This window comes from Piliocolobus tephrosceles, chromosome 9 (assembly GCF_002776525.5).
Source record: "Piliocolobus tephrosceles isolate RC106 chromosome 9, ASM277652v3, whole genome shotgun sequence".
In the NCBI taxonomy this organism is placed as follows: domain Eukaryota; kingdom Metazoa; phylum Chordata; class Mammalia; order Primates; family Cercopithecidae; genus Piliocolobus; species Piliocolobus tephrosceles.
Genome location: NC_045442.1, coordinates 14,929,161 through 15,073,339, shown reverse-complemented (window position 1 = coordinate 15,073,339; position 144,179 = coordinate 14,929,161). Strand labels below are relative to the sequence as shown.

At 42.2% G+C, this 144,179-nt stretch overlaps 1 protein-coding gene across 1 annotated transcript; it reads right to left on the bottom strand.

Moving 5' to 3' along the window:
* Positions 1–49,289: 49,289 nt before the first annotated feature.
* CACUL1 (CDK2 associated cullin domain 1) lies at positions 49,290–118,020 on the bottom strand. Its single transcript, XM_023224257.2, has 9 exons — positions 117,172–118,020; positions 94,755–94,881; positions 93,763–93,865; positions 76,171–76,266; positions 71,139–71,241; positions 65,379–65,468; positions 61,393–61,531; positions 54,870–54,913; positions 49,290–54,444 (listed from the first exon to the last, which is right to left on the bottom strand). The coding sequence occupies exons 1-9, from the start codon at positions 117,536–117,538 to the stop codon at positions 54,404–54,406; spliced, it is 1,110 nt and encodes a 369-aa protein (XP_023080025.1). The 5' UTR covers positions 117,539–118,020; the 3' UTR covers positions 49,290–54,403.
* Between the last annotated feature and the right edge of the window lie 26,159 nt (positions 118,021–144,179).

Below are 144,179 nucleotides of genomic sequence, written 5' to 3'. Positions count from 1 at the left end.
TCCAAAGACCTGAGAAGGGTGAACAGGACAAACATCACCCACAGAGTCAAGGCCCCTCCTGAGTTTTCTCTGTGTGCACAGGTCATCTGAAAACTGCAGCTTTTCAAAATTTCAGTGCTTTCTCACCCCAGATGGAAATTAAGGCCATGACGAAGCTCAGGACTTGGTGCTGTGCTATGGGATGCTGCTCAAGTAATTGCCTTATTATAGCAAGCCCAGAGATGTAATTTCTCAAACCATCTGGCTGGAGTACGTGCCTGGGAAGGAAGAATTAAGATGCCCTTGGAGAGACTAATCAAATAATAAATGGCAGACACACTCCTGAGAGCCCTGGTTCATGGAGAAGTAGCCCTGGAAGCTGTTAAGGACCCTGCACGCGGGACAGACAGGCCTGTGTGCATCTGCCTTTCTGCTCACCCTTTGCAGAGAGAGAAGGCTCCCTCTGTCCATCCTGCTGGCGAGTCGGGAGGGGAAGGGGGACAGGAAACTGAGTTCCAAATGGGGAGCATTCAGCACAGATGACATGAGCTTGTTTCTCTCCTGAAGAGCCCAGTTGATCACACCTGGGCTAAAACATTTCGGCTACAATCCCCTGCTAATCTTTTCACCATGATAACAGCCAACATTTCAGCTGCACTTGTCCCTCAGGAAGACTAGGAACAAACAGCAGGGGGAACAGAAAGGCAGCAAGACTCGTAGCAAGACTCTTCCATCCAAGAGTAGCCTTCTGAAGCAAGAGCAGGCAGCTTGGAACTGGCCTGAATATGTTTCAGATGAAGAGGTGGCACCAGGCTAGATATTAAGAGACAATCTCCTATTGACTAGCTCTGAGTTAAGGGCATATGTGTGTTTGGGGGTGGGGGGTGGGGTGGGCATACACCCTGCAATACACAGAGCAATCAGAAGAAGTAAGAATCATCCAGCCCAACATATGCCAGGGTTTCCTACCCTCAGCACTACTGATATCTTGGGCTGGTTAGTTTTTTGTTGTGGGGTGTCCTGTGCATTGTAGTATGTTTAGCAGCATCTGGAGCCTCCAGCTGCTAGATGCCGGGAGCACCCGACCAGATCCACCCCACCCCATCTCTCTCCAGACCCTTCATCCTTCCCAAGCTCATTCCCCCCACCTATCCCACCAACAATGTCTAGGTCAGAAACTGCTGGGCTGTGGGCTAAATTGGGCTTGCTTTGGTTTGCTGGTGTTTTAAGTTCTTTAACTGACTGCTAGAAGAACAAGTTTAATTTTCAACTTGTCCTGATAATTTCAAAACTTAGAAAACACAGACTTCCCTGGCCAACTCTAGGGTCCCTTGTCCCCAGAGCAACCTCTAGTCCTAGAGCAACCTCTAGTCCTACTCACACCCACTCCCCTGACTGATGGGACCAGCCCAGCCTTCTAGGTGTTTGTGTTTGTGCCCGTGGTCTGTGCAGATGCTGTACCTGAAACCTTGAGCCCTAGGCCCCCCTGTAAATACTATCTCCTGACCCAAGGTGACCCTGAGGCCAAGGATTCCGTAGTGTTGTTTCCAATCCTTCTTTCCTATAACGAGGCCTCTCACTGTGGAGCACCTCACTGCGCACAAGGCTCTCTCACAATTTCATGGTCATCCTTTTCGTCTTTGCGACAGCCCTGGAAGATGGAGGCATAGGTACAATGTCCCCCAGACTATAGGAGGGAAAACTGATTCACTTTACCCAAATGACCCAACTTATTGATGGAGGAGCTGGTTGGAGCCCAAGGCTCTGATCTAGGGTTTGCTCCTATTATAGGAAATTACAGTGGAATCCTTCAGATTCATATATTGAAGCCCTAACCCCCAGCGTGGTCATATTTGGAGACAGCACCTCTAAGGGAGTAATTAAAATAAAAGCATAAGGGTAGGGCCCTGATCTGATAGGATTTGTTTTAAGAGAATCCACCAAGAGCTCCAAATTTCTGTCTCACTCACTCAGCGCACACACAGACACACACACACTGAGGAAATGTTCTATGAGCACCCAGTAAGAAGGCAGCTGTCTGCAAGCCAGAAAATGAGCCCTCACTGGAAACCTTGATCTTGGACCTCCAGACTCCAGAACTGTGAGAAAATAAACACCTGTTGTTCAAGCTCCCCAACCTGTGGTAGGCAGCACTAACACCTCTCAGCAGGGGCCACCTTTGCACAGGGATCCCCTGAGGACTGTGCCCCAGGGCTGAGAAGCTGGTTGGTGAGTGAGCAGTAACACCAGTACCAGGCACCCACTCTGCCTCTGCTTCAGCTGCACAAGGGCCCTGCTGCTCCCCAATCTGCCACCCCAGCCTCAGGACTTTGCCTGGCTTTTCCCTCCACCTGGAGCTCCCAGGTCTCTATTCTGTTTCTGCTTGCTTCCCCCCACTCAGCTCCTCTGCTTTCTTTGCCTTAGAGTACTAGTCTCTATGTTGCATTATATCATGAAGTCACTTGCCTGCTGTCTGCCTCTCCTACTAGAATCTAAGCTCATAAGCAAGGTCATCTGTCTGGTTTATCTCTGTGTCCACAACAGAGCCTAGCACCTAGCGGACACTTAATAGCAATCTTGTTTTTTTTCAGACTGCTATAATAAAATACCAGAAACTGGGCAGCTTATAAATAATAAGTTTATTTCTCACAGTTCTAGAGAATAGGAAGCTCAAGATCAAGCTGCCCGCAGATTCAGTGTCTGGGGAGGGCCTACTTTCTGGGTAAGAGATGGCACCTTCTCTCTGTGTCCTCACATGGTGGAAGGAGCAAGCAAGCTCTTTGATCAGGGCATTAATGCCATTCATGAGGGCTCCACCCTTATGAGCTAATCACATCCCAAAGGTCCCACCTGTACATGCCATCACCTTGGGAGTTAGGCTTTCAACATTTGACTTTTACGGCTACAGAAACATGCAGATAATAGCAATAGCTAAATGCTGAATGCAGCTTATGTACTTGATGTATTAAAAGAAAATGGAGCCATTATGGTTTTTTGTTTTTTGTTTCTGTTTTTGAGACAGCCTCACTCTGTCACCTAGGCTGGAGTACAGTGGCATGATCTCAGCTCACTACAACTGCTGCCTCCTGGGTTCCGCGACTGAACCTGGGAGTCGCTGGGACTACAGGCGCGCATCACCATGCCCAGCTAATTTTTGTATTTTTAGTAGAGATGGGGTTTTGTCATGTTGACTAGGCTGGTCTCAAACTCCTGGCCTCAAGTGATCCACACACCTCAGTCTCCCAAAGTCCTGGGATTATAGGAGTGAGCCACTGTACCTGGCCATTGTTTTTATGATTATATAAGAAATGCATGCTCACAAAAAATCAGATAACACATCAACTTACAAAGAAGGAAATAATTCCAACTCCAATCTCTTCTACCCTCTCTACCATCTCACACATATCAAAGCACTTGTTAAAATATTTATGGTCTTCCTTCTCTTAGATCTTTTTCTAATACTAAAATACTTAATATATACTGGGGTCCTTTGCCCCTCAGAGATCCAGATGTGACTGGTAAGACTGCCAATTTAGAGCCCACTACAGTCCCCAGTTCCTGCTGGTTCCTAGGGGCCTCCTCTGCTCCCTGGTCCCCTCAGTTGTGGACCCCGCACCCCATGTGCTGTGCCTGCTTTTCCCCCTAATTCCCCATGCATAGAACTCAGCTGTCTTGCCACTGTCCTTAGGAAATCCTCTCAGGCATTTTGACTTTCCTGAATACATGGGGGTCCTACTGCCAATGTTGTGATCACTCCTGCCTGACTCCTGGACTGCACTGGCATCTCCAAGCCAGCCCACTCCCCATCAGGCAAAGAGAGCTGATGCTTCCAGCTTCACCCTCAACCTGGTGCTCCCTGCAGGGATCAGCAGAACAGAGCAGGCCCCATCTGACCACAGCCACCTTTCTGAAAACACAGTTGTTACAAAAAGCAACAATGACAAATCTGTTACATATATATACACCTTTTTACCCAAACAAGATCATACTCTGTTATGGACCAAACTGTCCTTTCCCCCTTCCCTTTCAAATTCATACGCTGAAGTCAGTACCCCCAATGTGACTGTATTTGGAGATAGGACTTTTATGGAGATAAGTAGAAAGACAATTCAGGTTAAATGAGGTCATAAGGTCATTGAATAGAGCCCTAATCCTGTAAGACGGGTGCCTCTATAAGAAAAGAGACACCAGCAGTCTCACTTTGCACACATGGAAAAGGCCATGTGAACACACAGCAAGAAGGTGGCTGTTTGCAAGCCAGAAAGAGAGCCCTCACCAGAAACAACCCTCTGGCACCTTGATCTTAGACTTCCCAACCTCAGAACTATGAGAAAATAAGTATCTGTTTAAGCCATCCAGTCTTGGGTGTATAGCAGCTGGAACGGATCTACACATACTCTACACACTATTTTATAAACTGCTTTTTCACCTAGTAGTATATGGTAGATATCTTTTGGGGTTCTTTCCTATAAGTACCACCTTGTTCTTTTTAACAACTGCATTCAGCTTATACTACATGTTTCTGAAATTGAGGCTTTTAATGTGTGTCCAAATCAATGTGTTCTGCCTTAGAACAGAAACTTCCTGAGGGCCGGGCACAGTGGTTCTTGTCTGTAAGCCCAGCATTTTAGGAGGCGGAGGCACATGGATCGCTTGAGCCAAGGAGTTCCGGACCAGCCTGGGCAACATGGCAAAACCCTGTCTCTACGAAAATTACCAAAAAATTAGCCAGGCATGATGGCATGCACCTGTAGTCCCAGCTACTTGGGAGGCTGAGGTGACAGATTTCTTGAGCCTTAGAGGTTAAGGCTGCAGTGAGCCAAAATCACACCACTGCACTCCAGACTGGGTGACAGAGTGAGATCCTATCTTGAAAAAAGAGAAGAAAAGAAACTTCATGAGAGCAGCATCCTGAGAACCAGGAGTAGGAAGGCCCAGTCTCCAAAGATCCTACAAAGCAGAATCCACATCCCTAGTAGCTATGCAGGGATGAAGGCATTGTCATGTTCCCCCAACCCTGGGATAAGACCCCTCTCTCACAGCCCCTCCTTGCAGTGTGGTCGGGGGCTTCCTTCCCCTGAGCCTGTGCCCCCTCCCAGAAAACTGTAGCCTCTGAGACACAAGCAGGTCTGCAGCAAGACCGCTTCTCTCCCTTCCTCAACGTGAAGCTCATTCTCGAGTTGCTGCCATAGGAACTTCTAGGCAGACGTTAGTGCCTCATCAATGTAATTAGTGATAATGGCCCTGAGTCAGCCGGGAGGTCTGGTTTTCAGCTGGTTTTTCAAATTAGGACAGAGAAAACATTTTCACTGCCACCCAGGCTGGCTGAGTGCTGTCCACGTTGCCACTCTCCTGCCTGGCCCAGCCCTTTCAGAAATAGAAAAATCCCACTTCCAATTACAGGACGAGAAAGGCACAGCTCTAATCACTAGAGCTGTTGACAAAAATCAGCCAAATGCCGAGGCAGGTCTGCCGACCTGTTCAGACCACGTGCTTTCACAGTGCTGGTGCTTGTACCTGGCCCTGGCTGGGTACAAGAAACCTACAGGGATCTCTACAAAATGAGGGGGTTTTGGAGACAGGTGGGCAGGACTGTTTGAAAAACCTTGAGACAGATCATCTGCCACCCTGCTGGGCAACCCTCCCCTGACCCCGACAGAGTCCCTCATCCTTCTTGCAGCTGGCCCCAACCACTTTCCAACTGGAGATTGACGACCTGCCTCTGTTTCTTCCTCCCCGTAGGTCTTGGGGGTAGGAGCTGGACCTCTTCTCCTCAGCTCTTCTTCCCTCCCCCAGGGATGCTCCTCTAAGATCTCCTATTCTTCCCCATCCCAAAGACAATGACAATGACAAAGAATCATGGAACAGCGGGGCTTCATCAGACTGCATCCTTTCTGTGGACCATCTCACCGAATGCTCAATTTATTTCCGAGTGGTAGGTCCTAATGCTATGCCTGCTCCACAATGGGAAAAGCGAGATGTCCCGGGGTAGGGATGGGGGAACATGACAGTACCTCCATTTCTTTGCCTGCAGAACTGTCAGGGATGTGGGTTCTGCCTCACAGGGCTAGAGTGGGAACGTGTGGGACCTGCAGCTGGACATTGCTCTGGTACCACCTGCGTCTGATGTTTTGATTGGGTCAATGGTCATGGCAGGGAGGAGTCCCCACCCATACTGTAAACCCTCAGAGGCACAGCAGCATCAGCAAGCCTTGTCTGGTATGGGTCTTTGTGCATCCCTTGAGGCCTCATGCCAAGACAGTGCCCACCAGAAAGGTTCCCAGCTTCCCACAGCTGGGCTGGGATCATGCCTGCCCCTGCTCGCCCCTGAGGCTGCTGGGAGCCCTCAGCTAAATCTCCTCAGCAGGAGCTCTCCAACCCTGCAGGCCTGAGTTCAGCCCCATACCCCAGCAGTTGCTCCATCTTCAAAATCCCCCACAGAAGGTTCCTGGTCATTTCCACTCCAATTTCCCTGGCTTTGTTTAGCCCTTGACACCTGTCCTGTCTAGCCTGTTCCCCACTGGGAGACCAGAGCAAGGTAGGAAAGGTCATATGGGAAAGACACCTGGGGACAGAGTCCATCCCTGAATCAGAAGGCGGGGGGCCAGGTTCAGGGCTTTCTTCCTCCACTGACTCACCTCTTGGGGCTCAGTTGCCTCATCTGTGCAATGAACATGAAAGTCTCCAGCCCAGCTGAAGGCAGAAGCTTAGGCAGATGAACTTCTGAAGGCATGTCCTACCCTCAAACTCTGTAATAGATAGGTCTAATAGGTCACAAGTAGCGCTGGGGATCTACAGGTGCTCGGGAAGGCTGCAGAGCTAATCCTCCTGGTTTCTGGGGCAGGGTTTGAGTCTCACCAGTCAGCTACTGCAAATGAGCTCTGGGATAGGCATTTCTTCCCCATACTCCTTCCCTTCCCTTCTCTTTCCCTCCCCGCTGCAGGATACTTCCTGCCCCTGCTAAGGTGGCTTCCCCCAGGACAAGGTAGGGACAGTCCAGCCCTGCAGGAGTGCGTGCTTGTCCTCCAGGTGAGGGCTGAGTTGCTCATACCTGGTATTCTCAGCTGCTGTCTTCACTGCAGCTTTGATGATGTTGCTGCTACCTTGGTTCCAACACAGTGGTCATTCGTGGCCACAGGAGGATTGCCCCTTTCCAGAATAAGGTGGCAGATGACTGGCAGGCACAGGCATCTGTTCTCTGGCCTCTAAAGCCCTCTGTGAACTTAAGATTAATAAGTAGCCTTTGTTGCCACTGCCAAGAGGGAGGGAGATATGGGACCAGGCGAGCCTCAGAGGGAGATAGTCCATGGCACTAGGGTTGCAGGGGAATTGAGGGTGCTGACTCCAGACTCCTCAGGTGCTGCCTTCAGTCTGGGCACCTTCTGGACTGTCAGGTGTGCAATCCCACCACCAGGAAAGTGAGCCTGGGGCATCAGGGGCTGCTGAGCCATGGGCCTGGGTCTGCCTCAGTTGGCACCGCAGGGTCTACAGCATCTCTCTGGGCTGATGGCCTAGGCTGTGTAACCTCAGGCAACGTGCTTAACTTCTCTGAGCCTCACGTTTCCCAAATGTCAAATGCACCATTTGGATATAAAGATCTAGTTTTCAAACACTTTTAGCAGCAGATCCTCCAAATGTACAGGAGGTGACGGCAGAGCCTGATGAATTTGGGAGGTTCTGGGACGGTTGGGGCCTCACCCAAAGACCTACCTATGTGATCATGCTCCCCGCCAAGGGCTGGCTGGCTGAATTGAAATGTCTTACATGTAAACTTTCATGTAAATATCTTACATGAAAAGTTAGCATAAACTCAAATTCTCAAATGAATTGCTGGCAATTGACTTTCTGCTAGTAAAATTTCTTAAGCATGAATTTCCCTTTAATAACCTACTCTAAATATCGTGCTTCCCAAATCAAACAGGAAATCTGGTTACATAGACAAAATGGTCATTTGGCAAAGTAATTGGTGAGTTTTGTTAGAATGCAGAAATGTGGTCACCCCAGACCCACTGAATCAGGCCCTGCGTTTTTACAGGATCCCCAGAGATCCCTACTGTCCTTCAAGTTTGAGAAGTGCTAAGTTAAAACAATCGTATTTGCATCACTCCAGGAGCTCTTGAGGAATGGTCAGCATTCAGGCCCCCACTCCAGGGGGTTCTCTGTTGGCCTGGGGTGAGCTCCATTCAGGTGCCCAGGTGTTGTGAGATTCCCCAGGTAATGTCAGTGTGGATGCAGGGCCTGACTGCTGGGAAGGCCAGCAGCCACGCTTGTCTAAATGTCTTCATCTTCTCCCTCTTCTTTCGTTCCCTTGGGGACCTTGAATCTCTAAGCTCTGGCAGATGCTCTCACTGGAGCCTAATTTCTGTTACCTAAAGCTGACAGTCACAGCAAGCCGACAGCCAGGGAGATGCACCCCTTTCAAAGTAACTGAGTGGCGTGTCAGTTCACACTTTGCATGGGGCTAACTGCTGGGAGGGTAACAGTTGCAGAAGCGACCCGGGGGGGACAGAGGCAGGGCCACCCTTCGCTGACCACTTACTTCTTGGACCATCTCAGGGCAATTGGTCTGGGCAGAAGAGCCCTGTCCAAACAGAGATCACAGGGCAGCCGGGGCAAGAGGGAGGCTGCTGGGGCTAGAAGGGGCTGTGATGAGGACCAGGGGAAAGAGTAGGAGCTTAGAGCCTCCATCCCACCAGCTGGGACTCAAAGCCAAGACTCTGAATGCCCTTCAAGATCTGCTTCTCAAGCTCCAGCCTACATCAGAATTACCTGGGGGCTTTTTAAAATACAGACTACATGGTTGCTGCTGTCGGTGCAGGGGAAACCCCATCTCTGAACTTCCCCAGATGAATTGCTCCCGAAAGGCAAAGCGGTGAAGACTGAGGAGGAGCTGGAGGAGGATGACGACGAGGGGCTAGAGGAGTCCCAGTCGGAGAGACTATGGGGCCTGATGGAGATGTTTCCAGAGAGGGTCAGGTCCGTGGGGCCTGATGGAGATGTTTCCAGAGAGGGTCAGGTCCGTGGCTGGAGCCACTTTTGATCTCTTTTGTGGCTCAAAAAATGTACAGGTTTTCGAGGGTAGCCTTGTGGACTGGGACCACTTCCTTTATGATCCTGGTTCTTCCCGTTGTCTTTGAGACTGAGAAGTTGCAAACGGAGCAACAGCAGCAACTGCAGCAGTGGCGGATACTTCTAGGGCCTAACACAGGGCTCTCAGGAGGAATGCCAGGGGCTCTACCTTCACTTCCTAGAAAGATCTAGATTGTTACTACTGTTTGAGCTGTCTTGGTGGGAGAAGTTTGAAATTCAGTAGTGTTTGAACTGCTGATTATTTGGATTTTTTTCTTTAACTTTGACACATTGATCTATCTAAACCTGGTGGGGAGAATTTTCCCCACATTGTCTCATGGAAAGACTCAACTTGCAACGGTGCCCTCCACACTGTCCTGACTGACTTCTTTCTTCACTCTGATACCACAGTGCAGCCATGTAGATGGTTATTCCAGCTCTAGCCACTCCTTTCACCAAATTGTTCCTGACTGGAAGATCTCACTTTCCCCCTGTGGAGCAGGAACCGATGCCAGTGGGAGGGATGTGCCCCGACCATGAACGGCTGCTTTTCTATTTATTTATTTTCAGAATGGAGCTGTTGGGGAGAGACAGGCCCTCAATGTGAAACAGACAAAATGCATTACAACTGTAATGTAAAGTGGCCACTATGAATCCCTATGTGTAAGAGGAGGGAGGTTGGCTGCAGCTTCAGCCGCGGAATGGAGACTGTGGAAGACAGATCAGAGGCTCATTTCCTCTGCACGTTTTGGCTGTTTGACCTGTGTGTGTGTGTTTATAGACACAGAAGTCAGTGCTTACTTTTTGTATTTAAATATTAAAAATGATTCTAACTAAAAAATAGACAGCTGGCCCCACACCCAGAGCTTCTCGTTCGGTTGTTCTGGGGAGGGGCCCCAACATTTGCATTTTTAATTAGTTCTGAGATGACATTGATGTTGCTGGTCCGGAGACCACACTTTAAGAACCACTGCCTTTGAGACTACAGCCCCTCAACCAGAGACTCTCTAGTGTATTGGTTAATGGAGCCAGCTCAGAAATTGGCCAGAACTGGGTGTGAAGCCTAGTACTTCTACTCCTTAGCTGTGTGACCTAGGGCAAGTTACTTAACCTCTCTGTGTGCCTATGTCTGTCATCTGCTAAGTGATGCTAAAGACAGTAGCTACGCCTTAGAGTTGTGGTATGCAGTAAGTGAGGGAATGCCTACAAGGGTCCTGAAGCATAGGAAAAACCTTTTGTGTTCATTCACTGAGCTGTGGTCAGCACTAGCCTGGAGTGTGCCCATGGGCTGGCCCCTTCCAGGATTCAAGCCCACTTTACCAAATTATTCCTTTTAGTAAAACATACACGTACACACAAAACACTTTAAGAGCAGATACTAGTAATACCTCCATTTTACAGATGAGAAAACCTCCTCAGAGTGGCTGAATAGCTTGCCCAAGGTCACACAGCCTGGAAATGTGATAGGGCCTGAATTTGAATGGTAGCTACTGGCTCAATTACCATCTTACCATTTTGTTCATAGCCACTGAACTGATACGACCTCAGCCTTACTGGGCACAAACAGTTTATGTGCAACAGGACCTTAAAATAAGAATGTAAAAGTTCAAATCAAAATAAAGCCACTTTTTAAAATACATATATAAAAACAGAAAACCCTGACAGATAGAGCTGGGGACGACTATAAAGAGAAGAGTTCTGTGCATAAATGCCCAATAACAAAAACTGCAACCCTGCACAAAGGCCATCACAACCTTACACAGAAAATGCTCCTGCCGGGACATCTGTGCAGCAGTGTCTGTCCAACCTCAGACTGGTGTCACCCTTGTTATTGATCCTTATAGCCAAGAATAATCTCAAAACAATTATGTAAGCCTTCTCATTGTATTAGTAATAGCAAAACACAATTCCTTTTGCCCCAGTCTAATACCTTTAAAATCCTTTGTCTTGCCTCCCTGAATACGTACAGTTTACTATGGCACATGTATTCCCATTGCAATGCCCTACTCCTAAATGAATACCATTTACTTTTAGAAAGTCTGTTATTTCCATTTGACAAATAGAGTCTCCTGGAGTGTGGGAACCTCCAGTTGCATAATGTGGTTAATGCAACTGGGAATTCAGTTCCTCAGTTGCATGAAGCGCATATGAAGACCTCAATAGCCATGTGTGGCCAGTATTGGATGGTACAGATCTAGAACATTCCCATCTCCACATCAACTTCTATTAGACAGTACAGCTCCAGAGACTTGATCCAATTCTCTCTACTTTTCTGCATTTTTAATTTTTTCCATTATCAGGAAGAAGGCAGAGCTGATTAAATGCAGCAAGCATAGTATCTCCTAAACATGGAAAAGGTTCTCAGACTCGGTGTTAGAGAAATGTGAATTAATTGTACTGAGATATGATAGTTTGTCTACATAGATTAGGAATAGCTTGAAAGGTTTTTCTTTTCCTTGTTTAAAAAGTAAGAATGAATACAATTATTTATTCTTTAGCATAGCAAGGGTACCACCTTATTCTTTTATTTCAATAGGTTTTTGGGGAACAGGTGGTGTTTGGTTACATGGATAAGTTATTTAGTGGGGATTTCTGAGATTTTGGTGCACCCATCACCCAAGCAGTTTACACTATACCCAGCATGTAGTCTTTTATCCTTCACCCCCTCCCACTCTTTCCCCTGAGTTGCCAAAGTCCACGGTGTCATTCTTATGCCTTTGAGTCCTTATAGCTTAGCTCCCACTTATGAGTGAGAACATACAATATTTGGTTTTCCATTCCTGAGTTATTTCACTTAGAATAATGGTCTCCAGTTCCAATCAGGTTGCTGAAAATGTCACTTCGTTTTTTTTTGTTTGTTTGTTTGTTTTTTTAAGATGGAGCCTCACTCTGTCACCCAGACTGGAGCGCAGTGGCACGATCTTGGCTCACTGCAAGCTCCACCTCCCAGGTTCATGCCATTCTCCTGCCTCAGCCTCCCAGTAGCTGGAACTACAGGTGCACGCCACCATGCCTGGCTAATTTTTTGTATTTTTTTTCAGTAGAGATGGGGTTTCACAGTATTAGTCAGGATGGACTCGATCTCCTGACCTCATGAGCCGCCCACCTCGGCCTCCCAAACTGCTGGGATTGCAGGCATGAGCCATAGCGCCTGGTCATTTCATTCCTTTTTATGGCTGAGTAGTATTTCATGAGTAGTATTTATGGCTGAGTAGATCTATATACATCTCACATTTTATCCACTCATTGATGGGCGTTTGGACTGGTTCCATATTTTTGCAAGCGTGAATTATGCTGCTATAAACATGTGTATGCAAGTATCTTTTTTCATATAATGACTTTTCCTCTGTGTAGATACCCAGGAGTGGGATTACTGGATCAAATGATAGATCTACATTCAGTTCTTTTTTTTTTTTGAGACGGAGTCTCGCTCTGTCACCCAGGCTGGAGTGCAGTGGCCGGATCTCAGCTCACTGCAAGCTCCACCTCCCGGGTTTACGCCATTCTCCTGCCTCAGCCTCCTGAGTAGCTGGGACTACAGGCGCCCGCCACCTCGCCCGGCTAGTTTTTTGTATTTTTTAGTAGAGACGGGGTTTCACCGTGTTCACCAGGATGGTCTTGATCTCCTGACCTTGTGATCCGCCCGTCTCGGCCTCCCAAAGTGCTGGGATTACAGGCTTGAGCCACTGCGCCCGGCCCTACGTTCAGTTCTTTAAGGAAGCTCCACACTGTTTTCCATAGTGGTTACACTAGTTTACATTCCCACCAACAGTGTAAAAGTGTTCCTTTTCACCACATCTATGTCAATGTCTACTTTTTTTGTTTGTTTTTTAATTGCCATTCTTGCAGGAGTAAGGTAGTATCACATTGTGGTTTTGATTTGCATTTCCCTGATCATTAGTGATGTTGAGCATTTTTTCATGTTTGTTGGCCATTTGTATATCTTCTTTTGAGAACTGTCTATTCATGTCCTTAGCCCACTTTTTGATGGGATTTTTTTTTTTCTTGCTGATTTGAGTTCCTTGTAGATTCTGAATATTAGTCCTTTGTTGGAAGTATACATTGTGAAGATTTTCTCCCACTCTGTGGGTTGTCTGTTTACTCTGTTGATTGTTTCTTTTGCTGTTCAGAAGATTTTAGTTTAATTAAGTCCCATCTATTTATCTTTGGTTTTGTTGTATTTGCTTTTGGGTTGTTGGTCATTAAGTCTTTGCCTAAGTCAATGTCTAGAAGGTTTTTTCTGATGTTTTAGAATTTTTATGGTTTCAGCTCTTAGATTTAAGTCTTTGATCCATCTTCAGTTGCTTTTTGCATAAGGTGAGAGATGAGGATCCAGTTTCATTCTTCTACATGTGGCATGCCAATTATCTCAGCACCATTTGTGGAATAGGGTGTGCTTTCCCCCACTTTGTTTTTGTTTGTTTGGTTGAAGATTAGTTGACTGTAAGTATTTAGCTTTATAACCAGGTTCTCTATTCTGTTCCATTGACCTCTATGCCCATTTTTGTACCAGTACCATGCTGTTTTGGTGATTATGGCCTTATAGTATAGTTTGAAGTTGGGTAACGTGATACCTCCAGATGTGTTCTTTTTGCTTAGTCTTGCTTTGACTATGTGGACTCTTTTTTGGTTGTATATGCATTTTAGGATTGTTTTTTCTAGTTCTGTGAAGAATGATGGTGCTATTTTGAGGAGAATTTGCATTGAACTTGTAGAATGTTTTTTGGCAGTATGGTCATTTTCACAATATTAATTCTAACCATTCATGAGCATAGGATGTGTTTCCATTTGTTTGTGTCAATGGAACAACATCATGTGTCAATTTCTTTCAGCAATGTTTTGTAGTTTTCCCTATAGAGGTCTTTTACCTCCTTGATTAAGTATATTTCTAGATATTTTATTTTCTTGCAGCTATTGTAAAAAGGATTGAGTTCTTGATTTGATTCTCAGCTCGGTCATGTTGGTATAAAGCACAGCTACTGATTTGTGTATATTTTGTATTCTGAAACTTTGCAGAATTCATTTACCACTTTTAGGAGCTTTCTGGATGAGTCTTTAGATTTTCTAGGTATACAATCATGTCATCAGCAAACAGCAACAGTTTGACTTTGTCTTTACCCACTTGGATGCCCTTTCTTTCTCTTGTCTGTTTGTTCTGGCTAGGACTTTCAGTACTATGTTGAATAGAAGTGGTGAAAGTGGGCATCCTTGTCTTGTTCCAGTTCTCAGTGGGAATGCTTTCAACTTTTCTTTATTCAGTATAATGTTGGTTGTGGGTTTGTCATAGATGGCTTTTATTACCTTAAGCTATGTCTTTTTTTATGCTAATTTTGCTAAGGGTTTCAATCATAAAGGGATGCTAGATTTTGTCAAATGCTTTTTCTGCATCTATTGAGATCATGTGATTTTTCTTTTTAATTCTGTTTATATGGTGTATCACATTTATTGACGTACAGATGTTAAATCATCCCTGTACCCCTGGTATGAAACCCACTTGATCATGGTGGATTATCCTTTTGATATGCTGTTGAAGTTGGTTAGCTAGTATTTTGTTCATGATTTTTGCATCTGTGATACAGGTATTAGTCTGTGGGGTTTTTTTGTTGTTGTTGTTATATCCTTTCCTGGTTTTGGTATTAGGGTGATATTGGCTTCATGGGATGATTTAAGGAGGATTCCCTCTTTCTCTATCTCATAGAATAGTGTCAATAGGATTGGTAACGATTCTTCTTTGAATGTCTGATAGAATTCAGCTGTGAATCCATCTGGCCCTGGGCTTTTTTTGTTGGTAACATTTTAATTATTTCAGTCTCACTGCTTGTTATTGGTCTGTTCAGAGTTTCTATTTCTTTCTGTTTAATCTACAAAGGTTGTATATTTCCAGGAATTTATCCATCTCCTCTAGGTTTTCTAGTTAATGCCTGTAAAGGTGTTCATAGCAGCCTTGACTGATCTTTTGTATTTCTGTGGTATTGGTTGTAATATCTCCCCTTTTGTTTCTTTTTTTAAATTATACTTTAAGTTCTGAGATACATGTGCAGAATGTGCAGGTTTGTTACGTAGGTATGCATGTGCCATGGTGGTTTCCTGCACCCATCAACTCGTCATCTGCATTACTTATTTCTCCTAATGCTATCCCTTCCCTAGCCCCCACCCTGCAACAGGCCCTAGTGTGTGATGTTTCCCTCCCTGTGTCCATGTGTTCTCATTGTTCAACTCCCACTTATGAGTGAGAACAAGCAGTGTTTGGTTTTCTGTTCCTGTGTTACTTTGCTGAGAATGATGGTTTCCAGCTTCATATCCCTGCAAAGGACATGAATGTATCCCTTTTTATGGCTGCATGGTATTCCATGATGTATATGTGCCACATTTTCTTTATCCAGTCTATCATGGGCATTTGTATTGGTTTCAAGTCTTTGCTATTGTGAATAGTGCCGCAATAAACATATGTGTGCATGTCTTTATAGTAAAATGATTTATAATCCTTTGCGTTTATACCCAGTAATGTCAGTGCTGGGTCAAATGGCATTTCTGGTTCTAGATCCTTGAGGAATTGCCATACTGTCTCCCACAATGGTTGAAGTAATTTACACTCCCACCAACAGTGTAAAAGTGTTCCTATTTCTCCACATCCTCTCCAGCATCTGTTGTTTCCTGACTTTTTAATGATCGCCATTCTAAGTGGTGTGAGATCTCATTGTGGTTTTGATTTGCATTTCTCTATTGACCAGTCATGAGCCTTTTTTCAAATGTTTGTTGGCTGCATAAATGTCTTCTTTTGAGATGTGTCTGTTCATATCCTTTGCCCACTTTTTGATGGGTTTGTTTTTTCTTGTAAATTTGTTTAAATTCTTTGTAGATTCTGGATATTAGCCCTTTGTCAGATGGATTGCAAAAATTTTCTCCCATTCTATAGGTTGCCTGTTCACTCTGATGATAGTTTCTTTTGCTATATAGAAGCACTTTAGTTTAATTAGATCCCATTTGTCAATTTTGGCTTTTGTTGCGATTGTTTTTGGTGTTTTAGTCATGAAGTTTTTGCCCATGCCTTATGTCCTGAATGGTATTGCACAGGTTTTCTTTTAGGGTTTTTATGGTTTTAGGTCTTATGTTTAAGTCTTTAATCCATCTTGAGTTAATTTTTGTATAAGGTGTAAGGAATGGGTCCAGTTTCTGTTTTCTGCATATAGCTAGCCAGTTTTCCCAACACCATTTATTAAACAGGGAATCCTTTCCCCATTGCTAGTTTTTGTCAGGTTTGTCAAAGATCAGATGGTTGTAGATGTGTGGCATTATTTCTGAGGCCTCTGTTCTGTTGCATTGGTTATATATCTGTTTTGGTACCAGTACCATGCTGTTTTAGTTACTGTAACCTTTTAGTATAGTTTGAAGTCAGGTAGTGTGAGCTTTGTTCTTTCTGCTTAGGATTGTCTTGGCTTTCTGGGCTCTTTTTTGGTTCCATATGAAATTTAAAGTAGTTTTTTCTAATTCTGTGCAGAAAGTCAATGGTAGCTTGATGGGGATAGCATTGAATGTATAAATTACTTTGGGCAGTATGGCCATTTTCACAATATTGATTCTTCCTATCTATGAGCATGGAATGTTTTTCCATTTGTTTGTGTCCTCTTTTATTTCCTTGACCAGTGGTTTGTAGTTCTCCTTGAAGTGGTCCTTCACACCCCTTCTAAGTTGGATTCCTAGGTATTTTATTCTCTTTGTAGCAATTGTGAATGGGAGTTCTCTCATGATTTGGCTATTAGTGGTGTATAGGAATGCTTGTGATTTTTGCACATTGGTTTGTATCCTGAGACTTTGCTGAAGTTGCTTGTCAGCTTAAGGAGATTCTGGGCTGAGAGATGGGATTTTCTAAATATACAATCATGTCATCTGCAAATAGAGACAGTCTGACTTCCTCTCTTCCTATCCTTTATTTCTTTCTCTTGCCTGATTGCCCTGGCCAGAACTTCCAATACCATGTTGAATAGGAGTGGTGAGAGAGGGCATCCTTGTCTTGTGCCAATTTTCAAAGGGAATGCTTCCAGCTTTTGCTCATTCAGTGTCATATTGGCTGTGGGTTTGTCATAAATAGCCCTTATTATTTTGAGATACGTTCCATCAATACCTAGTTTATTGAGAGTTTTTAGCTTGAAGGAGTGTTGAATTTTATAAAAGAACTTTTCTGTATCTATTGAAATAATCAGGTGGTTTTTGTCATTGGTTCTATTTATGTGATGGATTACGTTTATTGATTTGTATATGTTGAACCACCTTGCATCCCAGGGATGAAGCCAGCTTGATCGTGGTGGATAAAGTTGTGTGTTTTATGTATTGCTGGATTCGGTTTGCCAGTATTTTATTGAGGATTTTTGCATTGATGTTCATCAGGGATATTGGCTTGAAATTTTCTTTTTTTTGTTGTTTCTCTGCCAGGTTTTGGTATCAGGATGATGCTGGCCTCATAAAATGAGTTAGGGAAGAGTCCCTGTTTTTTCATTGCTTGGAATAGTTTCAGAAGGAATGGTGCCAGCTCCTCTTTGTATCTCCAGTAGAATTCAGCTATGAATCCATCTGGTCCTGGGCTGTTTTTGTTTGGTAGGCTATTAATTAATGCCTCAATTTCAGAACTTCTTGTTGGTCTATTCAGGGATTCGACTTCTTCCTGGTTTAGTCTTGGGAGGGTGTATGTGTCCAGGAATTTATCAATTTCTTCTAGATTTTCTAGTTGATTTGCATAGAGGTGTTTATAGTATTCTCTGATGGTAGTTGGTATTTCTGTGGGATCAGTAGTGATATCCCCTTTATAATTTTTTATTGTGTCTATTTGATTCTTCTCTCTTTTCTTCTTTATTGGTCTTGCTAGCGGTCTATTTTACTGATCTTTTCAAAAAAGCTCCTGGATTCATTGATTATTTTTGCAGGGTTTTTTTTGTGTATCTATCTTCTTCAGTTCTGTTCTGATCTTAGTTATTTCTTGTCTTCTGCTAGCTTTTGAATTTATTTGCTCTTGTATCTGTAGTTGTTTTAATTGTGATGTTAGGGTGTCGATTTTAGATCTTTCCTGCTCTCTCTTGTGGGCATTTAGTGCTTTAAATTTCCCTCTACATACTGTTTAAATGTGTCCCAGAAATTCTGGTATGTTGTGTCTTTGTTCTCATTGGTTTCAAAGAACTTATTTATTTCTGTCTTAATTTCGTTATTAATCCAGTAGTCATTCAGGAGTAGATTGTTCAGTTTCCATGTAATTGTGTGGTTTTGAGTGGGTTTCTTAATCCTGAGTTCTAATTTGATCTCACTGTGGTCTGAGAGATTGTTATGATTGCGTTCTTTTGCATTTGCTGAGGAGTGTTTTACTTCCAATTATGTGGTCAATTTTAGAATAAGTGTGATATGGTGCTGAAAAGAATGTATATTCTGTTGATTTGGGGTGGAGAGTTCTGTAGATGTCTATTAGGTTTGCTTGGTCCAGAGCTGAGTTCAAGTCCTGAATATTCTTGTTAATTTTCTGTCTTATTGATCTGTCTAATATTGACAGTGGGGTGTTAAAGTCTCCCACTACTATTGCGTAAGAGTATAAGTCTCTTTGTAGGTCTCTAAGAACTTGCTTTATAAATCTGGGTGCTCCTGTACTGGGTGCATATGTATTTAGGATAGTTAGCTCTTCTTGTTGCATTGATCCCTTTACCATTATGTAATGCCCTTCTTTGTCTTTTTTTAATCTTTGTTGGTTTAAAGTCTGTTTTATTAGAGACTAGGATTGCAACTCCTTTTTTTTTCTTTCCATTTGCTTGGTAAATATTCCTCCATCCCTTTATTTTGAGCCTGTGTGTGTGTGTGCATGCGAGATGGGTCTCCTGAATACAGCACACTGATGAGTCTTGACTCTTCATGGGATTTGCCAGTCTATGTCTTTTAATTGGGGCATTTAGCCCATTTTCATTTAAAGTTAATATTGTTATGTGTGAATTTGATCCTGACATTATGATGCTAGCTGGTTGTTTTGCCCATTAGTTGATGCAATTTCTTCATAGTGCTGATGTTCTTTACAATTTGGTATGTTTTTGTAGTGGCTGGTACCAGTTTTTCCTTTCCATATTTAGTGCTTCCTTCAGGAGCTCTTGTAAGAAAGGCCTGGTGGTGACAAAATCTCTCAGCACTTGGTTGTCTGTAAAGGATTTTATTTCTCCTTTATGAGCTTAGTTTGGCTGGATATGAACTTCTGGGTTGAAAATTCTTTTCTTTAAGAATGTTGAATATTGCCCCCACTATCTTCTGTGGGGTTTCAGCAGAGAGATTCACTGTTAGTCTGATGGGCCTCCCTTTGTGGGTAACCCGACCTTTCTCTCTGGCTGCCCTTAACATTTTTTCCTTCATTTCAACCTTGGTGAATCTGACAATTATGTGTCTTACAGTTGCTCTTCTTGAGAAGTATCTTTGTGGTGTTCTCTTTATTTCCTGAATTTCAATGTTGGCCTGAATTGCTAGGTTGGGGAAGTTCTCCTGGATAATGTCCTGAAGAGTGTTTTCCATCTTGGTTCCATTCTCCCTGTCACTTTCAGGTACACCAATCAAATGTTGGTCTTTACACATAGTCCTATATTTCTTAAAGGCTTTGTTCATTCCTTGTCATTCTCTAATCTTGTCTTCACATTCTATTTCATTATGTTGATCTTCAATCTCTGATATCCTGTCTTCCACTTTATCGATTTGGCTATTGATACTTGTGTATGCTTCACAAAGTTCTTGTGCTGTGTTTTTCAGCTCTATCAGGTCATTTATGTTCTTCTCTAAACTGGCTATTCTAGTTAGCAATTCCTCTAACCTTTTTTCAAGGTTCTTAGCTTCCTTGCATTGGGTTAGAACATGCTCCTTTAGCTCAGAGGAGTTCATTATTACCAGCCTTCTGAAGCCTACTTCTGTCAATTCACCAAATTCATTCTCCATCCAGTTTTGTTCCCTTGCTGGTGAGGAGTTGTGATCCTTTGGAGAAGAGGTGTTCTGGTTTTTGGAATTTTTAGCCTTTTGGTGCTGGTTTTTCCTCATCTTCATGGATTTATCTAACTTTAGTCTTTGATGTTGGTGACCTTCAGATGGGGTTTTTGTGTGGATGTCCTTTTCGCTGATGTTGATACTATTCCTTTCTGTTTGTTAGTTTTCCTTCTAATAGGCCCCTCTGCTGCAGGTCTGCTGGAGTTTGCTGGATGTCCACTCCAGACCCTGTTTGCCTGGGTATCACTAGCGGAGGCTGCAGAACAGCAAAGATTGCTGTCTGCTCTTTCCTCTGGAAGCTTCATCCCAGAGGGGCACCCACCAGATACCAGCTGGAGCTCTCCTGTATGAGATGTCTGTCGACCCCAGCTGGGAGGTGTCTCCCAGTCAGAAGGCACAGGGGTAGGGACCCACATGAGGAGGCAGTCTGTCCCTTAGCAGAGCTTGAGCGCTGTGCTGGGAGATCCACTGCTCTCTTCAGAGCTGGCCGGCAGGAATGTTTAAGCCTGCTGAAGCTGTGCCCACAACTGCCAGTTCCCCCAGATGCTTTATCCCAGGGAGATGGGAGTTTTATCTATAGGTCCCTGACTGGGGCTGCTGCCTTTCTTTCACAGATGCCCTGCCCAGAGAGGAGGCATCTAGTGAGGCAGTCTGGCTGCAGCAGCTTTGCAGCACTGTGGTGGGCTCTGCCCAGTTTGAACTTCCCAGCAGTTCTGTTTACACTGTGAGGGGAAAACCACCTACTCAAGCCTCAGTAGTGGTGGGCACCCCTCCCCCTTCCAAGCTTGAGCATCCCAGGTCGACTTCAGACTGCTGTGCTGGCAGTGAGAATTTCAAGTCAGTGGATCTTAGCTTGCTAGGCTCCATGGGGGTGGAATCCACTGAACTAGACCATGTGGCTCTCCTGGCTTTAGCCCCATTTCCAGGGGAGTGAATGGCTCTATCTTACTGGCATTCCAGGTGCCACTGGGGTATGGGGAAAAAAAAGCTCCTGCAACTAGCTCATTGTCTGCCCAAACAGCCACCCAGTTTTGTGCTTGAAACCCGGGGCCCTGGTGGTATAGGCACCCAAGGGAATCTCCTAGTCTGCAGGTTATGAAGACAGTGGGAAAAGCATAGTATCTGGGCTGGAACGCACCATTTCTCAAGGTACAGTTCCTCATGGCTTCCCTTGGCTAGGGGATGGAGTTTCCTGACCGTGTACTTCCTGGGTGAGGCAACACCCCACCCTGCTTTGGCTCGCCTTCCATGGGCTGCACCCACTGTCTAACCAGTCTCAATGAGATGAGCTGGGTACCTCCGTTGGAAGTGCAGAAATCACCCACCTTCTGTGTTGATCTCACTGGGAGCTGCAGACCACAGCTGTTCTTATTTGGTCATCTTGCCAGCCACCAAATCATCTGGCATATCTTCACTTGGAAGGTGGAATGCACACCAAGAGCCCATTTTGTTTCTAATTGAGCTTATTTGGATCTTCTGTCTTTTCTTGGTTCATCTTGCTAATGATCTATCAATTGTATTGATCTTTTCAAACAACCAGCTTTTTGTTTCATTTATCTTTTGTATTTTTATTTTTTTTCTCTTTTTGCAAATAAATGATTTTTTGTTTGACAAAATGCAGATTCCTGTCCCATACTAGATCTACAAATCAGATTTTGCAGGATGAGTTCTAGGTATCTACATTCTTTTCTTTTTAAAAACATTTTATATTTTTATTTTGCCTTAAGTTATTGGGATACAGGTGGTATTTGTTTACATGAGTAAGTTCTTTAGTGGTGATTTGTAAGACGTTGGTGCACCCATCACCTGAGCTATATGCACTGCACCATATTTGTAGTCTTTTATCCCTCGTCCCCCTCCCACTCTTCCCCTCAAGTCCCCAAAGTCAATTGTATCATTCTTATTCCTTTGTGTCCTCATAGCTTAACTCCCACATATCAGTGAGAACATACATTGTTTGATTTTCCATTCCTCAGTTATTTCACTTAGAATAATAGTCTCCAATCTCATCCAGGTCAACTGCAAATGCTGTTAATTCATTCCTTTTTATGGCTGAGTAGTATTCCATCATGTATATAAACACCAAAGTCTTTATCCACTCGTTGATGGATGGGCATTTGGGTTGGTTCCACGATTTTACAGTTGTGAATTGTGCTGTTATAAACACGTGTGTGCAAGTATCTTTTTTGAATAATAACTTCTTTTCTTCTGGGTAGATACCCAGTAGTGGGATTGCTGGATCAAATGGTAGTTCTACTTTTAGTTTTTTAAGGAATCTCCACACTGTTTTTCATAGCAGTTGTACTAGTTTACATTTCCACCAGCAGTGTAGAAGTGTTCTCTGATCACCACATCCATGCCAACATCTACTGTTTTTTGATAGCTTATGGCCATTCTTTTTTTTTTTTTTTTTCCTGAGACAGAGTCTCGCTCTGTCGCCCAGAGCTGGAGTGCAGTGGCCGGATCTCAGCTCACTGCAAGCTCCGCCTCCCAGGTTTTATCCCATTCTCCTGCCTCAGCCTCCCGAGTAGCTGGGACTACAGGTGCCCACCACCACACCCAGCTAGCTTTTTGTATTTTTAGTAGAGACGGGGTTTCACCGTGTTAGCCAGGATGGTCTCCAACTCCTGACCTCGTGATCCGCCCGTCTCGGCCTCCCAGAGTGCTGGGATTACAGGCTTGAGCCACTGTGCCCAGCCTATTCTTGCAGGAATAACTTGGTATCGCATTGTGGTTTTGATTTGCATTTCCCTGATCATTAGTGATGTTGAGCATTTTTTCATGTTTGTCGGCCACTATATATCTTCTTTTGAGAATTGTCTATTCATGTCCTTAGCCCACTTTTTCATGGGATTGTTTTTTTCTTGCTGATTTGAGTTCGTTGTAGATTCTGGATATTAGTCCTTTATCAGATGTATAGATTGTAAAGATTTGCTCCCATTCTGTGGGTTGTGTTTACTCTGTGACTGTTCCTTTTGCTGTGCAAAAACTTGTTAGTTTAATTAGCTCCTATTTCTTTGTTTTTATTACATTTGCTTTTGGGTTCTTGGTCATGAAATCCTTGTTTAAGCCAATGTCTAGAAAGGTTTTTCCAATGTTATCGTCTAGAGTTTTTAAGTTTCAGGTCTTAGGTTTAAGTCCTTAATCTATCTCGAGTTGATTTTTGTATAAGGTGAGATATAAGGATCCAGTTTCATTCTTCTACATGTGGCCAGCCAATCATCCCAGCAGCATTTGTTGAAAAGGGTGTTTTCTCCACTTTATGTTTTTGTTTGCTTTGTGAAGATCAGTTGGCTGTAAGTATTTGGGTTTATTTCTGGGTTCTCTATTCTGTTCCATTGGTCTATGTGTGTATTTTTATACCAGTACCATGCTGTTTTGATGACTATGGCCTTATAGTTTTAAATCAGATAGTATTATGTCTCCAGATTTGTTTGTTTTGCTTAGTCTTGCTTTGGCTATGTGGGCTCTTTTTTAGTTCCATATGAATTTTGAATTGCTTTTTCTAACTCTGTTAGAATGATGGTGGTATTTTGATGGGGATTGCGTTGAATTTATATATTGCTTTTGGCAATATGGTCATTTTCACAATATTGATTCCACTCATCCATGAGCATGGGACATGTTTCCATTTGTTAGTTTCATCTATGATTTCTTTCAGTAGTGTTTTATAGTTTTCCTTGTAGAGGTCTTTCAACTCCTTTGTTAGGTATATTCCTAAGTTTTTTTTGTTTTTTTGTTTTGGTTTTGGTGGGGTTGTTGTTGTTGTTGTTGTTATTTTGCAGCTATTGTAAAAGGGGTTGAGTTCTTGATTTGATTCTTTGCGTGGTCGCTGTTGGTGTATAGAAGAACTACTGATTTGTGTACATTAATCTTGTATCCAGAACTTTGCTGAATTCTTTTATCAGTTCTAGGAGCTTTCTGGAGGAGTCCTTAGGGTTTTCAAGGTAAACAAGCATATTGTCAACAAACAGGAGCAGTTTGACTTCCCCTTTACCAATTTGGATGCCCTTTCTTTCTCTTGTCTGATTGCTGTGGCTAGGACTTCCAATACTGTGTTGAAGAGGAGTGATGAGAGTGGGCATCCTTGTCTTGTTCCCATTCTCAGAGGGAATTCTTTCAACTTTTCCCCATTTAGTGTTATGTTGGTTGTGGGTTTGTCATAGATGGCTTTTATTACCTTAAGGTATGTCCTTGTATGCCAATTTTGCTGAGGGTTTTAGTCACAAAGAGATGCTGGATTTTGTCAAATGCTCTTTCTACATCTACGGAGATGATAATGTGATTTTTGTTTTTAATTCTGTTTATGTGGTGCATCACATTTATTGACTTGCATATGTTAAACCATCCCTGCATTCCTGGTATGAAACCCACTTGATCATGGTGGATTATCTTTTTGATATGTTGTTGGATTCGGTTAGCTAGTATTTTATTGTCATTCAGTTTGAAGAATTAATTTCCATCTTGATTTCATTTTTGACCCCGTGCTCATTCAGGAACAGGTTATTTAATTTCCATATATTTGCATGGTTTTGAAGATTCCTTTTGGAGTTGATTTCTAGTTTTATTCCACTGTGGTCTGAAAGAGTGCTTGATATAATTTCAATTTTCTTAAAGTTATTAGAGCTCATTTTATGGCCTATCATATGATCTATCTTGGAGAAAGTTTCATGTGTTGTTGAATAGAATGTGCATTCTGCAGTTGTTGGGTGAAATGTTCTGGATATATCTGTTAAGTTCATTTGTTCCAAGGTATACTTTAAATCCATTTTTTCTCTATTGACTTTCTCTCTTGATGACCTGTCTAGTGCTGTCAGTGGAGTATTGAAATCCCCCACTACTATTGTGTTGATGTCTATCTCATTTCTTAGGTCTATTAGTAATTGTTTTATAAATTTGGGAGCTCCAGTGTTAGGTGCATGTATGTTTAGGATTGTGAAATTTTTCTGTTGAACAAGGCCTTTTACCATTACGTAATGTCCCTCTTTGTCTCTTTTAACTGCTGTTGCTTTAAAGTTTGTTTTGTCTGATATAAGAATAGCTACCCCTGCTCGCTTTTGCTGTCTATATGCATGAATTGCCTTTTTCCACCCCTTTACTTTAAGTTTATGTGAGTCCTTATGTGTTAGGTGAGTCTCCTGAAGGCAGCAGATAGTTTGTTGGTGAGTTCTTATCCATTCTGAGGTTCTGTATTTAGGCCATTTACAGTCAATGTTCGTATTGAAATGTGACGTACTGTTGCATTCATCATGCTCTTTATTGCCTGTGTACTTTGGTTTTTTTTGTTTTTGCTTTTTAATTTGTATTTTTGTTTTATAGGTCCTGTGCAATTTATGCTTTAAAGAGGCTCTGTTTTGATGTGTTTCCAGGATTTGCTTCAAGATTTAGAGTTCCTTTTAGCAGTTCTTGTAGTGGTGGCTTGGTAATGGCAAATTCTCTCAGCATTTGTTTGTCTGAAAACGACTGTATATTTCCTTCATATATGATGTTAGTTTCGCTGGATACAAAATTCTTGACTGATAATTGTTTTGTTTGAAGAGTCTAAAGATAGGGCCCCAATCCCTTTTAGCTTGTTGGGTTTCTGCTGAGAAATATGCTGTTAATCTGATAGATTTTCCTTTATAGGTTACCTGGTGCTTCTGCCTCACAGCTCTTAAGATTATTTCCTTCGTCTTAACTTTGGATAACCTGATGACAATGTACTTAGGCAAAGATCTTTTTGCAATGAATTTCCCAGGTGTTCTTTGTGCTTCTTGTATTGCACGTCTAGATGTCTAGCAAGGCCAGGGAAGTTTTCTTCGATTATTCTCCCAAATATGTTTTCCAAGCTTTTAGAATTGTCTTTTTCCTCAGGGATGTTGATTATTCTTAGGTTTGGTTATTTAACATAATTTCAGACTTCTTGGAGGCTTTGTTCATATTTTCTTATTCTTTTTTCTTTGTCTTTGTTGGACTGGGTTAATTTGAAGACCTTGTCTTTGAGCTCTGAATTTCTTTCTTCTACTTGTTCAATTCTATTGCTGAGACTTTCCAGAGCGTTTTGCATTTCTAAAAAATGTGTCCAAAGTTTCCTTAATTTTTATTGTTTTTTCTTTAAGCTATCTATTTCCTTGAATATTTCTCCCTTCACTTCCTATATCATTTTTTGGATTTCCTTGCATTGGGCTTCACCTTTCTCTGGTCCCTCCCTAATTAGCTTAATAACTAACCTCCAGAATTCTTTTTCAGGTAAATCAGGGATTTCTTCTTGGTTTGGATCCATCGCTGGTGAACTAATGTGATTTTTAGGGGGCATTGACGAGCCTTGTTTTGTCAAGTTATCAGGGTTGCTTTTCTGGTTCCTTCTTATTTGGGTAGGCTCTGTCAGAGGGAAGGTCTAGGGCTGAAGGCTGCTGTTCAGGATTTTTTGTACCACGGAGTGTTCCTTTGCTATAGACTCTCCCCCTTTCCCTGTGGATGTGGCTTCCTGTGAGCTGAACTGCAGTGATTGTTGTCTCTCTTCTGGGTCTAGCCACCCAGTGAGTCTACTGGGCTCTGGGCTGGTACTGGGGGTTGTCTGCACAGAGTCCTGTGATGTGAACTGTCTATGGGTCTCTCAGCCACCAGTGCCTGTTCTGGTGGAGGTGGCAGAGAGTGCAAAGGACTCCATGAGGGTCCTTAGCTTTGGTGGTTTAATGCTCTATTTTTGGGCTGGTTGGCCTCCTGCCAGGAGGTGAAGCTTTCCAGAAAGCATCAGCTGTTGTAGTGTGGAGAGGGATTGGCACTGGGTGAGGCCTTAGAACTCCCAAGATTATACGCCCTTGTCTTTCCCTAACAAGATGGATAGGGAAGGACCATCAGGTGGGGTGGGGATAGGCTTGTCTAAGTTCAGACTCTCCTTGGGCAGGTCTTGATGCAGCTGTTGGGGGAGACGGGAGTGAGATTCCCAGGTCACTGGAGCTGTGTAGCTCAGGATTATGGCTGCCTCTGCTGAGTGATGTAGGTTGTCAGGGAAGTGGGGGAAAGTCAGTAGTCACAGGCCTTACCCAGCTCCCAGGCAAACTGAAGGGCCGGTCATCTCACTCCCACCATGGCCTCCCCGCCCCACCCCACCCCGCCCCGCCCGCAATAGCCCTGAGTCAGAGGGCAAGACCCTTGAAAACTTGCCCAAGGCTTTCTGCCTCCCAGCTGAGAAAGAAAAGGACTTTAGTTCTGCCCCTGCCTGTGAAGTCTGCAAGCAGGATTCACACCCTCCCCCGACTTCTGACCAGGAGACTTCTTGCCCTGTTGAAATGGTTACAAAGTTCAGCCAAAGAATTCCTTCTCCCTGTGGAGTTTTAACCCCTGCTCCTCTGGCCACCCTCCTGATGGATCCCTGTGGTGCCAGCAGGAATGAGCTGCTTGGGGACCCAGCAAGCTCCCAGGGCCCTTCTGTGGCTTCCTCTACCCCTGTATTTCACTTGGCTCAGTTCTCTAACTCGATTCAGCTCCAGGTAAAGTCAGAAACTTCTCCTGCCAACAGATCTTTGGCTTCTCCAGTGGAGGGGTTCTGTTTGGTAGAGGAGGGTCTCCCTTTCCCGCTTACGCAGTTGGGGCACTCTCAGTATTTGGGGTGCCTCCATAGGTCCTGCAGGAGCAGTCTGCTTCCTTCAGAGGGTCTGTGGGTCCTCTCAGGATTGCTGGCTTGTTCTTGCAGTCAATCTAGAGTGAAAATTCGCAGTGCGAGCCTCCGCATGCTGCTCTGTCCAGAGCTGCAATCTAGTCCTGCCTCCCATCTGCCATGATCCCAAAATCTGTTTGTTTTAATTTCATTTAGTTCTGCTCTTAGTTATTTCTTTTCTTCTGCTGGGTTTGGGTTTGGTTTTTGTTTCTCTAGTTCCCTGAAGTGTGACCTTAGATTGTCTATTTGTGTTCTTTCAAACTTTTTGATGTGGGCATTTAATGCTATAAACTTTCCTTTTTGATGTGAGCATTTAATGCTATAAACTTTCCTCTTAGCACTGCTTTTGCTGTATCCCAGAGTTTTGATAGATTTTGTCACTATTACTGTTCAGTTCAAATAATTTTTAAATTTCCATCTTCATTTCATTGTTGCTACAATGATCATTCAGGTGCAGGTTATTTAATTTCCATGTATTTGCATGGTTTTGAGGGTTCCTTTTGGAATTGATTCCCAATTCCACTGTGGTGTGAGAGAGTACTTGATATAATTTCAATTTTCTTAAACATGTTGAGACTTGTTTTGTGGCCTATCATATGGTCTGTCTTGGAGAATGTTGCATGTGCTGCAGAAGAGAATGTATATACTGCAGTTGTTGGGTAGAATGTTCTGTAAGTATCTGTTAAGTCCATTTGTTCTAGGGTATAGTTTAAGTCCATTATTTCTTTGCTGACTTTCTGTCTTAATGACCTGTCTGGTGCTGTCAGTGTGGTACTGAAGTTCTCCACTATTACTGTGTTGCTTTCTATGTCATTTCTTAGGTCTATTAGTAACTGTTTTAAAATTTTGGGAGCTCCAGGGTTAGGTGCATAAATACTTAGGACTACGATATTTTCCTGTTGGACTAGTCCTTTTATTATTATATAATGTTGTTTTTTTTTAACTGCTGTTGCTTTAAAGTTTGTTTTGTCTGATACAAGAATAGCTATGCTCACTTTTGGTGTTCATTTGCATGGAGTATCTTTTTCCACCCCTTTATCTTAAGTTTACGTGAGTCCTTATGTGTCAGGCGAGTCTCTTGAAGACAGCAGATACTTGGTGAATTCTCATCCATTCAGCCATTCTGTAACTTTTAAGTGGAGCATTTACACCATTTACATTCAATGTTAGTATTGAGATGTGAGGTACTTTTCTATTCATCATGCTATTTGTTGCCTGAATACCTTGGATTTTTATTTTTTGTTATTTTTTTTTTTTTTTTTTGAGACGGAGTCTTGCTCTGTCACCCGGGCTGGAATGCAGTGGCCGGATCTCAGCTCACTGCAAGCTCCGCCTCCCAGGTTTATGCCATTCTCCCGAGTACCTGGGACTACAGGCACCCACCACCTCAACCGGCTAGTTTTTTGTATTTTTAGTAGAGATGGGGTTTCACCGTGTTAGCCAGGATGGTCTCGATCTCTTGACCTTGTGATCCGCCCGTCTCGGCCTCCCAAAGTGCTGGGATTACAGGCTTGAGCCACCACGCCCGGCCTGTTGTTATGTTTTATAGGGCCTGTAAGATTTATGCTTTAAGGAGATTCTATTTTGGTGTATTTTGAGGATTTCTTTCAAGATTTAGAGCTCCTTTTAGCAGTTCTTGTAGTGCTGGGTTGGTGGTGGCAAATTCCGTCAGCATTTGTATCTTTCCTTCCTTTATGAAGCTTAGTTTCACTGGATACAAAATTCTTGGCTGATAATTGTTTTGTTTCAGGAGGCTAAAGATAGGACCCCAATCCCTTCTAGCTTGTAGGGTTTTTGCTGTGACGTCTGCTGTAATCTGATAGGTTTTCCTTTATAAACTACCTGATGCTTTTGCCTTAAGATTCTTTTTGCCTTAAGATTCTTTCCATTGTCTCAACTTGATGACTGTGTGCCTAGGTAATGATCTTTTTGCAATGAATTTCCTAGGTGTACTTTAAGCTTCCTTTATTTGGATGTCTAGATCTCTAACAAGGCCAGGGAAGTTTTCCTCAATTATTCCCTCAAATATGATTTCCAAACTTTCAGATTTCTCTTCTTCCTCAGGAACACCACATATTCTTAGGTTTGGCTGTTTAACATAATCCCAAATTTCTTGGAGGCCTTGTTCGTTTTTTTAATTATTATTCTTTTTTCTTTTTGTCTGATTGGGTTAATTTGAAAGTCTTCTTTGAGCTCTGAAGTTCTTTCTTCTACTTGTTGGATTCTATTGCTGAGACTTTCCAGTGCATTTTGCATTTCTTTAAGTGGTGCCCTTCATTTCCGGAAGTTGTGATTGTTTGTTTACGTTATCTATTTCACTGGAGATTTTTCCATTCATAGTCTGTATAATTTTTTTAAAATGTAAGTTGGACTTCACCCTTCTCTGGTACCTCCTTGTTTAGCTTAATAATCGACCTTCTGAATTCTTTTTCTGGCAATTCAGAGATTTTTTCTTGGTTTGGATCCGTTGCTGGTGAGCCAGTGTGATCTTCTGGGGTGTAAAAGAACACTGTTTTCTCATATTACCAGAATTGTTTTTCTGGTTCCTTCTCATTTGGGTAAGACTATGTCAGAGGGAAAATCTGAAACTCAAGGGCTGCTTGTTCAGATTCTTTTGTCCCACAGGGTGCTCACTTGATGTGGTGTTCTCCCCCTTCCCCTAGGGACAGGGCTTCCTGAGAGCCAAACTGCAGTGATTGTTATTTCTCTTCTGGGTCTAGCCACCCAGCAGAGCTACTGGGTTCTAGGCCAGTACTGGGGAGTGTCTGCAAGGAGTCCTGTGATGTGATCCATTTTCAGGTCTCTCGGCCATGGATACACCAACAGTTGCTCCAGTGGAGGTAGCCAGGTAGTGAAGTAGACTCTGTTTAGATCCTTGCCTTTCTTTTTGTTTAGTGTGCTGGTTTTATGTTGGTTGGCCTCCAGCCAGGAGGTGGTGCATTCAAGAGCTCATCAGCTGTGGTTTATGGGGAGGATACAAGCTTGCCCTAGGGTCACCTTTGGATAAGTATTCATATTTCTCAGGCAGGAGGCCACAGAGCTCCCAAGAGTTTATGTCCTTTATCTTTGGCTACCAGGGCAGGTAGAGAAAGACCATCAGGTTGGGGCAGGGTTAGGTGTGTCTGAGCTCAGATCCTCCTTGGGCAGGGCTTGCTGTGGCTGCTGTGGCGGATGGAGTGTGGTTTCTAGGCCAATGGAATGATGTTCCCAAGGTGATTATGGCTGCCTCTGCTGCATCACACAGGTTGCCAGGGAAGCGGGGAAAAGCCAGCAGCCACATGCCTCATCCAGCTCCCACGCAGCCCGCAGCCTGAAAGGCTGGTCTCACTCCCACTCTGTCCCCCAACCAGCACTGTATTTCCAGGAAGCCAATGAGCAGGGCTGGGAACTTGCCCCAGGCCATAAACCTCTCAGCTGAGAAAGCAAGCAGACTGTGGATTCTGTCAGCTTTCCTGGTATGTTCCTGTGGCAGTTCTTGGAGCAAAGGTTCATAGTGTGAGTCTCCACACACTGCTCAGTCTGTCTGGGTGGGAGCTGCCAGTTAATCCTGCCTCCTATCTGCCATTTCCCCCTCCCACCTTACTCCAACCTGAAAGCTTAATAACACACACTCTTGGTGGGGTTTTGGCAGACTGTACATAGCAGTGGGAGTCTAAATTGACTGATATTGCTTCTAAGGAGGGCAATTTGGCAATCACAAGCCAAATCTTAGATCCATATGTTATTTTACTCTGATTCCACTTTGGGGAATTAATCCTAGAGATCAACTGGCTCATGTTCCACATGGCATATACACAGAATTTTTATTACAGGACACCTAGACTGGCCAAAGATTAGAAACCACCTAAATGGTCATTAATGGGGCACTAGTTGAATACATCAGTGCAATGGACTACTATGCAACTGAGAAAAAGAATGACATGCTGTCTGCACTGCAGGGAAGACATGTCTAAGCAAAGTGAAGGGTATAGAGAAAGTATAGAGGGGGATAAATTAGAATTTACATTTGTATTTGCACATTGTATTCACATAAGTATAATCTAGAAGGATACAAGAAACTTTAACATGATTGGTTACCTGTGGGCAAAAGAAAGGTAAGATTCTGGGCGGATGAGAGACAGGTAGGATGAGAATTTTCCCTGTATACTTTTTTATACTTCTAAAATTTGAAACTATGTGAATAATTTCTGTACAAAAGATTAAATTAAAAAATAATGTAGCAAACCACACTGGAGATGCGGTGTTCAACTACCTACAGATTTGCAGGTAGGGGCTTATCTTCTGACAGTTGATAAGATCTCTCTTATCCTTTGATTGCTGAGCAGTAGAAACTGATTGCTATTGATCAATTTCCTCCACTTTCTCTTATGTCAAGGTTCTGCAGACTTCTCAGCAGACCTCTAATTTTCCCTGGTCCAGATAGTAACTCAAACCCCAGATGATCTCTACCTTGAGTTCCAGAGAATCATTCTAGACAAGGAATCAGGAAGCCTGATTCTCTTACTGGGCTGCTATGTAATCCTGGGCTAGTCACTTTTCTGCTCTGAGCTTCAGTTTCTCCATTAGTATGTGAAAAGACCTCACTTTGAGATCCTGTTCTCTGGACTACAGGTCTCCCGGAAAAGAGATGGGGAAATGGAAATGACCAGACACTGCCTGTGCTCACTTGTCCTGAGCATGGGGTGGGGGTTGATGAAGTCAAATGTAATTTTAATTAAATATTTCCATGTGCCTGGTGGCTACGGACTTCATGATAAGTCTCTGTTCTGAATGGCAGCTAAGAACCCTTCAATGGAAAGGGAGGGACGGGAGGAGCCTGAGTTGGAAAAACCTGCTCTGGGGAACACCGGTCTCCCGGGTGTCCTGCATCTCTGTTTGAGTTGGGCAAGAGGGAGCAGATTCTGGGGTTTGCGGGGGAGGATGGAAGCGTCAGATTAGGCTTCTGTGTAGTCCTAGGTAGCCCCACTAGCAAGAGCCTGAATCATGCCAGGGAGAACTAGAATCCTCACCAGGCAGGACTGAGAAACCACGCCCTCTCTGCAGGAGCCAGACCACCGCCCCCCTTGCTGGTTTTCGTGACTCTGGCAGCCTTTCTCGCAGGACAGCTGCAGGTGGTGATGAGCTCTTCCCTTGCAATTTCACATGCCTGGGCCTGACAGGAGGGTTTGGAAGATCGTTCGTTCATCCCTCGTGTTCCACAAGCTGAAGTTGGGGACATTTACCTCTCTGCCAACACTGTCAGCCTCCCAGGGGACTGGCACGAGAAGGGTGGGTACAACTGATGCTGGAGCCGTCCTGGATCTCCACTCGGAAGCTTTAGAGACCCCCACTGGTTGCCAGGATGGTACCTGGCACAAAACAGACGCTGAAAAAATAATTGTTGCATGAACAACTAACCCAGTGGCTGTGAGCTCTAGAGTGGGAGCACATGGGTTGGCATCTAAACACATTGCTGCTGGCTGTGTGACACTAGACCAGGGCCTAACCTTGCTGAGCCTCACAGAGCCACTGGGAGGGTGAAATGAGATCATGTCTGCAAAGAGAGCTTCAGATCATGCTCAAGAGAGGGCGGCTGCTGTCATGAGGATGAGGAGGAGGATTCCACTTGACTCGGGAAGACTGGTTGTCCCACCCGACTGCTTTGGCATCGGTCTGCCCTCATTCTGTGTACTAGGTCAGTGGTGTGTCTCTGGAGAGACCTCAGAGCAGCTGGTGGTGTGGGCTACCCACAGCTCCTCCAACAGAGTGTGCAGCAAACTTTGTTTTTTCCCAATCATATAGGTGAACTATAGCATCTTGGGATGGTTAATTTGCATTTCTCTAATATTGATGGAGGCTGAGCACCTTTTGACATTTTTAGGAGATGTTATGTTCACTGCATTTGTCCTGCCTTCTGCCTGATAATGGATCAAAGCTCTTTTTCTTCTAATATGGAAAAACTTAATACAGAAAAGTAGAATCATTGGATCAAGGCTCTAGAGCTGTGCTAATAGAAATTGATGTGGAAATGGGAATGTTCTAGAGCTGTACTGTCCAGTATGGTAGCCACTGACCACACACGGCTATTATCTTGAAATGCAGTTAATGCAACTGAGGAACTGAATTTTAAATTTTATTTAATTTTCTTGAATTGTCAACAGCTACATGTGGCTACTGTATTTTGATAGCACAGCTCTAGAGGCAATAAAGCTGGCCAGGCGCAGTGGCTCATACTTGGGATGCCAAGGCGGGTGGATCACGAGGTCAGGAGTTCGAGACCAGCCTGGCCAACATAGTGAAACCTCATCTCTACTAAAAATTTAAAAAGTAGCCAGGCATGGTGGCGGGCACCTGTAATCCTACTCGGGAGGCTGAGGCAGGAGAATTGCTTGAACCTGGGAGGCGAAGGTTGCAGTGAGCCAAGATCGTGCCATTGCACTCCAGCCTGGGCGACAAAAGCAAGACTCCGTCTCAAAAAAATAAAAAAATAGGCTGGGCGCGGGGGCTCATGCCTGTAATCCCAGCACGTTGGGAGGCCGAGGCGGGCAGATCATGAGGTCAGGAGTTCAAGACCAGCCTGAACAACATGGTTGAAACCCCGTCTCTACTAAATATACAAAAATTCGCCAGGCGAGGTGGTGGGCGCCTGTAGTTCCAGCCACTCAGGAGGCTGAGGAAGGAGAATCGCTTGAACCCCGGAGGCAGAGGTTGCAGTGAGCTGAGATCGCGCCACTGCACTCCAGCCTGGGCAGCAGAGCGAGACTCCATCTCAAAAAAATAAATAAGTAAAAATAAAAATAAAGCTGACATCTGGAGTGTCCTACACTCCAGGAGACTGAACCATATGTCAAAGGTAGATGACAATGAGAGACAGGCTGTCAAGCCCAAGAGCATTCTTGCCCAGGAGTAGGCTGTGTATCGGGTAGCACGTGGGGTACTCACCCGGAAAGGTCCCGAGCCCCGCCCAAAGTCTCCTGACTTCCAGCCAGGGCCCTCCTCCACACCAGGCCCTCAAACCACCTTAGCAGGACACTTCTGGGCAGTGGTCTGCGGGCAATCTTCATGTTGTCCTCAAATGACTGAGAGTCACTGCTTCTGGCATTCAAGTCCGCTGGTGATGAGCCCTGCCCTCCTGTTCAGCCCACTGCCCTGGAACTTAGGGGCCTGCGTTGCCCACTCATAGCCTACGTATCTACCCCAGATCTACCTTACTTCTGCTTAGGGCCTAGGCTCTCATACAAGGGGTCAGTGGAGCCCTGTAAATGACACCCCTCCTCATGCCACACCCTGTTCTCACAGATTGTAAAATATCCAGGCAGGACCCTGACCCCACCAAGCTGAATCTTCCTCCCTTGACGATGAATGGGACCAGGCCTGTTTACCAGAGGAGCCATTCAAAATCCACTTATTTGAGGAAATCGGTGATCTTGTTTATGTCCATTAATCCGAGACCGTGATTGCAGAGGGTTCCAGGGGTTCCATTGCAAAGCCCCCCACCACATGGCCAGCTAGCCAGGTAATCTCTCCACCCTGACTGGGCCAGCAGATGGCAGGTTTCCCAGGACTAATCAGCCACTGAGATGTGACGTCCCTGTCTGAGCTGTGGCCAGAGAGGAGGGTGCCCTGGACAGGATCCGTCCAGGAGGCTGAGAGCACTCATGGGGAAAGGCAGCGTGAATTCCAGAAAAGACCCATGTCCCCGACCTCTGGACCTACACGGAAGGCTCCATTCCTCCGAGCTGCCACCAAGTACTCTATTGTGTGAACCTCCAGGAGGACGAGGACCACTGCCTGTGTGTCCCAGCAGCTCCCACTCCAGGTCCCGTGCCATCACAGGAGCTCAGAGAGTAGCGGCAGAATTAAATACAAGGCCTCACTAAATTGGAATTTTAATTTTAGCCCTAAGATGAGACAAGTTGAAAGATGACTTTAGAATTATCCCCAATTAGACAACTGTCAACCTAAATAAAAGAGCCTCTCCAAAAGAAAATGGTTATTTGGGCCGGGTGCAGTGGCTCACGCCTGTAATCCCAGCACTTTGGGAGGCTGAGGCGGGCAGATCACCTAAGGTCGGGAGTTCAAGACCAGCCTGACCAACATGGAGAAACCCTGTCTCTACTAAAAATACAAAATTAGATGGCGTGGTGGTGCATGCCTGTAATCCCAGCTACTCGTGAGGCTGAGGCAGGAGAATCGCTTGAACCCAGGAGACGGAGGTTGTGGTGAGCCAAGATTGTGCCATTGTAGCTGGGACTACAGGCATCTGCCACCATGCCCAACTAATTTTTTGTATTTTTAGTAGAAATGAGATTTCACCGTGTTAGCCAGGATGGTCTCGATCTCCTGACCTCGTGATCCACCCACCTTGGCCTCCCAAAGTGCTGGGGTTACAGGTGTGAGCCACCGCATCCGGCCAGAAGACAAAGGTTTTTAAAGGTAAAATGAGAAGGATTATATATTGTTTTGAAATAATTATCCTTGGCTACTAAGATCAGTAACAGGTGACGCCAGTCCAAGGTTGCTGGGCCGAAGTATTTGTTGTGTAAGGTTGCAATGGCCTTTGTGCAAGGTTAAGGGTTTGCAGGCTTTTCTGATACTTTTTGTATCCAAGGCATCCAAGTGTGAGAACCCTTTCTTCATGAACTTCCCCAGCTCTCGTGTTTTTAACACAAGAGATTCCATTTTGATTGACAACTTTCATACAATATAGAAATTAGAACCTAAGACCTAATCTAGCCAACAGGTCCCCACGTTTGGTGGACCCACCATGCACAGCCGAGTCCCCTGGAGCATGAGGCTGAAATGCAGGTTTCTGGGCCCTGCTCCAGACCTGCAGACTCAGAATCTCAGGAGGTAGGGAGGGATGGGGAGGGTAAAAGCTGCATTACTAACTAGCTCCCTTAGTAACAATTCAGCACGCTGGTGTTCAGGGATGCCCTCTTCTTGCCAATGAGAAAACAGAAGGGCAGTCTGTTGGCCAAGGGTCCCCAGCCAGGGAACGTCAGGACCTGGGGCACAGCTCTAGGAAACGCTGCTGTTGCTGAGAGTGGGGGCGAGGGGCACTGGCCAGACCTGGATTTGTGGGAGGCGGCTTACATGAGGCTCTAGACTTCTGCAGCAAGATGGAGATCAGCTACCCATCAGGGAACCTGGACTTCCAGCAGGCAGCCCTTTTAGCCAGCACAGCAGAGGCACACCAGGTGGTGGGGTCTCAGTCCAGTGGGGTCTTCAGGAGGAAGCAAGGCTCCTGGGCTGAAGTCTAGTTTCAGGTGGGGCTGTGATTAGGGTCTGGCCATCTTGGTTCTGCCACCTACTGGCTGTGTAACCCCGGGTACCTCTCTGAGCCTCAACTCCTCGTCTGAAAACAGAATAATCAGAGTACCTACTTTTTGGGGTAGCTGTGGGGTGGGGCGTGAGATGGCACAAGCTGTCGGTGTTTGCCTCTCAGGTCCTTCTTGACTCCTTGGGGCTGAATTTATGTTCTTATTACTCCGTTTCCGAGCAGATGAGGAAGAGGAGGGTAGAACTCTAGCTCCATCTCTGCTCCCTGACCTAAGCATCCCAACCCCTCCCAGGCTGGGGACAGAGCAGTTCCATCACGTAGCTCCCAGTCCCTACAAGACTCTGATTAGGAAGAGGCTGCCTGCCCCTATCGTGGTTAGGTGCTAACTCATTCTCTGCTTTATCTGTCACATCTTGAACTGCCCATCAGAGCCCATTAGACCAGAATGAGACTCCCAGGGTGGCCGCAGAACAACAGCATTTCAGCTCATCAGAGGAAGCTGCCAAATGAGCCAGTCTGAGCAGCATTTTGGGGGTAAATATTCACTTCCCATTAACGGGCTAAAATGCAGAGGTGGCTCAGTTTCACTCCCACTGTGCCACTCCCTGGGGTCTGCAGTGTGGCCCAGGAGAAAAAGGCACAGCCTCGGGGTCAGACCCGCGTTGGACCCAGCTCTGTCCCCTGGTACCTGAGGGACTCTAGATAAATTACTGGATTTCTCTGAACTCCACTTATCCCATTTGTAAAACAGGATTGCAAATGTTAGTAGCCTCGCCATGGGACTGTTTTGGTCATTAAATGCCAATTTGTATATAAAGCGCTTAGCGCAAGCCTGACGACAGAAACACTTGGTAATTGAAAGCTACTGTTTTTCCACAAGGACTTCCTTTCAGGGATCGCAGCCTTGGACGGAGGCCTGGGTACAGATTTAATCAGATGCAGGCGCTCCGGATTACCATGGAGATCATCTAATCTAATACGTGGAGGCTGCTCAGGGACTGTTTATTGAGTTAAAAGAAAACACAAATCTAATTTTGGCCCAAAGAAGAGAAAGTTAAAAGGGAACTTGAACAGGCTTTGGCTAGACAGTATGATAATAATTACTGCTGTTTTTTTCAGTACTTACTAAGTGATAACTGTTTTCCTTTAAAGAGAAAAGTCATCTAAATAATCGTAGCTACTATCATTCTCTGTAATGTTAGTGCTAACCCATTTCTAGTAGAAGGCATCCCCAGCTTATGGTGGGGGATGGAGACTTCTGTAGGCAGAGGCAGAGTTTTAGAGGCCTGTGCCCCTAACCAGCACCCATGCTAAACCCCGGGAAGATGACGTGACAACATTCAGCTCTTACTCCTCTCACTCAGAGGAAGGGGACAGAGAGGCGGCAGCCCTCCAAGAAGGCAGATGCCATGGTGCTGCTCCAACAGCTGCTGGCTGGGCCCAGGCTGGCAGCGCAGCAATGTCAGAGGGGATGGTCCTGAGGACAATAGGGAGACTGGCCTAGCAGTGCCACCAGTGTACCCGACGTCCCCCTGGAATCAGACAGCCCTGGTAGGACACAGCAACAAACCTGGCAGCAGCACTGCCCCCAGGGACATGAGAAATAAGATGCCAGGCACAAAGCAAGGACCCGCTCAGTGGGGGCCTCATTTAGAGAACTAAAACTTGGGCCTGAGATTCGGTGTCCTGCTCAGGACCCAGTGAAGCAGGGTAGGAGTGGAGGGTTCCTTCCAGCAGATCCTGTGACCAGTGATCAGAGGACCACCCTCGCCCCTGCCCATTCTAGCCATTAGAACCTATGGTGCGTGGGCAAGGGTCCCCAAACAGGGCCCGTCACCTGCCCACCCCCTCCTAGAATGACACCAGTCCTCTCACAGGCTGAGGTCAGGGCCAAAGCTGCCAGGCTGCCGCTGTGAGCTCCTGCTGCAGTGGTGGCAGAAATCCACCTGCTGCAGCCTGGATATGGGAAATGCATTTTTCACCCCATCAGGCATCAGGGCGAAAGCAATTTACAAATGGTCAGCTGGGGGAGAGACGCGGCCAGCAGTGTTTTGCAGTCCATTAAAAGGTTTGGACCAGGGCTTTGAGAGATGTGCCAGCAACCGTGCAGAGGCATTCATTCACCAGAGCCTGCTCATGCAGCTCACTTTGGAGCTGGGCAAGGACTCCCGGGAGTCCAGTCAGTGTGAGAGGACACTTGGGTTTCTCTGCTGGTGGCTCATCAGGGATCAAGGACTCTGTATTAGTTAGGGTTCTCTAGAGAGACAGGACTAAAAGGATAAATGTATATATGAAATGGAGTTTATTAAGGAGTATTAAGCACCATCACAAGGTGCAGTCCCACAATAGGCCATCTGCAACCTGAGGAGCAAGAAAGCCAGTCCGAGTTCCAAAACCTCACAAGTAGGGAAGCCAACAGTGCAGCCTTCAGTCAGTGGCTGAAGGCCTGAGAGCACCTGGCAAACCACTGGTGTAAGTTCGAGAGTCCAAAAACTGAAGAACTTGGAGTCTGATGTTCGAGGGAAGGCAGCATTCAGCATGGGAGAAAGATGAATGCCAGAAGACTCTGCCAGTCTAGTCCTCCAACATTTTCTGCTTGCTTTATTCTAGCCACGCTGTCAGCTGATTAGATGCTGCCCACCCAGACTGAGGGTGGGTCTGCCTCTCCCAGTCCACTAACTCAAATGTTAATCTCCTTTGGCAACACCCTCACAGACACCCCCAGGAACAATACTTTCAATCTTCACTCCAATCAAGTTGACAATATTAGCCATCACAGGCTCTTAGGGACTGTCCCTCAGCACTCCACCCCAGGAACTCTAGATTGGGGATCAGCCTAGATAGTCTTCCCCGTTTTTTCCAAAGAGAAAATGCAGAGGGAAGAAACCAGCAAGCCACCATCTCATAAATGTATTTGTTTACCACTTTGTTTTAGAAATGCTCAAAGCAGCTAACAAAGACTTCACTTACGAGGAAGCGATTACATGAAAAGCAAGAACACACACGGGATCCTCTGGGGGTCTTAGGGCATGTGGGCTGCAAGCGGCAAATACTGACCCTCACCCCTTACAGTGAAAAGGAAAGGCCACTGAGACGCTGTAGCCTTTGGGAGGGCAAGGATCAGATAGCCCCAGCACCGGCTCCAGGTGTCTCTGTTCTTGGGAAGGGCCGGCTCCTGCCTTTTGCATTTCAAATTGCCCCATACATAATTTCAGCTCCAGGAGAGGGGCCCGATTGGCTCAGGTACATTCCCATCTGCTGGCTGAGGAAGGCAGGACGCCTTCATCAGATGCCCCCCCCCACCCACCCCCGCCCAAAACTATGTTGAACAGAGAGAAGCAGTTCACCCAAGAAAATTATATAAAGAAGTGCAAATGGCAGCTGAGCAGGCCAAAAAAAGAGTGTTCACTACCATGGGCCAGTTTGTTTTATAGATGAGACTGGAGGTCAGAGCAGTTCAGTGACTTAATAATGGTGGAGCCAAAATTCTGTCTGATCGGGATTCCAGGATGAGCTCTCCCTGCAAGAGCATTCAGCCTCCTCTAGTATATTTGACCTTGGCCTGAGTCTCCTCTCTGAACAGCATATGATGATTAGCCACTTGATATGGTCTGGCTGTGTCCCCACCCAAATCTAATCTTGAATTTCCCCATGCTGTGGGAGGGACCCAGTGGAAGGTGATTTAATTAGGGAAGTGGGTCTTTCCTGTGCTGTTCTTCTGATAGTGAATATGTCTCCTGAGATCTGATGGTTTTAAAAATGGGAGTTTCCCTGCACAAACTCTTTGCCTGTAAGATGTTGACGTGCTCCTCCTTGCCTTCTACCATGATTGTGAGACTTCCTCATCCATGTGAACTGTAAGTCCAACGAAGCTTCTTTTGTAAATTGCCCAGTCTCAGGCAGCAGTGAAAACAGACTAATACACCACTCAACTGTGTTTTCTGGATCATTATTTTAGCTTAGGGAGTCAATGGTCCTGCTGAGAGATCATGCTCTTAATAGCCCTGTTGGGTCCCTCTCCCCACAATGTGTCCCAAAAATCTGACCTTGCACTTTCCAAATGCTGGGGCACTAGACTGGGCTGTCCGCAGGCCCAGAGGCTACTCAGAGCGTAGGGAGCCCTGCCCAACAGAGAATGCTGCTAACAGCCCACAGACACCCTCAGCAGAGATCCTCAGACAGTCCAGAGGCTGTGCTGAGGATGACACTGGGCATAAGGAGGCCGAGTTATTACAGCCCTTGGACTCTTCTGCCATCCAGACAGCTGAGCCACATTGCAGCACACTGCGATCTGCTGCCATAGGGAGGAATTGGGCACTCACTGGGTACATGCTCCGTGCCAAGCCGTGTGCTATGGTTACGTCTTGAAGCCTTTACATCGACCACTGACAGTGAGCCACTGTCCAGGACCAGCGATTGTTGATGTCTGTGAGTTCCAGCTTTCTCAGTGGAAAATGAGGTTGTTGTGAGTTGAGACAAAAGAGGCATCGAGTGCTCTGTACGGTGCCAGGCGCACAGTAAGCCCTTGGGAACTACTCAGTGGGAGTAGTTACAGTAGTGGTAGCTGCTGTTATTCTGAGATCTGAAGGCTGGGAGCGCCAGTGAAAGTGTGAGTACTATGGTTTCACAGGGGAGTGAACTGAAGCTCAGAGAGCTGAGTGACCTGCTCAGGGAGACACAACTCAACAGGGCCTGGAACCAGCTGGCCCCAGAGGTATCAGGTCTGAAGCATCTGTTCTTTCAACTCCACTGTGCTGCCTCTCCGAAGTCCTGATCAATATCCCAGCTCTGCCATTTGCTTGTTCCCTTCACCTCTGAGTCTCCAGGTACCTTCATGTCTCCTAGCCAGGAGGGCTCTCCTGGACCCTGGCCTGAGGTGGCCTGCCCAGTTAAATAGCCCTGGTGCCCTAAGGCATCCATTATATGTAATTTCACTCCTGTGCATCTAGAAGCTGTTTACCATCCTTGGGAAAAGCAACAAAAATTATTCAAACACCGTTTCCTGCAGAGCTTTATTCACGGAGCCCCGGCTGAAAAGGCTCTCTCCTCTGAGGCTATGATGATCATGAATGGCTTCACCACCATTGCCAGGGAAGGTATGATTAGTAGGGTCTTAAGAACAGCCCTGCTAGGTCTAACAGAGGCCCCACAGCCCAGTGTTCACCTGTGCTGGAGGATGCCAGGAGGGAGGACTGAGCAGTAAAACAAATCACCTTGTAGATGGGGGTTCAAATCTTCCATTGTGTGATTTGGGGCAGGTTAAATTTAAGTCTGACATCTGGGCTGTCTCATCTTGTAATAATTGTATTGCTGTGTAACAAATTACCCCCAAAATTTAGTAGCTTAAAACACCACACAATTATTTCTGAGTTTCCCTGGGTCAGGAATCTGGGCACAGCTTAGCTAAATTCTCTTGTTTCAGGGTTTGTGGCAAGGCTGTGATCAAGGCGTCAGCCAGGGTCACAATCATCTCGAGATTCAACCAGACCAACATCTATTCCAAGTTCACTCAGGCTGTCAGCAGGATTTAGATCTTCTCGGGCTGTTAGACTGAAGGCCTCAGTTCCTTGGTACCTGTTGGCTGGATGCCACCCTCAGTTCCTTGCCCAGTGGCCCTATCAAGTGAAGGCTGAGGAGAGAACATCAGCAAAGTGACGAGTCTTCTGTAACCTAATCACAGAAGTGACAGTCCATCACTTGGGCCACATTCTTTTCATTAGAAGCAAGTTGTTGGGTCCAGCCCACACTCAAGGTGAGGGGACTCCAAAGTGATCTCCAAAGTGAACACAAGGGTGTGAATGCGGGAGTGGCAGTCACTGGGGTCGTGTCAGAACTGCTAACCATACATGTGTAGAGTGGTGCTGGTCACTGCCTCACTGGATTGTTCCTAAGATGTAAGTGAAGCGCCTCCCATGCAGACAGGTATCCAGTGAAGAGCAGCTGTCACTGTGTCACATGTGCTCAGATGACATCTATTTCCTTTCCCCAATGCTGTCTGAGCTGTCTTAGGGACCAGATTGTTCACCAAACACTATCTCGACAGGCAAGGCCCTATTTTTGGTTCCCAACACCTTGTTACAGACCACCATCCTGCTTAGCTTTGTTACGGGTGAATCTGGACATACCCAAGAAAAAATTATCCTTTTCAGACAGGGACTTTTTCTTTCACCTATACCAGCGTAAGCTCTTTGTCTTCTTTAATCATAGCTCCCTGGCTATTCTAGTCAGGAGGGTGACTGGATTCTGTGCTGTTTATAGATTCTAGGATCAGTGATCTACCATGACTGTCAAACCAAAGCACACCGGTTCATCCTGAAGAGCAGATAGAAAGACTGGTGTTGTGTAAAAACAAAGTTGATGTGGAGTCAGAGTTTGGTTTTCCTATTTCCCAAAGGCTCCCAATGGGCAGCTGTCATAGACCCATGGAGTGGACTCATGCAACCAAGAGTCACTAGCAGCCATCCCTCCCCTTCACCGTCCTGAGACCCGGCTCTAACCAGACAGTCCCACCTCCTTAACCCAATGTGAGCTAGAGACAGGTCCCAGCCCCAGCCCCAGGAGGGTAGATCTGTTTAGTCTAAGTCTACCACGGTGGTTCCATTCTTCTCCTGAGTTATCCCAATTCCCCTCAATGAAAACTGAAGGGAACTGGGCTGGTGTGCTTCAGGGAAGTTTCACTGCTCTTAAAAGAGACATGCTGGGGAACAGAGGCTCTCTGCTTCAACTGTTTGTTGTCATTCTGACAACTGCAGCAGTCAAGTAAAGATCTTGAAGGAAGCGACACTGAAGACAAAGTGAACATAATGAGGCTGGCAGAGCAGAAAGTGGGAAGAAATCCAAGTCCTGGATATCAATTAATTGTATGTATCAGCCCTGGAACTGCCCAACCTTGGGACTTCTGTAGGTGATACAAGTCTCTCTCATTGTTTAAGTCGGTGATCTCCAAAGTGAACCAGGTGATCCACCGAGGTACAGGAAGAAAACGTAAGTTATGTTTTTAAGAGTAAAGAAGCCTTACCAATACATAACAGACACTGCATGGTAGTGGCCAGGCAGCACATGCCAGTCAGTGAGGAATCCTCAAAGAAGTGCTGAGAGCTCCATATCGCAGAGGGAGCAACAGGGGCACCACTCTCTTCCAGAATATTGTTGTCTGTGTGCACCATCAGCCAACTGGACTTAGATTTTTATTATCCTACACAACAGCATCTTGACAACAGTTTATAATGAGATGAGGAAATTAAACCCTCAAATTTGCTGGTTATCTCATAGCAAAATTCTTAAATACGGTATCTATTTTTTAATTGATAAAAAGGCTTGAATGTGCCAATCTTTCCTGTGGTGACAAGCATCTGTAAGCAATATGCAATCTAGAAGGTATTTTTTTAAATGGACAGATTTAACCTGACCCTTCTAGGTAAAGACAACATAATACTAACGATGACCAAGCAAGAATTCATGAAAATGTGTTGCCAAAAATTGTCACCTATAAAAACTCTCCAAAGTGTACACTTAAACTTGGGAAATGAAATTCAAAAATAAGTTGCAGGTTTTGAAACCATTTTTAGCAAAAATAAAAATGCAGCGCTCCTAATTCAGCATAAACAAGTTACTGACATTGGAAAAGATGAAAATTTATTATAAAAATTTCAACAAACGCTTTTGCAAAATTGGTGGATGGAACTCAAAAATATTTTCAGTAAGCACAGCCATATTTGGATCCACAGATCTTAATTAATGAAGTGACTTATTCAGCTACAACAGTCATTAAAACCAAGCATCAAAATAAACTTACCTTAAGAACATTGTCATTTTTATAAAGTGTTAAAACTAGGAGTTTCAAAAATGACAAGCATTTTTAATCATGACTCTCCCTAAAAGAAATTTTTTTTTTAGAAAGAGTAAAGGTTTATTAACCACAAATACCAGAAACAATATTTCAAAACATTTTTACCTCATCTTTTTAATTTTCTACTTTTGTTTTATATGTATTAGTAACATGTTCAAATTGAAACATTTTAAAATATGTATGTCTCTGTATACACACACACACACACACACACGCTGGGGTGTGCACACTACGGCATTAAAGGCAGGTGAGTGAGTTTACATAGGGTTTTCTGTTTCATTGCTTGTATCCTTAGAAAAAACTTCTCCAATCCAGGCCAGGCGTGGTGGCTCAAGCCTGTAATCCCAGCACTTTGGGAGGCCGAGATCACGAGACCATCCTGGCTAACACGGTGAAACCCTGTCTCTACTAAAAAATACAAAAAACTAGCCGGGCGAGGTGGCGGGTGCCTGTAGTCACAGCTACTCGGGAGGCTGAGGCAGGAGAATGGCGTAAACCCGGGAGGCGGAGCTTGCAGTGAGCTGAGATCCGGCCACTGCACTCCAGCCTGGGCGACACAGCGAGACTCCGTCTCAAAAAAAAAAGAAAAAAGAAAATACTTCTCCAATCCCAAGAAAAAAATGTTAGTTTTTACATTTTTTTTTAGTTCACAATCTGGAATTTCTCTTGGTGAATGGTATGACAGGAATCAGTTTAATGTCCTCTAATTATACCAGCACCTTTCATTAAATAATTGACCACAGACGGCATGATTTCAAAAAGCCGCCTTTAGTGTACTCTAAATTCTAAATTTGAGTTCTTTTCTGTTTTCTAAACTACTCTTCCATTGACTTGTTGACACTGGCACAACTGTTTTAACTTAATTGCACTTAGAATGGGATGTATTTTTTGGTACAGCAAGTTCCTTCCATTTTTTTCACGTTCAGTGGGGATTTTCCTATTTTTATCTGTTTATACTTCCATGAGTTTTTTAGATTACATAAATAAATACCGTTGGTTATCTGAATTGACTTTGCACTGAATATACATTAACTCAGAGAACTGGCATGTTTAGAATGGTCCAAACGTTCGTATTATCGAGTGCTTACAAGCCCCCGTTCTCCCCTCCGTTCTCATTCCCCTCCACCACCCTCCCAAGGAAACTATGTTCCTGAATGTTCATAACTGTCTTTCCTTTATAGCTTTACTACTTGTGTATGAGTCCCTAACAATATAGTTTTTCCTGATTTTGAACTTTACATGAAGGTACCCATGCTGGCTCTATTCTGACTTCACTCAACATGATTTCTGAGATGCATCCATGTTGAAGCCCACAGTGGTATGATGCCTTGACTACTCTAGAGAATTCCACTGCATACACTTCGTTTATTCACTGTATGCTAGATGGGCATTTGGCTCCCTCCTTCATTCCTTGTAATTATTACATATAATGCTGTTATTAAACATCCCTGTATATGTTTCCTGGTACACATGCACATGAGTTTTTCTAAGTATAAATAGTGGGCTATAAGAGATGCCTAGGTTCAGTTTCATTAGACAATACTGTTCTCCAAAGTACAGATTGACACGCCAACAACAGATGGTTTGTTGTCATAATCTCTCAGACTGTTATTTTCAGACTTCTCATGATTTCTGCCAAGTTGTCAGCAAGGAAATGGTATCTGTGGTTTGAATGTGCATTTACTGATGTCTAATGAGGCTGAACATCTTTTTACATTTATGGGCCATTTCTGTTTCTTCTGTGAAATGCCTGCTAGTGTTTGGGGTCTGTCTCTCTTGAGTTGTTTTCATTGCTGATTTGCATTCAGGTGCTCTTTAGCAGTTATGTATATATTATGAATATTTATATCTTATTCCAGATTTGGCTTCTCTTTTCACTCTACAGCATGTTTGGTATTAAGTATGTATGATCAATGTAGCCAAAGTACTTATCTTTTAATTGACAGTTTGCATTTTCTATCTTGATGAAATTCTTCCCTACTCCAAAGTCATTGTTTTAATCACCTTCTTTGGCAGTAAGTGTTAGAATCTTGTAGTGCTCGTTCCCCTCACAATCCATTCAGAAAGGTCTTGGATATCCTTGGCCCTTTGCTCTTCCATTTATATCGAAGAACCAACTTGTCAGGTTCCACAGTGAAAACCACTGGGAACTTTTTTGGAATTGCAATTTGGAGAGAAAGTTGAGATTTAGATAATATTGAGTGATATCCCTTACATTCTCTACATTTATTTAGGTCCATTAAGTTTTTTTCATCATTTTCTCATTTTAAAATTTCTTAGGTACTTTTTTTGTTCCTATTATAAACAGCATTTCTTAAGTACATTAAAAAGCCAACCTTGTATCGCTGAGACCAATCCATTTCAGTCATCATTTGTTACATTTTGAATACACTGTTAGATTTGGTTTGCAAAAAATGTTTATTTTCCTACTGAAAGGTACAACGTGTTTTACACATGTGTGTGTATTTATCTGTCAGATCAAACTCATTAGCTGTACTACTTAAATCTTGTATGTCCTTAATAGTCTTCCTGATTTGGTCTTTGCAAGATCTATTAATTACTGAGAGGGGTCTGTTGAAAATGTCCCTTATGCTGGTAGATTGATCTATTTCTCCTTGTAGTTGTATTCATTTTTCCTTTTTGTAGTCTTTTTTTCTTTTAACTTTTTACAGTTTTTTCTAGACAGGTTCTCACTCTTATCCTAGCTGAAATGCAGTGGTATCATCATAGCTCAATGCAGCCTCAAACTCCTGGGCTCAAGCAATCCTCCTGCCTCACGCCTTAGCCTCCTAAGTAGCTAGGACTAAAAACAGGTACCACCATGCCCAACATTTTTTTTTTTTTTTTTTTTTTGAGACCGTCTCACTCTGTTGCCCAGGCTGGAGTCCAGTGGTGCAATCTTAGCCCACTGCAACCTTCACCTCCTGGGTTCAAGTGATTCTCGTGCCTCAGTCACCCAAGCAGCTGGGATTACTGGTGTGTGCCACCATGCCCAGCTAGTTTATTTTATATTTCTTATTTTTAGTAGAGACAGAGTTTCTCCATGTTAGCCAGGCTGGTCTCGAGCTCCTGGCCTCAAGTGATCCACCTGCCTCAGCCTCCCAAAGAATTGAGATTACGGGCGAGGGCCACTGTGTCAGGCCCAACTTTATTTATTTATTTATTTTTGCTTCAGATAGTTTCACTCTTGTTGCTCAGGCTGGAGTGCAGTGGCGCGATCTCGGCTCACTGAAACCTCTGCCTCCCGGGTTCAGGCGATCTTCCTGCCTCAGCCTCCCAAGTAGCTGTGATTACAGGCGTGCACCACCACGCCCCACTAATTTTTGTGTTTTCAGTAGAGATGGAGTTTCACCATGTTGGCTGGGCTGGTCTTGAACTCCCGACCTCAAATGATATGCCCACCTCAGCCTCCTAAAGTGCTGGAATTACGGGAATGAGCCACCATGTCTGGCCCTAATTTAAAAAATTCTTTTTTAGAGATGGGGTCTTTGTTGCCCAGGCTGGTCTCAAATCCTGGCTTCAAGCAATCTTCCCACCTCAGCCTCTCACAGTGATGGGATTACAGGTGTGAGCCACTTTTTCTTTATATATATTGAGGTACACTATTAGACATGTAGGTACATTACTAGAAAGTTTTGAATTATTATGCCCTTCTGGCTTAACAATTTAGGGAGGGAGAAGGCTTAATAAAGGAAAATAGATTAAAAAAAAAAAAATTACAACCAGTTAAGCTAGTTGCTCTCAGGTTCTATTATGTGTGATATTCATTCTACTATCATGCTTTTTGATATTCAAGGTATTTTAGAATTTTGGATTACTGACAGACCAAAAGAAGAAATAAAATTCACACACACACACACACACACACACACACACACACACACACAGCTGGTTCTAACAGAAAAGGTTTGTACTTAGTAAAAAACAAACCTGCTAAAGGGGAGGGAGGTTAAATGGCACCCTACTTAACTGTGGGGCAGGGGAGTGAAAATGGAAATTGTCAGAGTCGCTGAATTCTGCCATATGTGATAACCAAACGGTAGATAAGGTTACAAACAACCTAGGGGATGACACTAATTTCACAGCAAGAAAACACAAAGGGTTATAAAAAAGCATAGTACCAATAAATGCAAACAAAAAAACAACCTAAGTCCAAAAGTTGATTAGAGGGCCACAGAAGAAACTAGGGTTTAAAAAACAAAAACTACAAATATACTGATATCCGTATCCATACTATATATGAATATAGAATAGATATGACCATATGTATTTTGTTACACACTGTTTTTTAGCACTGGTTACAGAGGTCAAGATCAACACTCACCCTGCAGGCTAAGTAACCGTGGTAACAAGACGCGTGCTCAGTGTGGCTGTCACTTAGGAGGCAATATTAATATGCTATAAGCAAAATCAAATGTTCTATATTATAACAAACTTCCAGTGAACCAGGTATTAAGGCCAAGGACATCTGTACAGGATTTATAACATAACATAACAAGGCCACGGACATCTGTACAAGATTTATTTCATTCACCACAATGTTTTAGAGTGATAGTATACGCCCTAATACAGAAGGAGTGATTCAGAACCCACCAAAAGATCAAGAGCCAAAGTCAGTGGCTTTGTATCCCAGGTCAGTAGGAGTTTCCTCCGCCATTTTGTTTTTCTTGGATTAATGAGATGATGTACAGAACGCCCTGTGCTGAGCTCACTATGGCTTCTGACAAACAAGCACCACTAGGCACAAGACTTCTTTGCTTTATCCTTGCTCTGGCTGTGCTAGTGAGTGGCAAAAGCCTCTTGCCTGTGCTTGCCATCCAAATTTGTCTTAAGCATTCCTGTTACTAGCCATAGCTTCCCATGACTTCACATTTGAATAAGTTATCCTGAAGTGTGTGGCTGAAATATTGACAAACAGGACTAATGAGGGTGAACTGCCATCTGTTTAACAAAACACACTCTTCTAAGAGAACACCCACAGTCTTACTGCATTTAGTACATAGTCACAACATTGAAATGACATGTAAGAATTAATACAAAATATTTATTTTTTTCAAACCACAGAATTCTTAACCCCAGAGCCACACTATAAAGTTCTCAGAATCGTAAGCCATTAACATTTTTCTAAACAACGCAGTCCAGAGATGAAGATAATTTCCAACCAGCAGGGATGCAATATATAGTAGGTTCCCCTAAGAATGAAGCTCGAATTAGCATTTCCTTTAATACTCCCATAGCCACTCCGTCAACAGAAGCAGAAACAGTACACGTATTCATGCCACTGGGCTCTGAAAAGAGGTTCAAGGTGGGTCTTGGCCAGTGGAGGAAGGAAGGTGTCTGGGACTTCAACAGTGGGGACAGAGAAGGATAATTTCCCTTGGAAAAGAACAGGGTTCCTTTCTCATATTCTTGTGGCCAGAAACTGGGGTGAATTTCAATGGGGGTAATGAAAGAAATAGGAGAGCTATTTCTCCACGAACTCCTATGACCTCCATTTTAACTTCTGACAAAAGTGAACTTCATTTACACAATTGTATTGAAAACAGTAATCACAACCAAAAAGGTGCTATAAACCTGTAATAGGTGTCAAAGGGATTGACATTCCAAACTTTAATTTTAAGGACCCTTTAAAAGGCCTAGACTTGGATTAAAGTAAACATAATATTCCAAGCTAAAAGAGGCACCACAAAAAAATCAACTCAAAACATCCAAACAATAGCTAGATGACTAATGTAGGTTGTTTTGCTTTTTAGTTGCAAAGCTTTTCAGTATCTCAGATTAGTGTATTTCATAAAACAATGCTCAGTTATTTTAATAGCTGCTTATGAAACAATAACATTGTAACTCAAGGGCAATCCTTCCTGCATAATAATCACAAAAAGAATTAACTGCTATAAAACAGGGGGAAAAAGAAGAAAATAAAGCCAGCCTCAATAATAAAAAGACAAAATCTGGAAGGGTTACTCTGCTTAAAAAGAGATTAACCAGGATTATTTAAATACTATAATACAAGTGCTCCTGCTCACTTCCAACTGCAGAAACCAATTTTGTTTGCTAGATCACCATTACCTTTGCTAGTATGTGTACAGACCACCACTCGGAAGTTATCCTTTTGTGCTGAAAAACGTTCAAATCCCTTGTTTGGTCAGTACAGAATATTGCGAGGTGATGCTCATGCAAACTCTTCCTGAGGAATTTATGTGTGCAAATCTGCAACCCGACAGTATGGCATGCAGCCAGGGAGTGGTAGCTGCACAGGTGTGAGCACTGGAGATGGATGTGCAGTGTTCACAGCCATGGACATCCATTCTTCTGCAATCTCATCTACCCACAAATTAGCTTTCACTCTAGACCCCAAAGAAAGGGAGGGTAGTTGCTACAAATTTGTTAAAGGGACAGAAGGAAAGTAACTTGTCTACAAAATAATGCACAATGCATGCATCTGGGTTTGTGTTGCTTCTTACTAACTTTGCCTAAGAACTATTAGGATAATAGTCACAACACCAGGTTTTGCTTTCTGCCCCACAAGAAAACACTAGTAATTCCTGTCAGGTTAGGGTACAGCTGTGACAACAAAAGGTCACAAAATGACAATGTTACTGAAGCTTAAGGCCAACGTTTAAAATATGTACCGTCTCTCAAAACAATTATCTATTTACTTTTACATGTCATTTTTTCAAGATGACTGACCTGGCTTCCCTTTCAAGGAGCTAGTTTCAGGCTGCACAAACATAATAGACAGTTTAAGCAAATCGGCCACTGACTAACCACACAATCAGCCTGCATGTACGGTTTTCTATCTTCAATGATTTGGGCCTTTGGTGATGTTGGTACAAAAGCCAGTATGTAACTGGGGTAGAAAAACCATATACTATACTGGCAAGAATACAAAACAAAAGGCCAGGCACGTGGCTCACACCTGTAACCCCAGCCCTTTGGGAGGCCAAGGCGGGTGGATCACTTGAGGTCAGGAGGTCGAGACCAGCCTGACTAACATGGTGAAACCCCGTCTCTACTGAAATCAAAATACAAAAAGTAGCTGGGCGTGGTGGCACGTGCCTGTAATCCCAGCTACTCAGGAGGCCGAGGTAGGAGAATCACTTGAACCCAGGAGGCAGAGGCTGCAGTGAGCCAAGATCACACCACTGCACTCCAGCCTAGGTGGCAGAGTGAGACTCCATCTCAAAAGCAAAATACAAGAAAACAGAAGAAAATACTTTCTGGCAAAGAGTCAATATAAAATGAGGGGAAGGGGTAGGAAATCTTACTTCCTCTCATATTGCAAACTCAGAATTTTTAAGAATCCCAATAAATAAGCAAAGTCTATTTCAACTTAAACAGGTCCTTCATACTGCGATGTGCCTCAAGGGGCCAAGATGATTAACAGCCAGGACATGCAGACTGGGAGACTATGTACAACCTTTCTAGAGTGCCTTCCAGGCAAGGTTTTGTTGTACTAAGCCAGCTGCAAGGTTTGTTGTACTAAGGCAAGGTTTTGTTGTACTAAGCCAGCTGCAGTCACTGAGCAAAAATTTAGAGAAACTAAATTTTGCAGACTTGACTTTGCCCACTTTTTATTAATACATACATAGTAAAATATAAAATATTTCTCCATGAACTTAATAATGCAAAAGCATCCAAAGATTTTAATGCCAATTCACATTATACTGTGATGCTTTTATAGGGAAAGTTCTTTTGTAAAAGAATGCTCTCTCCCAGAAAAAGCATTTGGGTATATTATTAGGATACTGAAGAAATTGTCCACATTTAAAGAAACATTCCAATTTTATTCCTTTCAGAAAAATTACCACCACTCAGACTTCAGTTCTAGGTGTGAATTGTAAGCCTGCAGCAAGCATTCCACTGAGAAAAGTAAAATGTGAATGTCATGATGAATGGAATTCTCCTTGATACTAGAATGTTACCGGTGTAGCAACTTACACTGTCCAGGTCATAGCGAGAGCCTGTCTACGTTCTTACAGTAATTCAGTGTTCATCGATGCAATCCAGGATGCTCACAGAGTGAACTGAGTCAAATTAAAGTCCACAAAATCCACCAACTCTGGTTAAGTACTTTAAAAAATAAATCTGACAACCTTTATCTTTACTTCTCTGCATAACAGTTTTGCAAATCAAGGACTTCTATTATTGGGTGACTTACTTGCTCCCAATATCCCACTTCTAACTCTCCCATCCACACCACTCCCCCCGAAAAACAACAAACTGAATTGACAGAGGCATGTCTGCTCTGCAGGTTTTTCATAAAGCTGCAACAGTATCCCTGGGATGTTTCTTTTCCTCTCAAGTTCTCTGAAGAGGTAAATACTCTTAGTCTGATGTTGCCTAGTAGAGAAGCCTATGCCCAATTAAGATTCAAGCAAAATTGAGAAGAAAAGTATTTTTCTCTTGCTGCATCTATTTTCTTGGGCTTACAACAACAGCCTTTTATGAAGGACTAAAAAGCACTGTGGATGCAGAGAAACAGAAATATAGCTTTGCCACAGCTAGAAGGGAGCCTTAAGACAGCAGTGGTACTTCTTCCCTATCACACTCAAATATAATGTTCAACTAACAGACTTGTTTTAAGTAATTATCTCACTCATTTAAAATGAAGTGATCGGGAACCCCACACCACTGGGTGTATTTGGACTTAATAACTATCTGCTTCCTAGAGCATTACAGGAAGTAGCTCTCAATAATACTAAGGGGAACTTCAGAGCTAAAGTACTGCCCATCCCTAAACTAGAGTACTGCCAATACTACAGCAGCTGGTGACATCGTGTTAAGTGGCACAGGGAATGGAAATGCTCTGTGAGAGTTGGTCCCCAACATTAACATGAATATGCTCTGGTGAACCAGGGGAAAATCTGACCAATGTGCAACAGGTGTCTATTTTCCCACTTAATTAGCATCCTGCTACAGGGCCACACCTGCCATCTTGGTGGGTGAGTTTAGATACCATACACTTCTCCAGGAGGAGTTTGACAACATGGTCACACAGTTGCAAAGTGCACAAAGCTCAAGGCACAGAGTAGAAAAAAGTTGTGAACTGATGGGGGAAAGTTCTAGCAAAAGCAGAGTTAGCATTTTCCTTTACTAAGACTTTCTAATGCTAAACAAAGACCAACTCTTTTAAAAGGGGTTGTTTTGGTTATGGGTGAAAAATACTGTATTGTAATGATCTGCTTAGTTTTAAAGCAAAAGAGATCCTGACATGTGAAACCAATACACCAAAATGCCAAGTCCACAAATGAACAAAACAAGTGCTTAAAAAAAAAAAATTCTTCTGCTCTTCTATTTTTGGAGGAAGCTGCTGATTTTGGCTGTCAAATTTCACTTAGAAATGGTCACTTTCTGAGATGCTTTTTCCTCACAGAATCTGTAGATAAACTCTTAATTAAAAGATTGTCCCATTTCAAAATCACCCCCAAGTCTAGCAGCAACTTTTTTTGTTTTTTAGTTTTTGTTTTAAAATTACAAACCAAGTAAGAAGTCCAACATCCTCTTCCACGAACAGCTTTGTGACAGAGCTCCTGAGTGTCTGCAGCCCCCCACTGTGCTCTGAATACAGTCTCTGCAGCTCCAGTGTGTCCTCTTTTCAGGAAGGAAAGCACATTCACTATCTGTACCCCCTGGAACCTGCACACGCTGACGAACTGTCTGAAAAAACATCAGAACAGGAAAAAGTATGAAGAGCAGACAGCATTTGATAGTGGCAGGAATCTGTTTATTCAACACATTTCTCACTCCTCTCCCAACTCCCCAAAAAAGGCTTTAAAAAAAAAAATCCTCAAAACCATGTGGTGTGGAGGGAAGTAAAAGGGGACTGAGATCCTAAGGCACTGAGACTGGGCTACAATGTCATCCCAGTAGAAACTAAAGAACTTGGTGGCCTCTTGCCAACTCCCTGAGAACCATCACTACCAGCTGGAGCTGCCACAGCATGCAAAGCACCCTGATTACAAGCAGTGCTTTATGAGAACAACATGGGTATCATCAAATTCAATGCACTGTTATCACAGTGCATTAATATGGCTGCTTTACATCACAAAACCATCAAGATGGGAAGGAATATCATTACTTACTATAAGCCAACTCATCCCCAGCTCTCTTCCGGGACTGGTCACCTCTGGGGATAAGAAAAGAAGAGGCAGTCAACAAAACTGACTTCACATCAAAACAAGAGGAATGGATCAACATATTTGAAAATAAAAGTACAGCAGACATTTCAGTTCTAACCAAACAACCTATTTAAAAATACATATTAAACATCTTAGAATCTTGATGTACCTCACTATGCTTTCTGGAGATGGAAGAACATGAGCCTTTACCTGTATCAACCAGCTCATTGTCGAACACCTATGGAAGTTCTAGTTTCACTTTGGAGTTAAGTAAATAGAGGTTCTCCACAAAACTGACTTCACATCAAAACAGGAAGAATGGATCAACATGTTTGATAATAAAAGTATAGCAGACATTTCAGTTCTAACCAAATAACCTATTTAAAAATATATATTAAACATCTTAGAATCCTGACGTACCTCACTATGCTTTCTGCAGATGGAAGAATATGAACCTTTACCTGTATTAACCAGCTCATCCTCAAACACCTATGGAAGTTCTAGTTCCACTTTCGAGTTAAGAAAATAGAGGTTCTGACTAGGCCCTAAGCTACCTACAAAACCTATTTTTTGTCTCTACAGCTTCTCAGACAATAACAGAAATGACTCAAATGCTTAGGTAATGAGTAATAATAATCACTACTAGCCTTTCTTTCTCAGCATTTTAAGTTGATTTCTTCCTGAAACACGAATTTTTTCTTTTTAGGCTTCAGTAACGCCACAGCACACGTTCCTGACCTTATTTCACCCTGTTCTGCCATCCTTTTCAGGTCTCCTTTGCTGGCTCTACCCAGCGCTCTGTCACTGGTCATCTTTTCTTCTCCACGCGCATTCTTCTTAGTCTAGGATAGTGATCATACACTCTCTCCACAGGCCAGAGGCTCCCATATCTACATCTCCAGCTCTGCCTTCCTCTCTACCCTTGAGATCTGCAGGTCCAACTGCCTCATCACCATGTCCATTTGGATGATTTACATACACTGGCAAGTTTACCATGACCAGAATACAATGCTGACTCCAATCCATCTCCATTCCTCCCTCAATCTTCCAGCTCAATCACTCAGCCCAAAATCCTTGGCATCCTCTCTTTCCCTCACTCTGGGGCATTCTGTCCCAAAAACCAATCATTCCTCATCAACTCCACTGCTATGATCCCAAGCCAAGCCACAGTCTTCTCCTCCCTACACAAGTACACGAGCCTTATTTATCAACCCAGACAAGAGCCAGTGATCTCATGTAGAAGACAGATTAGTTCACGCCTCTCATGAAAGCCCTTCAGTGGCTTCCCACTACAGTCAAAAATTAATTCCAACTCACTCTCCAGCCTACTCTCCAACCTCACTTTCCTCCGCTCTCGGCCTCAGTTCACTACACATCAGCCATCCTGGCTCACTGGCTGTCCCTTGCACATCAGCACTTTACTACTTACTGTCCACTCATAGGACTTATTACTCAATATTATTTATTTTTTTTACATGTTTGTTATTTGCCTCACAACATCGGAACGTAAGTTCCATGAAAACAGGAACTTAGCCTGTCTTGTTCACCCCACTGCTTAGAAGAGTATAGACAATAAATATTTGTTGAATTGATCTTTATCAATAAGTGAGTAACTTATAGTCTCAAATTATTAAAATGCTAACCAAGGTGATTTATTTCCTGCTTTTGAATAATCTTCCAGATAAAGTTTCCCATTTACTTTCTCTGGTTATGTTTAGGAACAGGGCAGAAACCTCTTGCTAAGCTGGGTAAGGAGCCTCAACTGACTGGCAGAAAGAGAACACACCATATGACCTCTGAAGGGTTTTTCTCTAGGCACCACATTCAGCACCAACTAGCTTCCACAGCCAAAAGAGCTCTAACAGGCCGGCCCTCAGGCCACTTTTTAAACACCTGTTGTTAACACTACACCTAGCCAAAGCCAAGTGAGTGTCTTCCATTGTTGTTTACACTAATATCATCACCGTTGCATTCACCAAATATTCTGAAACAAGTTTATGATCAAAAAGGAAGACAGAATTTTGTATCTGGAACCTTGACTTTCAGACACAACCTTCATTTCCATTCCTCAAAGGTTAAATAACTGAACATGTAAATATACCAGGAGAAAAATACAGATGTGAAAACAACTGGAGGCAGGAAAAGGAATATCAATGTGATTTATGCAAGAGGCTGCTGAAGAGATTAAGTACAGAATGCTCTCTCATAAACCAGACCCTTACTACAAAACGAAAAAGCCCTAATTTCAGCATCAACTGCTCAGCTAAAAGACCTATGTTCTTACCTTGGTTACTTAGATCTAGTAGTTACCTTCTGTAGTGTTACCTCTGACAACAGATACCAAACTTCCACCCCTCACCAATCAATTCAATTATGTAGGTAAGAGATAAAAAGCTGTTGCTTTTAGCTTATATGTTAATTCTAGCCTACTCTATATTTCCATGCACCTTAACGATTACAATTCACAAAAATTCCAGCTCAAATGAGAATCTGTTCACTAACTGCAAAAAAGGATGTATTTGACAACATTCACATTATTTTAAAACTTATTCAAAGACTTACTCTGTGCTATCCACATTAAAGCTGTTTGTTACCTACTCAGGATCACTACATCACTTAAGTTCATCTTACATGAAAAAGTACCCACAACACTGAACAGGAATCGTGGTTGGTTAGGCATAAACCATAAAATGACTTCTCAGATAAGAAGAGGCAGAAACAGAATTCTTAAGACAGGCTGTACTATATTCTCCTTTTTGGGGGGCATCAGCGTACACCACTTCTTCCAAAATATTATTCCTAATCAAAGAAGGCATGAAGGTCCATGCACAAGAGCAGAGGCAGGCTCTCCATCAGACCTGCCAAAGGTGGCATGTGCACGTCCTTCCTGGCCAGCATGAGTAAGCTCGGAATGAGATACAAGAATGTCCACTTTGGCAGGCTTACTCTGTGCAAAGCACCTGTCAGAATAATTTATGAGGCAGAGTTTAATCCTCATAGTACATGTATAATAAAGTGTTAATTATAAAAATGGTCCCATTAAGTTTGTAAAAACATTTTGTCACCCCTTGGTATATCACCTAATACTTAAGTCCAGCCAGAAGTTTTATAAAATAATTCTACTGAGAAACAAAAATTCCTATTTATACCAAAAATCCAAGACATTTCCCTGAATAAAACCAAACTGGCCATTGGCTGAATAGTGCCACGTTAGTCCTTCATGTGCAGAGGCAATGCAGCCTGAGGTTATTTACAGAGGAGTTACTCATCTCATCCCAAGCAAATCTGACATAAGAGCTACCATAAACCAAGCAGTCCTGCACCCTGTTCTCTTAATCCAGTACCAAAATTAGGATGAGAAAAATGGGCATGTTTAAGCAATTCCACACATTGCTCTGGAAGGCAAACTCAATAAGCTCAAAATTCACCAGAGTTATATTCCTATACTGCTTCACCAAAAAGTTTTCAGAAGGCTGTCTTTTTTTTAAAGGTAGAAACATCCTAAATTAAGAGCAAATGTTTAAATAAAACATGAACGTATGAAAGTATAAAGACTTCAAAATTATGGTAAGCCTAGAAAAAACCCTAAACATCATACTCAGATTATTTTGCATTTATTTAAGAATGTTGGGCTGGGTGCAGTGGCTCATACCTGTAATCCCAGCACTTTGGGAGGCCAAGTGTATCACTTGAGGTCAGGAGTTTGAGACTAGCCTGGCCAATATGGTGAAACCCCATCTCCTAAAAATACAAAAATTAGCTGGGTGTGGTGGTGCAAACCTGTAATCCCAGCTACTCGGGAGGCTGAGGCAGGAGAATCACTTGAACCCAGGAAGCAGATGTTGCAGTGAGCCGAGATCACGCCACTGCACTCCAGCCTGGACAACAGAGTGAGACTACACCTCAAAACAAACTAAAAAAAAAAATTGGCCGGGCACGGTGGCTCATGCCTGTAACCTCCGTGCTTTCGGAGGCTGAGGCGAGAGGAACCCTTGAGCCCAGGAATTCAAGATCAGCCTGGGCAACATAGGAAGACCCTGTCTCTACAAAAAATTAAAAGTTAGCCAAGGAGGGTGGAGTGCCTGTAGGGCTAGCTACTCAAAAAAATTTATGGAAAAACTATTAACTATAATTCAAAATACAGATATGGCCAAAAAAACCTGAAAATCAGATACTTCTGCATGACTTCTGCAAAGCAAAACAACAAAACCACCATAAGCAAAAACAAATTGAGAATAGTATGTCATATCTTGGACAGAGAATCAATGTCTTCACTATAGAGATTTCCTAGAAATCAAGACTAAGAAAGAGAAAAACAAGCAAAGAACTTTAAACAGGTAGTTTGCAGAAAAACAAATGCAAACATATGAAAATATGGTCAACCTTACTCATATAAGAAATGCAAATTAAACCACTTCTGAGTAATTATTTTTCACCTACTAGGTTGGCAAAAATACAAACGTGTAACAACATACTATACACACAAGGCCATAAAGAATAGGGACTTTCCACCTTTGCTGGTGGATATGCAAAATGGCATAAATCCCCTGTGGAGGGCAATCTGGCAATATTAATCAAAATTACAACTGCATTTATCATTAACCCAGCCATCCCACTTCTGAGAATTCACCCTCCAGATATACCTGTAACAAGTACAAAATAATACATATACAAGGTGATTCACTGCAGCACTGTCCATTATAACAAAAGACTAGAAATAACTCATGTGGCCATCTACTGGGGACTGGTTAAGTTTCAGTCTATACATATGATGGAATGTGTAAGAAACAGAAATATGAGCATATATTGTGTTTGCTTGTATTATATTGTGTTTGCTTGTATTTATATTTTAAAAAATGAAGGAATCACAAACATAAAAATGGTGACTTGATGGGGTGGGATGCACAGGGAGACAGGTGGGAGCAAAACTTCTCAATGTGTACTTTTTACCAAAGGCCTCATTCTGTGTACGAAAATAATACCGCTCTCTTTCTGCTGGAACTTATTAATGTGAGGAAATACCTAATACCCTTAGGTATTTAGGAAATACCTAAAGAGAAAAACTCTTTACATTCCAGCATTTCCCACTGGCCCTTCCTTCCCCTAGCCACAGAAAGCCCCAGGTCTCCCAGGCCCATCTCCACAACTTCACTGATCCCTTCCCGTGTTAAGCTGTCAGTGATGGGGTAAATGATCAGTGGATTACTCACTGCCCCCACTACCACACCAGTACAGATGTCACCAGGACAGAAAAAGGAAATACCAGTCCAGGGACCAACAAATTACCTGCTTTTGTCCCTAATCTGAGACTTCATAACAGTGACCCTAGTCAAGGCTTGTTTTTCTGAAATTCAGTTTGGCCTCAGACCCTCTGAAAAAATGCCCAGCCCCAGCTCTAGCCAGATAAGTGAGTCAACACTCAACCTACTATTTGTAGACATGACTATGCCTAAGATACCTCAAGCGTGTTCCTTTCCACAACTTTCTTCCTATCAGGAAGCCAGATGAGAGAAGACACATAGCAGTGCTAAGAGTAAGGATTATAAAAATGCAAGATATGACTGTGCCCTTCAATGACTTGCTGATATAGGCTATTTTCTCACAGGGAATCACAAAAATTTTATAATAATGTACTTTAGTTGAAAAATGCACTCTGCAAGATTTTCTGGGATATGACCACGATAATGAAGTGCAAAAACTTTAGGAAAATTATCAAAACCAAGACAGGCAAATAAAGAGATGCCCTACTTTTTAAGAAGAAACCACTAGAATTTAGGGCAAAAGGGGAAGTATGAAATACAGAATTTAAAGCCTCTTTGCTAGGTTAGCCATAAAAGTACATTATAACAGATCATAAAAGTTCTATAATGTTTTTCCATATGCACAGGACTAATACAAGAGAATCAAAGTTAAAAGAGCTCTTGGAGCTTGCCCACCTAACTGCTCACCCAGTGAGAAATCCCTTCTTCAAAAGGTATGGGCTGGGCCTGGCGGCTCATGCCTATGATCCCAGCACTTTGAGAGGCCAAGGTGGGCAGATCACTTGAGGTCAGGAGTTCGAAACCAGCCTGGCCAACATGGTGAAACCCCATCTCTACTAAAAATACAAAACAATTAGCCAGGCGTGGTGGCACACGCCTGTAATCCCAGCTACTTGAGAGGCTGAGGCAGGAGAACTGCTTGAACCCAGGAGTGGAGTTGCAGCAAGCCGAGACTGTGCCACTGCACTCCAGCCTGGACAACAGAGCAAGACTCCATCTCAAAAACAAAACAAAAAAAATGTACGTAATGAAGAGCAGCTTCCACAAAATCAAAACCCTGCTTCAGCATTTCTACAGACAAGGAACTAATTAATGTCTTCTTGCAGCAGCAAGACTCTTGGCCAGTTACCTCCCATTCTCAGAACCTTACCATTTATCCCATGTCAAGCCAAACTGGCCTAGGGAAATGGACATATTTGACCACTAAAGAAAAAAAAACAACTTGCCTTGTAAAGCCATTCTGTATAAGTTCTCTTTGAAATTTCTGATCTTGAGCAGCATATTCAGAAAGTTCAGATTCCACCGCCGGAGGGAGAATGTTTGGAATAAATTTAGAAAATAGAGTTGGAGCCATCTGAACCCACTCTGTAAGGAAAGGAAACAATTCATTAAGGAAAGCATATAAACACATCAAATTAAATGGAAAAGGTCAAGTTTTCTTTTAAAATACATAGTAAGCCAAATTTAAAGCAGGGGAAAAAAATTAGTGCAATCCCATTCTGGTAAAAAAAACATATAACGGTAAAATTTCCCTTCTAAAAGGAATTTTACAGGCTGGGCGCGGTGGCTCAGGCCTGTAATCCCAGCAATTTGGGAGGCCAAGGCAAGCGGATCACAAGGTCAGGAGATCGAGACTATCCTGGCTAATATGGTGAAACCCCGTCTCTACTAAAAGTACAAAAACTTAGCCGGGCGTGGTGGGCGGCACTTGTGGTCCCAGCTACTCGGGAGGCTGAGGCAGGAGAATGGCGTGAATCCGGGAGCTTGCAGTGAGCGGAGGTGGCACCACTGTACTCCAGCCTGGCCCACAGAGCAAGACTCCGTCTCAAAAAAAAAAAAAAAAAAGAATTTTACAGTATGAAGAAAGCCATTTTTATATTTTACTGATTTAACAGAATTTAGTGAAAATCCCTAGGGAATTTTTGAACAAATCTTAAGTATGGAAGAAAATATGAATGTGATTACCACACAATTCTGAGTGGGAGGGGACTTCGAGGGAGGGGGCTTGGTGGAAATATCAGCCTTATTAGCCATTAATTAAAACAATATATAATATATAGCCCAAGAATAGAACAGTACAAATAATAAGTAGACATATTTTTAAAAAGAGGCAGCTCAAAAGGTAGGGGGGACTGAACGTTTAAAGTGGGTTGGAGGTAACTGGTTAGTACTCTGAAAATATTTTTTGACCCCTGTTAAATTACAGCAAATATATATAAACAACAGTACAAAAAAAAAAAAAAAAAGTGGTTATCAAATCATTTTTTAAAAGATCAGGAGACTATAGAAGATAAGGCAAAGAAGTTACAGGAAAACACCTGTACCAGATATGACAAAGATGAATTAGTATCTTTATTTTAACGAATATGTACAAATCAGTAAGACCAGGTAAATGAGTAAAAGAACCTATAAGAGTAATATAAACAGAATAAATAGCCCTGTTAATATTAAAAAAAAAAAAATTCAAGCTAAAATAAACATACTCTCTCCCTTTTATTCAGTGAACATTAAAGAGAATTAACACCCACCTGTATCAAGGGCATGGGGAAACCATTATTTCCCTTCCTTGAGTGGTGGTCCTCAATTAACGCTATTATTCATTTTGAATTGTTTTAATCTAGCCTGTTCACATTTTTCCTCTTGGAAAACATTTTGGCTATACATCTCAAAAACTATAAAAATATCAATATCTTGAATCCAGTAAACCCATTTTAAAAACAATAATCTGAGTAAATGATTATAAATTAGAAAAAGCCACGTTTGATGCTGTGGAACATTTGGTCTGCATTAAGTAAAAAAGTGGAAGTTAACAAAATGTCTTGTTGAATAGCTAATTAAAATTGGCAAATAAACACTGCAAATGATACAAGGACCAATTCATTCAGTCACCCCTTGGGAGAAACTCGTGGCAAAATGTTTCCCTCCTTCCAGTCCAGCTCAAATATGGCTTCACTAAGAGTCTCAGTACAGTGCTACGGGGAACCACTAATCAGAGCTGGCAAAGTCAAACCCATCTGCTACAAAATAAAGATGAAGAAACAAAGTGTGTGTATTAACTGAAAAAGGGCAGAATAGGATTGTTGTGACTATTTCTAAAGACTGGATGCCAAAAATGGTTAAGTCATCAGAATCTCCAAGGATTACAGCCCAGGAATCTAGACTTTAAAAAGCCTTCATAAGAGACTCAGATGCACTCATACAAAGACCAGCACTTAAGAACTACTGCAGTGGAATAAACTTTTCCTTTCAAAATTCAACTTTTAAAATATTCTAATCTTAATCTGTCAGGTGAATAAAATGGCTTTAATAAAGCAGCAACATAATGGGTACTGGCAAAACATGTAAATGTCAAAATATGTTTTCAAGTATCTCAGAAAATGTGCAGGGCAGCAAAAGGTTAGTATGTGATAAAATTCACCTTTTCAAAAGGACAATTCTCAAATATAGAATTCTCCTTACAAGTAGTATAAACCCTATTACAAGAGTTTGAACCTGGATAAAATAGCATTTAGATAAATATGTACCCACAATACTTTTCTACCTTTAGTGATTAACTTTATTTTGCAATTTTGTTACTTATAAAAGCCAGGGCTTATAAAGCTGCCTACCTGGGAGGCAGAATTTGTCATACTGCACTTAGATGCTTTGAAAAGAAAAAAAATCATTCATAACCTAGTACACACATACACTATTTCAGGAGCCATCTTCATCACACTGCTGTAAAATTCTGAGAAACTAGATACAGAAAAATATCAGTTTATTGGACACATGCAATAAAATATCTTTACTACTTTATACAAGTAATTTCTGTCAAAAATCAGAGAGTAGAGCTCAAAACCTAGATCCAAATTTAACAATAAATTTGAATACTCTAGAAGTCATTAATCATTTAAAGTAGCCTAAGAAGGTGGTTTTTTTTTTTTTTGGTTTTTTTTTGTTTTTTTTTAAAGACAGGGACTCGCTCTATTGCCCAGTCTGGAGTGCAGTGGTGCGATCGGCTCACTGCAAGTTTCACCTCCTGGGTTCACACCATTTTCCTGCCTTCCGAGTAGCTGGGACTAAACGCGCCCACTACTATGCCAGGTTAATTTTTTTGTATTTTTAGTAGAGACAGGGTTTCACCATGTTAGCCATGATGGTCTGGATCTCCTGACCTCGTGATCTGCCCGCCTCAGTCTCCCAAAGTGCTGGGATTACAGGTGTGAGCCACCGTACTCGGCCTAAGAAGGTATTTCTAAAATCAGTCTACCAGTACTAGTTTTCACTTGGTTTCCATTTTAGCTTGCTAAATTCTGACAGGTCGTTTAAATTAATGAAGCAAACAAGCCATCAATTAACTAAAATAACCATTAAACTCAAATGGATAGTAATAACAGCAGTGAATGTTTGCATGCTTATTACGTTATCAGGTACTGTGCGTTAAGCTCTTTATATCATGTTTTATTTCATTTAATCCTCAAACAAAAGAATTTCACAAAAAGGTAATTACTGTCTAAAAAGCATCCCTTGTGTTTATAGATTGTAGAACAATGTTCTGTCTTGATAACTTCTGTAATCTCTCTCCCATGGACATTTATAAGTTGCTAGACAACTCTATGACAAGTTTGAGCTTCTCGCTTATAGAAAGATACATACAAAAGCTCCTTGGGATTCCTTTAAATTTATAGTGTTTTATTCTAAGACAGACACATTAAGATAATTTAAAAACCATGCTTTTGACTATAGTTATCTTTGGTATTTCCTTTAGTTCTTGTGATTATTTCTATTTCTCTCCCCAGAACATCTTTACAAAATGACTGTAACTTTACCAACACTTATAGATTCTTTGCAAGCTACTTAACAGGCCTAAGAAGATGGACTTGTGAATGTGGATGTCTGTGAGTATGTGCAGCGTGAGGTAGGAAGTAAAGGAGAAATTAAGACCAAATATGAGATTCAATTTTATCCATAAAATAAATTGTATTCTACAATTTATTTCTTGTATTTCCCTAATAGGTTCTGCAAAAAAAACAAACTAATTGGTTTCCACTAGCAGAGAACATTCCAACTGAGCTCTGAGTTTACATTTTACAATGATGAGTATCTATTCAATTTTTTTGCTCCAGCAAATGCAAGTACCATTAGGCCTCACAAAACACATACAGAACCACTGCCCTCTTGGAAAAGGCTGTAACGAACAGTTCCAACTACAACAGAAATGAGAAATGTTTACCTGGTCTGAGGGTATACAGGCCTTTCACAATATTTGCCATAGTTGAAGGTGTGACCTGAAATGGTGTTGACTGGGCTTCTAAAAGTAAAGCTGAAATAAGAGAAAACAGGTTAAAAAGAATGTAACACGTATTGATTGTCAAGATTTCTCTATTACTGTTCTCCCAAAGACTCCCAAAACATAAACAATTGTAAGAAACCAACAGTCAAATAAACCAATCAAACGTTTATATACTAAGGATTTTTTCAATCCAGTGCAGTAGCTAAAATACATGAAGGTCTGCTGACACACTAATGGAAATGAATCAATTCATGGAGGTTCTGAAAAGTAAAAGCTTTCTAAAAGCACTAGTATAACCTATCATGAATGATACATTATAACTGAGCTGAGTTGAAAATGCTTCCATTACTTTTGGAGAATAAAGTATCATACAATAACCTCCCTCAATCATTTCTCCTTCCCCCAAATCACCATTAGTAATTATTTGGTAACTGTGATCAGAGACAGAAATTCATTTCCCCAAATGCTACATCTACTATTTTCTTACAAGAGCTAAGGGCAAGGGATGATGATGGCTCATCTTTCTCATTTTCATGTCTTTGGTGACCCTGACTCTGAACATGACAACAGAGACAGTTTTCTTTTAGGTTATCTACTGCCACACAAACATTTTTAAAAAGTTTTTAAAGAGGAGGAATAATTCCTCTAGATTAGATCACTAACAAATACAACTAACAATTCCTCTAGATTAGATCACTAACAAATACAAATTCCATTGATTAGTGAACACAATAGATACTACTGACCTAAAATGATTCATTTTTAATTTATCTCAAAGACCTACATTTGCTAATAACAACAAACTTGGTATGATTTTACCCTAAGCCAGGCTTGTAACATCACATATAAACTGATTTTGTTCTGTTCATGCCTTTCTAAAAGGAGAAATGCAATCTTACTAGGCCAATGAGGATTTTATAGTCTCAAACATACAATTTGAGTTACGTTTGAATATATATGATGAAGGCCATCAGAGATGGACTGTTAAGTTTATCCTTCCGATTTTATCATCAGTAGACAGCTACAAGTTTGAATGGCATAGACCACCAGGGGTGTCCAATCTTTTGGCTCCCCTGGCCCACAATGGAAGAACTGTCTTGGGCCACACATAAAATACACTAACAACAGCTGATGAGCTTTAAAAAAAAATTGCAAAAAAACTCATTTTAAGAAAATTTACGGGCTGGGTGTGGTGGCTCACGCCTGTAATCCCTTACACTTTGGGAGGCTGAGGAGGGTGGATCACGAGGTCAGGAGTTCAAAACCAGGCTGGCGAAACCCCAGCTCTACTAAAAATACAAAAAAATTAGCCAGGCATGGCAGTGGGCGCCTGTATCCCAGCTACTCAGGAGGCTGAGGCAGAGAACTGCTTGAACCCGGGAGGCGGGGGCTGCAGTGAGCCGAGATCACGCCACTGCACTCCGTCCTGGGTGATAGAGCAAGATGCCATCTCAAAAAAAAAAAAAGGTTTACAAATTTGTGTTGGGCAGCATTCAAAGCCTTACTGGGCCACGTAGGGCCCGCAGGCCATGGGCTGGACAAGCTTGGCATAGGCAAATAAATGCTAAGCATTTCAGAAAATCATGTTGCTTTAAAATGCAATGTTTAAAAATTTAAATTCTAAGTGTTAGGTTTTCAGAGTTTTTCTACTCATAAGATGCTAATTTCAACATGTATCCAAAATCCAAGCGCTCTCTCTTTTTATTAATCCACCTTCCTAACCTTTTCACCATTTTGGCCTCCAATTAGGCATGATCCTACTAACTCTTCATATTCAACAACATATTGATTATGTGGTCAAGTATATACATTTGCAAACCATTCCTACCATAACTGTAATCACCTATGTCAAATTTGATAGCTATGAAGACATGATAAATACAAAGATACACACATAAAATGTACATAAATTTGAAATAAATTTTAAAATGATTACATTTAATAACAAAAGATTATTAGAGTTGAGAAGGTGTAATATTTCACTCAAATCTCCACTTAAACTCTTTTTAGGAAAAGTGTTTAAAAGATTTTCTAGTTAATCTCCGCTTTTAAGGAAAAAGAAATGGGAGTTTGGGGGTGGTAACTTGAGAGAGGAAAGAGTACTGAGTATTTGGCAAGTGCTAGGTACTTTATATTTATTTAATTCTCACAAGTTCGATCATCTACCTTTTTATTTTTAACAGGTAAGAAAACTAAGGCCAAAACAAAAACCCCTCACTGAATAGTTCATCTGAAGTCACAGAGTTAGCTAGAGGCAAAAGAGGTTCAAGAACTTGTGTTTCACTCTAAATTCTGTACTCTACCTCACCATACCAACACCGAAATGCCTGCTTATATGCAACAATCATCACACACATCAATAAGCCATATAGTTTAAACACTAGAATGGATAAAAGTTCTAATCCGAAAGTCTAGACAGGTAAGTGCCTTGCTGAGAAGGACACACACCTTTTGATACCTGAATTGGGACCAGAACGAAGCTCCTCTGCTCTTTCAAGTATTCCTCAGTGCTACACACTTGCTCAGGAGATTCTCTCCTTTATTAATTTGAAAAGCAATTCTTAAAATCAAAACTGAAAATACTCTTGGCTTCAAAAAACTTTCAAACTACAATGGTTTGAACTAAAAGGCAGAATTGCCTACTAAGAAAATTAACTAAAACGTAACTATTTAGAACACTATGCAAACTGAACTAGAAATCTTCTGCTGTAAAGTCAACATACTATATTTTCCCACGAAATTTCTACCATTAACCCCATGCTACACATTTATTGTTACATTTGCTCAGAATCACTAACACACTATGTAAATAACCTTGATTAACAATAGATCCAAGTAGTTCTGCAGCTTTCAGAGTTTAATTCGAATAATTTCAAAGGAAAACAATTTTACTATCAGCCAAAAATAGAAGCCACTTTATTTTACAAGCAAATATGTATAAAAATGATTATACCATGGAGCCGAAAGAAAACTAGTTTTATCCCCAGTAAGAAGTTACTGTTTTCATTCATGAAACATACCAATAATGAATGATATGGGCATTCATTATAACCATTCTTATAGTAATATAAAGAATCATTATAACCGATTCTTTATTAACAGACAGTATTCGTTTTACATTTTTGTATTGGTTTTAAGACATGGCTCTCAAATTCTTCTGACATGCCTTTTATCAAGAGGTGGGATACATTTCTCTCTCCTGGAATTTCGGCTCTGTGACCACTTGCCCAGCAGAATACAGCAAAAGTGGCACTGTGCCAGCTTCTGAGCCCAGGACCTAAGAAACCAGCAGTTTCCATTTCCTGTATCTTGAGATACACTCATGAAGGAAACAGAGGAACCAAAAGCTAGCACCAACTTACCAGCCATGTGAATGAGTCACACTGAAAGCCCCAGCACCCAGTTAAGCCACAACAGACAATGCTGAGCAGAGCAGACATAAGCTACCCCACCAAGCCCTCCCAAATTGCAGAGCAAAATAAAAGACTGTTGGTGTTTCAAGCCACTGTGTTTTTGGATGATTTGTTACACAACAATAATAAATGTGAACACTACCATCTGAAGCCACGGGAAAGAAATTATTGATCAGATTGTAGAAAGTTACAGAAATTGAATGTAGTTATTTGTTCTGCTGCAGTAAAGGGGTAATATAAAAATGTATAAGTGGAAATGACATTAATAGCTGTGCTTTTCTGGTTGAAACTTTAACCTCTCTTTGTTTCCGTTTCTCCATTTCTAAAATGAGGGTAATGATTACACCTATCCTATAGGGTTAGGAGAATTATTTTTAAAGTATAGGTCCCACCAAATACGAGCAGTGCCTGTGTGTGTTTAAAAACCTTTGATGATCAGCCACATAATACAGTTAAACGTTGTTCTGAAGCTCAAACCAATGAGGCCAGTCATTTCTCTAAGTACAATGCCTCATAACTGCGCAATAAATATCTGACAAACTCAGTTTTGTCCAATTTACAAAAGCTTAAGGACTTTTCTGTTTACTGGGAAATAAAAAGATATATCCACCTTTAAGTGTAATTTTTATTGAAAACCAGACAGTATGATCATGTTTTCTCTCACCAGATCTGGACTACTATATTCTTTCTTGAATATTCTCTTTGCATACATCCAATAAAATTAGTTTCCAAATTACTGGCAAATATAAAAATATATTTACAAAGTAGACAGGCTTTTTCTACCAAATAGTAGCATTTCTCTACAGAATTTTAACAAGATTTCAAAATGCTCTATCTTATCATGAAAGCAAAAAGACAATGTATCAGGAAATACTTAAGTGGTTATAATACCTGATGAGACAATGTTTAAAGATGTTTATTTATTTATTTTTTATTTTTTATTTTTTTGAGACGGAGTCTCACTCTGTCACCCAGGCTGGAGTGCAGTGGCCGGATCTCAGCTCACTGCAAGCTCCGCCTCCCGGGTTCACGCCATTCTCCTGCCTCAGCCTCCCGGGTAGCTGGGACTACAGGCGCCGCCACCTCGCCCGGCTAGTTTTTTGTATTTTTTAGTAGAGACGGGGTTTCACCATGTTAGCCAGGATGGTCTCGATCTCCTGACCTCGTGATCCACCCGTCTCAGCCTCCCAAAGTGCTGGGATTACAGGCTTGAGCCACCGCGCCTGGCTAAAGATATTTATAAACATCTCCCAGCCTTACAAAGAAAAAAAAAAATGCATGTCATATTCCCAAGACTCTCGGCTTCTTTTCTGATTCTGGAATCTCTTGGGAACATAATAATGAAATGTATATTATCTTCAACTACACTATTCTTTGAAAAAACCCTACCTTTCTAAACTAGCCCCATGCTCGATAATTCTTTCACTTAACATTAAAAACGGGGGGAAAAAAAGTTTATGGTCAAGCTTGGAACAATTCTTTTGTAAATTCTAGTAAAAGTTCATTGTGGTAGACACTAATTATGGTTCACAGGAAAGCAAAAATACATCCTGCCAACCCAAATATGTGCCACATTCGAAAAAATGACTTGATGTATCACATAAGATATGAGCTTTAAAAGGATGCTGAGACATTAGGTTACAGGGACTTCCTAACTCCACCTGGAGAAGTATATTCTTTCAGGAAAGGTAGGATGAGATGCTACCCACTGTGAGGGAAAGAGGACTCAAGAATGGGGAGAGGAGAAACTAACTGAGCTTAATATTCTTAATAATCTACACAGGCACATGAAATATTTTACAAATCCTAATTCACAGGAGAGAAAACTCAGGGCCACAAGAGGCAAAGAAGTTTGCCTAAAAAAGAGAATAAATGACAGAACCAGACTAGAGAAGGGTTTCTGCACTAAAGAGTAAAAATCAGAGGATTCTGTACTACCATTTCAGAGACACAACACTGTATTCCTTATAGAGTTACTGGTAGTAAAGTTAGAAGTGAACTTCCTAATAATACTTTCCCCACTGTCAAGGAAAAATAAGGGCGGGCAACAAGTTATCAGGGCAGACACAAGGGCACTGTCCAATGACCTGGTAAAGGTGCTCACAGCTCACCGGGTGACCTTCAAGTCCCATTTTTAATTCCGCAGTGTCTCAGGTGGGCTTCAACACTTCCTATCTGGTTCAGATGTTAACATTGGGATTTATGACATGACAGTGCTCCCAGACCAAAAAGGAAAAGGAAAGATCATTGCTAGTGTTATCTCATCCCTATAAGCTGAATTACTTACGCATTAGGCTGTAAATGTGCTTTTCTGCAACATGTTCCGTAAACAGCTTTATAAGGTCATCTTTTAAGTCTCTGTTAAGCTTGGTTTCGATGTAAAACTTATTCTGAAAAATAAAATGAAATCTTTTTTGTGTATTAATTGGGGAAATGGTTAGTCTAATGAACTGGAGCACTACATATTTTAGAACACAATGCATAAAGGCATCAATTAAAACAGAAAAACTCAACATCCAACAACAAAAGCCCTGCAGCTGTTAGTTACTTGTCTTTCTGGCACGGGTTGAAAACATGAAAAAAAGTTTTGAACCATACATCTCCGAAAGAACACTGGGAGATATCCAACATTAACTAGACAGGGATGCACAAACATTGTAGAACCACACTGTGTGGAACACCCTTTAAAAATACATCATCAAAAGACAACATGGAGAAACACTAATGAAAAGTACTCCATTTATCACTGATCTGGGTTGAAAGCAGGCTGTGGACGTGCACTGGTTGACTCCCCAGCACACACTCAATTTCACTGATGACAGTCATTCAGCTTCTGTTATTCCCTGGGGACCACCTTTGATTCAGAGGTAGACACTCAAGGCAGCCCAAGCAGCCTTAGAGAAACCTTGGCATGAGGGAAAAACCTCTTGCAGTCGTCTTATAACCATGAGGGGAATGTCAGGCCTCTGAGCCCAAGCCTGCACCTATACATCCAGATGGCCTGAAGCAACTGAAGAATCACAGAAGAAGTGAAAATGGCCAGTTCCTGCCTTAACTGAGGACATTATCTTGTGAAATTCCTTCTCCTGGACAATGAGTCTCAGAAGCTCCCTCCCGGCTCCGGGTCTGAGCACCTTGTGACCCCTGCCCACCAGAAAACAACCTCTTTGACTGTAATTTTCCACTACCTACACAAATCCTATAAAACTGCCCCACCCCTATCTCCCTTTGCTGACTCAGCCCACCTGCACCCAGGTGATTAAAAAGCTTTATTGCTCACACAAAAGCCTTTTGGTGGTCTCTTCACACAGACACCCATGACAGGGAAGAGGATAAAACAGATGTTATGGACAGCAGAGAGACCAAAAACCAAGTCCTTAGTAATACTGTTGAACCACAGATTCAACCAACCTTGGACACAGCCTTATTTCTGGAGTTTTATTACAAGAGATAATACTCTTCATTATTTAAATCACTTTGAATCATGTTTTCTGTTTCTTGCAGCTGAAATCTTGACTAGAATTACTGGCAAGTCCAAAAAAAGTTGTTTTTTTTGTTTGTTTGTTTTTTGTTTTTTATTGAGACAGAGTTTTGCTCTTGTTGCCCAAGCTGGAATGCAATCATATTGGTCAGGCTGGTCTCAAACTCCTGACCTCAGGTGATCCGCCCACCTCTGCCTCCCAAAGTGCTGGGATTCCAGGCGTGAGCTACCACGCCCAGCAAAAAAAGTTTTTCATATGTAAGTGTTAATGCAGAAGAGTAGAAAACACATAGAGGAATGTTAAGTTGCTCACTGATTCTCTCAATTTAATTTAAAAAGTTTTTTTTTTTTGGAGATAGGGTTTCACTCTATTGCCCAGGCTGGTCTCAAATGCCTGGCCTCCCACTTCAGCCACCTGAGTAGCTGGGATCACAGATGTGAGCCACTACGTCTAGCCATTTAATTCTTACACAAGTTTTTTTCCGTCTTTTTAAAAAATATATAAAAATAAGATGCACATGGTTAAAAAATAGAAAGCATGCAAAACAGTATGCAATAAAAAGTCTCTCAATGCAGACCTTCTGACCCATTCCCAAAAGGTCCCATTCATTCTACACTGGGAAAACTTCTGTATATTCTTTCTAGGATGTTCCTTGCATATACGTGGATATGCTTTTTTCCCCCTAAAAAAAAAAAATACTAGTGAGAAAATATTAAAACACTGCATTGTATCTTGCTTTTTCATTTTTCATTTAATGTTATATATTGGAAGATTTTTCTCTTAAAAAAAGAGTTGTGTTACTTATAATTGCATATTTTTCTGTCTTCCATAAATTATTTAAATAATAGTCCCTACTGATGACAATACGAATGTTCCTCAATGTTCTGCTATTTTTAAAACCTGTGTAATTCTTATATGTGGACGGATGTTAGAGACCAGCCTGGATAACATACTAAGATCCCATCTCTACAGGAAAAAAAAAAAAATTCCTAACATTAGGTATGGAAAAATCTACTCCTTCCTTACTGATCTGAAATGTCACCTTTCTTATTAAACTTCTACATTTACTTCAGCTTATTTCTGGGCTCTGTTCCCTTGATCTGTCTATCCCTGCCACCAATGACAATCTGTTGGGAGCAAGCCCCCCAAAATCTGGCCATAAACTGGCTCCCAAGACTGGCCATAAACAAAATCTCTGCAGCACTGTAACATGTTCATAATGCTTTTCTCTCCTGCTATATTGTCCTATTGACATTTAAGATCTGAATGCACAGCATTTTAATGTACCCTTTCTACTCTTTGTACGTAACTAGAAACCATTAAAAATAAATAGTATGAAAACTTAGAAACTCCAATTAGTCCACCTCTTTTTAACTTTGTCTCAGGTACAATAATGTTAAATTTCAAAATCGTAAGCAAAAATAAATGTCTTTATTTGATCTCTGTGCCTTTCAACAAGACCTTAGTTACAGTTAATCTTCTAGTGTAATGACAATTTCTTGATATTCATATAGACAGACTTCTAACAAAGACATTAATTTTGACAAATGTTTTAAAAAATTTGTTTCTGTGTCACAAAAGAAACTTTGCTTATTATGGCACTAGTAGGTTAACATTTCAAACTATTTTCTTTAATATACTTTTCTAACAAAGCAGTACCAAAGTTCAAATAATTTCTATCTTCTGGACAATAAAAACAATTTAAATAACAAATTTTCAAAAGTAACTACAAAGCAAATTCAAGTTCTTAATCTATAAGAAAAGTTGTAGTTAAGCTTTACAATCTAGGATCCCTTATTTGAATTTTGCTAGCTGAAAGAGTAAGTTTGAAGTTCATTTACTCTCAATTGACACAAGACTTCTTAAACCCCAGGATCCCACCATAAAGTTTAAGAAAGCAACAATGACAATACAGAAAAGCGTAAATCACCTTTCTTAACCTATTCTTTTAATAAACTAGCTATTTACCTTTTGATTCAAAATTATAAGTTAGACTTTTGTGTTTATTACTAATGCTACCTAGCCAACATGCTTACTGGTAAATGTCATTAAAATGGCAGACATGCAAGTCAAGAAATCTATTCACCCACCCTTAACTCCTTTATCCACAAATAGTCTTTCAGCTCCGCTTCCATACCTGGTCTCCACTGAAAACTTTAAAACAGCAAGAAAAAGGAGTCGGCTGGCACAGAAATAAAATGCTTGCTCTGTCAGTACAGGACATTTACCTAACAGACTCCTGATGAATAGCCCATGATAGGATTTCACCAAAACGATACAATGTAGCTACCTCCCAGGCTTACACTCTTCCCAATAAGTTAATTCTGCTAACCTAGAGGCACTTATTCCTAGTGTCATCAATAATATTTTTCCTTAGTTTCATGATTCATAAAGGAGTTCTGGCACTTAAACCAAAAGAAAAGCCTTTTTATACATTTCTTTCTTGGTAAAAGGCAAAAACCAGTTTCTTTGGCATTATATTGACTTGAAAACTAGTACTATTAAAATTGTTGTCAGTAACCAAGAAATAAGTGTAAATGAAAATCATGAAGTACTACATCGTCTTTTGGGAAGTGCCTTCTAAATTAGAGGTAGGGGTACTTTTGTTTTGTTTTTGTTAAGTGCATTTTATGGAGAGTAAGTCATTCGTAAGACTGCCATCCACATACAGCAACCTACATGCTACAAAAAGTAGGATCAACCTGAAAATCTCATTCCCTAGTCTAATAAAGAATGGGGATCATGGTTTCTAAGGGCTCCTCCATTCAACAGGAGCACTAACATTAAGACTCTATGACTCTGGATATTTAAAACAGGGAGGAAGCTGATCAACAAAGTCACAGTTTATAGCTAGTATAACTCTCCAAATAAAACAGATCATCAGAATGGCAGCAATGTTTTACTGTTTTTTTTTTTTTTTTTTTGAGACGGAGTCTCGGTCTGTCGCCCGGGTTGGAGTGCGGTGGCCGGATCTCAGCTCACTGCAAGCTCCACCTCCTGGGTTCACGCCATTCTCCTGCCTCAGCCTCCCGTGTAGCTGGGACTACAGGCGCCCGCCACCTCGCCCGGCTAGTTTTTTGTATTTTTTAGTAGAGATGGGGTTTCACCATCTCAGCCAGGATAGTCTCGATGTCCTGACCTCGTGATCTGCCCGTCTCGGCCTCCCAAAGTGCTGGGATCAGAGGCTTGAGCCACTGCGCCCGGCCTTTTCTCGCTCTGTCGCCCAGGCTGGAGTACAGTGGCCAGATCTCAGCTCACTGCAAGCTCTGCCTCCCGGGTTTACGCCATTCTCCTGCCTCAGCCTCCCGAGTAGCTCGGACTACAGGCGCCCGCCACCTCGCCTGGCTAGTTTTTTGTATTTTTTAGTAGAGACGGGGTTTCACCGTGTTCGCCAGGATGGTCTCGATCTCCTGACCTCGTGATCCGCCCGTCTCGGCCTCCCAAAGTGCTGGGATTACAGGCTTGCTGTTCTATTTTTTATGGAAGAACTTACTTGGCATTTTACTTTCTGAGGACAAGAAATCTTACATATCTTTATATTTCTAGAACCAAACACAGTGCCTTCCACATAGCAGAAATAAAATAAGTACTCATGTGGGTGACTGCTTATCTTAATGCCTACTTGTCTATTCAGCAATTGTTACTTATGGAATTTCAAAGCAGAAAAAAAAGTTCTTCTATGTCAACAACTATCAAACATAACTAAAATAATTAAATTTCCATTTCTAACACAAATGTAACTAAAAGAAAAACAGAACATGCTTAACTTTTTGCATCTATTTGTGCTCTGACCAATACACCTAGGTATCTGGGAAGGAGGAAGGAGCTCTAACTTACCATATATATGAAAAGAGGCACAATGCTCTGCAATGCTCCCATATATTGTCCAAGAGCTATATTAAATCTTTCAATATAGAGATCTGGAGGGCTGGCCTGTGAGAAAGAACAGAAGTGTAATCAATCTGGGAAACCTGGGAAAGACCTTCCACCACAATCTGAAATACAAATAGAAGGAATTCAAAATTCATAGAGATTCACCAAAAAAAAAAAAAAAAAAAAAAAAAAGAGGAAGACACGTACACTCTGAAGGTAAGACTTCTACCTTTGTTCCAAAATCTATGTAAAACAGGTTTAGCCATCTTTAAAAGCTGTGTAACCTCAACATGTTAATTAAAGGCTTCTTCTTTTACTGAATAAAAAGGTGCACTCAGGCCAGGCGTGGTGACTCACACCTGTAATCCCAGCATTTTGTGAGGCCAAGGTGCGTAGATCACTTGAGGTCAGGAATTCAAGACCAGCCTGGCCAACATAGTGATACCCCGTCTCTACTAAAACTACAAAAATTAGCCAGGTGGGGTGGCAGGTGCCTGTAATCCCAGCCACTTGGGAGGCTCAGGCAGGAGAATCACTTGAACCTGGAGGCGGAGGTTGCAGTGAGCTGAGATCACACCACTGCACTCCAGCCTGGGTGACAGAGCAAAACTTTGTCTCAAAAAAAAAAAAAAAAATGCACTCAAAGATAAATAACATGATTTTTTAAAACTATTATTGAATTACATGGATATTCTATATAGAAACCAAACTATATTTGAACCTGGAATAAGTTGGGAGGATATTCAACTAAGTGGCATAGGCTTCATGTACTATTAGAATGGCTAATGAAATTTACAATTACCTTAAGCACAGAAATATTCTGATTTCTATGCTAACTTGGTTGTAAACCACTTCTGTAGCTAATTATAAATATTAGTTAGAAAGCATGGACACAAATGACACATACAACAACATTTTCAGCTCTGTAGAGTAGTAAAATACAATATATTTCTCTATTAACTCACTTTTACAAAATACCAAATCATAAAACCATCAAAAGAGAACACTTCCAACTTTTTTATATGTTATAAACTGAGTAGAATATAGACTGTGTTCCTCTAAAATTCCTATGTTGAAGCCCTAAACCCCTAGTACTGCCATACTAGGAATAAGGAAGTAATTAAGGCTACATGAAGTCATGAGGGTAGAGCCCTGATCCTACAGGATTAGTGTCCTTAGATGAAGAAACACTAGAACACTCAGGTTCTCACTCCTCCCACAGGGCTCAGAAAAAAAGGCCATGTGAGGACTGCAGTGAGAAGGCAGCCATTTACAAGCCAGGAAGAGGGCCCTCACCCGGAACCAAATAGGAAGCACCTTTGTCTTGGACTTCCTAGCCTCCAGAACCATGAGAAACAAATTTCTTTGTTTAAGCCACCCAGTTCATAGTACAGCTGACCCTTGAAAACTCTCTCCGGAGAGTTAGGGGAGCCAACACCCAAACACAGTCAAAAATCTGTGTATTACTTTTCACACCCACCCCCCAAATTTAACTACCAGACTACTGTTGACCAGAAGTCTCATTGGTAACATAAACCGTCAATTAACACATATTTTGTATATTATATGTATCATTTATACTGTAGTCTTACAATAAAGTAAGCTGGAGAAAAAATATTAAAATCATCAAGAAGAAAAAATGTATCTATTCATTAAGTGGAAGTATATCATCATAAAGATTTTCATCCTCATCTCCACAGTGGGAAAAGGGTTGGCCTTGCTGTGTCACAGGGGTGGGAGAAAATCCATGGATAAGTGGACCTACGCGGGTCAAACCCGTGTTGTTCAAGGGTCAACTGTATTTTGTTGTGGCAGCCCAGTCGAAGACACTGTTTTATAAAAGTGCATCCATGCATGATTTCATTCTATTCTGTAAAGCTAAGTTAATTAGGTCCCATTTTAACACTAAAGAAACACCTAAATGGCCACTAATTTGTCTAAGATTAGACCATCAGCAAACGATAGATCCAGGTCTTCCAATTAAGAATTCATTTCTGGGTCAGAGTGTTGGGGGATGAGCATGGTACAAAACAGAATGCAAACAAAACTGATTCTACACAAGAACTAACTTGTGGCAGTCCCACAGCCTATCAATCACATCTTACACAAAAAGTCTTGCTTTCAAATAAGGATATTAAGAAATGCCATATGGAAGGATTCCTAAATATTACATTTTAAAACATGAAATTATAAGACCACTTCAGCTAAGCTGTTTCAGAAATGTTCAAATATTTTGAAACTATTTTCAAAGAAGATTCAACTCATATTTCAGTTCTACTTAGAAGCTTATATACATGTAAAGAATTGTCTTTACTTCTCCTAATTCATCTTCCATTACTGAGTACTTACAGGTTTGGTGCATGCTAGGTGTTTCTATTTACATTTCCTTTTTTAATTTTTTTTTTTTTTTTTTGTACATTTTGACACAGGTCTTGCTCTGTCTTCCAGGCTGGAGTGCAGCTCACTGCCGCCTCCACCTCCCAGGCTCAATTGATCGATCCTCCCACCTCAGCCACCTCCCAAATAGCTGGGACTACAGGTATGCAGCACTAGGCCCGCCTAATTTGTTTGTTTGTCTGTTTGTTTGTTTTGGTAGAGATGGGGTCTTGCTATATCGCCCAGACTGGTCCTAAATTCCTGGGCTCAAGCCTCAGCCTCCCAAAGGGCTGGGATTACAGGTGTGAGCCACCACACCCAGCCCATTTCTTTCTCTTAGTCCTTCTAACTGCCTAAAAATTGAATGTTATTTCCATTTTACAGATGAGGTGACTGGGGCTCAGAAATAGTCACCTGTCTATAATGCTACAGTGAATAAACCCAAGAACTACAAGTCAAACCATGATTAATCCAAGGTCTTCTACATCTACTTAAATTCTCTTTCGGCACCCTGAAACCTTTTTACAAACTTCTCAATATAGGGCACAACTGTCTACCTCTGGTTGCACAGCAAAGAACAGGACTGACAATGGGAATACTAGCACTCCCCAAAAGACATAAGGCCTCCCTGACTGTTCTTTCTACCTGACCATCTCTACCCACACCCACTAAGCTGGCTAACTTCCCCTAGTCATTCCTTCAAAAATATCTGACCACACGGCCCTTCCGTGGGGCACCACTACACTCACTTCCCTCACTGGGTAGTCTCTGTCACTACCTTCAAGCCCCTGGAGGGCAATATTTGTGTCTTATCTGTGTATCTCCAGTGCTGACCACAGTGCGTGGAACATAGTAGATACAGAATGCATTGTTTTGCAAGGAAAGAGTCTTGTTTAAATCTCAACTTTGACTCTCAATCTAATTTAGCATTATTTAACTCTAAATTCCTACTTAACAAGGCTGTAGGACATTAAGAAATTCATTTTGCCCTCAATATCTATATCTATACATTCAAAATAGGAAAAATACTAGCTGTGGTACTTCCGAGATGTGATGAAAATCAAATAAAATAGTGGGTGTTTTGAAAATGTCAAGTATTACACATGTATATGCAACTAAGAAGCAAACTCCTTTCTGAATTAACTACCCATTTGTCTAATGCTTCAAAAAAAAATCCAAAAACATTTTTGTTTTTGAGATGGAGTCTTGCTCTGTCACCCAGGCTGGAGTGCAATGGCGTCATCTCGGCTCACTGCAACCTCCGTCCCCCGGGTTCAAGTGATTCCTCTATCTCAGCCTCCTGAGCAGCTGGGATTACAGGTGTGGGCAACCATACCCAGCTAATTTTTGTATTTTTAGGAGAGATGGGGGTTTCACCATGTTGGCCAGGCTGGTCTCGAACTCCTGACCTCAAGTGATCCGCCCACTTCGGCCTCCCGAAGTGCTGAGATTACAGCCATGAGCCACCGCACCTGGCCTAATAACATTTTTAAAAGCATTCTTTGTTAACTAAAGAACTTGGGGAAAATGGATCCATGTTATAAGCGAACTTTTACCTATAACTCGTGAACAGAATCATACATAACATCTTCCTCTAAACTGCTTCGAAGAACTCTAAAAATGATTATTTCGGCAAAGAAATACATTTTAGAAGTATTATGTGAAAAAAAATCTTAAAAGCTGTTGCATTAAAATAATGTTCTCTTTTTACAAAAGATCACTTTATCCTACACTCTAGGCCCCAATGGGGAAACTGTTACCTATTTGATTTACCTTATTTCAACATGACAGTATTTGGCTTGGACATTCAAGTTCTTACCCCTACACAAGCAAGCTTTGCTTTTTCCCCAAAGAAAACAAGAAAAAATGGCCAGAAAAATAATAACCATTGTTACAGGATCTTTGGGGTGTCGTTTTTCTGGCCAGAAACCCCTGTCTTTACCTGAGTTTTGCTGAGACCCACTGGGCTCATTTTGCCCACTCGACCTGGCAGGCTGCGCTCGGCTCACGCTACTGGCCTGGGTCCCACGTCTGCCAAAGGCAAGTCAGGTGTGGAATGGCAAGGGGTGTGTGAGTGAGCATGGGGTCCGGCCACTGCACACAGTCAGACATGCTGGCTGCTGCAGCAGGGCAAGCAGCTCCAGGTGCTGGCACAGGTGCAGGCTCTCTGAGAGACTGTGGCCGGACCAGGCACTGGGAAATATGGTGGTGCCTGGAAGCTTGAAAACTCCAAGAACCAAAGGGCCCCAAAGAGGGAGTGACTGACAGCCCTGGCTCAGGGAGCTCCCAGGTCTGGGCTTCCCGAAGGGTCACAACTCTTCTTTCCTTCTCTTCGCCCACAATGTGGCGAGCAAGGGGCATGTCTCAGCCCTGTTTGTGTTACAGCTCTTCAGCTTCACCATTCAGTGGGCCCCGAGTTCCTGTCCTGCGACCAGAAGAAAAGATCTGCAGACAAGTGGAGGAGCAAGACAAAGAGGAGCTTCACTGAGCAACAGAACAGCTCAGAGGAAACCTGCAGGGAGCAGCTCCTTTCCATAGCCTGGGTGTCTGACAAGCGTTCAGCTCCTAGCAGAAAGGGTAGCTCCCCACTGCAGCTGGTCGTCTCACTGTCTGCTCAGCTCTCCGCAGAAAACAGGCCCTAAAGTGAGTGGCTCCTCTCTGCAGCTGGTCATCTCAACAACTGTTCAGCTCTGGGTAAGCCCAGGGCTTTTATGGGCCCAGAAGGGAGGAAGTACGTGCCCACTGGTCCATGGCCAGCCACAGGCAGGCCTGGAAAAGGCACCACAAGTTCCCACTCCAGTCTGTGAGACTGGCAGCCTGGCCCCAGCCTTCAGGCCCTCCTTAGCTTGAAGGTGGGGGCCTCACTGGGGACCTGCCCTCTTCCACCCAGGAACCTGTCTGCCTACTGCTGCTGTTCATGGAGCCCACGCTGTAGGTGCCAAGGGGCACCTGCAGGCCAGCGCCAAGCAGAGCTCGGCACCCCTCGGCTTCCTTTCTATACTTGTCAGTGCCCAAAGTCCGAAGGGGACTGAGGCAGCAGGGGGCTAGTGTGTTTGCACTGCCCTGAGCATGTGCACACCTGGCCAGGCTGCGACAGCACCTGGGCTCACCCCCAACTTTGCTCCAAGATCAGAGTGGGTGCCAACAGCAGGGAGAAGCCAGGCAGTGGGAGCAGACTCTTCTGAGCGTTCGAGGGCAGGGGGTCGGTCCTTCCTGGACCCCCAAGAATGCAGGGATGTCTGAGTCCACAGCTGTGAATTGGGTGGCTGCAGCAGCACCCAGTGGCTCCCACCCAACTCAGAAGAGGCAAGGCTCCTGCTTGTCCCTGGCTCCTGCCGGCTCCATGGAGCATGCAGCCCCACCCGTGCCACCTCCCTACTACAGCGGCGTGATGGCAGTAGCCACTCCACATAGGCCACCACTGCCATCACTATTACTCCAAACTTGCTCCAATTTTTCGTAACAGATCTAGATTCCCTGAGTTTTGTAATATAGCTGTGTGAGAATATTTTTAAAACAATGAGTAATGCATTCATCTGGTTGAAAATTCAAATGAGTTCAAATGGGTTTAGAGTAAGTTTTCCTTTCATTCCTTCCTCCCTGAACCAACCAATACTTTTTATATCCTTCCAGAAGAACTTTATGCCTATACTAGAAAATAAATGTCCCATTTATAGCTCTTTATACACAAATGCTAAGGTATAATCACACACATCTGTACTTTCCCTAACAATGGATCTTGTAGTCAGTTTTATTCCAGTAGTTCTCGCTAACATTTTGGTCTCTGGAAACCTTTACACTCCTAAAAACAACTCAAGATTCCAAAAAGCTTTTTGTTTATATGCAGGTTGTATCTATGAATATTTACCATAATAAAAATTAAAACTAGGTTCTAAAAATACCTATTAATTCATTCTAAAATGACAATAACAAACTCATCACCATCTTATTTTTATGAAAAATAACTATTTACCAAAACAAAATTTAGTAAGAGGAGTGTCACTGTTTTTACATTTTTGCAAGTCTCTTTAGAGCCTAGCTTAATAGAAGACAGCTGGATTCTCATATCTGCTTCTGCGATGGAATCAGTTGTGATGTGTTATTTTCTGAAACAATCAATGAATTTGTTTTACTTTATTCCATTAATAGCCACTGGTCTATCTTCTACTTTGAATGGATCTTTTCCATATAAACTTTACAACATCACACATTGGTCATTTGGAAAATACTGATTCTCTGAGTTATGTAGATCTTCCCAATGTTGATTTCATTAGACAATATCAAAAAAATACATCTCTGATGAGACAGTATGAACACTTATCTCATCAGAAGTCTTTTTAAGTATTGGGAAGCTATCAAGGTCACAGTGGTAGATACAAATTTTCCAAAATTTTAATTTTCACTTCAAAGCTCAAATTTCATTATTGGCAACAAATACTATCAGTCATTTTCCTTGAAGTGACAATCTTAGTTCACTAATTTCTGAGAAAATGTCTGTCAAATGCCAAAGTCTAACCATAGTCTGTCAGCCATTTTTCAAGTGAAAATAGTGTTCTATGGGGAAAGGCAGGGTTAGTTCAAAATTCATACAATCACATAAGCACTTTTTCTCAAAACCGCCATTGTACTCTGGTATGTAGTGTCCCATTTCTTTACATAAAATATTTTTTAAAGTATAAAGTCACAATTTAATAAAATTAATAATTTTCTCTGTTTCATCTGGGACATTCTTAATGAAAACGGCTTCCTCCCCCCCACAAGCATGTGGAAATGAAGATTTCATGCTAAGGCACCAGCATCTATCCATCATTATTCATAGACCCCTCTGAAAGGCTTTTGGGGACCCTCCGAGGGCCTCAAAACACACACACTAAGAATATCTATTTCTGTAAGATGCTTGAATGTACTATTTATTTAATCAGGTATCATACTGATAGCTTGGTGCTAATCCTTTGTTACCACACTGTTGCACTGAGTAACTTCATATAGATGTTACAGACAATAATTTCAAAACAACTTTTAAATTAAAAAAGGTAGAACTAGATAATAGTCTTATGCATAAGTATATAAAAAATAATTTCAGTGTCTAGTTTAAATAGTCAAATACCACTGTGAAATACCACTAAAAATATATACATATACATACATGGTCCTAAGGTGAAAAATGCCTTACAGCAAGAAAGGAAAAGACAGATTTGATATACATACCACATCTTCACAGAAGGGAAGGGGAAAGAAAGCTTGTCATCGTTAATTTTCAAAGCTAAACAAGAAAGGTTGGTTGGTCAGTCACCCTAATCTGATGTATATTAATAATTTTAGAAGCCTGTAATACCAGCTACTCGGGGGGCCGAGGCAGGAGAATCGCTTGAATCTGGGAGGCGGAGGTTGCGGTGAGCCAAGATGGCACCACTGCACTCCAGCCTGGGCAACAAGAGCGAAACTCCGTCTCAAAAAAAAAAAAAGGAATTTCTTTCCAAATATACAAATACATCTGACACTCCATTCTCATTCTTGCTGTGCAGATATTTCCATATTAGAATAATATCCAAAAAATAGTGATATAGAAGGTAATGATCTGCAGGAGCTATTTAAGAGCTATTACATATCAGACACTTCTCATATAAACTGTAAGCATGGTTATCAATTGAAAGCTACAATAAGGTCAACTGAGTCTAAGAAGATATTTCTCTTTTCACTTAGATCTTTTACTTCTCAAAAGATAACTGCTACTATCATTATATGAAATTTTTTTCATGATTTATTTCTAAAATAAGACTTCCTTCATTTTCCAAATACTATTTGGACTTAATAAACTGAATTAAATCTGGCTTCTGTGATCCTGGGTTCATTTAGCTTATCTACGTGAAACAATCTGTATTCTAATCCTAGCTTTTAAAGTAACTAGCTAGGTGACACTGAGCAGCTATAAAAGGTTCAAGTAATACTAAATGGAGAAATATTCAAAGAAGCCAGATAAGGCTAGGCTCACTTCTCCCTTCCCCACACACTTTATCTCTATGTAACACTTAGCAAACACTAACTTACTTACACTACTTACACCTATTCACTATTATTTTGGAAAGGAAACCTTTTTCCTTATCTTTTCTAACTTAAGTTACACAGTTCAGTCTCAAAGACAGTATATTTTAAAAAGAATACAATTCATAATTGTACTCTGTACACCATGATGATAAACAAATGCAAATAGCTATTATTTATGTGATTTTACTCTCCTGCTCATTTTCCAAGTTCCGGATGATGTTCCACCTGGAACAAATACCTGCCTCTAGTAATGTCAGTGGTAAAGCCAGCATATGTTTTTGTAACCAACTTATACCAAGTACTTTTTACTGGATCTCTATTTTGGGCCTGGTATTATGTTAAGTCCTATGAAGGCACATGAAAATGCAAACAAAATCCTTGCTTTCAAAGGAAGACAGTAAACTTATTAGAATCATGGTCCGAATGAGAGTCTCAAATGATCGAGGGTTAGGGCGTCTCCCTGGCAAATTCTTGGGTTTGCCACAACAACTGCTTTAAGTTCTAGCAGAGATGAAAAAAACAAATTTCCACATAATTTAGAAACATTTTCAGTAGAACACACGTGTAAAGGGCTACTTACCAGTTGCAATGATATTTATTTTATTTGAAACCTATGAAGAAAAGATACCAATTTTCTTATTATCTAAAATCTTACTTACTTTAGCAAGGAACAAATAGAGTATGTGGGGGAGGAAAGTTTTCTTAGAATGCACTTTGTAGTACAAGAGATTTAGAAATTAAAACCTTTAAAATGCATAAAAAATTTCAAAAGACCATACACAAGATAACCAGTTGAGTTATGCTGCCACCCACTGGACAAAAAATAAATAGCAAAGCAATCGTTGCTCTCATTTTAACCACTAAGGGATTTATTGGTAATCTGGCAGCTTATTGGCAATCTGGCAGTAAAGATTTTATATGCAAATTGGAGTCTATAAATAGTGAATCAAAGTTAAGTACTGTTGGCTGATTACGGTTTAGTTTCTATTAATTTCCATTATTAATTTATTTGACAGTCAACTTATTTTGCTTAAAACCAAGATATAGTTAAAGACATCAATATTACTCTAATTTCATTAAAATGGTTTAAATGTAATCAGTTAACTTACTTTTAATTAAAAGTTAAATATTTAAACTACTATAAATTCAACCTTATTTGAGATAAAAACTCTACTAAAAAAAAAATACAAAAAACTAGCCAGGCGAGGTGGCGGGCACCTGTAGTCCCAGCTACTCGGGAGGCTGAAGCAGGAGAATGGCGTGAACCCGGGAGGCGGAGCTTGCAGTGAGCTGAGATCCGGCCACTGCACTCCAGCCCGGGCGACAGAGCGAGACTCCGTCTCAAAAAAATAAAAAATAATAATAATAAAAAAAAACTACATTTCCCAGCACCTGTGGTCTCTCCTCAACAGGACCCTGAATGCAGGTTAGTAATATCTGCACTAATCCTCCCATTTGAATGTTACCATCCTGGCCTAGGAACCAAATCTCTGTGTCAACACTGTTTACTGGGGCTAATGTACGGTGTGAGTTCCAAAGCACTGACAAAAGAACTGTTAATGGGTCACTGACTACAAAAGTACTGTATCAAAATGTCAGAATATTTTTATTTGGTGAAAATATGATAACACATTAGCATATACAATAAATGTATCGACATTAATTGGGGAGAAAATGCCTCACAATTGTTTCAATGGATTCTGGATTCAGAAATACACATAGAAAAAAATGAAATGAGGAAGTGTCATTTAAGACAGTTTTAAAAGATTATATATCCATCTATCCATTACAGTAGTCCCCCACCTTATCCAGTTTCCCTTTCTGAGATTTAAGTTACCTAGTCAACCACAGTCTGAAAATATTAAACAGAAAACTCCAAAAACAAACAATTCTTTTTTTTTTCCTTGAGGCAGAGTTTCGCTCTTGTCGCCCAGGCTAGAGTGCAATGGTTGTGATCTCGGCTCCGTGCAACCTCCGCCTCCCAGGTTCAAGCGATTCTCCTGTCTCAGCCTCCTAAGTAGCTGGGACTACAGGCGCCTGCCACCACACCCAGCTAATTTTGTATTTTTTTTTAGTAGAGATGGGGTTTCTCCATGTTCCTCAGCCTGGTCTCGATCTCCCGACCTCAGGTAATCTGCCCGCCTTGGCCTCCCAAAGTGTTGGGATTACAGGTGTGAGCCACTGCACCTAGCCACAATTCTTAAGTTTTAAACTGCATGGTCTTCTGAGTAACGTGATGAAATCTTACACCATCCAGCTCCATCCCACCTGAACTATCTATCAGCACTTTGTCCAGCATATCCACACTGTTGACACTATCCATCTGTCAGTCCCTTAGCCACCTCAGTTATTAGTTCAACTGTCACGATTATCACAGCACATGCTCAAACAACCCTTACTTTACTTAATAATGACTCCAAAGAGCAAAAGAAATGATGTTGGCAATTCAGATATGCCAAAGAGAAGCCGTAAGTGCTTCCTTTAAATGAAAAGGTGAAAGTTCTCAACTTCACAATAGGAGGAAGAACTCTACTCCAGAGGTAGGGCTTGGATATCAGGACCAAACGGAGGACAAGCTAAAAACAGGTCAGGGCAGAAGCACCTCCCCATAAGACATGCCCACCAGTGTGCCATGTCAGTTGAACACTGCCATGGCAACACCCAGAAGTTACCACCCCTTTCCATGGCAACAACCCAACCCAGAAGTTACCACCCTCCCCTTCGTTTTAGAAATTTCTACATACTGCCCTTATTTTGCAATAGTTAAAAGTGGGTATGAGTGCAGAATTGCCTCTGAGCTGCTACTCTAGACACACTGTCCACGGGGTATCCCTGCTCCACAAGGAACAGTACCAGTCTGAAACTGTCTTCCTCTTTTTAATGCAGCATTTAGTCTTTAACATTTCATATAATAGACATGTTGAAGTTTTATTATCCTACTATTTTTCTATTTATCTCATATGTTCTCTGTACTTTTAAAAAATCCTTTCTTGATTTATTTTAAAATTATTCCGTTTTTTTCTCCTCTATGTCTTGTTAACTGTTTTTTTTACTACAGACTGCATCCTTGCCTTATCATAGTCTAAAAGAAAGTAGTGTTTTACCATTTCCCAGACAATGCAAGGGTTTCAGAACATTTTAAACCTTCACTTCCCCCTTCAACCTTACACATTATTGTCATGAGTTTTGATTTTTTATATATATATATTCTTATACCCTAGAAGACATTATTATTGATCTACACTTGCATATTTATGTTTTCCCTTCTTCATTCCTACATGAATCTTCAAGTTTTCATCTGGAAACATTTTCTTTCTACCTGAAAAACACTTTTATTTCTTTAAGAAACTACTGGTGATGAATTCTCCCAATTCTTGCCTAAAAATGTACTTCACAATTTCGCCTGATTTGATGATCGCCTCATCTCCTACTGTGACTAGTTATTTCAGATTAAGTGCCAGATTCTGCTTATGAAAAACTATAGAAACAATTTGATGCCCAGGATAATGGTCTCTCTCCAGAATTTACTTTTGCTACTAGTAAGCTTAATCGAGGCTCTAACAAATCAAGACCATCTTTTTTTCTTTTTTTTATTGGAGATGGAGTCTCGCTCTGTCGCCCAGGCTGGAGTGCAGTGGCGTGATCTCAGCTCACTGCAACCTCCGCCTCCCGGGTTCAAGCAATTCTCTGTCTCAGCCTCCTGAGTAGCTGGGATTACAGGCACCCACCACCATGACCAGCTAATTTTTTTGTATTTTTAGTAGAGACGGGGGTTTCACCATCTTGGCCAGGTTGGTCTTGAACTCCTGACCTTGTGACCCACCCTCCTTGGCCTCCCAAAGTGCTAGGATTACAGGCATGAGCCACCGTGCCTGGACAAATCAAGACCATCTTAATCCAATCAGGAATCAGGCTTTAGAGATTAAGAAGGCTAGTCTTTTTTTTTTTATTCTTGCCACTCCTGGGATGTGGTACTTCAGGTTTAATGGGCCTTACACTCCAATTTATTACCCAACCCCCACAAGTGAGTCAAAGCTCTATTAAATTTCTCAGCTCATTAGCCTCCTTTTCCAGAATAAATAGGTGACCCCAGTAGATAAATGGCTCAAATGTTAGGTTCCTCTCTCTGAGTTTCCTTCTCTCAGATCCTGGCGCTATAATTCACTTTTTTTGTTAGTTCTGTGGTCTCATTTTTGTAATTGCTCTCAGCGGGGGGACGGTCCACACCATCTAGTCTTAGCAATTTTATGTCCACTACCGGACCCAATAGAGTCATACTTAAATACGATACACTAGGGTTACCACTAGGAACCCCTGCAACCAATAAAACCACTCAGCTTTTTTACACTGACCAAAAAATCAGCTGTGCTTACTTAATTAAGGAAAGTAGTAAATAGTATTTTAGATTTTTGAACAAGAAAGTATGTCCATCCAATTAGGGTTTTTAGATTGTTCAGCCAAAAGAAGAGACTGCAGGAAGACAATCAATTAAAAGAATACTCCACTAGTGTGGGCATGAGCCAATGATGACGTGGAAGAGGAAGACAGCAACGGGAATGAGAGAGGACAGAGCAAGAGATATTACAGTACTCCACCCACCTTAAGCACCCAGAAACACGAGAGAAAACGCTAAGAGGAATACGAAATATCAAGTCTCAGAAAGAAACTAATTTGAATGAAGAGGAATTTAGATTTGGACCTCAGTATGAGGTATCTATAACATGAAATTCAAATCCAACAGGCAAGTGTAGGTCCTAGTCTGAGGGTCCTGGTCCGGGTCTCTCACCAAAAATATGGTAATTTCTAAACGTTTCTATACAATTTTCCAAAACTATTCAGAATATTGTTTACTGAATTGGTAAACCAATTTACTCTCTATAGTCACCTATTTCCATTCATTGATACAGGAAAATACCAGAATTGGAAATTTACATTTTGACATTCTGGAGATACAGAAAAATAAAAACAAAAATAAAATTTCATTATCACATTTAAAGAAAGAACAGCCGGGAGTGGTGGCCCATGCCTGTAATCACAGCACTTTGGGAGGCCAAGACAGGATGATCACTTGAGTCCAGAAGTTCAACACCAGCCTGGGCAACATGGTAAAACCCCACCTCTACAAGAAACACAAAAATTAGCCAGGCATGGAGGTGCACGCCTGTAGTTCCAGCTACTTGGGAGTGCTGAGGCCAGAGGATCATTTGAGCCCAGGAGGTCAAGGGGCTGCAGTGAGTCAGGATCACACCACTGCACTCCAGTCTAGGTAACAGACTGAGACACTGTCTCATAATTAAATAAATAAGAAGAGGGGAGTTAGTAAGGACAAGAGAAGAGCATGGTTTAAAAACATTAAGGCAAAATATACTGTCACAATTTCAAATAATCCAGCAGTAAGTTAAAATGTATAGATATACACACAGTGAAATATAATAGTAAGGAGAATACTAAGGGGACTTAGCTATTTATTAGTTTAACAGCAACAACAACAACAAAAAAACTTTTTAAAGTGCCTGAAGTAGAAATGTTATTATTTCCAAAATGAAAGAAATGTGTTTAAAAAAAAAAAAAAAAAAGAGGCAGCAAGTTAGATTATGCTGTCACGTAAATTTACATTCAACAAATTATTCTAAAATCTCTAAAAACCATGTTCTCTAGTTTTTAAGTCATCACTAAAAATAACTGGAGAATATGGGAACATTATTTTATATAATCTTCAATCTCCCCAACAGGATATGCCTTGGGATAAAAATAAATAAATCCCTCTGACATATAAACTATACAAACCCACAGCTATTTTAAGATGCCCTTGACTGAGGCTGACACCCTCTAGGTCCAAATCATTGATTTATCAACTCCAGCACTAAATTTCTGATTATCTGTCAAATGCAACTCCTCCCACACACTTGTTTTGGCTCATAACAACAATATTTCATTATGAAAACCAGAGCTGCAAACAAAATGCTCCATCCAAATAAAATGTTTCTGGCTCATAAAGCCTGGCGCAGTCTCTTGATCCGTCCCCCATGAAAACTGCCTTAAGGTCTCTATAAAATAAAGATTACATCAGTCCACACACACCACACTGAACAAATAAATAAAATGCCTACAAATCTAAAGAGCATAGGAGTAGCGGTCATCTGAAGCTAATTATGCTACTCTTTCCATTAGCACAGCTCATATTTAGTTACTCAGCATTCAGCCAAAACACATTTGCTGAGTTGTAATTGTGGCAAACACTAAGGATAAAAAGACAAACAAGACAGAGTCCCTCCCCATCAAGGGAGGGCCTGTGAAGTAGTCAGATAGGGAAGCAGAAACAATAACACAATCACTGCCCTAATAGAGTTCTTATTGCTGAGATGCTATGGATCCACAGAAGAAATGCCAATAGTCTGTTCTGTTTAAAGAGGAGTGCAGGAGTTCCAGGAAGGCTTTACACAGATGGACACAAATGAGTTTAAGCCTGAGAAAAGAATGAAGCAGCATTTGCCAGGCAGGAAGCAGAAGAAAAAAGTACCTTACACCTTAGTGTAAATAACTAGATATTGTAGTAAATCTACTTCCTTTTAATGTCGAGAAAATACCTTACACCTTAGTGTGAAGGAACGAGATATTTTAGTAAATCTACTTCATTTCAGTGTCAAGAAAATGTATAAGATGAAATATATATTAGCATGTTTAATAAAGAGGCAAACACACAAATACTAAGTGACAGAGCTGAAAACAGAGCCCCGGATCCCCATGTTTTAAACTACTCCCCACTGCTAATTAATAATGGTTACAAACTTTATAATCTTATAAAAGGAATCATTTTGAAGCTAGACTTTTCATAAGACCATATTGCTGAACTCAAAGTGGGACATGTATTGATTCTAAAAACAAACTAAATTCCCTGGTTTTACATCATATATTACCCCTTTAAAAACATTAACATCAGGCTGGGCACAGTGGTTCACACCTGTAATCCTAGCACTTTGGGAGGCCGAGGTTGGCAGATCGCTTGGGTCCCGGAGTTTGAGACCAGCATGAGCAGCATGGCAAAACCCCATCTCTAAAGCAAGAAACACAAAGAATTTGCCAGGCATGCTGGCACACACCTGTATTGTCAGCTACGGGGGAAGCTGATCACCTGAGCCCAGGGAGGTCAAAGCTGCAGTAAGCCATGACTGTGCCACTGCACTCCAGCCCGGGAGACAGAGTGAGACCCCATCTCAAAAAAACTAAAAAAACACTAACATCAAAAGAAATATCACCCTCACTTATGTTTTAATCATTAATAAGAATCATTCCTATATTAAAATATAAAACTAAAAATTATTTGATTTCATAATAGGCTGTATTAGTAGGGTGAGGGAAAATAGACACTGTGATATACACAGAACTGATGGGAATGCAACTTGATACAACTTCTGTGAACCACAATATGGACTTAGTAAACGACATTACTTACAAGACTGACTATTCACTTTAGCACTGTTAGTAATAGCCAAAGACTGGAAGTAACCTAAATATTCATCAATCAAAAACTAGTTAAATTAAGGTATATCAATAAAGTAAGGCAGTTGAGATAAGCATTTACTTCAGTAAAACACTTGAGAAATGAGGATGAACCTGACTAGGGTACTGGCAAGTGAACAGAAGTGGACAGAGTCCACAGCGAGACCAGAATTTCATAAATTGGATTCAGGTAGGAATTCAGGTAGATGGTGGAGTGAAGAATTAGAAAGCAAATCACTCAAAAGCTATAAAGCATAGATCTAGGGTTTCATCAACAATTTATACACAATGCCTAGGCACTAAATATATGTGTTAAATGAATAAAGATTGTATAGTTGGCGGCAAAAATATGAAGAAAGAAATTTATACTAACAACAAGAAAAGTGTACATCTGACTATGACAAAACACAGCTCTATCATTTGAAAAAGAAAACAAAATGCTACTTAGTACAACAACTGTTTGGGGGAGAAAAGACAAAAAAGACTAAACTATCTCAGACCACAAGTTGTGAAGAACAATATCCAAAGCCCAAAGCACAACCCAGCATATGCTATAAACTGTGGTTATTTCAGAACTGCTGGGGTGCTTCCTAATTGTGGTGTAGACCCTGGTAATCTATTGCTGAGTGACTTTTCTTTTTTTTTTTTTTTGAGACGGAGTCTCACTCTGTCGCCAGGCTGGAGTGCAGTGACGCAATCTCGGCTAACTGCGACCTCCGCCTCCTGGGTTCAAGTGATTCCCCTGCCTCAGCCTCCTGAGTAACTGGGACTACAGGAGTGTGCAACCATGCCCGGCTAATATTTTGTATTTTAGTAGACATGGGGTTTCACCATGTTGGCCAGGATGGTCTCCATCTCCTGACTTTGTGATCCGCCCATCTCGGCCTCCCAAAGTGCTGGGATTGCTGAGCGATTTTTCTAGACATTGTTCTACTTCTATACCAAAAGCAAAGTGGGATCAAGCCCTGGTATAAAGATTATTTGGTTGGTGCAAAAGTAACGGAGGTTTCTGTCATTATTTTCAATGGTAAAAACCACAATTACTTTAGCACCAACTTAATAATACCTGATCTTCTAGCACTGAAGGTTTACTGAAGTGGGGAGGGGGAGGATCAAGCTAAGCGCTCCCTTAAACAGAAGATTTTCTGCAACCTGCCCCAGACTTTAGAGCTGAGATGATGCCTATTTACAGGAGGTTTATCAATAAAGTGTTTACTTCAGTTGTTCATATTGAAAGGCATTATAAATTAGTAGGCAAACCACTCTTCGAAGATGATAGTATGAGTTCCAAAAAAAGTTAAAACATACACATATTCTGTATCATAAAAGTCACCAAATATTGACATTAACTGAAAAAAATAAGGTTTTAAATAAAAGAAATGTTGACATGGTAATCAATGGAATCAGTTAAGTTCTGAAATGTATTTAATCCAAAAATTTCCACAATTTATACCAAATTTTCAAATTAATAATCTATTCCAAAAATTACGTGATTTGATCAACATTCATCTAGAAAACATTTATAAATTTATATCATAATCAAATTAACAAGCTTCCAAATGTGTATTAGACAAGCTAACTGCAACCAGTCAGGAAAACCCAAGGAAGCAAAAATCAATACAATCAGTTCTTTACCTGCAGCTCCTTCGAGACTCTCTCTAAGTGATTAGTTATCTTTTTAATCAGATCACTATACATCTGTTCCGAGTGCTGCTGGCATACACATTTATACACACAACTGTAAAACAAACAAAAACCCCCACAAACCAAGTTAATCATAAAGCACTTAACTCAGACCAAGGTTAAACCCCACTTTTGATATACAGCCACAGATCCAATAATTTGCACCTTCAAAAAGTAACCAATCACAACTTTTAAATAAAAAATTTATCCTGCCCCATCAGTGTTCGGATGGAAAAAGATAGTACCATCTGCTGTAAATATGCTCTTCTAAGTCGTGTATTACACATTTAATCAGTACCAGATAATGTAATATTAGGTGAGAATCTAAGGTCTGAATATGATAACTATTTATAAACCAGGTTCTCTCTCTCTTTAAATGAATGTCAAAATAAGGAAGAGAGAGTGATTGATAATCAGTAAAGAGAGGTTTCTAACTCACGGAAGTGTTTGCAATACAACCTCTTTGTACATCAGCTGTGTGGAACAACATACTTGCCACTTCCTCCTTTCACTGTGCTGATCTCATATCCCACCCCACTTCCTAATTTGCTGCTTCCATTTACCAGGAGCTGGGAAACAAAATAACCGAAGAGAGTTAGAACCGTGTGTCAATAAACACCAACAGATTAAACTAAGGTCTCCCTTTGAGACTAAAACTACGATTTTACGCCAGATACTTCGGTCATTCTTGCTTTTATTGCTGACTTCCACAGTGTCTGCATTATGTATGGTGGAGGTGGCAGACTTACTCTGTCGTAATTTGAAAACCACTTTTCAATCAAAAGTATAAACCAAACCCTCCAATCCGTAAGTGTGGAAAACATAAAACACTTACAAAGCCTCATCTTTCGTTTTCTACATTACATATTTGTGTGCAGAATAATTCAAGTGCCCTGAACCTCGGTATACCCTTTCAAACCCAAGCAAATTAAATCTTGACTTACCTGTATATCTGTTCATAGGATATGGGGATATAGTCACCAGGACTCTGAGTTAAAAGTTGATCTATGGCACCATCCAATTTTGGCCAGTATGTGCTCTTATAATCTTCAATAGTTATAACATTCATTACTAAAAGTAAAAAGTAAAATAAATATTACTACGTGCCATATGTGCAGCAAACACAAATCACAGCCATTCTGCACTCTCAAATTCCTCTCACTTTTCTGATTTTACACTGACACTCTATCATCTGACTATCCTATTTCAATTAAAAACAAAAAAGGCAACCTGGTCAAGGATGTTAAGCAGCCATTAATCATAAGTTTAAGAGGAGTTAGTATGAACCTGTCCATCTTTAAAAATAACAACCCAACAAGCAATCATCACTGGTTTCCTTCTGGGTTTCCTGTAAGCCTCTGTCATCAGCGGAGCAGTCTCAAACATGCTCTGACCCTCAAATACACAGTCAATTATGTGACAAAATGACCTATCAATGAACCACAGGAAAATTCAAAGAAACTGTGAACACCAACAATCAATCTTTGTAGACATCCTTGAGGAAATGTACCCAAGGACAGGACTATGAGGATTAAGGTCCAAATGCTGCAGTCACAAAGAGGTTGCTGGAAAACTTGCTGAGATTTACGATACCACCAGCACCTCTTCATCATTACTACAGCTCCAACTCAGGCTGCTACTATCTTAAACTGGATAAGCCCAACAGAAAAGAAGTCAGTGAACTGGCACCCTGCGCTGAGGCTTACTTCATTCCTACAGACAGGCTCTTACTCCCACACTACAGGTTTCACAAAGCATTTGTACAGTGGATCCTAACAGCTTTGAAATCCAGGTAACAGTTGCTTCACCGCACTGAAATGTTAATATTTTAAAAAGAGCTACCAGAAGAACCTACCAATATTCTGTGTCATGAACCACAGTTACCTCAGGAGTAACAACAACGAGACCAGGTATTTCACTAGTTTACCAGACTAGGAAGCAGAGTGGTTAAGTGACTCAAGAACACAAGACTCATTACTGTCAGAGACACCAGGTAAAACAAAGCCTTCCCAGCGTCTTTTTATCACATTATCGATTTCCACACCTTCGTCATCCAGGTTCCAGATTTTTTTCTAGGTACCATCTATATCACTTTTGTTCAATACTTTCTTTAAATCAATTCACTTCTGTTATTTAATTTTATTTCACAGGACATCTGAGGAATAAACTACTGAGGAATGTTCACAAAACAACATGGTATAATCTTAAATGCATTTTGCTAAGTCAAAGAAGCCAGACCCAAAGGGCTACATATTCTAAGAGTCCCACTTACATGATACTAATAAAGGCAAAACCACAGGGAGGAAAACAGATCAGTGGTCGACAGCGGCTGGAAGGTGGGGAGAAGGATTATCTATAAAGTAGTAGCATGAAGGAATTTTTATGGCAATTAACTGTTTTGCATGGAACTGTGGTGGGGGATACACCACTTCACGCATTTGTCAACACCAACAGAACTGTATATCAAATGACTATGTAAATTTTAAAAAAACCAACAAGGCTGTAGTGGTAAAGATGGAATGCAAAACACAACAAAATGAACCTAATTACAAATGAATCACATAACCCACACTGAAGGGAATGGGGAATAAAGGAGTGTTTTGACTAATGTAAAGCTAAAGACAAAAAGAATTGCACATGCATGTGCGCAAACATACAGTAGGAAGAGGCCAGACCATGTAGGTCCTTATGGGCCATTGTAAAGACTTTGACTTTTACTCTAAGATGGAGGCCTCTCTGGAGGGTTTTGAGCAGAGGAGTGACATGATCTGGCTTAGGTTTTATATGGATCATTCCAGCAGCTGTGCTGAGAGTAAATTCAGTTTGGAGGCTGTGAGCTGATATGGGGTTGGGCCAGAGGGTGGCACTGAGGACAATAAGGAGAGGTCAGATTTTGAAGATATTTTAAAAATAGAGTCAACAAGATTCACTGATAGATTAGCTGTGAGATGTGAAAGTAAGGTCAACAGTGGCTCCTCCAAAGCTTTTTGCCTGAGCACCGAAGGATGGGGTTGTCGTTTACTAAAATGAGGAAGACTGCACAAAAAGCTTAGCTGTCTAGGGGGCATAGCAGATACTGTTGGTGCCCCACCCGCCCATTTACCCCATCCATACCCTAAGGCTACTTCTCTCAGTGTTTTGTCCAGCTGCCAGAGCTTGCTCTGCTTGCAGAAGGAGCAGGTAAGAAATTGTGGGAGAATTAACAACCCCAAAGCAGCCTTCAACCAATGACTACTGAGGATTCAGTGTCATTACCCCAGTAGCTCCCTCTCCTTTTGGGTGAGATGACTCTCAGGCCCCTGTGCTACACTGACTCCCAGAGCTCCCCACTGGTACTAAACTTCAGCTGCCTGCAGTGGTGACTTTACCTTACTGGCTTCCTTACCTTCCCTGTCTCACTTCCCCAATCCCCCTAGAGCTGCTTCCCAGGGTCACCCTCTTGCACTTGATACTGAAAAGTGTTACACACTAGCTCTAGAATATGACCCTTTGTATTTACGTAATCCTTAGGATTCAAAAAAAACTGAAAAAGAAATTACATTCTCACTATGTGATTCTGAGTTAAGAGAATCCCTTATCAGTGTACCACCTAAACCACATGAAATACCTCTTTATACCAAAAGTTGAGAGTTGAAGCTTAGATAACATGCTCACAAAGAAAACTACAAGTAGTAATGCCAGTAATTAATATACCAATCTCCTGGGCTCCTAAAATGCTTAGTTCAATAAACCACATGCTATGGCTCCAGCTGGGAGCACTCCTACTTCTCAAGCAGAGGCTTCGCACTTTCGCGAATCACCAAGTCAAAGATATGAAGGGGGGGGGGGGGGGAAGAAACCAAAATGTAAAGTCCTGTAGTTCTAAGTACAAAATGGGGACTCACTACAGAAACAGTGACTGCTGATGCTTTTACATATCTTTGAAAAGAGACTTTAAAATCAAATTGAAAAAGGCACGTGTCATAGTAGAGAATCTAAAACCCTATTTCCACACATAAAAAAAAAGCTGTTTCTATTTCCACACATATTATTATATACGATATACATCTATGTTACTTGAATAACTAATAGAAAGCCAATTCAGTGACCTTACATGCTAGCTAACATAATTTCTTCCCAGGAAGCTTCTTCATAACAATCTGCAGTCAACACTTAAAATGACAATCCAGGAAACTTTAAGATATTTATTTACTTGCTTATCTCAACCCAATCCTTGGTTTAAAAAACAAAAACTCCTAGCTATTTGTTCAGTTTAACATCTGACACATACAGTCTCAGAGTGTGTGTGTAATCTTGAACTTAAAAACTAGATCCTTATGTTAGAGATATGTAATCACTTTCAACTTTGCCCATAGAAAAGTTTACACTGACCAAAAGAAAGAGTAGGCCAGGCGCACTGGCTCATGCTTGTAATCCCAGCAGTTTGGGAGGCCGAGCAGAGAGCAATGACTGAGCCCAGAAGTTCAAGACTGCACTGGGCAACGTGGTGAGACCTCACCTCTACAAAAATTTAATTAAAAAAAAATTGGCTGAGCATGGTGACGCATGCCTGTGGTCTCAGCTACTCGGGAGGCTGAGGTGGGAGGATCTTTCAAGCCCAAAGATCAAGGTTGCAGCAAGCCATGTTCACACCCCTGTACTCCAGTCTGGGCAACAACGCAAGACTGTCTCAAAAATGAAACAAAACACAAAAGAGTAGCCAAAATTCATGCTATGTGTAGAAGACGGCTGATTTACTACTTTAAAATGGGAATGCTAAGATCAGAGCAGCATGACGAGATCTTAGGAGATCCGCAGGGCTGCCTATTTAGACAATACTTTTCAACTTTTTATTTCTTGATTTCTATAGTTCAGTATTAAGCCTGTATTAGAAAATACATAAGCAAAAGGAGGAAATAAAAAATCACTCATAATCTCGCCACCAGTATATTGTGGCTGTGCCAGTGTATTGTGCCAGTCTTTTCAATGTATATTATATGTGGCTAAAGAGTATATACAGACATCTAATGAGCTAAAGATTTCCTTGAATTTTACTTTTTATATAATTAACTAAATTCCTTTTCTGTATGTAATGAGCATTATCAGCAAGTAAGAGCCAAAATGGAAGTAAGAAACCGGCCAGGCGCGGTGGCTCAAGCCTGTAATCCCAGCACTTTGGGAGGCCGAGACGGGTGGATCACGAGGTCAAGAGATCAAGACCTTCCTGGCTAACACAGTGAAACCTGGTCTCTACTAAAAAAAAATACAAAAAACTAGCCGGGCGAGGTGGCGGGCGCCTGTAGTCCCAGCTACTCGGGAGGCTGAGGCAGGAGAATGGCGTAAACCCAGGAGGCGGAGCTTGCAGTGAGCTGAGATCCGGCCACTGTGCTCCAGCCTGGGCCACGACAGAGCGAGACTCTGTCTCAAAAAAAAAAAAAAAAAAAAAAGTATGAAACCTAAACAAAATTAAGTTACCACTAAATTACTAAATTTCATCTAGGTTAGATTTTCAGCTTGAAAATAATGAACTACTTTTTAAGCTATTTAAAGAAGGCACTACAGGCACAAATACCTACAAGAGCCATGCTAATAACATAAACAAGTAAAGCAGGCCTGGTGCAAGAGTAACAAAAGTGGTGAGGATTTTATTGAACTGCAGAATGTGTGTTGCCCTCTAGAGGCACTGAAGTTCAAGAAATTTTAAAACACTTATTTAAAAAAAATGTAAAAACATCATGCCACAAGGCTTAAACCTAGAAACACATATTTGTAAGATAACAAGCTCACACAGTCTAAATTCCACTGAGAAAGTAGTTTGACCCTTACTAAGATAAAATGAAACAAAGTCTAAAACACATGGAATAGCTGGAATCTTCATTCAGGAAATATTATCGGGTTGCTGATAACAGGAAACCATTAGAGGTCTATAATTCATACCAGGCAGGAATAAATATGTTCAACTCTTAACACTTTTTTAATCCAAATAAGTTGACACATTATTTATTGTCAATCTCCCTCAAACTAGGCGTAAGCCCCATGGAGAAGGAATTCACTGCTAGAACCCTAACTCTAAACAGGATATGACACCTGGTAGGTACTCAATAACATCTGTAAAGCGAATTAACTTAGTGAGTCAAAATAAATGCTGAACAGAAAAACAGTACAAGATATACTGCTTATTAGCTGTTTTCGAATTAAAGCTTAAATCACATGTGATTTCACACAGGCTAAAGCAAACCAGATTAGCCCTACTATACAATCCTGTTAAGGTTTTTTTGTTTGTGTGTTTTATAAGGGAAGAATAAATTCAGAAATTATAGTAAGCATTATGAATTCATACTTGGTCTACTGCAGAGACTGATCATTACTTTCTATCAGTGCTTCCAAAGTGTGAGATCCAGAGCAGCAGCAGCAGCATCACCTGGAAACTTGCTGCAAATGCAGATGGTCAGGCCCCAACACAGATCTGCTGAATCAGAAATTCTAGGGGTGGGCGGAACCCAGGAAGTTGTTTAACAAGCCCTCCAGATAATTCTTTTTTTTTTTTTTTTTTTTTTTTTTTTTTTTTTTGAGACGGAGTCTCGCTCTGTCGCCCAGGCTGGAGTGCAGTGGCCCCATCTCGGCTCACTGCAAGCTCCGCCTCCCGGGTTCACGCCATTCTCCTGCCTCAGCCTCCCGAGTAGCTGGGACTACAGGCGCCCGCCATCTCGCCCGGCTAGTTTTTTGTATTTTTAGTAGAGACGGGGTTTCACCGTGTAGACCAGGATGGTCTCGATCTCCTGACCTCGTGATCCACCCGTCTCGGCCTCCCAAAGTGCTGGGATTACAGGCTTGAGCCACCGCGCCCGGCCCCTCCAGATAATTCTTAACGCCAGTTAAAGTCTGAAAAACACTCTAATGCTTCAGCAGCTCAGGACAGCCAGGGTTCACTTAGGTGTTCGTCTTTCCTCAATTGCTAATATATGGTTTGTCTGTTCTTAATAACTTGAAGAGTCAAATAAAGGTGTGAATATATCAAACAAAATGTTTAAAAGGTAGCTAGGAACTGTCTTCCTACCAAAGATTCACTAAAACTCTTCTCTTCCATATCCTTTCTCCCCACCAAAAGTCACCTTCATTTAGAATAGACTCTTTAAGAATGTAGTAATTGCAATTATAAAATAAATAAGCCAAATTTAAAAGGCTAAATTATGAATGACTTTTTAGATTAATTATAATTAACTGCAACTAGATAATCAGAACGGACAAGGAGAAAAGAGCCCTTTGTTACCTATTTAACTCCAGCTAGTTAATGTATGCTATCTAAAAGAAAAATATGACTTTCCGTCACTAGATTACGCTTATCTGTCAAAAACAATCCAATAAATCTGGCTGAATGTTCCAGCAAAATGTTCTGCTCCCTCCAGCACAGGGGGACGACTGAACTCTTCCAAGTGTTGGACTCAGAGCAGCTGAAGGCCAAGAACATAACCTGAGGAATGGAAGGGAAGCCCTTGTAGATAAAGGAGAGGAATGGTCATAAAAAGTGGAAGAAGTAAAAATCATACAGAAATATTTTTTTTTTTTTTTTTTTTTTTTTTTTAGACGGAGTCTCGCTCTGTCGCCCAGGCTGGAGTGCAGTGGCCGGATCTCAGCTCACTGCAAGCTCCGCCTCCCGGGTTTACGCCATTCTCCTGCCTCAGCCTCCTGAGTAGCTGTGACTACAGGCGCCCGCCACCTCGCCCGGCTAGTTTTTTGTATTTTTAGTAGAGATGGGGTTTCACCGTGTTAGCCAGGATGGTCTCGAACTCCTGACCTTGTGATCCACCCGTCTCGGCCTCCCAAAGTGCTGGGATTACAGGCTTGAGCCACCGCGCCCGGCCAACAGAAATATTTTTAAACAGAAAAAACTTTATCAGGATAAGAAAATATTTTTGTATAGTTGTACTGTGTTTATGTTTTAAGCTAAGTGCTATTACAGAGGAGCCAAAAAGTTTAAAATTTAAAAGGTTTATAAAGTAAAAAAGTTACAGGAAGCTAAGGTTGATTTATTATTTAATTTTTTTTTTTTTTTTTTTTGAGACAGCGTCTCTCACTCTGTCGCCCAGGCTGGAGTGCAGTGGTGCAATCTCAGCTCACTGCAACCTCTGCCTCTGGGGCTCAAGTGATCCTCCCATCTCAACCTCCAGAGTAGCTGGGACTACAGGCAAATGCCACCACACCCAGCTAATTTCTGTTTTTTTTTTTTTTTTTTTTTTTTTTTGTGGTAGAGATGAGGTTTTGCCATGTTCCCCCAGGGTGGTCTCAAACTCCTGGGCTCAAGTGATCTGCCTGCCTCGGCCTCCCAAAGTGCTAGGATGACAGACTTGAGCCATAGCATTTGGCCAGAGCAATTTTTAAATAAATTTAGTAAAACCTAAGCGTACAGTGCTTTTTAAAAGTCTAGAGCAATATACAGAAAGGGCTTCACATTCACTCATGCCACTCACCCACACAACTTCCAGTCTTGCAAGCTCCAATCATGATAGGTGCCATATACAAGGGTACCTTTTTTTTATCTTTTATACCATGCTTTTACTGTACCTTTTCTATGTTTAAATATACAAATACCATTATGTTACAGTTGCATACAGTACTCAGTACAGTAGCATGCTGTACATATCATACAGGTTTGTAGCCTAAAAGTGATAGGCTATATCCTATATAGCCTAAAGGTGTAGTGGGCTATACTACCTAGGTTTGTGTAAGTATACCCCATGATGTTCCCACAGTATGCAAAATCGCCTAACAAAACAATTCTCAGAATGTATCCCTGTTGTTAAGCAAAGCATAACTGTACTTTATCCTTTTCCTTATCAGGAGGGGAGAAAAACCTGTACCATCTACTCAGGTATATTTTGATTTGCCAGTACAAGAGGGCAGCAATTGTTTCTAAAGTAAGTTAAAGCCTTTTAAAAGTTGTGTGCTTTAGGTATTTGTTTGGGAAGTTTCTCAGCTTTAGGGTTTATGGTTTATATAATTCAATTTAAACACTATGGACAATTTAAAATGTCTACTGTGATCAAGAGTTAGTCATTCCTCAATGTATCGTTACATTCACGTAAACAGCCAGATGACACTGATGTCTTATTTTCATTTCATCTAAGTTCCCATTAACATACTCTTTAAGGGTTCTGTGCTCCCCACCCCATAACAAGACAACATTTTGGTCCAGATAAGCCTTGCAACATACAAGCTGTATAAAACCTTCTTTGCCTTGCTTCAAATGAAGTGCCTCGTCCCCCAAAACACTGTAAAACTTGTAGAGCAAACACACGGTTACCGTTTTACTGCTTAGAAATCTACACGATTTTCAATTAGAGGAAATGTAATAAAATACTAGAAACTTCCTTCATCACTACTATCTTAAAAAAAAAAAAAAAAAAGCCTAGCTGTTGTAGCCTACCAGCAGATTGAGATCTATGTTCCTTTAGAATAGTTACTGTACAACACTGGTTCTACCATTACAACATCACATAGGAGCCTGTGACACAGTTCCTAAAATGGACATGTTACAACATACATACATATACAAAAAGTTCAAGAGCTATCAAGACATCCAATTTGGCTCCAACTCCACCTAATCCAAAATCTCATAAAATTCAAAGTACTCAAAATTCAAAACAGAAAAGTATTTGCCCAACTGAGATTACATAGGTGTAAACTATGCTAATTGCAGGTATACCCCAGTTTTAAAATTTAATGGTGTCTTCCAATATTTAAGTAAGCCAATCTCTCTTTGGCATTAAAAGCCCAGTAGAGTCTGAACCTTGAAGCAGTAGCCTGAGGCAGGTGCTGAGGTGGATATCAATGGTGGATAAACAAACCTTGCCCTGTAGGCCCCTGAAAAGGTCAGGACTTGAGGACAGAATACTATGAAAAGGCATTTTTGGAAATGGGTGGGAGATGCAGTAGAAAAGTCTGCAAACTAAACAGTAAAAAGAAAAGAGAAGGATTATTCTGTGGAGAAACTGAGAGACAAAGGGTTAGCACTCTGAGACCTAGAAACATGCGGGTCAGGACTGTGAGGGAGTGAGAAGCACAGAACTGGCAGATTAAGCAGAAGTCAGCATGAGAAATGCTCAAACATCTAGCCCCACTCCTTTCATTCCAGAATGCTATGCGCCAGGAAAAATATGCTTTACTTCCCCCTCCACCTATCCACTCTGCCATTCTCTCAGAGTGGAAGATCCTTCTCTAGAGAAACTAAACAGTCCCAGAGAAAAGACATTCACATACTAATATTTGGCAGTTCCTCAACAAAATAGCAGCTCTGCATTCAATCAGCCTAACATGAAGCCCAACACTTAAACCTGACAAGGCCCATTATAAACACAGAGCTAGCAATTATCTTTTTTCACTTTTAAATATGGATAGACAACTAAGAATCAGGAAAGATTTGTAGAAAGTCTCAGACAAGAGATCAAAACAAAATTTGAAAAGCTAAAAACAAAGATAATCCAGAGAATAGAACTTGTTTAAAAACTATAATTACTACATTCAGAAAGGTAAGATAAAAATTAAAAACCGTGTCATAAAAAACAAGCCATCCAAGCGCGTTTTTTTTTTTTTTTTTTTTTTTTTTTTTGAGACGGAGTCTGGCTCTGTCACCCAAGCTGGAGTGCAGTGGAGCAATCTCCGCTCACTGCAAGCTCCGCCTCCCGAGTTCACGCCATTCTCCTGCCTGAGCCTCCCGAGTAGCTGGGACTACAGGCGCCCGCCACCACGCCTGGCTAATTTTTTGTATTTTTAGTAGAGACGGGGTTTCACCGTGTTAGCCAGGATGGTCTCCATCTCCTGACCTTGTGATCCACCCACCTCGGCCTCCCAAAGTGCTGGGATTAGAGGCGTGAGCCACCGTGCCCGACCCCAAGTGCTCTAAAAAAAAAAAAAAAAATGCCGAGCGCGGTGGCTCACACCTGTAATCCCAGAACTTTGGGAGGCCAAGGCGGGCGGATCACGAGGTTAGGAGATCGAGACCATCCTGGCTAACTCGGTGAAACCCCATCTCTACTAAAAATACAAAAAAAATTAGCCAGGTATGGTGGCGGGCGCCTGTAGTCCCAGCTCCTCGGGAGGCTGAGGCAGGAGAATGGCGTGAACCCGGGAGGCGGAGCCTGCAGTGAGCGGAGATTGCTCCACTGCACTCCAGCTTGGGTGACAGAGCCAGACCCCGTCTCAAAAAAAAAAAAAAGTCAGTGTTAAAAATACAACATCAAGGAAATCTCCCACAGCTTTATGAGAAAGGGGATGTAGCAAAATGTGGTTAACAGACTTAGAAGATCAAAACAGAAATTCAACATTTGACTACCAATAATTCCAGAGAAAACAGAATAGAGAAAACGTAAAGGGAGAGAAATATTAACACATTAATTTTTTAAAATCTCAGAAATTTTCTCAAGGGGAAAAAACGAGTGGCACCTGACTTCTCCATTGTAATACGCGTGCTTAAAGTTAATGAAGCAATACTTTTAAAATGCCAAGGAAAAGTTATTTTCCGTTAAGAATTCTATACCCAAACTATCAATCAAGTGTGAAAACAGCATTTTTAGATATGCCAAGACCTGAAACTTTATCCACACACTCTCAGGAAATGACTAGAAGATATGCTCTATATACATACTCGGAAATTCATCAATAAAAATGAAGACGAAGAAGCAATCATTCCAAGTATCTGGGAAGTCCCTGAGTGGCAACTATGCACTGGCCCTAAGCAATAAACAGAAACAAGAGGACTAAGCTTCACAAACAGACAAAAACAAAAGCTGATTTGTTCGAGCATTTCAAAAACACCAGTGCCAGGTACATGGTAAATCAAACGAAGCTATTGAGAAGTTTTAAGAATAAGTTCGGTTGGGTGCGGTGGCTCATGCCTATAATCCCAGCGCTTTGGGAAGCTGAGGCAGGTGGATCACCTGAGGTCAGGAGTTCGAGATCAGCCTGGTGAAACCTCGTCTTTACTAAAAATACAAAAAAATTAGCTGGGTGTGGTGGTGTGCACCTGTAATCCTAGCTACTTAGGAGACTGAAGTGGGAGGATCGCTTGAACCTGGGAGGCGGAGGTTGCAGTGATCCTAGATCACACCACTGCACTCCAGCCTAGGTGACAGAGCAAGACTCCATCTCAAAAAAAAAAAAAAAAAAAGACTAAGTTCAACAATAATTATGCCAATACAAATAAGGCAACTAAACATTCTATGCAAAATAAAATGTAAACTGAGTACACTTTAGGCCCTTCAGTAAATATTTACATAGCTATAATGTAAATATGGCTTACTGATTAAACCACAAACTGTGGCTGGGTGCAATGGCTCACATCTGTAATTCCAGCACTTTGGGAAGCCAATGCAGGCAGATGGCTTGAGACCAGGAGTTCAAGACCAGCCTGGCCAACATGGCAAAACCCCATCTCTACTAAAAATACAAAAACTAGGCCGGGCGCGGTGGCTCAAGCCTGTAATCCCAGCACTTTGGGAGGCCGAGACAGGCGGATCACAAGGTCAGGAGATGGAGACCATCCTGGCTAACACGGTGAAACCCCGTCTCTACTAAAAAATACAAAAAACTAGCCGGGCGAGGTGGCGGCGCCTGTAGTCCCAGCTACCCGGGAGGCTGAGGCAGGAGAATGGCGTGAACCCAGGAGGCGGAGCTTGCAGTGAGCTGAGATCCGGCCACAGCACTCCAGCCTGGGTGACAGAGCGAGACTCTGTCTCAAAAAAAAAAAAAAAAAAAAAAACAAAAACTAGCCGGGCATGGTGGCACATGACTGTAATCCCAGCTACTCAGGAAGCTGAGGCACCAGATTTTCTTGAACCCAGGAGGCAGAGGCTACAGTGAGCCGAGATCACACCACTGCACTCCATCTCTACTAAAAATACAAAAAATTAGCTCGGTGTAGTGGCGGGCGCCTGTAGTCCCAGCTACTCAGGAGGCTGAGGCAGGAGAATGGGGTGAACCTGGGAGGCAGAGCTTGCAGTAAGACAAGATCACGCCACTGCACTCCAGCCTGGGCGACAGTGCAAGACTCCATCTCAAAAAACAAAACAAAAAAAACTATGATAGTAAAAGAACTAGAAAGGTAAGGTATGTTAGAGGTATAAAAGAATTAAATCCTGGAAGTCAATATAAAATATATATAAATATAAATAAATATATATATTTATTTAATATAAATATGTTATATTATATAATATGATAAATTTTTATCATTTTATAATATAAAAATGATAAATTAAGCATTAACAATATCACCACATTGAAATGTGTGGCTAATACCAGAAGAAACAGCTAAATGAATCGTAATTAAATGACTGACTTTGAGTAACAGGTCCAGGAATGGGAAGGGGTAGGGAAAGGAACCACTGATTTTCATTATGTGTCTTTTTGCATAATTTGAGTTTTAAAATTATAAACCTGTATTATTTTAATAAGAGCAAAGTACTGTTTTTGTTTTTTAAGTACAAAGAGTTTGGTGAATCTCAAATCCTCAGAAATGAAAAAGCAAAATCTATTGAAATTAAATTTTTGTTTCAGGATAAATTTTGTTTCATAGTATCTCCTATATTCTAAGGCAAAGGAAATGAGAAAACTCAGAATTTACCAACTGCCTCTGGACCTCTCTGACTGTTCCATAGACACCTTAAAAGAGACAGACAGACACACACACACACACACAAACCCTCACTTCACACCTTTACTCCTTCACATCTGGGTCAAAGGCACTGACAGCTACCCGTCATCCAAACCAGCAATCTTTAATCTTCATCTTCCTTCCCTCACCCCCCAAATTTTATAGATTCTAGTCCCTAAATATCTCCAAATTGAAACCTAAACCCCATCTTGTAAAATTTTATTCGTTCAAGTCTTCATCTTTTGTCTAGACTACAGAAATTCTAACACCCCTAACTAGCCTCTAGGCCTTCATTCTCTCTCCGCTCTAAATTAACACATTAAAACAAATTTCTCCCTTGAAACTTCCCATTACTACAGAAGAAAATCCTTCCTCTAACACGGTCCTTCACTATCTAGCCTTTTCTATCTATCCATGTTTAATTTGTGCCACTCTCTCCTCATACTCTGTATTCCAAAAATAATTTCAATTCTGGGTCTTTGGCACAGGCTGCCCCTCCGCAAGGAAGTCTCTTCCAGTCCAGCTTCCCCATCCCCACCCCCATCCTCCTGGCCAACTTCTATTCATTTTTATAAAGACTCTCTTTCCTGAATGCTACCAAATACATAACTCTTTTATAGCATTTAATCATAATGTATCATAATTATCTTTCTGTCATCTCCCACATTAAACTGTGTCTCTTCATTACCAGAGGCTAAAATATTACTTTGGCATACAATAAACACTTAATAAAATGCCATTCAGATGATGTATCAGCATACCTGCAACTACATATTACAGATCTATTCAACTTTATCTATAGAAGTTAATAACCAAATGTCCACAGAAGCAGGAAGAAAAATGAAAGGCCAGTTTGCCCTGTCAAGACATACCATAAAAGAATATCAACAATCAACTTTTACATAGTGCTTAATGTGAATACATATGGTCTACGGTTTACAGAGTTTACAGTAAATAAACAGTATTCAATTTCTTTAGAGATTTGGGACTGGGCCTTAAGTAAACATTAAAATGGCTTTCTCTTACAGTTTCATCAACGTCATTTTATATGATGCAGGTCAAAAAATAGCAAGACAAGATCCCCAATAAGATCCTGAAGTTTGGCTGGGAACAGTGGCTCACTCCTGTAATCCCAGCACAAATGGGGCCAGTTTGGTGAAACCCTGACCTCATGAAACTCTGCTTACACACCCCTCCTTCCCAACATGAGACTAACTTTACTTGATTGAAGACCTTGCCATGATATTACCTGAAACCTCACAAAAAAGATTCTCTCTCTAAGCAGAACTCACTGTCTCTAGATCTCTAACTAGAATCAGATTTCCTAAGGGAATAAGTACCAAACCTAAATAAATAGGAGACAGCTTACATTCCAAAAGAACTATAAGACTTTAATACATTATACAGCAGAAATCTGGGAATACATGTGGGAATGGATTCGGAAGGTGCTGAATAATGAAGATAGAACTTTAGATGAGACAAGTCATTAAAAGGAATGCACTTACTAAAGATTCTTTATTCACTATACTACTTCAAGAAGCTGGGTACAGTTCTAACAGTTTGCTTGGTTAACTGAAACCTGGACTGTCAGCCTGCATTAAAAACACTTGGAACTCTCACTGATTAACAGCAGGATTAACAGCAGATTAGATACTGAAAAAGAGAACACTAGTTAGTGTGAAGACATAGCATTAAAATTTATCCAAACTAAAGCACGGAGAGTAAAAAAAAAAAAAAAAAAAAAATCTTTAAGAAAATGAACAGAAAGAACCTCAGTGACTCATGGTACAATAACAAGTGATATAACATATGTGTAACCAGTGGCAGGGGGGTTCTGACAAAAAATAATGAATAATTTTCCAAACTTGACAAATTCTAAAACCCCACAAATTCAAAAACTACACACCAAAAAAGAACATAAAAAATTGCTGAAAACTTAAGATAAAGTAAAAATTTTTAAAGTATCCAGAGAAAAAAGGGACATAAATAGAGAGAAACAAAGATAAGACTATACAGACATTTATTAAAGAAACAATAAGGCCGGGTGCAGTGGCTCACCTGAGATCAGAAGTTTGAGACCAGCCTGGCTAACATGGTGAAACCCTGTCTCTATTAAAACTACAAACATTAGCCGGGCATGGTGGCACATGACTGTCATCCCAGCTATTCAGGAAGCTGAGGCACCAGATTTTCTTGAACCCAGGAGGCAGAGGCTACAGTGAGCCAAGATCACACCACTGCACTCCAGCCTGGGAGACAGAGTGAGTCTCTGTCTCAAAATAAAAAAATTTTTTTAAACCGTGATAGTGGCCAGGCACTGTGGCTCACGCCTATAATCCCAGCACTTTGGGAGGCTGAGGCGGGCGGATTACGAGGTCAGGAGATAGAGACCATCCTGGCTAACACGGTGAAACCCCATCTCTACTAAAAATACAAAAAATTAGCTGGGCGTGGTGGCGGGCGCCTGTAGTCCCAGCTACTCAGGAGGCTGAGGAAGGAGAATCGCTTGAACCCGGGAGGTGGAGGTTGCAGTGAGCTGAGATCGCGCCACTGCACTCCAGCCTAGGCAACAAGAGCTACACTCCATCTCAAAAAAAAAAAAAAAAAAAAAAAAGAAAAGAAAAGAAAAGAAAAGAAAAGAAAAAAGAAACAATGCAGGTCAGAAGACAATGGAAAGACATCTTGACATCTTTAAAGTGCTTATAGAAGAAAAAAAAAAGGCTGTATAACTAGAATTCTACATCCAGCAAATATCCTTAGAAAATGAAGATAAAATAAAGATTTCTGCAGACAAAAGCTGAATAAATTGAAGGCCAACAGAACTAAATTATAAGAAATATTAAAGGAAGTTCTAAAGAGGGAAGAAAAGTAAGAGGTGGAAACTTCCATCTACACAAAGGAAAGAAGAGGGACAGAAATGGCAACTAGCTGGGTAAATACAAAAGATTTACATTCCAGTTTATTGTTATCTCAAAGAACTCTCAGTATGATTCCATTCATATGAAATATCTGGAGGCTGGGCAAGGTGGCTCGCGCCTATAATCCTAGCACTTTGGGAGGCTATGGCGGGCGGATTACCTGAGGTCATGAGTTCGAGACCAGCCTTGCCAACATGGCAGAAATCCCGTCTCTACTAAAAATACAAAGTTAGCCGGGCATGGTGGTGCATGCCTATAGTCCCAGCTACTCAGGAGGCTGGGGCAGGAGAATCACTTGAGCCCGGGAGGTGGAGGCTGCGGTGAGCCGAGATCACACCACTGCACTCCATCCTGGGCAACAAGAGCGAAATTCCGTCTCAAAACAAAAACAAAAACACAAAAACACAGACACAATGATCTGGAATAGATAAACCCATAGAGACAGAAAGCAAATTGGTGGATGCCAGGGGCAGGGAGAAGTGAGGAAATGGGACTAATTGCTTAACGGGCATGGAATGTTATTTTGGGTTGATGAAAATGTTTTGGAACTAGATAGACAGAGGTAGTTGCACAACACTGGGCATGTACTAAATACCACTGAATTATTCACTTTAAAATAATTAATTGTGTGTTACATAAATTTCATTCCAACTTTTTTTGAGGGGCCGGGGTGGGAACAGATTCTCGTCATGTCGCCCAGACTGGAATGCAATGGTGCGATCTCAGCTCACTGCAACCATCACTTCCTGTGTTCAAGCAATTCTCCTGCCTCAGCCTCCTGAGTAGCTGGGATTATAGGCGCGCACCACTATAACCAGCAAATTTTTGTATTTTTAGTACAGATGGGGTTTCACCATGTTGGCCGGGCTGGTCTCGAACTCCTGACCTTGTGATACACCCACCTCAGCCTCCCACAGTGCTGAGATTACAGGCAAGAGCCACCACACCTGGCTCATTCCAACTTTTAAGAAAAGATAAATGACTGTTTTGAGCAAAATTAATGACAGTGTATTTGGGGAATTATGACATATATTAAAGTAAAATGTACAATAGCAGCATAAAGGACAAGAGTGAATAAATGGAAGTATACTGTTATCAGGTTTTTATATTATAAGTAGTCTAATACTATTTAAAGGTAGACTGTTATAAGTAAAACTTTCATAATCATAAATCCTAGGGTAACCCCCAAAGAGCAAAACAACCATCCTAATAAGCCAAACTGGAGACAAAACTGAATCATAAAAATAACAAAAAAGAAGACAGGAAAAGGGCTGGGCACAGTGGCTCACACCTGTAATCCTAGCACTTTGGGAGGCCAAAGTGGGCGGATCACCTGAGGTCAGGAATTCAAGACCAGCCTGGCCAACATGGCGAAACCTCGTCTCTACTAAAAATACAAAAATTAGCTGGGTGTGTTGGCGCATGGCTGTAATCCCAGCTACTCGGGAGGCTGAGGCAGGAGAATCGCTGGAACCAGGGAGGCAGAGGTTGCAGTGAACCGAGATCGTGCCACTGCACTCCAGCCTGGCCACAGAGTGAGACTTCATCTCTAAAAATAAAAAAAAAAAGGGAAAAGAGGAAGACTTTTTAAATAACAGATGGACAAAGAGTAAACAAAAGTGCAAGACAGTATGATTTAAACCCTACCATATTGGTAACTACATTAAACACAATGGTAGCAGAGGTTGTCAGACTGGATTTTAAAAAAGCAAGATCCAACCATATGCTGTCTACAAGAAATGTACTTTACACAAATAAAAGTAAAATGATGGTAAATACACTATGCAAACAACAATCCTTTAAAAAAAACCTAGAATGCCTACAAGTAAAAGTAGTCTTTAGGGTAAGGAATATTAACAAGGATAAAGACAGACATTCCATCATGATAAAGAGTCAATTCATCAAGAAGATACGCAACAATCCTAAATATGATGGACTAAGTAAGATTAATGAAACAGAACTGACGCCCATACATACATGATCAGTTATTTCTGACAAAGTTGCCTCAGTAAGAAAAGGATAGTCTTTTCAACAAATAGTGCCAACACAATTAGATATCCATATGTAAAAAAGGAGCCTCAATCCTTATCTCACACTATAAAGATATCAACTCATAATTAGATCACAGACCTAAACATAAAAGCTAAAACCATAAAACTGCTTGAAAAAATACAGAAAATATCTTGACTTTGGGGCAGACAAATATTTCTTAGGATACAAAAAGCAACAGCCAGAGAAGAAAAAATTGACAGTTTAGACATCATCAAAATTAAAAAACAGCTACTCTTCAGAGGACACCATTAAGGAAAAAAAAAGACAAGCCAGAGAGAGAAAACAGTAATAATATATGCCTGACAAAACGTGTATCCAAAACTTACAGTGAATTCTTTACACACATTAAGACAAACAACAAAATAAATGAGCAAAAGATGTGAGCCGATGCTCACAAACAAAATTATAAGGCAAGCAAATGATCACATGAAAAAGCCAATGGCACATGTAAAAGAGAAATGCAAAGTAAACACACAAACAGATACTACTACCTATCCTCTAGAACAGGGGTCCCCAACCCCAGGTTGTGGGAACCGGTTGGTGACCTATAAGGAACCAGGCCACACAGCAGGAGGTGAGCTGTGGGCTGCTGAGCATTACCACCTGGGCTCCGCCTCCTGTCAGATCAGTGCAGGAATTAAATTCTCAAAGGAGCGCCAACCCTATAACGCAAGGGATCTAGGTTGCACGCTCCTTATGAGACTCTAAGATATGATGATCCGAGGTGGAACAGTTTCATCCCAAAACCATCCCCCAGTCCACAGAAAAATCGTCTCTTCCACAAAACTGGTCCCTGGTGGGGACCAATGCTCTAGAAAGGCTAAACTTTAAAAGACTGACAATACCAAGAATGCAGAACCTAACCAGTACAAGTGCCAATTAATAAGTGGAGCAACTGGAGCTGTCATATACAGCTGATGGGAGTGTAAAATGGTGCTACCACCCTAAAGAATTGTTTGGCAGTTTCTCATAAAGTTAACGTCAGTAACATATAAGCAAGGAATTCCACTTGTATGAAACCTTTACCCACATCAAACCTTATACATGGTTGTTTACAGCAGCTGTGTTCATAACAGCCAAAACCAGAGACCACCTAAATGATCAAACTAATGACCAACAAATTAATGATTTTTTGGTAAATCAAAAAAAAAAAAAAAAACCTACTTTGGGATATCCAAAAAAAAAAAAACTACTCCTCCTCAGCCAGAAAAAAGAGTAAGTTACTGACATATGTGAGAACATGGAAAAATCTCAAGAACAGAATAAGGAGCAAGTCAAGCACAAAACAATACACACTGTACGATTTCATTTATATGAAATCCTACAGTGACACAAAGCAGATCAGTAGGAATGCTTGGGGCTGGGGGAAGCAGGCAGGGTTAACTGCAAAGAGACACAGCGAAGGCGGAGCATGGTAGTTTACAACTGTAATCCCAGCACTCTGGGAGTCCGAGTCAGGTGGATCACTTGAGGCCAGGAGTTCGAGACTAGCCTGGTCAATATGGTGAAACTGCATCCCTACTAAAAACACAAAAACTAGCTAGGCGTGGTGGTGTGTGCCTGTAATCCCAGCTGCTCAGGAGGCTGAGGTGGGAGAATCACTTGAACCCGGGAGCCGGAGATTGCAGTGAGCCGAGATTGTGCCACAGCACTCCATCCTGGGCGACAGAGTGATATGCTGTCTCAAAAGAAAAAAAAGAGAGAGAGAGAGAGAGAGAGATAGGGAAGTATTTCAGGGTGACATAACTGTTATCTTGGTTGTTGTGGTGGTTACCGCTGGACAGTCCTCCGTGGGCCACATGCACTCCCACATGTCTTACTGAGTATGCCAGGAATGCAAGGCCATGACCAGTCACTCTTGAACCTGGGCCATTCTGTACCTGGTAACCTTGAAAGACGAGATAACATCTCCCCCTAGACAAAGAGCAGGCTTGCTACTGCTTTCTATAAAAGTGGTAGATTCCCCAAGTTTGATGTTCTTCAGCTGCAATACAAAACCACTGAGAGAGCATCCATCTTGGCCATAGCATGTCACCCTCTTGGGACTTGGGGCAAGGGAGAACCTATGCAAATATAGCAATTCTCATGCTGTGTGCTATGATAAGAAAAATAAATTCTTTCATCTCTCACCCAGGAGTCCCCCAGCTTATGTCTGCATCCAGTAATACAAGTTGAGAATTCTAAATCCAAAAATCCAAAATCTGAAACTTTTTGAGCACCAACATGACGCTTAAAGGAAAGGTCCATCAGAAAATTTTGGATTTTCAATTTGGGATGCTCATTTAGTATAATGCAAATATTCCAAAATCCAAAAAAAATCTGAAATCCCAAACACTTGTGGTCCCAAGCATTTCGAATGAGGGATAGTCAACCTTTAATTGTAATAGGTTACCTTTTAGCTATTAGTAGGGTAAAATCAAACTCCACGCCAGATAGTAACACAGGTTAAAATGCATCAAACTGCACACCTAAAATGGGTATGCTCTATTGAACGGAAGAGAAGGAGAAGAGGTGTGGAGGAAGAAAATGGACACAGAGGAAAAAGAGGAGAGGAAAAGGAAGAAGAGTCAGGAAGAGGTGGTCAGAATAGAAATGCCTTAGTAGGTAGAGAAATGAGTCCAGACACATGAAGAAAGGAATATGAATGTGTCATGTTCTAACCCACTCTTACTCCCTAAACTGTGCTCTGAGAAGGTCCTTCACCAACTGAGAAATATATAAATAATTAAATATAATTACTGAAAAAAATGCTGTGGTGGTTGTCCCTTGTAATTCTGGGTTAAAGATGGGCAATACTGCCATTAAAAGGGGTTCCCTGATTTCAGTGGAATAGTTCTACTTCCAGAGCGACAAAGTAGACGTTAAACCATGCTTACATCTCTAGGATTAACTCTATGGATCATGACTGTTAACACACTATTGGATTTGATGAGCTAGTATTTTTTTGCAGTATTTTCATTTCTATCTAAGTAAAACAGACCTATAATTTTCTCTTCTTACACGTCCTTATCTGTTTTAGAATCAAGATTTCACAAGCCTCATAAAATGAACTTGGTATTTTTTCTCACTATTTTCCAGGACAACTTGCAAAAAGAATTAAGTGTTAAAGTCTGATGGAACTCATCAGAGTATCTGGATCCAGAGCTTCTAAAAAGGGAGATCTTTACCATTTCAGTTTATTAGTTCAAGATATTTCTTCTGATACCAATTTTCACATTTAATAGTTTTCTAAGAATTCTATTTGTCATTTAGGCTTTCAAATTTATCAGCCTAAGTTCATAACGTTCTTTTTTTATCTGATATTTGTAGTTATTTTCCATTTTTCATTTATTGGCATCTTTTTTTCTTGTCCATTTTATCAGAGGTCTGACAAATCCTTTTGTTCTCAATTTTACTGATTTCTGTTCCTAACTTTATGCTTTTTTTTTTTTTTTTTTTTTTTTTGAACTCTTCAATCAAATGAACTTTACTAAGGCAAGCTTCCTTCATGACTCAGGTGAAGTCATTCTGCCACTCTACAGAAGGTCTGGTTCCACAACACAGCCTTCAACACACAAACTATACAATACAAACATGATTATCATAAATAAGGAGACAAAGGTATATACATTTTACCAAACCTACATATCAATGTCTTTGACTAAGGCAGTATCTTGAGGCAAATAAAATTACACGCTGTTCCCACACACAGTGTGTAAGAGTCCGACTATCTGCATCAAGGCAAATACTTTCTCTGCACAGCTAACTGGACAAGTACAGCTTGATAAAATTAGTAGCTAGAAATGAACTCTCCAGTTGCTTTACCAGATGCCATTCAAAACTTGTAGTTAATAATAAGAGAGAAAAACCTGGCTGTGATGGTCACATCTCATTTTCAACATCCTATCACCACCACCACACACACACACACCCCCCAAAGTAAAAGCACATTCTTTTCCTAGCTATGGAAGCATACATACATCCTGGTCAGAGGCAGTTTCGGATTACAAAACAGATTTTGGTCTTAAATCTTTCTGCTTGCAATTGAGCGTTAAGACAGATCACTAACATAAAGTTCAACATGCGACCCAATCTTGGGTTTGGACACAAGACATAACCCATCCTGAAAGGCTTATTCTTACGAGTGTAAGCTCTGAAGAGTGATTTTATGCCTTATTAGCTTCAAAACAATGTCGGAGCTGCCACTGCGTAGGAAAGTAACTCACACATTACCCTAGCAGGATGCAAAGGTGTAACACAGAAGAGGAGGAACGAGGTGTAGATACAGGTCAACTTTCAAAGTCCTGACTTGTTTAACATGGCCTAGCCAAAAGCACAAGAACACAAGTTGCCAGATTTCTTTTTTTCCTCTGGCTGCAAAAGACTGAAGGCCTTTCCCTAACGAGACTCAGGCAGCCTTATTTTCCCCTCACTTTGAGGGTGAAACTTCAAGAGAAGACGGGTGCGAAAAGCGGTTCCCAATGTTGAGAGACTGCCAGTTGTGATAGGGATCGCGCTGGTAGAACTTGGGGCTCCGTGTGTACCAGGCTGCCTCTCTAGACCAGGTAATACAAGAAGCCAGGGCCGCTCAGGCGCTGGCCGCAGACACCAAATGAGGGGGAGGGGACGGTGAGGGGGAGGGAGGCACGGAGGCGAAGGGGGACTGGAGAAAAGGAAAGACCGAGGCCTCAAACAAAGGAAGCGGGGCTTTCTCCAAGAGGGAGTGGATTCGGCGTCCGAGTGAGGTGGAGAAAAGCCAAGGCTGCTGGGAAAGGCTGGACTCACAGAACTTGGAGGTGGAGGTGTTGATGTTGATGGTGGAGCTGGCGGTGGGGGCGGGGGCCGCCTTGGCCACGGCGGCGGCCGCGTCGCAGCTCTTCAACATCATGATAACCCCATTAGCCTCAGGCGGTGGCGGCGGCCCCATCGGGAGCCCCTCCTTGGGGCCTTTCCTGTCCACGGAGACCGCGGGCACCGCCAGCAGCTGCCCCCCTGGAGGCTCTCGGGCAGAGGCCGGGATCGAAGAGGGGGGCGGTGGGGGTGGCAGGGGCTGCCGGAAGCCGTCCACCGCAGCCTCCCAGTTGTTGTGGTTCTGGTCGTCCATCATCGCCTCGTAGCTGCCCCCCTCCTCCTCTTCCATGCTTTCCTCCATCCTGCTGGCCCCCGGCACCCGCCCGCCTCACAGGCACCTGCCAGCCGTCTCAACCCCGGGCCAGCGGGCACCGCTGCCTCCCCGAGCTCACATCGCCGGGGGCAGGAATGGGCGCAGCGGAGAGGGCTGCGGTGCGCAGGGTCTCTCGCTCTCCACGAGGCCGACTAGCTTGGAGACGCGGCTGACGGCGGTGGGCGCTCCGGGGCTCTAGTCTGGGAGAGGCAGCCGTAAAGCAGCGGCGCTCCTCACGACATTTTACAGCGGTTTCCAACAGGCAGTAGGAAAGGGCAGCTGGGGGCGCGGCCAGGAGGGCACGTGGTGCGAGGGACTGGCCGCAAGAAAGCGGAGCCAAAAGGGGCGGGAGCTGTGAGTCACTCCCACGCAACAGGGCAGAGGTTCACCCCGCCTCGGCTGGCAGGGAACTGACAAGGGAGGTGCGACGGGTCCGGACGGGCATTCGCCGGCCCCGCCCCCGGCCCGGCCTCACGTGACAAAGGTGTTTCTCCTGCGCACGCGCGGTCGCAATCTGGTTACCATGACTACGAGGAGCCGGCCGGCTCCTGAGGACGCGCGGAGCGATCTTGGCAGTAGCTGTGGACTGGCCAGACTTACCTGAGGTGTTTTTCTCGAGTCCTCCAAATCTACCGGGCCTTCGCACCTCTGAGTGTCTGAGAGCCCCGGCTTTTGCTTGGGACGGAGATACGGGGCCACAAGAGACCCCGGGGTCGCAGGTTATAAGCGGATGAGACCGCCCTGGGCGACCTGTGGTCCGACTGCTCCTTGGGTCGGTCCCCAGGTCGGTCGCGCCACAAACGCACAAAACCGAGACCAAAAACCGAATCACACGTAGCAGGATGGCGCAAAAAGGAAATGCGTTTGAGTTATTCATGCGTGTTTTTAAAATTCCTTTACGCTTGTATGCACTGAGGCCAGCAATCCAACTTTTAAAAATGCCGGCTACGGCGGGACGCGGTGGCTCATGCCTGTAATCCCAGCACTTTGGGATGCTGAGGCGGGTGGATCACGAGGTCAGGAGATGGAGACTATCCTGGCTAACACGGGGAAAACCCGTTTCTACTAAAAATACAAAAATTAGCCGGGCATGGTGGCATGTGCCTGTAGTCCCAGCTACTCGGGAGGCTAAGGCAGGATAATTGCTTGAATCCGGGAGGCAAAGGTTGCAGTGAGCAGAGACCGTGCCACTGCACTCCAGCCGGGGCGACAGAGCGAGACTCCACTCAAAAAAAAAAAAAAAATGCGGGCTGGGCGCAGTGGGTCAGGCCTGTAATTCCACCACTTTAGGAGACCTAGACGGGAGGCCTTGGGCCCAGGAATTCGAGACCAGCCAGACCAACATAACAAGACTCAGTCTCTAAAAAAAAATTAGCAGGTCATAGTGGCGTGTGCCTGTGGTCCCAGCCACTCCTGAGGCTAAGGTAGATCACTTGAGCCCTGGAGGTCGAGGCTGCAGTGAGCCGAGATCGCGCCACTGCACTCCAGCCTGGGTGACAGAGTGAGACTGTCTCCAAAAAAGGAAAAGAGAATTAAGTGGTATGCTGAAGGGGAAAACATAAAACCTTAGAATTACATGTGTGGCAAAAGAAAGGCAGAAGGAAGGCAAATTCTGTTTCAGACAACTGATGATTTATCATCAACAGACACTTTCTAGGTAGATGGGTGGGTGCGTGCGATGAGATAAAGGGTCTTTACATTAAAAAAAAAAAAAGTCCAATATACAGGGAAGATAGAGTCAAAAAAGTGTCTCTAACATACTGTGTCATAAAGCAAGTCTTTACATATCTAAGGATTTATATCATAGCCAACATATAGCCACAAAATATATGAAGCAAAAATGAACAAGTATAAGAAGAGAGAGAAGTCTACCATCAGAGTAGGTGATTTTTCACTCCCTCTCTAATTGCAGTGAGTTGAATACGGCCTCCCACAAGGTATGTCCATATCCTAATCCCTAGAACTTGTGAATATGACCTTATTTGGGAAAACGGCATTTGCAGATGTCATCAAAGTTCTTGAGATGAGAAGATCATCCTGGATTATCCAAGTGGGCCATCAATCCAACGACAGTGTCCTTATAAAAGAGAGGTAGAAGAGGAGAAGACGCAAAGAAGAGGAGGAGGTAATGTAACCACAGAAGCAGAGATTGGTGTGATGGCACTCACAAGTCAAGGAATGCTGGCAGCCACCCAAAGCTGGAAGAGACAAATTCTCCTCTTGAGCCTCTGGAGGGCGTGTCATCCTGCCAACACCTTGATTTCAGACTTCTAGATTCCAGAACTGAGAATTGATGTCGGTTTTTTTAAGCCACTTGTTGTGATAATTTGTTAAGCAGCTGATTACAGGAAACTAATACATAGATCAAGGGGACCAAAAAAGTCTTCAAGGGACTGGAAGAATTGAATAACACAATTACCAAGCTTAATCTAATATATATGTGTAGAATATTGCCTTAATGACTGTAGAATACACAGTCCTTTCAAGAATATGCTAAACATTCACAAAAATTGAACATACTGTGTCATAAAGCAAGTCTCTATATATCTAAGGATTTATATCATAGTAACCACATTTTCTGGTCACTATATAGGTAAGTTAAAAATCAATAACCAAAAGATAACTGGTAAGCCCCATATTTCCACTATTCCAATGAACTCATGAGTCATAAAATCATAATAGAAATTAGAAAACATTTAGAACGGATGGGCTTGGTACTATCATAGCAATATAACTTCTATCCTCTTGAGGGCCCTGCTCCAAGGGTTTTTACCCAGCACACTGGTGAATACTAAACCTTTTGTATGTGTGCTGTCAAAATGATCAATATAAGACACTCATTTTTGCTGTAATTAAACTACTGTGACAAGACGTAATAACAGTTGAGCGAAACCAGTCACTGACAGGGGACAATTTTCTATAAGAAATCCTACTGAAAGGAAACCAAATGAACATATTGGTAACTGGTTGATTTTGTGGCATTGTAAGACATTGTTATACTTAAGAGCATATTATACTTTAATAGTTATTAACATAAAATCTTTGATTTGTTCTGGGCTGTGGAGATGGGGTATAACATTATTGGCAACATTGACCCAAAAACAGTGAACACAGGTTAATAGCCACTATGACCTTCCATAGTCACAGACATTTATCTATTAGTCTGGTTTTTGTTTGTTTCTATTTCCCACTAGGGTGTGAATTTCATTAAAGCAGGATAAATATATGTGTAAAATTTCTGTGTCAGTTTGGATACATAAAGAGGAAACTAACTCAAAACTCAACAGTTATCTAGGGATAATGAGATTATGGATGGTCTTAATCTTCTTTGTATCTTTCAATGTTTTCTTGGTTCTCTACAATAAGTATGTATTATTTTTATAATCAGAAAATAATTCTGCAACTTAAAGATAAACAAATAAACAAAAACATTAAGGAAGTATAAATTAGGATTCCATAGGTTAAAATGTTTGTTTTGGCTTCCAGAAGTGAAAACTCAAACAAAAATTGCTTTAAAATCAAGGTTGTTCATTGGCTAAGAGACTGAGAAGGTCTAGGAATGGCAGAGGTGAGGCAGCGATTACTGAGCTCTGCTTCTCTGTGGTGTTCTTTGTTCTGTTCTCTCTTGTGCAGGCTTCACCTTTAGGCTGCCTACAAAATGCCTGCCACAGCCCCTGGCCTCATGTCCATGTACAAGAAAGTCAAGATGAAAAGGGCCTGTAAATTCTGGTAGCTTTCTATTATGAGCAAATTCCCAGAAGCCCTCAGCAAACTTCCTCACAGTGTGTCATTGGTCCATTCCTAAACCAATCACATGGCACTTAGACCTGGATTCCAGAGCCCTTTACTAGAAAGGGTACGGATTCATTCCTGGAAAATAAGGCCCATTCCTGGAACTCAGCATGGGATCAGCTTCTCCCTAAGTACATTGGCTGAGTGGGGGAAGGAGTGGATAGAAGAACAAATATTGGAGTCAATCTGGAAGGTTTAAATAAGTGCTGGGTAGGCTACAATGTCCATTATAGGCTGAAGTATGGAATCTCCTAGAACTCTATTACCTAACCTTACCCCAGCCTCTCCACTACGTGCCCTTCATAAATGCCTCCCTAATCAATATATCTATGCAAAATTATGTATGTACTGATTAGAATCAAGAAAGACATAGCCGGCCAGGCACAGTGGCTCATGTCTGTAATCCCAGCACTTTGGGAAGCCAAGGCAGGTGGATCACCTGATATAGGTGTTCAAGACCAGCCTGGCCAACATGGTGAAACCCTGTCTCTACTAAAAATACAAAAATTAGCTGGACGTGGTGGCACATGCCTGTAATCCCAGCTACTCAGAAGGCTGAGGCAGAAGAATCAGTCGAACCTGGGAGACAGAGGTTGCAGTGAGCTGAGATCGTGCCACTGCACTCCAGCCTGGGAGACAGAGTGAGACTCCATCTTAAAAAAAATAAAAAGAAAAATAAAAAAGAAAGACATAATCCATGTTTCTTTAATTATGAAATGCATATGTGGCCAATCGTCTAAAATAGTTAAAACATGGGGGTGGGGTGCTACAGTGACTTGATCACTCAGGATTAGTCTTTGTATGACTTTAAATACATTGTCACTTTCCCACACAATATGTATTTGTAATTGTTCAATACTTTTTAATGAATAAGTGTATGACTAGCTTAAATCTACTTGAAATCATATTTTATATCAAAAGACGTTTTTCTTTTTGAGATAAGATCTTGCTCTGTTGCCCAGGCTGGAGTGCAGTTGCATCATCATGGCTCACTGCAGTTTTGACCCCCCAGGCTCAAGCAGCCCTCCCACCTCAGCCTCTCAAGTGCTGAGACTACAGGTGTGCACCACCAGGCCCAGTTAATTTTTGTAGAGATGAAGTTTCATCACATTGCCCAGGCTGCTATCAAACTCCTGGGCTCACCTTGTCCTCTGAAAATGCTGGGATTATAGGTGTGGCCCATGGTGCCTGGCTGAAAAGACTTCTGTCCTTTAGTCAACTCTGACAGCACAGCATGTACTATGTGATACATTTGTCCCTAAGAGAAAGTATTATTGCAATTTTTATTTATTTTCATCTGTCCTTCCAACCTGGCATTTGTGGCATTGTTAGTGAAAGATGAAATTGCTCAGAAGTGAATAAGAGGAAAGAAGAGAAGAAAAAATATATGCAAAAAATCCAAAAATTATACATGCCTCTTCTAAGCAGTCAAGAACTCATTGAATCAGAAAAGACTGTAGTAGACAACATACAGACATATAGATGATTTCTCTTAATTGCTATTCATTTTAAATTGACTATTAATTACACAAAGGAATTAGCATGGAAAACTGAAAAACTCAACCTTGATGGAGATAAACTATATTAGGATAAAGAAGAATGAATACTTGTGTTTAATCCCTAGGAGATTAGAATTGTACCAATACAGCATTGACAAAGAAATAATTTGTGAATGCATAATGCAGTTGGAAGTCTAACTGCAAAGCTATCGGAATGATCTTGATTAGAAGGCAAGAGGATTAGAGCCGTGTAAATAACTCAAGCCTCAACAGTTGCACACTGAGATTACAGATTACAGTGAGGACGTGTAGCCACTCGGGGGAGTATTCTGTATTCAGTATTTCTTTCCATGTTCAATTTTATTCCTTCCTTTTACGTCTTAACATCTGAATTCTAAATTCCATCCTAGCAGGGAAACAGAGAAAACGATGCAGATTCTCTCATAAACCTGATGAGTTTAGGAGCTGACGGAAATTACTTGAGGCTGAAGGAGGTCGGGGGAAAAGAAGCAGGCAGGGGACGGGGCGTTATGTCGACACCTCACTGCAGGCCTATCCCTTTCACTCAGTCATTCACCAATATTTCTGTGTTCAGATACTGTGCGGGGCCTCTAAGAGTAAATGGATTGCTGGGTGCATGGCTTACGCCTGTAAACCCAACGCTTTGAGAGCCCGAGGCAGGAGGATCACTTGAGCCCAGGAAGGAGTTCAAGACCAGCTTGGGCAACATGGTGAAACCCTGTCTCTATGAAAAATACAAAAATTACCTGGGCATGGTGGAGTGCTCCTGTAGTCCCAGCTACTCAGGAGGCTGAGGTAGGAGGATCGCTTGAGCTCAGAGGCGGAGGCTGCAGTGAGCCAAGATCACACCACTGCACTCCAGCCTGGGTGACAGAGTGAGACCTGTCTCAAAAAAAAAAAAAAAAAAAGTAAACAGACAAAAAGCACTTCTTCTGCTCATGGAGTTTCCATTCCATGGGGGTATCAAGCACTAAACAACCATATGAGCCAAGGCATGACAAGCACTACGAAAGAATGCCATGACTGGGCATTACAGAGAGAATTCTTTTACTTTGGAGGATCAAGGAGAACCTCTCTGAAAAAGAATATTTCTGCTAAGATGAAAGGATGGGTAGAAGACAGCCAGACAATGAGTTAGGAAGAGAACATTCCAGGCAGAAGGGGGAACACAAGGAAGATGTTTGACATCATCTCTGAACTGAAAGAAAGGCAATGAGACTGCAGTAGCATGAAGGGGAGTGGATGGGAATTGCGTAGGCAGAAAGGACATGGCTGGGTCATGCAGGTCCTCCTAAGGCCTGTAGAGGATTTAGTGTTTCTGTTTGAATGGAAAAGAGGTAGAGAAGTGGCATAGGAAGTGATCTACATTTGATAAGGACATCTAACTGCCTTGAGGGGAATGGCCTGTAGGAAAGGAAAGAGTGAAAACAGAGACTAACTGGGGAATTGTGGCAATACTTCAGGCAAGAGATGATGGTGGCTTGGACTAGAAGGATGGCGGTGGATATAGAGAGAACCAGGAGGCTACAGATTTTGACATTAGAATGGACAGTTTTTGATGGTGGATTCAACATTGAGGGCCAGGGAAAGGTTTCAAGGATGGCTCGTTCTGGTATACACTGGGATAGAGCATCACATTCTATTCAAAGTGGGAATTTATCAGATGCATGCAACGGAAGGAAAGTTCAGTGAGCAATGGAAATGATGAATCAGCCATGGACTCCAAGCTGAATAAGAAAGTGAAGATAGATGGAGCAGATGGGTAGAGAGAAGGTAGAGTTTTTCATGGATGAGAGGTGTCCGTGAGGTTGAAGAGCTATTGCAAGGGACATCTGTCCTTAAGCAAGAAACTAGCAGGTTGGGTCATAACCCAAAGTTAGGCTGAATTCATGATTTCAAAGGTATTGCAGTTGCTGCTGGTGACAAGACCTACTGTGGGAATAGCAGACATTGACTTTTGTTTTTGTTTGTCAAGTGCCTGATTTCCTTCCTATTTGTACACATTCACATTTGTTTGCTTAGGCAAGTCCCCCCTACTGTGGTGCAGGAAGCCAAAGGGTACCAGTCATTCCCTCTCCCCATACGCTACCATCAAGAGCAAGGGCACACATGCTGTGCTCAGCCAACCAGATCCCTCTGCCAAGGTATCTGAGTCTGAAGAGAGTAATACAGAACCATGGGAATCACTGGAAATGATTCATGACATCTGCAGAGTTCAGGTTTCACAGTAAGGGTGCGACTAGAGGCCATGTGTTAACCAAGCTGCCCCTCTGGCATGACCTCAGCTGTATTCTCAACTGCCCAGCTTTCCTTGCTTTCTGTCTGTGTTCTAGGCCAGTTTCCTCAAACTCAATGTCCTTCCAATAAATTCCTCTTCTACTTTAGTTAACTGGCATTGGTTTCTGTTGTTTGCAACCAGAAACACAGACAGGTATAGTGGGACCATGGGAGTGGTTGGCCAAGATGGAGTGGAAGCAAAAGTCCCTGGGTGGGAGGAGACCTCACCTCAAAAGAGGCCGCTGCCATGGGCCCCACATTTTAAAGAGCTCTGTATGTGCCCTTTGTATGCTACACACAGTAAATTTACCAAGGGCATACAAGCATTGGTATTCAGTGCTCAGAGCTGGTGCAGCATAACCATACCCCACACATTCACTCTCATGCCTCACACCACGCAGTTCCTATTAAGTGCTTCTCTGCACTCTTGGTCCTCAAATCAGAAAGCAACCACATCTGGAGGCCATGAAGGTTTCTGGATGGTGTCATATGAATGAAAGAAACTGCTTCAGAGTGCAGAGAGGATCTGAACAACAGAAGCACTTAACTGAGAGAGAAAACTAACTTTTCAAATCCTTTTCAGTTGGCATTGATGCAGTAGATTCTTGCAAAGCAAAATCTCATTTCTCAGTTGTATAAGTGACCATTTTTGTGTTCTCATGCAGGGTCCTGGAGCTACTCACTGCATTAAAGCAATTTAAGTTAGACAAGATAGATGAGACACACTGGAAGAGTTCAGTGAAACAATAAATGATGTTCAAATATGAGTGAATTGTGGTCTTTAGTGGAAAATGAAATTACTTTTGTATTTGCACTATCCACAGTTGCACAACCACAGTTGGTGTGAACTGTCACTTACAAGAAAAAACTAGAGTTGTCTATTTTACTTCTTGAATTTACTTCTTGAATATTTTTTTTTTTAATTTTTAAAGAACATTTAAAAGGAAATAAACATGTTTGTATGACCATGAAGAAAATTAATGTATGATTTTCCAAAAATTTCCTTTAATTTCTTTGGAGAATATTTTTGGCCATTTTAGATCATGATACAATCTGGAAAAAGATTTTAATAAATTGAATAACATGCTGCTGTTGTCAATTTTCTTATTACATCCCAGCATTAAAGAATTTGAAAGGAAAATACTTAAAAGTACTGTATTGATCTTGATGTTGCTTGGAGACAGTGAAACTCATATTAGTGATAGAAATTTACATAATGAGGCCAGGCACGGTGGCTCACACCTGTAATCCCAGTACTTTGGGAGGCCGAGGCAGGTGGATCACGAGGTCAGGAGATCGAGACCATCCTGGCTAATATGGTGAAACCCTGTCTTTACTAAAAATATAAAAAATTAGTCAGGCGTGGTGGCCAGCACCTGTAGTCCCAGCTACTCAGGAGGCTGAGGCAGGAGAATGGCGTGAACCCGGGAGGCGGAGCTTGCAGTGAGCCAAGATCATGCCAATGCACTCCAACCTGGGGGACAGAGTGAGACTCCATCTCAAAAAAAAAAAAAAAAAAAGAAAGAAAAGAAAGAAATTTATATAATGAAATTAAAATATTTTGTACTATTTTCTGTGACAGTAATTGATTATATACAGCCTAACCCCATTAAAATGTTTGAGCATGATATATTAAATTTATAGTTCATTTCCCATCTAAGTATGGCTTTAAGAACTTAATTGATAATTCCAGTTGCTCTGACCTCAGCAGAACATAGTTTCTGCATTTTCAAATTAATGAAAAACACCCTAAGAACCATAATATCCCCAGAAAGGTTGCTTAATTTGTCATTACTCTCAATAGAACACAAATTACATAAAAGTCTTGATTATAACAACTTAATTGGTAATTTACTTAAAAGATGGCAAGAAAATTAACTTTCACAAAATACATATAATTTATGAATTATGTATGATTTTTTTATTACTCATCCACATGTTGCCAGTCCATCAAAAGAACACCCAGAGATACACAATAATAGTTCCATTCAGTCATCCTTGTTATTTTACCATAACTTTACATGCATTTTTTATTTTGGTATCATCTGAAGGTATGTTTGTCAAGGAAGGAAGATAGGAAGTGTGTTACTTAGCAGTTTGTTAGCTGTATGTATAACATTTAAATATTTAGACATACAAATGAGTCAATTTGCACTTGTGATGCAAAAGTTAGAATTAGGCCTGGTGAGGAGGCCAGGGAGGTAAGAGGCCAGAGGAATGGAAGGGCCATCCGTAGGGATGTTGACGTTTCCCTCAAGAGAATGAATGATGGCAGGAGTTGGCATAGAGATTAAGTCCACCCAGGAACGAGAGAGAGGAGGTTGGCTGGGTGCGGTGGCTCACGCCCGTAATGCCAGCACTTTGGGAGGCCAAGGTGAGCAGATCACTTGAGGTCAGGAGTTCAAGACCAGCCTGGCCAATATGGCAAAACCCCGTGTCTACCAAAAAATACAAAACTAGCTGGGGGTGATGGCGCATGCCTGTCATCCCAGCTACTCATGAGGCTGAGGCAGGAGAATCGCTTGAATTCTGGAGGCAGAGGTTGCAGTGAGCTGAGATCGCACCACTGCACTCTAGCCCAGGAGACAAGTGAGACTCTATCTGGAAAGAAAAAAAAAGGGGGGGGGGGGGGTTTGATAATGAGCAGGAAATCGTTTCTATGAGGAGGTGAAGTGGAAAACTTCAATGGTGAGAGCCTCAGCGGAGCTCACAAGCGGGAAGGGAAGGACTGAACTGGAAGCAGTGTGGGAACAAGGAAGACACCAACACCACCTCCCTATCAGAGGAATATAGGACATGAGAAAACAGTGTGCCCTTCAGAGGTCACAAGGGAGGCGGTGCTCAGAGAATAGCTCAGGTTAAGGCAAGAACCTGGAGGGACTATTTCAAGCAAAAAATACATCAAAGAATGTGCTGCCAGGCACAGTGGCTCATGCCTGTAATTCCAGCACTTTGGGAGGCCGAGGCAGGTGGATCACCTGAGGTCAGGAGTTCAAGACCAGCCTGACCAACATGGTGAAACCCTGTCTCTACCAAAAATACAAAAATTAGCCGCCGGGTGTGGTGGCACATGCCTGTAATCCCAGCTACTTGGGAAGCTGAGGCAGGAGAATCGCTTGAACCCAGGAGGCAAAGGTTGCAGTGAGCCGAGATCGTGCCATTGCACTCCAGCCTGGGTGACAAGAGGGAAAGTTCATCTCAGAAAAAAAAAAAAAGGAACTCAGAAGTTTATTAAAAGTCATTGCTTGTACTTTGGGTGATGAAACAACATTGAGTGGTCCAGGGTGTCCAATCCCAATGGAGTCTTAGAGGAAGAAGGTACCTGGGCCTAACACAGTTCAGCTGTGGCCTGCAAGGGAGGCCCTTCCTGGCACCGAAATGCAGGACTGGATCTCCACTGTCAGCCATCACTGCCAGGTGCCAGGGGCAGATCTGAGGTTGGCAACTGTGAGCAACAAGACACCTGGTTCTTCGATCTTGGCACCAACACTCTCAACGGATTAACCCTGGGTAGAGGCCAGCGTGTCTTTTGAAGGCCACACTAATCATCCAGGAGGAGTTGGTATCTATCTTGTCATATTTAACAAGTCTCTACTTCACTTGTTTCACACACACAACCAGCTCTTTCATACACCATACCTCAAATTGCCTTTCATACTCTAAACCCAACCATCAGCTTTGACATGGGGGTGCCTCCTGCTAGCCTACAGGTCAGTTTTGGCAGCAACCTTCTATGTATCTGGTCAATATTATATGTTTATAAAAAGTGCATGCTTTGCCTCATTACTTTATAAAAATGAGTAGAAAATGGAAAACTGGATGATCTGATACCAGTGATTAAGAAAAAAATCTATAAAGTTAATCCGATCTAGACACAGATAGAAACCATTAGGAGGAGGCAAGCAGGCATTCTAATCTCTATCCGTCCATTCATGGGACTTCAGCCAGTCATTCATGTGTTTCATTGCAAAGTAAAGAACAAAATTAAGTTCAAAAGGCAACAAAGTACTGTCAAGGACTATTGGAAAGGACGGTTGTCATTGAGGATTTTATCATATTTTTAGCTTTATGAGAACCGTTCAGTTGTCCCAACATTTTGAGAGGCATGTTTTGTAAGGAAACAGAGGCCTTCCTGTGCAGTCATCAGAGATTCAAAATGGAAAATTCTTTCCTGGGGCACAATATCTCCGAGGTGAGAGTTTAAGCATCATCCTTAAGGTTTGAAAATGGGAAGGTCATTGACTTGGTTGTATAATTCTAAGTCAGGGAAGGCATCCGATAGCTGTTGTAAAGCTACTGGGTGCCTGGCCCATACCAGTGGCTTTTTCATCCAGCCTGGGCTGCCTTTCCTTTAGATAAGAACTCCCCTTAAAACCAACACTGAGGAACCTGAGGGTGAGGATGGCCACAGCATTATACAGCTTTTCCATGTGGCCCAGAGCACCATGCCTAATAATACAGTCATGCGTTGCTTACTGATGATAATGCATTCTGAGAAAGGGGTTGTTAGGCAATTTTGTTGTTGTGGGAATATCATAGAGCATATTTATACAAGCCTCAATGGCACAGCCTACTACACACCTAGGCTATGTGGCACAGCCTGTTGCTCCCAGGCTACAAACCTGTACAGCATGTGACTGTACTGAGTACTGTAGGCAATTGGAACATGTTGTGAATCTAAACATACCTAAACATTGAAAAGGTACAGCAAAAAAATACGGTATCAAAAATAAAAATGGTATACTTGCATAGGGCACTTACCGTGAATGGAGCTTACAAGACTGGAAGTTGCTCTGGGTGAGTCGGTGAGTGCGTGGTGAGCGACTATGAAGACCTAGGACATTGCTGTGCACTACTGTAGACTTTATACAGTACACTTACACTACACTAAATTTATTTTCAAACATTTCTTTCTTCAATAAGTTAACCTTAGCTTACTTTAACTTTTCTACTTTCTAAGCTTTTTAATTTTTTTACCTTTTTGACTCTTTTGTAATAACACTTAGCTTAAAACACACGTTGTCCAGTTATACAAAAATATTTTCTTTCAGCTGGGTGCAGTGGCTCACGCCTGTAATCCCAGCACTGTCGGAAGCCAAGGCAGGTGGATCATGAGGTCAGGAAATCGAGACCATCCTGGCTAAGAGACCAACATGGTGAAACACCGTGTGTACTAAAAAATACAAAAAACTAGCCGGGCGCGGTGGCAGGTGCCTGTAGTCCCAGCTACTTGGGAGGCTGAGGCAGGAGAATGGTGTGATCCCGGGCGGCGGAGCTTGCAGTGAGCTGAGATCGCGCCACTGCACTCCAGCCTGGGCGACAGAGCGAGACTGTCTCAAACAAAACAAAACAAAACAAAACGAAAAAAAAAATATTTTCCTTATATCCTATAAGAAAGCTTTTTTCTATTTTGAAAATTATTTTTTACTTTTTAAACTTTTTTGTTAAAAACTAAGACAGAAACACACATTAGCTGGGCCTACACAGGGTCAGAATCATTAAGACATCAGTAGGTGACAGGAATTTTTCAGCTCCATTATAATCTTTTGGGACTCCCGTTATGCATGTGGTCTGTTGTGGACCAAAACATCCTTTATGTGGTGCATGACTATATTAGTAATATTAAGGCTACTACTAACAATGATAATAACAATGGCAAACATTCACTGCATGTTAACTATGTAGGATATAATAAATTCCTCTTCAAAGGTTTTAGCCTGTAGATTGCTAAGTACAATGAGTTCTGAGATCCTCTCCGAGGAGCCAATGTATCAGTATGTTCAGCTCCCCTGTTCTTTGTCCTTCATTTTAAAGTTTAACTTCCTCATAGTTTCAGTAAACAACCTTTTCCACCAGTTTTAATCAGTAGTTCACATCTGTTCCTCTGGTCACCTGCTCCATCCTGACTCATACTGGTCACCTGTTTTTTTTTTGTTTGTTTGTTTTTTGAGACGGAGTCTCGCTCTGTCGCCCAGGCTGGAGTGCAGTGGTGCGATCTTGGCTCACTGGAAGCTCCGCCTCCCGGATTCACGCCATTCTCCTGCCTCAGCCTCCCGAGTAGCTGGGACTACAGGGGCCCACCACTAGGCCCGGCTAATTTTTTGTATTTTTAGTAGAGACAGTGTTTCACTGTGTTAGCCAGGATGGTCTTGATCTCCTGACCTCGTGATCTGCCTGCCTCAGCCTCCCAAAGTGCTGGGATTACAGGCGTGAGCCACTGTGCCCGGCCTGGTCACCTGCTCTGACCTAAGTCACCTTTAGTTACCTGTTCTGTAATCATCATTCCCATCGAAGCTACTCGCCCCTCCACTCTGATTTGTACACCTACTCTCTTTAAAATAGCCAATCAGAATTAGCTTAGACTCCATGGTCCAACCCTAGCCAAGAGGGGAACGACACAGCAGCAGGGGCTACCTGCATCAGGAATAAGAACCCCTTCCCCTCCCTTGTTCGAGCATGCTCTCGCCATTGCTCCATCCACAAGTCACACCCTTCTACAGAAGTAAAAATTGTCTTGCTAAGAAAATTAAATTTATGTTCGAGCGCTATTTCTTTGGTGGTACCGAAAATTTATTTCTAACAACCGCATGCCAGACACTGTGCTAAGCATTTTCTATGGATTATCTTATTTAATCCTCACTAGAACCCTATGAGGTAGAGTTTTTACAGCTGAGGAAGCCGAGGCTAAGAGAGCATAAGGAAAGTCCCACGGTCAGAGGTTAGGAGCTGGAATGTAAGTAGGTGTCCCCCACACCCCATTCTGGAAGTGTCCACAGATGGCCCAGAGGGACGCACATGCCCTGGAGAAATGCAGATGGCTGGCCAGCAGGAGGATGGTCAGTTCCGGAGGCAGCCTGGGGCAATAGGACAATAGCATTTAGGTCAGACAGATGATACTTACCTCTGAGAACTGCTGGGAGGGTTCCCTGAGGTGCTGAGGGCCTGTCTCCTTCTTCCTGATATCCTCTTTCCAAGAGGCACCACTCTCAATATTCCCCAGAGACAATGGAGGTGTGGATGGGAGGGCTTGGCCACTCCCTAGCCATTTGTACTTTTCTTCCCATCAGCTAACCTCCTTCTTCATCTTTAGAAGGTCCTCTCTTTCTCCTCTTTTTACCATTATTTTACCCCACCTATCTATGGCTTATGCTGCCCATACTACCTAAAAGCAATGCTAAAGCTTAGCCCTGTAAACCGAAAATAAAATTCTAAGCCCCACAACCAAATTGAATGAACCCCTCCTCTCAGTCAAGGGGATTTCAAAGAAACCTGAAAAACTAGTTCAGGCCATGATGGGAAGAGGGAGTTGAACATGCCTCATTATACTCTCCTCCCCTTGGCATATCAGGCACAACTGACCAGCATTAACATTAAAAGGGCAATCTGAAGACAGAACAGACTCTTGGTAGCGATAAGATACCGAATCCCAACCTGACTCGATTATAGCATCACATGACAGATAGCAGGCCCTGAAAAAATTCCAAATATTTTACCCCAAAATATATTTATTTGACATAATCTGATATGGCCCTGCAAATATCTCTCTTGTGGGAAAAATTTACTTTCTATTGAGAATCCCCTTCCCTTTTGAGGTCTTCTTCTGATCCTAAAGAGATTGGCTGAGAGTCCAGCACCTTTTAAGGGTCTGAATAGAAAACACTTGTCATTTATTCCCTCTAAGGGCTGCCACCTATGAGACTTCATCTACATAATAAGAACCTTGGTCTCACAACCCTTTATCTTAACACAGACACTACTTTCTATTGATTCCAAGTATTTAGATAATAGCATAGCTCTCTCAAGCCAATCAGAAAATCTTTGAATCCACCTGTGACATGTAAGCCCCCAACTTTGAGTTGTCCCACCTTTCCAGGCAGAACCAATGTATACCTTAGATATATTGATTGATGATGTCTTATGTCTCCCTAAAAGGTATAAAACCAAGCTATAACCCAACTACTTTGGACACATGTTCTCAGGACCTGTAAGACTGTGTTATGAGTCATGGTCCTTACACCTGGCTCAGAATAAATCTCTTCAAGTATTTTACAGAGTTTAACTTTTCTGGCAACAGCCCTACGAAACATAGAGATGGCAGATATCTGATGCAGAGTCAAGAAGCAATTATTTGCAGCTGGATTTCTCTGATTGTATTGCAGACTTGGGCTGGGCTCACCCAGACCTGCTGAGGTTGTGGCCACACTAGTTCCAGGTATGGACAGTTGGCAGCCTAGCAACAGCCACTCCCTGTCCCTGTGGCCTCTACAGATGTGCTAGCAGGCATCAGGCAACCATGATCGCCAGGAAAGACTCTACAAGATGAATCTTGATTTGCTCAAGCCAATCATGGTGATTCCTTAGGCAGAGTGATTGACTTAAGAACAGGTCTGTACTGCAATCGTGGCCAAAGAGTCAGGAGAAGTCTACCAGAAGCTGAAGGGACACAAGAAGGAATGTTCTCTTCTTGGGGGGATGGCAAAGTTTGGGGCTGCAAGAACCATCATACCACCAGTCAGGGACTAGCCTGAGGATAGAAGCCAACATGCCGAAGTTGGTAGAGCAGGAAGATGGAATGAGTCTATGTCCTTAAGGACATTTTGAAAGCAGATTAACCAACCCTGGAACTCCCTTATCTCCATGCTTCTTACGTTAGCTGTTAAGTCCTCTTGAGGACTGAGCCATTTTCAGTTGGATCCTCCATAACAGGCAGCTGAGAACACCTGACTAAACAACCCAGCAGCATCTGGGGGCCCTTGCCACCAAGATATGTACCAGGTCTAAATCTGTACCAAACTAGGGATGCCCTGGGAACTTGAGTCCAGTTATTACCACCCCAGACCTGGGCAAAATCAAAGTGAGTAAGTGGGAAATTATGAACTTTCCTTAAGGCCGGGAGAAGTGTCAAAGCACTTTACAATCAAGCCTAATTGAAAACAACAGCTCTTTAATCTAAATTTACAACATAATCAGCCTTCTGGTTACCTAATTATAATTAAATTAGATTGGCAGTGTATTTCATATGTGCTAATTAAAAGCACCAAAAGAAAAAGCTGTATTTGGTAACTGCTGTGTCTGTACACTCCCTGCTATAGCCAAGAGTGAAATAACTCCCTGGGCTGTAAATATGGAGATGTGGGTTCCAGTTCTGCCTCTGCTCAAACTGGCTCTGTGACTTTAGGCAAGTCACTTAGTCCCTCTGAATCTCTCTCTCTTTTTTTTTTTTTTCCGAGACAGAGTTTCACTCTTATTGCCCAGGCTGGAGTGGAATGGCGCAACCTCAGCTCACTGCAATGTCCACCTCCTGGGTTCAAGCGATTCTCCTGCCTCAGCCTCCTGAGTAGCTGGCATTACAGGCACCCACCACCACGCCAGGCTAATTTTTTGTACTTTTAGCAGAGATGGGATTTCATCATTTTGGTGAGGCTGGTCTCCAACTCCTGACCTCACATGATCCACCTGCCTAAGCCTCCCAAAGTGCTGAGATTACAGGCTTGAGCCACCGTGCCTGGCCTCTCTCTTCTATCTATAAGATTCCAATCAAAGGGATTCTTTCTGGGAAAGTGCTTAGCATTGCACAAAATGTCACCATTGATTAATTTTGCTCATTCTTGAACATAACTAAAATAATACAGTATGTACGTTTTGTGTGTGGTAAGAAGCCCACTACATTTTTTAGGGCATTTCATTGCCAAAGAAAAGACAAGCTGAAACTAGGAAAGGTTTTGACTGTTCAAGCATTAAACAATCCTTGGGCCCCATGGATTGCACAGGTGGGAAGTTGACTTACACACACTGTGCACTCTCTAAGAGGGGCAAACTCCCCAGTACTAACTTTAGATGTGGCCCAAGAAATAATGATCAAGGAGGAATCTCCCAAAGGGTGGGGTCAGGGCCACCAAGAACAATGGATCGGGGTGCTTCTTCTAGGAATCAGAATGGGGTTTAATGGAGGGATTCCATCAGTGGTCTCACCTCCCCAGTGCCTTCCTTTGCAGGATCTCACAATTGCCATAGCCAGTGGCTGCTGTCTGCCATTCTTTCCTTTCTGAATTCAAGTGTGTAGTGTAGTTGCACTGTTCCTTTTTGTTTGTTTGTTTCTGAGATGGAGTCTCACTCTGTCCCCCAGGCTGGAGTTGGAGTGGAGTGCAGTCACGCGATCTTGGCTCACGGCAACCTCCGTCTCCCTTTCAAGCAATTCTCGTGCCTCAGCGTCCCGAGTAGCTGGGACTACAGGTGTGCACCACCACACCTGGCTAATTTTTGTATTTTTAGTAGAGACAGGGTTTCTTCATGTTGGCCAGGCTGGTCTTGAACTCCTGACTTCAAGTGATCCGTCCACCTCAGCTTCCCAAAGTGTTGGGATTACAGGTGTGAGCCACTGCGCCTGGCCAGTAGTCATGCTGGCTGTTCCTTTCTTCTTTCCTTCCTCCCTTCCTTTCTTTCTTCTTCTTCTTCTTTTTTTTTTTTTTTTTGAGATGGAGTTTTGCTCATGTTGCCTAGGCTGGAGTGCAGTGGCATGGTTTCGGCTCACTGCAACCTCTAACTCCCAGGTTCAAGCAATTCTTCTGCCTCAGCCTCCTGAGTGGCTGGGATTACAGGTGCCCACCACCACGCCCAGCTAATTTTTGGAATTTTTAGTAGAGACAGGGTTTCATCATGTTGGCCAGGCTGGTCTCAAACTCCTGATCTCAGGTGATCCACCTGCCTCTGCCTCCCAAAGCTCAGGGATTACATGCATGAGTCACTGCACTGGGCCATCATGCTGTTTCTACTCTGCCTCTGTATGCTGGGTGTGGAGGTGGGGGCGGTGGGGAGTCATTTGGATAACTTGTGCTTTTAGTTTATGTGTCACCAGAGCAAGAGAAGCTGCATCCAAACTCAACAGAGGACTGCACATCCTCAGCTTTGAGCTGGATATGACCTAAGAGGTCTTTGAGATATTTCCTTTGGGGAGAAGGTGTGTATTCTGGGGACAGTGTGAGGCAGATATGTGCACACAGATATTTAGCTGGTCACCAAAGATAAGTGACCCCCTTCTGGATTGTGGGGTTATCATTAGGAAGCAGCAGCTGTCCAGCCAGGGACAACATTTTCGAGGCCCCTTGCTACCTTTTTAGAAATTCAGATGGGCTGGGTGCAGTGGCTCACACCTGTAATCCCAGCACTTTGGGAGGCCAAGGCAGGTGGATCATCTGAGGTCAGGAATTCGAGACCAGCCTGGTCAACATGGCAAAACCCCATCTCTACTAAAAATACAAAAAATTGCTGGGCATGGTGACTCACACCTGTAATCCCAGCACTTTGGGAGGTCAGGAGTGCGAGATCAGCCTGACCAACATGGAGAAACCCTGTCTCTACTAAAGATGCAAAATTAGCCAAGCATGGTGGCGCATGCCTGTATTGCCAGCTATTCAGGAGGCTGAGGCAGGAGAATCGCCTGAACCTGGGAGGGGGAGGTTGTGGTGAGCTGAGATTGTGCTGTTGCACTCCAGCCTGGGCAACAAGATTGAAACTCTGTCTCAAAAGAAAAAACAAAAAATACAAAAAATTAGCCAAGCGTGGTGGCAGGTGCCTGTAATCCCGGCCAGTTGGGAGGCTGAGGCAGGAGAATCGCTTGAACCTGGGAGGCAGAGGTTGCAGTGAGCTGAGATTGTGCCACTGCCCGGCACAGAGTGAGACTCCATCTCAAAAAATATAAAAATAAAAATAAAAAATAAAAATAAAAATAAAAAAATTCTGATGAAATTCACATAACATGAAATTAGCCATTTTAAAGTGAGCCATCCAGTGCCATTTAGTATATTCACAGTGTTCTGCAGCCACTCCCTATATCAACTTCCAAAACACTTTCATCACTCCAAGATTTGAAAAGCCTGTACCTACTAAGTAATTACTCCCTATTCCTCCTTCCTCCTAGCCCCTAACAACCACCAAACTGCTATCTGTATGGATTGACCTATTCTGGATATTTCTTATAAAAGGAATCATCCAATATGTGGCCTTTTGTGCCTGATTTCTTTCATTTAATATATTTTCCAGGTTGATCCACGTTGTAGCATATATCAGCACTTCATTCCTTTTTATGGCTAAATAATATTCCATTGCATGGGTAGACCACAATTTGTCTATCCATTCATCACTGATGGACACGAGCTCTTTTCACCTATGAGCTGTTGTGAATAATGTTACACACACTTGTGTACAAGTACTTGTTTGAACACCTATCTTCAATTCTTGGGGATGGAAACCTAGAAATAGAATTTTCCAGCAATAGAATTGCTGGGTCAAGATGGTAATTCTATTGAACTTTTTGAGGAATAGCCATATTATTTTCCATAGCATCACCTCCGTTGGATTTTGGTGGGATCATGTGACTGAAAACCTGTTTTTGCCAATGGCAAGTGAGTGGAGGGGATCTTTGTCACATTTGGGCAGGATGCTTCCCACAGGCCTGGCCTAGGCATAGTTGACTGCAGAGGACTCCAAGGTTATATACAGGAAGGAGGAGCCACAAGAAGGAAGGATGTGCTTCCTGGGTGAAGGCTGCCTGAACACAAATAGCCACGTCTGTGGTACAAACAAGAAATCAACTTGTGTTAAGCCACTGAGGTTTTCAGGCTTTCTCTGCCACAGCACCTGGTGTTATCTTAACTAATGCATCACTCAAGAACCATCGCTCAATCCCCAGCTTCCTGGTAGAGTTCCACATACATGGTCCATTCCTGCATCTCAACTTGCCTATATCAGAAACCATATTTGTCATTTCTATTCTATTCTTTTTTTCCCCATTATTTCTATTCTAGACAGGGATATGTCGGTTGCAAGGATCAGAAACCATTTAAACTAACTGCAGCAGAAGGTAGGGTTTATTATAAGACTACCAAGATCTCATGAATACTGGAGGTAGAAAAACAAAATACCTCCAAGCCTCCTGCAAATGATCAGAGGCATAGCAAAGGGAGGTGGGGGGCAGAGAAGATGCATGTCCCTGAGTGCCAGTCAATGGGGATGCCACAAAGATAGAGGCAGAGAACTTTCACCATTTTGGTTTTTGCATTGAGTTCCTATCTTTAGCTATGTTGAACATGAAATCTCTGGTTAGGTGTTTCCTATTAGTTTCCAGGAAAATTCTGGTCCCCAGCCTCCACTTATCTCTCCACCCTAGGATGGGGATCCTTATCTCTTACCATAGGGAGCCAAAGCAAGTACTACTGTTATGGAAACATCAGGGGCTTGGTCTAGGTCCTGCTGCTTGCCACACAGAAAGTCAGTCATTCGGATGACAGAATAAGGCTTTAATCAGGTGCTGCAGCCAAGGAGATAGGAACTCAGGCTCAAATCCATCTCCCTGACCAACCAAAACTAGGGGTTTATACAGCCAGGAATAAATGTAGCAATGTGTAAGAAAACAGGAAGTAGGTGGGGAAGGAACCAATCACGATGAATGAAGGGCCTGGAGTCTTTTTGTCTGGATAGGGTGATCTGATGAGTTTCAGTTCTTGATTACTTTCTTTTTTTTTTTTTTTGAACTTTTTGTGCAGGCTGGAGTGCAGTGGCACAATCTCGGCTCGCTGTAACCTCCGCCTCCTGGATTTAAGCAAGTCTCCTGCCTCAGCCTCCCGAGTAGCTTGGGTTACAGGTGTCCGCCACCAAGCCTGGCTAATTTTTTTTGTATTTTTTGTAGAGACGGGGTTTCACCATGTTGGCCAGGCTGGTCTTGAACTCCTGACCTCAAGTGATCCACCTACCTTGGCCTCCCAAAGTGCTGGGATTACAGGTGTGAGCCACCGCGCCTGGCCTGATACCTTTTTTGAGAGGCCTGAAGGTCATTTCCTCAGGAAGGAACTCAGATAAAACAAATGTAAGTTTCAAGCCTTAAGACCAAAAGGGTCCATTTCTATGTATTAAAAAATAAAAATAAAAAATAAAATAAAAGATCATGGGACATTGGGTTGGTTTCACTATCTCCACCTCCCCATCCAGGGCCCACGTGGTCTCTGGTCTCTGCTTCTCTCCTGCAACTGTTCCACACACTCTGGATCTAGACCATCATCTTTTGCCTGCTTCTCCTTTCCTGCACTCCACTCCCCCACTGGAGATGGCCCAGCCCTCACATCTGAACATCCAGACCTCACCGGCTTCTTTCTGTCCTCTGAAATCTTAAGTTGTGCATGCTCCACTCCTATTTGTCACCTGAAATTTATTGCCTTGTGTGGCTGGTTCCTTCCTTAGTGCATCTGTCTCATCTCCGGGCCACAGTTTGATGCCCAGGTCAGAACCTGGCTCCACCATGTCACCTTGTTATCTCAAGCAAGTTATTTAATGTCTCTGAGCCTCAGTTTCCTCAGCTACAAAATGCATAGAATAATCAATGTACTAATTGTGTTTTTAAAAAATAAAAATAAAATGGGTACAATAGTACTCACTGTTCTCACAATGATTTTTTTTTTTTTAAAGATAATGCAGATAAAGTGTTTAATAGAGTACCTGATACACAGTAAGAGCTCCCAGTACCAATGGTTCCAACTCCCTCCTCGGTCTAGCAGGGGCTTAGTGAGTAGCAGATGTGATGATTGAGTCAATCAGTGGTTCTTAGACTTTCAGATGATCAGACTCAGATGAGCAGTTTGGGGAGCGGTCCCTGCCTCTTCCCCCTATGCAACTGGGTCAGAATCCCAGGGTTGGGTTTGGGAATCTGAGATCCTTATTAGCAGCCAGTTTTGACACACTCAGGGAGACTCTACCAGGCTGGGTGGGCCACCTCCAGTGGCCCAGAGAAAAGGGAGAAAGTGCCTATGTCCACCTCAGTTGGGTCTTTCCGCAAGCAGTCACAGGAATTCCCCCCTCACTCAAGTCCTTGTTCAATATCCCTTCCTGGGAAGGTGGCTGTCTCCCTCCATGCCCTTCCTAGTCCCTCATTGCACTTTTCACTCCCTGACCCTGGAGTGTGTGTTTATTTTTCATCATCTGTCTCTCCTGCTGCTCGATGAGGGCAGAGACCTGTGCCCCTGGCAGTGCCTAGCACATAGTATGTGGCAAGTACATTTGGCAAATCAAAGAATGAACCAGTCTCTGTTAACCCTTCCTTTCCCATCACTTCACAAGATCTTGGGCAGATTTCAGAACTTTCGGGTCCCTTTCCTTATTGAAGCTCAGCCCCGTCTGGTTTAGAACTCTAATCTCTTATCTGACTCCAAGGTGACCCCCCTCCCCACCACAGATGGGGCTCACAGCCACAGGGTTTTGCACGAGGTCAAGCAATCTGCCTTCCCGTCTTCCTCCTCTATGACCTAGGGGTGGAGGGAAGCTTGGTCTGTCTCTGGGACAACCCTTCTCTTCTCCAGCTTCTGAGGAGTAGGAGCTGGGAGCCAGAAATTCAGGATAAAGGACAGCAGTCTCCTAGTGTAGCTGTCACATTGCAGTCTTCTTAGGGTTGGTGGGTGCTGCTTACAGGGCTAACCCTTACTGGGGGCAGCTTCCAGAGGCTGGTGCCTTACGGGATGCAGACATAAGTTCACCTAGATCCAAGGGGGGCCTTCCATTGCCTAATTCCCTAACATGAGCAATCTAGCTCTACTCCACCACACACCTGAGCTATCTTCACTGGCAGTTACACCCACAGCCTCTTGCTGCTGGGAGGTCTTTTGCCTGGAGGCAGACACCTTCCACCATGTACCTTGGACGCCTGGGAAACTCACACATATGGGTGTTCAGGGCCACACATGGGTGGACAAGCATCTGCCCCAGCCTACTGTCTGCCCTCTTCTCCCCTGCTCAATGAGGCCCATCCAGAGATCGGCACATTCAGAGATCAGCAAGTCCAGGGCCTGGGCATTATCTGACTGGGATGGAGTACCAGGTTCTGCCCCCTGAGGGTACCCCTGAACTCTATAGGGATTCTTTGGCAATCTTTCCCCCTTCACTTGGCTTAGAGGCATAATAAGGGGAACAGCCCCTCCTCCCACATATACATCCTGGGGAGAAAAGGAACTTGCCCCTCCCTCACAAGGCCCAGTACGATGACTTCCTCTCCTCATCAGTCTTGGACCCAGAACCACAGGGCAAGTCCCAGTGTACAGACTGTCCAACAACCAAGCACTTCTTGATCTTCTGATCAAAGCTTCCAGCTTACAGACTCTGCCAAGTGCAATGAGCCCATGGGCCTTGTGAAAGCCAGGCTCCTAATACAGCGATGGGAACATAATTATTGTTTCCTCCTCCCTCCATTCCTTCCTTTTTCAATTCTCCTGTGGCTAAAGGACTATAAACTGAATTGCTGCATATGACTTCCAGGAAGTGGTCCTGAAAGAACAAAGCAGAAATTTCCCCTTCTTCCTGATGGCTAGAAGGTAGACATAATGGCAGGAGCTGCAGCAACAATCTTGGGCTATAAAGTAGATTCTAATACGGATGCCAGATCAATGGAGTACATTGCTGACAATCATAGAACAGATTTTAAAACCCTCGGCTGCCTGCCTCTAGTTCATTTACACGAGAAAGAAACATACTTTACTTGTTATACCATTCTTTTTAAGCTTTCTGCCTCTCACAGCCAAACCTCATCCTGCTAGCCTGGCTCTGAGCTTGAGGCCTGCTCCTTTTTGGAAAAATTATTTTCTTGAAATAATCAGAACTGAAAGATAAATGGAAAGGAAATGACTTTTGCCTTATAATTTAATATTTTTTTAAATGTGCTTGTGCATGACTTAAATCTCCTACCACAGGTGGTACCTACCTCACGCTTTAGAAAACCTCACAAGTTTCAAAGTCAGTTGAACCCAAATTAGAATTTAGTTTCTAAGATTTACTAGCTGTGTAACCATGAGTAAGTTACCCAACATTCCTAAACTTCAGTTTTGCTTTATTAAATAAAAAATTAAAATGTCTTTTTTCAATAATTTATCAAACAAGGCCAGGCATGATAGCTCAAGCCTATAATCCCAGCACTTTGGGAGACCAAGGCAGGCAGATCACTTGAGGTCAGGAGTTCAAGACCAGCCTGGCCAACATGGTGATACCCTGTCTATACTAAAATTACAAAAATTAGCTGGGCTTGGTGGCATGCGCCTGTAATCCCAGCTACTCTGGAAGCTGAGGCGGGAGAATAGCTTGAAACCCGGAGGTGGAGTTCGTAGTAAGCTGAGATTGTACCACTGCACTCCAGCCTGGGTGACAGAATGAGACTCCATCTCAAAAAAAAAAAAAACAAATTTTTATTATACATCTGCTATTTGCATGATATTATGCTGAAGATATGAAGAAAAAGACAGGTAAGACTTTGACCTTCATGGAACTTGAAGCCCAATGGGGAAGAGATGATAAAGAAAGCAAATAAATACACAAAATCATCACAGCAAATAGTATACTGTAATGGAGAATAACAGCATGGGAACACTTGGAACTGGGAGCTCATTCCCTTCAAGGACTGAAAGAATAACCTCATGTAAAGCTCTGAGCACACTAGCCAGTTACATGAGAGTCCTCTCCTAGAAGCTGCCAGACCTGCTCCCTTCAGACTGGAGCCTGCCGTAAACAAAGCCCAAGTGGCCCAGCATGCACCCTGTGTGTAGACCCTACCAGGCCAATCCAATCTGTGCTGCTTCTGTCCATCTGAAGATGAATGCAGGTCAGGACGGACAGACAGAAGGCCGCACACAGACTGCTACCAGGGAAAGCTATTGGCTGCAGAAGCCCTGCCTAGCGCAGACTCTCTACTGAGCTGGCTTTGTTCCTTTGCATAATGGGCACCACCTGGGTCCCAGGGACTGCAACTGGCATCAATTAGTTCTCATTGAGCCCAAGCTGGAGCACAGCCTGGCTCTCCTCCTAGGTACTAGCGCTGGAAGCAGCCAGTTCCTGGTCTGCGTCTTTTACTCCTAACGACCTCCATTGGTGACCCCTTCCCAATCAAGCAGGGCCCACCAGGCACACAGCTGCCACCATGAAGAGAAACCTGGTTCTCAGAGCTAAGTGATCAGACCCCAACCACCACTGTATGCATGGAGGGGTCCAATGAACTAAGGACAACTTAAGCAACAGAGGGACTCTGAAAATTCTGGTACTGGCTTTTATTCTCAGAATTTCATTCTATATAGAGGGACAGGCAGTCTAGAATTGGTGGTATTGCACAGCACCTAAGCGGCTACTATGCAGGCAGACAGGCAGGATGGGAGAGACCCAGTGCCTACCCAGCTGTTTCCAGTGATCTAATCTCGGGAAAGAGAATTAACTTCCCTAAGCTTTGTTTGCCCCATCTTAAAATGGGCATGAAAATCATAGTACCTACCTCATATTTTGGGCAAAGGATTAAGTGCAAAAATCCATGTTAACATATTTAGGAACTGTTTAGTGTGTATTTGCTATGATTTATCTTCTTCATTCACTCACTCGATAAATGTTTTTGAGCATCTAATATGTGCTAGGCCCTATTCTAGGCTCTGGAAATGTCACACATCTGATGAACATCCATTTGTGAGGCTACAAGGCGTTTAAACCGGGCAAAAGAGCTTGTGATGTACCTGCCCCACTGTAGGACTTGGCTCTTTCTCCATAACCACCCAGAAACTTAGTGGCTTCAAGCAACAGACGTTTCTGCTTTCTCATGACTCTATGGGTGATCCGAGCAATGCTTGTGTTCTGGACCAGGTTAGCCAGAGATGGGTGGTCCAGGATGGCCTGATACATGGGTCATCCAGGATGGCCTGATACATGGGGCCTGGGCCTCAGCTGGGATGTTTGCAGCCACCTTCCCCCATGGTTTTTTAACCTACAAGAAGGGTACAATGGGCTTGTTCAATAGGTGGCAGAAGGTCCCACAGTAAGAAAGAAGGCAAACTCCAACTCACAAGCACTTTCCTCTAGCTGTTTTTCCATTGTCCAAAGCAAGTCACAAGGCCAGAGTGCCTGGGAGGAGACCACCCAAGGGCATGGAACCAGGGAACTAGGAACAAGTGGGAGCTGTTACTGCCACAACCAACCACACTGACCCATTCCTCAGTGGTCTCCAAATGTTTTTGATCATATATCCCTGTATTAGTCTG

What these genes read in the sequence shown, in the direction of transcription:
- CACUL1 (XM_023224257.2), bottom strand. Translation starts at nt 117,538, where the DNA reads ATGGAGGAAAGCATGGAAGAGGAGGAGGGGGGCAGCTACGAGGCGATG. An exon ending in TCCTATGAACAGATATACAG is followed by an intron (nt 93,866 to 94,754) that starts GTAAGTCAAGAT and finishes TTTGTTTTACAG; the next exon opens with TTGTGTGTATAAATGTGTAT. An exon ending in ATACAGAATGGCTTTACAAG is followed by an intron (nt 54,914 to 61,392) that starts GCAAGTTGTTTT and finishes TCTTATCCCCAG; the next exon opens with AGGTGACCAGTCCCGGAAGA.